The 121896-nt window shown below is 39.6% G+C and overlaps 11 protein-coding genes across 14 annotated transcripts in view; 5 read left to right on the forward strand and 6 right to left on the reverse strand.

Moving 5' to 3' along the window:
* The window catches only part of copa (COPI coat complex subunit alpha), a 13256-nt gene extending 12044 nt beyond the window's left edge, over window positions 1-1212 (reverse strand). Inside the window, exons 1-3 of the mRNA XM_058634684.1 lie at window positions 1020-1212; window positions 562-675; window positions 375-448 (exon numbers count right to left, since the gene is read on the reverse strand). Of these exons, the coding sequence (XP_058490667.1) occupies window positions 375-448; window positions 562-675; window positions 1020-1059 (228 nt within the window). The 5' untranslated portion in view covers window positions 1060-1212. The remainder of the gene's footprint in view (window positions 1-374; window positions 449-561; window positions 676-1019) is intronic.
* Window positions 1213-2231: 1019 nt separating this feature from the next.
* pex19 (peroxisomal biogenesis factor 19) lies at window positions 2232-6658 on the reverse strand. Its single transcript, XM_058637527.1, has 8 exons — window positions 6538-6658; window positions 5556-5644; window positions 5286-5448; window positions 5112-5197; window positions 4521-4694; window positions 4259-4429; window positions 3969-4013; window positions 2232-3742 (listed from the first exon to the last, which is right to left on the reverse strand). Exons 1-8 carry the CDS (start codon window positions 6599-6601, stop codon window positions 3644-3646), a joined length of 891 nt encoding a protein of 296 aa, XP_058493510.1. The 5' UTR covers window positions 6602-6658; the 3' UTR covers window positions 2232-3643.
* A 2355-nt stretch (window positions 6659-9013) lies between these two features.
* myadmb (myeloid associated differentiation marker b) lies at window positions 9014-14551 on the forward strand. The gene is made up of 2 exons (XM_058650924.1): window positions 9014-9171; window positions 12202-14551. Exon 2 carries the CDS (start codon window positions 12297-12299, stop codon window positions 13176-13178), a length of 882 nt encoding a protein of 293 aa, XP_058506907.1. The 5' UTR covers window positions 9014-9171; window positions 12202-12296; the 3' UTR covers window positions 13179-14551.
* Window positions 14552-21007: 6456 nt separating this feature from the next.
* Window positions 21008-41113, reverse strand: nfatc4 (nuclear factor of activated T cells 4). Of its 2 annotated transcripts, none has more exons than XM_058646207.1 (13): window positions 40394-41113; window positions 31365-31531; window positions 27861-28373; window positions 27598-27773; window positions 27067-27229; window positions 25641-25741; window positions 25316-25417; window positions 24684-24859; window positions 24451-24591; window positions 24119-24174; window positions 23868-23994; window positions 22266-22991; window positions 21008-21311 (listed from the first exon to the last, which is right to left on the reverse strand). In XM_058646207.1, the coding sequence occupies exons 1-13, from the start codon at window positions 40602-40604 to the stop codon at window positions 21241-21243; spliced, it is 2730 nt and encodes a 909-aa protein (XP_058502190.1). In that variant the 5' UTR covers window positions 40605-41113; the 3' UTR covers window positions 21008-21240. The 2 variants fall into 2 exon arrangements, with proteins under 2 accessions (XP_058502190.1, XP_058502197.1); XM_058646214.1 differs by lacking the exon at window positions 40394-41113 and adding an exon at window positions 37156-37374.
* A 5872-nt stretch (window positions 41114-46985) lies between these two features.
* ltb4r2b (leukotriene B4 receptor 2b) lies at window positions 46986-54193 on the forward strand. 2 transcript variants are annotated; one of them, XM_058646491.1, is made up of 5 exons: window positions 46986-47103; window positions 50834-51431; window positions 51884-52084; window positions 52160-52203; window positions 52817-54193. In XM_058646491.1, the coding sequence occupies exons 2-5, from the start codon at window positions 50853-50855 to the stop codon at window positions 53079-53081; spliced, it is 1089 nt and encodes a 362-aa protein (XP_058502474.1). In that variant the 5' UTR covers window positions 46986-47103; window positions 50834-50852; the 3' UTR covers window positions 53082-54193. The 2 variants fall into 2 exon arrangements, with proteins under 2 accessions (XP_058502474.1, XP_058502481.1); XM_058646498.1 differs by having other exon boundaries at window positions 46987-47103; window positions 50852-51431.
* Window positions 54194-56771: 2578 nt separating this feature from the next.
* On the forward strand, window positions 56772-60012 carry sdr39u1 (short chain dehydrogenase/reductase family 39U, member 1). Its single transcript, XM_058649603.1, has 6 exons — window positions 56772-56905; window positions 57855-57961; window positions 58716-58798; window positions 58959-59080; window positions 59171-59323; window positions 59542-60012. The coding sequence occupies exons 1-6, from the start codon at window positions 56890-56892 to the stop codon at window positions 59967-59969; spliced, it is 909 nt and encodes a 302-aa protein (XP_058505586.1). The 5' UTR covers window positions 56772-56889; the 3' UTR covers window positions 59970-60012.
* A 465-nt stretch (window positions 60013-60477) lies between these two features.
* On the reverse strand, window positions 60478-66236 carry mettl17 (methyltransferase like 17). Its single transcript, XM_058649617.1, has 14 exons — window positions 66072-66236; window positions 64855-65002; window positions 64587-64739; window positions 63835-63922; window positions 63532-63613; window positions 63338-63411; window positions 63165-63259; window positions 62987-63057; window positions 62767-62874; window positions 62577-62645; window positions 62433-62483; window positions 62246-62338; window positions 61269-61468; window positions 60478-60773 (listed from the first exon to the last, which is right to left on the reverse strand). The coding sequence occupies exons 1-14, from the start codon at window positions 66135-66137 to the stop codon at window positions 60680-60682; spliced, it is 1392 nt and encodes a 463-aa protein (XP_058505600.1). The 5' UTR covers window positions 66138-66236; the 3' UTR covers window positions 60478-60679.
* Window positions 66237-67073: 837 nt separating this feature from the next.
* parp2 (poly (ADP-ribose) polymerase 2) lies at window positions 67074-76503 on the forward strand. The gene is made up of 17 exons (XM_058650694.1): window positions 67074-67255; window positions 68330-68539; window positions 69525-69698; window positions 70284-70354; window positions 70462-70512; window positions 70636-70732; window positions 70965-71040; window positions 71295-71397; window positions 72041-72191; window positions 72372-72510; window positions 72801-72864; window positions 72954-73088; window positions 73207-73334; window positions 73753-73852; window positions 74149-74247; window positions 75203-75327; window positions 75736-76503. The coding sequence occupies exons 1-17, from the start codon at window positions 67183-67185 to the stop codon at window positions 75893-75895; spliced, it is 1956 nt and encodes a 651-aa protein (XP_058506677.1). The 5' UTR covers window positions 67074-67182; the 3' UTR covers window positions 75896-76503.
* Window positions 76504-76534: 31 nt separating this feature from the next.
* si:ch211-284o19.8 (protein lifeguard 1) lies at window positions 76535-81232 on the reverse strand. The gene is made up of 6 exons (XM_058650695.1): window positions 81149-81232; window positions 79719-80020; window positions 78764-78964; window positions 77978-78106; window positions 77713-77856; window positions 76535-76866 (listed from the first exon to the last, which is right to left on the reverse strand). Exons 2-6 carry the CDS (start codon window positions 79995-79997, stop codon window positions 76732-76734), a joined length of 888 nt encoding a protein of 295 aa, XP_058506678.1. The 5' UTR covers window positions 79998-80020; window positions 81149-81232; the 3' UTR covers window positions 76535-76731.
* A 2389-nt stretch (window positions 81233-83621) lies between these two features.
* On the reverse strand, window positions 83622-92898 carry zgc:66427 (uncharacterized protein LOC406256 homolog). Of its 2 annotated transcripts, none has more exons than XM_058640651.1 (5): window positions 92107-92898; window positions 89434-89529; window positions 89228-89333; window positions 87225-87326; window positions 83622-86340 (listed from the first exon to the last, which is right to left on the reverse strand). In XM_058640651.1, exons 1-4 carry the CDS (start codon window positions 92624-92626, stop codon window positions 87269-87271), a joined length of 780 nt encoding a protein of 259 aa, XP_058496634.1. In that variant the 5' UTR covers window positions 92627-92898; the 3' UTR covers window positions 83622-86340; window positions 87225-87268. The 2 variants fall into 2 exon arrangements, with proteins under 2 accessions (XP_058496634.1, XP_058496626.1); XM_058640643.1 differs by having other exon boundaries at window positions 83622-86416.
* A 695-nt stretch (window positions 92899-93593) lies between these two features.
* Window positions 93594-121651, forward strand: tep1 (telomerase-associated protein 1). Its single transcript, XM_058631000.1, has 56 exons — window positions 93594-93742; window positions 94572-95083; window positions 95488-95661; window positions 96300-96449; window positions 97317-97481; window positions 97563-97700; window positions 98101-98172; window positions 98357-98487; window positions 98897-99054; window positions 99727-99836; window positions 100058-100136; window positions 100296-100488; window positions 101032-101437; window positions 101573-101725; window positions 102305-102373; window positions 102682-102797; window positions 103215-103286; window positions 103680-103823; window positions 104477-104768; window positions 105022-105143; window positions 105247-105360; window positions 105447-105564; window positions 105715-105903; window positions 106124-106311; window positions 106403-106544; window positions 106633-106812; window positions 106894-106986; window positions 107262-107397; window positions 107484-107643; window positions 107946-108079; window positions 108167-108255; window positions 108869-108983; window positions 109108-109134; window positions 109223-109430; window positions 109516-109636; window positions 109864-109988; window positions 110094-110193; window positions 110500-110655; window positions 111237-111452; window positions 111656-111712; window positions 111944-112079; window positions 112752-113003; window positions 113128-113279; window positions 113989-114096; window positions 114222-114326; window positions 114586-114715; window positions 115528-115613; window positions 116211-116337; window positions 116444-116574; window positions 116955-117076; window positions 117706-117834; window positions 118572-118671; window positions 119833-120019; window positions 120146-120225; window positions 120856-120960; window positions 121155-121651. The coding sequence occupies exons 2-56, from the start codon at window positions 94574-94576 to the stop codon at window positions 121272-121274; spliced, it is 7992 nt and encodes a 2663-aa protein (XP_058486983.1). The 5' UTR covers window positions 93594-93742; window positions 94572-94573; the 3' UTR covers window positions 121275-121651.
* The last annotated feature ends 245 nt before the right edge of the window (window positions 121652-121896 follow it).

Genomic DNA, 121896 nt, shown 5'->3' on the forward strand with positions numbered 1-121896 from the left:
AATCACTTGGTCCATAAAATGCCAGAACTTGGAAATTATGATGTTCGCAAATGTAAAATATTCACTTTTAAGCTGAACAATTGTTTGTTTATAAAAAAACAAACAAAAAAACATTTAATTGATTATCAAAATAGTTGATGATGGCTCTTGAATTACACATATAGACTCCATAAGTGATCCACTGTAATATTTATAATATTTAAAAAACATTACTTCCCTGTGACCTAAGACTCCTGAGAACAATATTTGAAGTGTTATGGGAATAAAAACAACTAACATCAATAAAGATGCACAAGGGACAATGATTTGATGCTGAATTTTGAGAAATCTCGCAGATTTTGTAGTTACATTAATTGGTGGCAGATCATACAAACCTTAATTTTGTAATCATCACCTCCAGACACAAACAGAGGCTGCTGTTTGTGGAAATCGATTCCTCTGACGGGACCTGTCGACGAGGACACGTCAGTTAAAGCACATTGTATACCAGTATGTACTTTATAAAGCTATTACACATTATGTAGATTTAACTATTCCATATGAGCGAAATCTCAGTGTTACCGTCATGCTCATCGAACTTGTCGATCAGGGTGCACATCCGATAATCCCACAGCTGGATGACACCGTTGTGCAAACTTGCAAGAACCCATGGTCTTTTGGGATGGAAACTTAGACCTGAAAAACAAATCACCTCGTATTATAACATTGCCTCTTAACAGAAAGTTGAGAGGGCGTATTTTAAAACTGTAGATGAAGCCAGGGAACCTAGATGAATGCAGTTATCTACGTTAGCTAGGCGAAGTTGCTAATGAAATATTCAGGTAGTCTATTTCAATACCCACATACTAAAGACAACATGTCGCACATAATAAATAAATAAATAAATAAATACATTACATATGATGGTACGCAACATATACCAATCCAATGCTACAGTGTAAAAGAAAGTAAATATTTGAGCCGTATGTCAGCTAACTAGCATTAGCTCATAAGCTACCCGCAGGTCTTCAAACTCATACCTTTGACACGGGCCGACTTCGTTTCAAATTTAGTTAACATTGTCACTTGGCGGTTGTACTTGCAATCCTCCTGTTAAAATAATAATTCCACAACAAGCGCAAAAAGCATAGATGAGACTGTCCAGGAAGAACAAGTCTGATGGCCTGTTCTCCTTCGCCCGTTCGTTCTTTTTCCTGACACGTAGTCCGTACTGTCTTCCGGTTGTGAACAATAAAGTTGTGACGTGAAAAATGTGACGCAGAAAGCTCCACGGCGGCGGCGGATAGAAACACAGCACATAGAACGGAACCGATTCAGTTAAACTTTAACGCATTTTAAATTTAAAACGAGTGCCTTTGAAAACAAACCCTACAACTAAATTTAGGAGTGCTCTTTCTATAAGGTGCAATAACTTTGAGCTTAAAATAAGCGCCCCCCCCCCCACGCCCCCTTGAGAAAATACAATTACAGCACATCTAAAAAGCGTATATCTATACCCCAAATGGACTTGGACTGTTTACAATGAATCGACAATAACCAAAACCCATGTTAAAGTATACATTGTGACAGTGTGTCCATTTAGTAACTCGCCTGGCTTCTTTTTTTTTTCAAAGAACAAACCATCTTCATCGGGAAGATAGAGTTTGCCAGCGAAAATGTAGATATTTAAAGCTCCATATATATATATATATATATATATATATATATGTATATATATATGTATGTGTGCATATATATATATATATGTATATACACACACAGCCTACATGTAAAGTACATATATTTAAAACCGTTACCTCAGTGAAATTAACAATATAATTAAGTATATTTAAGCAAATTCCAATGCAGCAGAATAACAAACAGTAATCATTTTGTGTGTATAATACTAAATAGTTACATGTGGATACATCTTGTTTTCAATGTGTCATCTGATATGTGTGTGAACACATATCAGATGACACGAAATAAGATGTATATTGTTTTATTGCAAGCCATTTCATCCTGATGCTTAATGTCGAATCTGAAACCGCTATTTAACTCGGCTAAAATGACAAGACTGGATTTTGGACAGTTAAATCCACTCGGACAATATTGTATATTGTGTAATGAAACGGAGACACAGGCGACATAAAACAGACATTTATTACAGTACACGTAACTAACCAGTGCTTTAATAAATCATTTTCTTCATGTTGTTCCACTTCATGTCATTGTGAAAATTCACGACACACTTTAAGTTGCAATATATAATTTTATTTTGTAAATTTACAAATCAAAAGTGTCAAACATTAGGCTGTATTTTTTTTAAACATTGCTCTGGAAATGTTAGCGTAGACCCTGAAAGGTGAAGAGTTTGATTACAACTGCAGGGCTTTATGGATCTCGTTTCAGTGCATGGCCAGCTGAATCCATTCACAGTAGTGCCCCATTATTATACAGTTATTGATGAGCTGATGGTCATGACATTTCTAGACCTCTCTCTGTAGAAACAGTAGTAAACTTTTGTCCACTAGCAACAGCAGCCGGTGAAAATACCGCTGTTAGAAGTAAACAAATCTGTAGATTACAGGTCTTCTGCAAGAATTACACACATTTCCCTCTCCTTGTGTGGATAAACACAATGCTTATTAATCTGCCTGTCAGTTTTCTTTGAAAAAGAACAATATGTACTTTTAACAGAGGGAACAGAAGATACACATAGCGGAGGTAAACACTCCTGAATACCACTCAACTGTTTTTCTTTCCTCGCAGGGACCCCATACCAAAGAAAACACCACTCTGCACATTTAAAACACTGGGAATCACAAGGGAAGCACTATGCACTGTAACTCTACGCTATAATGATCACTGTAACCAAAGCAAAGGCATCCGGGAATCACCTTCTCAATCATTTCAAGCCAATACCTGGGAATGGGGAACAACACTCACATTAAGGGTGTGGTTAAATTAGCTTAATCACAGAAAGTGCTGGGAATTGAATACTCTCGTCTTTTTTCTTTTTTTAAATAATTAATAAATGCACCCAACATATTTTCTCATTACTTCACATGTTAGTAATTTAATAACTCGTTAATTCAAATCCTTTGCAGTCTGTACAAAGATGTGTTACCAAGTGATATTAAATATCAGACACAGTAAGATGGAAAATCTGTCAAATTCACACTACATTAAAACTATAATATGAAGTGCTCAGCTGAATGATGGTGGAATATTAACGTAATTCTGCAAAAGGCACAGTTTATACCCGTCACACGGTTTGATAAATGTTTACCAAGATACTAAACTGTATGTAAAAACAACATAGAAAAAGGGGCAGTGGCATGTTCCTCTTAAAGAAATGCTGTTAAAATGAACGATGATGAAAAAAGGACGTCGAAAAAGAAAGTCTAAATTGAGCTGTGCATTCCGTGGTTTTACAGAGGTTCGTGTGTGGTGCTACGGCTGGTTTTCATGCCTCCACCTGATGTTTTCTGCCAAACCCACACCATCGACTAGAGGGAGAACGGTGTTGAAGGTCTGGTCACACTCCTGCTTGACCCCTGCCTCACACGCTGTCGCCCCTTCCTTATTTCGTCTTCACTGCTGACGTGTACAGAGTGACCCTCTGGCACCAGTGCTTCGGATGGAATGCGCTGCTACTTCATCACATGATTGAGCACTGCTCTGTAGCCCCGGCACCGGCACCGGCCCCGGCTCCACCGGGGAGAAAGAGCGATTCCATGTCAAAGTTCAATCCGGCAGGCTGTAGGAGAAGGGAAAGTGTATTTTTTTTATTAAGATTAAAAACACATTAAAAAAACAATTGGCTGTAATGAATAGCATATAAAGCACAGTATAAATGGTGTAAGTGCAGGTTAACAAAAGGGATTTGTAATAATAAATAAAACTTTCTTAATGTATGTGCTGTTACAAGCTATGGTAAGTAATGTATATCTCACACTGTGTTTTGTCGAGTAGTGGAAACTTACCGCATCACCCGCTAGTTCTTTAGGTGGTTGGCCCAGGTCTTGCAGCTGTTAGCAAAATGTGTTTTTTTATTAAATAAATAATATAATAACAACAAAAAAAAAAAATATATATATATATATATAAAAAAAATGTAAATATTGGCATATTTGTAATGTACTTGATATGTTGCAGTAACAAATAAAAACAGTACAACAACAAGGCACCACAAGGATAAAGACACTGTAACAAACTTACACACAGCTTTTATAATTCATAATGAGCTATTAAACAACCTGGTGGTCAAATCTACCTGTTGCATCAGTTCCATGACGCCCTCAAACATGCTCTCTTTATCTTCTGTGGCCTCTTCCTCCTTCTCAAAGCCTGCACAGATCTCTCCCATGATTTTGGCCTGCTGTTCATAACGCTGGTAGTCTTCTGGACTAAGGCTTGGCTTGTTTGCATCCAACCACTCTGGATACTGTTAGGGGGTGAGGGTTGTTCATTACAAACAGTAAACAGACAGTGACAGTGACAGATCATCTTTAACTGTTGCTGAAATTAAATTATACCTTGGTAGTGATCTCTTTGAGAGATGGATAAAGCACTTCCTTTGACAGAAGATTCTGCATGATGGACTGCATGATGGGCAGAATGTTTCCGTCTTCCCCGCCTCCTTCGCTGCCCTCCTCCAAACCCAGACCTTCTAGCGCTTTCACAAGATCATCTCCTGCCAGTCCTGCTGACTATAAGAAAAGAAAACTACATAGTTATACAGAGCTCTGACAGTTATGACGTCATGAAATCCCATTACGCAACAGTCGGAGATTAAAACTATACCAGACAACATACACTATATACCAGGCAAGATGTCAAGCAACTCGTCTCTTTGTCAACTGAATTGATAAAACGTGAATATGGTGGGTATCTGTTGTGCCCCAATACACCAAAACAGTTGGGGACAAGCAAAGGGGAGAACATTTTACCTGATCTCTAAAGATAGCAAGAGAAGTTGGAGGGCTGAGTCGGATCATTGCATTAGGATGAGTGTATTGGAAAGGAGGATGACTGAAAACTACAGGTCCCACTGCAGCGGGCAGTTCTGTGAGAGGTGGTTCAATCTTGGCTCAAATTTTTGGCACATAAATCTTGATTTAACCCACCTGCAGGTTGTCTGCATTTTTGGCCATCCCCTTGAGAGTTTCTTTGAGACAAGAGGTGAATTCTTGTTGGGAGGCCGTGTCACTTCCTAAACAAAACACAGGTCACAATTAGGACGTAGGATCAAAGCGGCAACACTTAGGAAAACTTCAAACAATGCAAACTGAAGCCCTTACCAACTTTGCCTGCAGCCTCTGACAGCTTATGGAAGTGCTGCAGTAACTCTGGCTCCTCCTGTGCCAGCTCAGTCATGGCCTTCTCCCACTCCTCCTTGGCTTGAGCAGCCATTTCTCCCTCAAAGAGGGTCTCAAAGAGTTTTGAGTCCTCAAGGATGGGCGGCTAAACAGGCAGAACAAAAATCATTGACAATCAGCAAATAAATGACAGGTGTAATCCAATTAGAAGAGAAGAAACCAGTCAAACAAGAGCTGTTGGCCCATGCAGACCTTCTGTACATCGCTGTTCGCTGAGCAGGAAGCAGAAGCAGGATCAGGGGCCGGAGGGGCTGATGTCTTGTCAAAGTCATCCAACGCACCTGAAAGAAAGAGACAATACTGGAACCACAAGCCTCATAGGAAATTGAGCATCATTCACATTATAAGGTAGAAAACGTATGAATGATAATAATAATAACAAATAGATACGCAAGGCCAGTAACTGGGCTGGGTGGTGGTTTTGGAGAATCAAATGTTGGCTAAGATGAGGACAGTGCTAAAGAATGCCTTTGATATGCTCCATGACATGCTGGCATGACATGCTGGCCAGTCACAGGAGCACGAGACACTGATACCACCCAAATGCACCACTGAACAACACATCATTCCGGCCTGTGGCCATCAAACTGTATAACTCCTCCATTTAACAGCGTTAACTACACATTGTGCACACTCTCCCATTGTACTTTCTTACTTATATATCTCTTAATATGGCATGGAGCAACTGTGTGACCACACAATTTCAATAAAGTATGCTGATTCTGGTAATTAGGAGCTACCTGGCGTCTCGTTCAACAAGTATTTCACACAGACATACACGAGGAAGAGAACAGGGTGAAAGGTTGTGTTTAAAACATCTAAATTAAACAATGTCGACTAACTTCTAAGTAAATAAATTCAAGGGCGTTCAAACAGCTCAGTAAGTCTCACACACTGGTGGGTCAGCTAACGTTAATAGCATATAACGCTTTCTCACAAAGTCCCCTGCAACTTTTACTGGTTTGTTCGTGTAAATATTTTCGATAACGTGTTATTTTTACGAAACAAGCCAAAGATCAAAAACCGAGCATATAAGCTAACTAGAGAGCGAGAGGAGGTAAGGAGAGAAACGAGGGTCCCAGTGCGACATCATAGTGACTTTGAAAACCCCAAACAAACCGTAATAATGTCGGTAACATGTGAGTACATGTCACGGATTAATAATATTTCTTACTGTCCAGTAATTCATCCAGTTCTGCGTCGTGTTGTGCAGATGACTCTCCTCCTCCGGACGCCATGACTTCGCCAAGAGACCCACTAAGCAGGTTTGTCGTAAATTGTCGAAAAATGTCGTGGTAACGTTAGCCTGGAAAGCGGACCAATCAGCGAGCTCGTTTTTACCTTCACTTACATTGATAGGCGTGGCTCCCCGCATTATACATCATGGAACGATTTAGACCAATCACACCCACGTTTCTAAAATAGGGCGGGTTTGATACAATGACTGACAGAGGAGCGTCCAATGGGAGCGTTTTTTTTATTATTTCTATTCTATTCTATTCTATTCTATTCTATTCTATTCTATTCTATTCTATTCTATTCTATTATATTATGTTCTGTTCTATTATATTTTATTAAAAGTAATGACTATTAACAGTATTTTAAATTATATTAAATTACATTAAATCAAGTTAACTAAATGAAACCAAAATTTAATTAATTAGATCCATGGTTCACAAACTGTGGTACATGTACCACCAGTCACACAAGCTTTCTCTGAACAGTATTAATATCAGAAATACTGTTCCACTGTATACACCAGAGTAAAGTTGGCCTAAATTATGGCGCCATCTGGTGGTGATGGTATCTATGGTTTAAAAAAAAAAGAAGTATTTTTGTAGGCCTATATTATTTTGAAACAATAAATGTGAAATGATTTCTGTAAGGGCGAAGTCTGAATATTGTCAAATATAAGTTTTAATGTCAGCCACTTCTAAACATTACCTTAGTGTTGTCACTGTGTGGTTGTCATGGTGAGCCAATGTTATATCACAGCTGGGACATTTCAACGCAGCAGCAGACGTCTGTTTACTGCTCCCCTTGGCATCCAGCAGTAACACAGGAACAGCTGCTGTCAAACCTCATACAGTGAGATCATCATACCATAAATTACTCACACTAACTAAACCCATCCTAAATGTTTATGAATGTATTTTGGCAACAACTTAAATGATGAATGACAATAGTAGTAGCTACAAGTGAGTAATAAAATTGATTACCTGCAGTTATCGTTGCTGACAAAATGGCAAAATGTACATGCATAAACTACTTAAAAGTACATGCCCAACTGAATACTTAAGATTAAAACTTAGAATAAATGCCAAATGTAAGGGTTTTCTGACCAGCCTGAAGTCTGGTTTAGGAATGCTCAATTATGACAGAATATGTCATATTACAACATTATGGAAATATCAGAAATCAAACCTTCATGTCAGATTTATAAACTGTGAGTCTGGCAGGAGGTCTAAATTTTGTATATCTGCACTACTTTTATATATATTTATATACATATATTCACTTATTTATTTTTTTCTTGAGTCATAGTTCACAGGAACCACCTCAAAATTCAATGATGTGTTGTTGTTTTATCCGGTTGCCAAGCAACGAAATTTCGTTGCCAGTTTCACCGCTGTGTTTTCTGTGTAATGACAATTAATGGAAGTCTATAAGTCTAAGTCTAAGTCTTATGCAGCGGTGGAAAATAATGAATTACACTTACTCATGTTACTGTAAATTATGGTTTTTGTGTTCTTGTCATTTTTAAAGTCATTTTTAAAATTTGTTATTTTACTAATTCTTTAAAGTTTTTTTTAAGTATGTTTTTTTTGGAAGTACTGTACTTCCATTTTGGGACAAGTGAGGACAGGTATATATATGTTTGTGGTATGAAACATGAGAGGTTTAAGTGTAATTAAAGCAGTCATTTAAGAGCGTGCATGTGACACTTCTCTTTTCTTCAGGAAACGATAACTGCAGCTGCAGCATCATACGTGCATCCTTACAGGAAACATCAATTTACAACTCTCTGTAAATTAAATGTGGTTGTCAGGGGCAACGCCGCAGCTGCTAGGTAACCCACACAAATAAAACTCTCGGAGGGTGGAGACAGTGCTGACTAATATTTTGCCTATATATGATTCCTGTATCGATAGTAACAGATTAAAAATTAAAAAGTAAGTACATAAAGTAAGTAAAAGTACTGGTCTAAAATGTACTCAAGTTAAAGTAAAAAAGTACCTTGTTTATTATAATTATTATATTATTATAATTTCCCCGAGGGAACCTCACAAAGGGATTAATAAAGTCGTCTGTCTGTCTGTCTGTCTGCTCAGTAAAGTAAAAGTTACTTTTTTAACAAGGTTGTGGTTCTTCCTTGTGTTGTGCAAAAAGGTCAAGGGGACACACATCTCACATGAATTGTTTTTAATTAAAGGGAAACCATTACAAATTAAAGTGCTGACAAAATAAAATATGTAAACATATACTGTATCAGTCAACATGGGTCAAAGGTCACAGAAACTATAAAGAGGTAAACCTCTGCTGTACGACACTGGGTGTGTTCAACAGCAGGGAGGATGATGATGAGGAGAAGGAGGAGGAGAACCCAGACAGATGTGAGTAACGGTGGAGACATTTGATGCCTAATTTGGTTCTGTGTGGGGAGGAGCCGCTCTCTGTGAGCTGCTATAGTAAATCCAGTCAGGGAGCTGAGGAGACTCTTAACTGCTGGGCGTCCAGTAGAACAGACAGACAGACAGACAGACAGACAGTCAGCAGCAGCAGCAGCCGCAGCAGCAGGTGACACAAGGTAACAGACTTTTACAAACATACAAATGGTGGAATGAGAGGAGGTGGAATGTTAGTGCCTTTGTTGTTTTTCCGAAACATAGTTTCTTGCAGTTGTAACCTGTTGCATCTTGTTTTCCTGCCCCCGTCATGATAACAGTGTGATACTGTCAGTGCATGCAATACTGGTGATTTTATTTTTTACATGTTGAAAGAAAATAACTTTAAACCTTTATAAACGTTATAAAATAAGATAATAAACAACGTTATTCATCTCTAAGCTGCTCTTGTAGCAACTTTATGACACTTGATGTTTTTTTCTACAGCTGTTCTTGTTGTTTGTAACTCTGTCTCTGGAGTATCTTTGACAAAATGCACAGTATGTTGATTTGTTTGTGTTTTGAAGGCTACAGTGTGGTGAGTGTGTGTGTAAGTGTGGTAGGAGAAGGGTGCGGCAGGCGGCACACCCACCCTCACTGTCAATGAATGAACCTCTGCATGAAAACACGGCTGGATAACTTCTTTACAGGGACCTGTTTTGCTTTGATTTGCTATTTTGATTCACTCGTCTAAAATATTAATGTGCTGATTCAACAAGTTCCTCGTTGTTTCTCCACTTTGTCATAAAATGAGGAGCTGTATCAGGTTACACTCTCTGCTGAGAAGATGTGGTGAGCTGGTCTGCTTGGGGGCATGACTTCAGAAAGATTTATCAGTGATTTACAGCGTCTGATGGTGCACAGACTGTTTTACTTTGTTCTGTGTGTGTGTGTGTGTGTGTGTGTGTGTGCGCGCAGACAAGCGTGGCATTCTGCTGGAAAATGCTGAATTAAGGGAATTTATTCAGTTTGAAAATGTGCGTATTCTGTCATGGCTGTCGAAAACGCACATGCTCAAACCTTAATGAATTTATCCTACACGCACACACACACACACAGAGCTCTTCTTCTTCTTCTTCATGGATGCCCTGTAAGTGGATTATGGGTGAAATCAAGTTAGACGATGTTGTGTCATGACAACCAAACAAGCAGACCTCTCAGCCAGAGACACACAAGCACTTGTTTCCTGATCATGTCAGCTTCATGATACATGTGTATGCTTTGTGTGAGCAGAACACACTCCCCTGCTGTATGAGTGAGGTGCATGACGCTGTCACATCCTGCTGCAGTCCTGATGAACCTATTTTCAGCACCTCTTCCATGTAGGGAAGTGGCCCCTGTTTGTGTGATCCTGTCGTGTTTTCCATGAACGTGCTGTGAAAAGATAATTTTTCTCTCCAAACTGAGCTCTTGTTTCTTTTTTTTTCTTCACCCTTTCGTCTGCCCATATTTTCCTCTCCCATTTTCTTTCCTGACTCGATTCCATAAGCAGCAAAGTAATGGCGGCAGGAGCAGTGTGATTGATTTTTCCATTACGACCCTCTGCGTACGCTTATTTTGAGTGGTTTACATGGAGCGTAATTGGTACCCTGACTTTAACGTGTTGAGTGGGCGTATATTGAGCTGGGGCGGGAGAAAAAGGGGGGAACAACTGATGGAAAAGAGAGGGAGTAGTCACCACCAAAAGGGGACTGCAAAGGAGGGGAGGAAGCAAAGTGAAAAAGAGAGGAAAGGACTTGGCAAATGTGACAAAGTTACCAGTTGTTCAGCAGCAGCCAGACTGCAGCACATCTGGAACACATCAGGCCGCTGGAAAATCTTACAAAGAGTAAAGGGAGAAGGGGGCAGAGAGTGGAGGAAGAGAAAGGAGTGGTGAAAGAGAGGGGGGCCCAGTGGTGACTCACACTTCTGCTATTTCACTCCATCAATGTGTTTAAACTTTCTGTCCTCCTGCGGCCGAGGCACAGGGCTTCCCCCGTGTTCCTCCCTCTGTTACAGTCACACACACACACACACACACACACAACAGCTCCAAGTGAGTCACCCTGCAGGATTTAAAACTTTCCCTTTTTAACATTTTCCGTCTCTTTCTGTCTTCGTCTCTACTTTCACACCTCGCCACAGTTCAGTTTAGCTATCTTTTCTTTTTTTTTTCCCCCATCCCCCCCGGGCCAGTCAAAGCTGCCTCTTTAGGTGTTTAATGGGACTAATATAAACAGGCCTTTTCTTCTTGTTTATAACTGTGTGTCTGTGAACACTGGGAACACACAGTGGAGTGCATGTGGAGCCAAGTGGGCGTCAGGGGAGAGGACGGCCAGTATGGTCTGACTGTTTCTACACTGAACAAAAACCTACTTTAACAATCTACTAAAACATAGACTGTATATAAAAGTGGAGGTAAGCCTCGAGATGAATTTCAAACTAGTTACTGTACCTGCAACCAGACGTCGACTAGACAGAGTGTGTTTTTTTGCTAAACGAGAACATCATTTACAAAATTCACATTGTGATCTATATATTATGAAGCGCTTATTTTCAGCTTTGCAAATGTAAAAAAAAAATCACTGGTTTTCTCACTTGTATACAAAGCCAAAATATGTTTATCATAAAAAATAAGTAACTGAACTAAGAAATGAAGTGGCTTTATTCTTAAAGACTAAAGTCTCAGAATGTTGTGCAGAGTCGATGAGGCGAGAGGAGGGTCATTTTAAGAGCACGATGATAGACACACTGTGGGGTCAGTGGAGACTGTGGTGCCACACCCGTCACTGAGGACATTGACATGGAGGAATTCCTGAGTGAATCAGCCAGCAGAGGAAAGCTGCTGAGAACATTTGTAATCTGGAGTTTGAATATGAGGCAGGAAAAATAAAACCTTTGGGTGTTACGAGACGATTTGGCTGGATGTAAATGTGCCGAGTGTGATCACAGTGCAGTCATTATCTGTGGTTTGAAATTGTCTTTTTCGAGAATTTTTTTCTCTCTCTCCTATTCATAAAAATACAATAACAGCATTGTTTGTCTAAAATGGTATGCAGCTTGTTTGAGGAGAATGTGCAAGCTGTTGCCCTCAAGTGGTAGTGTCGTATAATTCATTTAGTCAGAGACATAACATAAAACCCTAAAGTATTGTGCTATATGGTACTTATTTTCATTGTCTTTTCTTCTTGCAGTTCTCTCTCTCTGAGCCATAAAGGAAGTGGCTTTGAAAAAAGGCAACAATAAATAAACATTTTAGCTTCTCTCATCACCAACTCCATCTCCCATCATGGCGATAGTCCTGAAGTCCAGCCCTCTGCTGTGGACACGGTTGGCAGCCCTGATCTTCACCTGTGTGGCCTTCTCTGTGGCTGTGCATGGCGGCAGACTCTACCACGGCACTGGAGACTTTTGCCTCTTCTGCTGGACCTTCAGCTTCGCTGGGACTCTGCTCGTCATCCTGGTGGAGCTCTTCGGCCTTCAGACCAGAGCCCCCGTGTCCTGGAAGAACTTCCCCATCACATTCGCCTGCTACGCCGCTCTGCTCTGCCTCTCGGCCTTAATCATCTTCCCCCTCTACTTCCTGAAGGGCTCCCAGGGCCCCAGTGAGGTCCGTGACTACCGCATCGTGGCAACCGTGTTCTCCTTCCTGGCTGCCGTAGCTTACATCAGTGAAGTCAGCATCAGCAAGGCACGTCCGGGCGAGGTGGCCGGCTACATGGCGACCGCCCCCGGCCTCCTGAAGGTCTGCGAGACCTTTGTGGCCTGCATCATCTTTGTCTTCATCACTGACCCCGTGTTGTACGACCGCCACGACGCACTCAAGTACTGCATGGCCGTGTACTGCATCTGCTTCATCCTGTCGGCCGCCATCATCCTGCTCTGCATAGGTGAATGCACAGGTTGCCTCCCCTTCCCGTTTGCCCGCTTCCTGTCCTCCTACGCCATGCTGGCAGTGATCCTCTACCTGTCAGCGACCATCATCTGGCCCATCTTTAACTTTGACCCGAAGAATGGTGGCATTAATAAGCGGCCGTACACGTGTGCCAATGCCATGGGGCTGTGCGTGTGGGATAAGCTCATGGCGGTGGCCGTGCTCTCCGGTGTCAACTTCATCCTCTACTTGATTGATCTGATCTACTCCACCCGCCTGGTGTTTATCAGTGCTTGAGGGGAGAGAAAGCATGTAAGGCCAGCAGTAGGCTCCAAATAAAACTGAATTTGGCTTCTTTTGTTTGTTTGTTTTTTTTAAAAAAAAAGGCTGTCAAAACTATTTTACATACAATGTTGTGAGCGAGTGCTTGAAATTTGCTCTGAAAATAAAAATGAACGGTTGTCAGATAAACAAAATCAAGGCAGTCTGTGTCACCAAACCTTAGCCAAATTTGATTTTGTGTGAAATATACTGCCAGTCTTAGGAGCTTTAAAGAGAGGAAATGGGAGGAAGAGGTTGAGGTCAATGGCTATGTTTACATGTACAGCGCAATATCCCCTTAAATTACAGAGGCCTTCTGTTTGTGTGTGTGTGGGAGCATGTAACTGTCAAACATTGATTCCAGTGACCTGAATAGACTCAAATATGTCAGACCTGAATGTGCTGATATCACACAAGATACAAAAAATACCTTTATATACATATACATTATATTATGGCTTATCATTGCCTGTGGTGTATTGTTTGTGACGTGTGGAAGCTATAGACCAAAGATACAAACAAGTAAACAATCAAAAATATACTATGTGCATGTAAACATAGTCTGTGATGAGACCTGATGACAAAACCAAAGACAAAGATGGTTTATTGTTGTTGATTTTTTTTTAAAATTCGTTTCCTTTATTTTGTGCAAAATGTATGCACGTCATCTGGTTTTGATTTGATTTGAGTTATAATAAGTTAAAGTTGAACAGCTGTACGGAGCCAGGAGAATATTTAAATTCACAATTGGAAATCTAATTAAGACTTTTAAGGAAGTTCAACTTAGTTTCATTGAAATAATTAAACTGTTTGCTGCAGTTTGGGTCGTCGCCTTTACTTTTTTCTTTTTTTTTCACAGCTCCGGTGTTTTTTGAGACTTGAAGTAGTGATTTTAAGACGGTTTACATGATATTAAGATGAATGCTAGGCTAGCTTATCGCTCCTGTAATGACATATGTATATCTGTATCTGCAAGCTACAATCCTACGGCCAGAATATGTATACCGTGTAACCCTATGTGGAAAATTGTGGATTTAAAAACCCAATTAAGGCGGCTGAAAGTGCACTTAATATTCATATTTTCTATGTGTTTATAGTCGTGTGCGTCTCCAACATCAAAGCATCTGTAAACTCACACTTCTTAAACTGACAAAATGTTGATTGGGTTTAGTGTTGCTGTAAAAACAAAGGCGAAAAAAACACCTTTCCATTTACGTTGTTGTATTCTCAAACGTTTTATTTTATTTTATTTTATTTTATTTCACTGTTCTTGTTTCATGTTAGCTCGCCACATCAGTGTTATAGGGAAAGATAATCCAGAGTTTCAATAAAACCACATGGTAAACAGATGTTTGTGTGTGTTTGTGTTTTTTTTTAAATAATTCCGTTTGATAAAACATTCTTAAATCATATCTTTTTTAGTCAAAAGAGTCCATGTCGCCTTGCACACCATTGATAAAAGGGGCATCATTTATAGGTGAGGAAACCAGGTGAATATCATGGCCTCATTTTCTACAGACCAAAAAAACTAATATACTCAAGGAAACAAAAACAGGAGAATCTGCAGGCAGAACCGTTTTACAATCTGACTATAAATCTATAAAAAGGTCACCTCCCATTCATATTTCTCATTCTAAATCAATATGACTGAGAATGTAGACCGTATGTCTGCTGACCTTTCACATGATGCTCTTATTGTAATGTGATCATATCCCATATAAAGGGTTACATAACTAGAGTGGCCCTGAGAGTCCAAACACACACAGCAACATTATCAAAAATGACTGCGTTTCAAAACCACACGTCAACTGTTCCAGAAAGCACAACTTTTACATTTTGAACTGTATTTTCTTCACCTTTATTGTGTTCTCATGTTTGTGACAAATATGTATTTGCAAACATCTAAACAGGATAAACAAGTTTATTTTGTACACACATACAGTAATATTTACAGAAAAACTACATTGTGCTTGTTCTAACTGCTCCACTGCCAGCCATTATTAGTGCTCACAGTTAGTATAAGTGTGTGTTGCCCTCAACCGATTGGCAAACAAAAACAGTGTAAAAAAAAGCTGGTCGTAGCAACGCTGATCGTGTTGAAGATACCACTGAGGGTAAAAGTCACTGCTTTTATTTTCTAGACACAGAACCACTTTGTAAATGTCAAACACAGACACTAAAACTTTACAGCACCTGTGGGCTGTGACATCAGACAGAAGATAAGTGGAAAGTACCCTTCATTTATTTATAAATGTATTAAAATTAGTTTAAGATGATCATTTTTAACTCATAGTAAATGACAGGGCCGGCCCAAACCTTTATAGGGCCCTAAGCAGAATTTGATTTGGCACCCCTCCCACCACCTCAGAATAGCCAGTGTTTGACAATTATTATTGATACAAATGTCACAAGATAAATTGCATTCATTATAGTCGCGTTATTTACACCAAACCAGTGTCACTTTTGTTTTGTTACATTTAAACTTAGAGGGCAGTAAAATCACAAATTTGAAACACTACATGTGATGATTCTGAACTGGAATTAAACAAGCAAACCAGTTTGTTTTTTATAACTTGTGCACATGAGCAAATAACTGGACACTATTTACATCTCTAAACCTATTTAAAGATATCTAGATTTCTTGAATATGTCGAAATGTGTGTGTCCCTGTGATGGACTGGCGATCTGTCCAGGGTGTGACCCCCACCTATCACCCTATGTGGGGCCCCAAAGCAGCTGCTCAGTTTGCTTATGCTTTGGACCAGCTCTGGTAAACTAAATCTGCTCCATGCACATGGTTTACAGTATCCTCCACTGTTTACTTTATCTCTCACCACATTTTTCTATTTTCCACACCTGTTTTCCCCACGAAAAACCCAGTGTGGTTCGGATCAACCTCACATGTTTCACCACTGCAGGGGACACAGTGTGACACAGTCGGCTATTCAGTCACCTATAAATCTCTGACCAGGCTTGGACTCCCACCTCTGACACAATGACACAGTGACATGTCACAAAGTTTGTTTTGTTTATGTAAAGGGTTGTATCCTCACTCTGGCATAGGAATGTGGCTCCTGTAGCCACTACAGCAGATTATTGTATTAATTAAAAGTTTGCTAAATTCACTGCCTTTTTTTTGTCATTATTAATCAATAATTCAATGATAATCTTTCATTTTGTAAATCTTGTAAAGTACAATATGACATTAAGACTCTCAGTTATGGCCAATATAAATCACAATTATTTTGATTAATATTTATGATCAATGATTAATAACTGGGACAAGTTATCTCAACTCTAATTTTATGTTATGGCAGTTTTTTATTCTTGTGTGTTTTTAACTGTTTTTTCATGCTTTGAATTATGTTTCATAAATGTGTTTTTATAAGATGTGTTTTTAATGCTGTGTGTCTGTAATGCTTGTATTTTGTAAAGCACTTTGGTCACCTGTGGGTGGTAACATTAAATGACTCAATGAATCAATTCCTCATTTTTTCTCAATAATAATTTAAGCTTTGCCACGGTTACTGTTACAAAGAGCAGGGAGTGGTCGTCTTCCTCTTTTTCAGCCACCTAATCTTGGCCCTCCCACGATGACCCATAAAAAGAACAGAGGTTTTAAGTTCATCAGCGCAACAATAGCTCGATACAATCTCAAATGAAAGACGTCACAGAGAAGCTGCACGGTGTTCCCACTCTCACAACGGATGTGTTGTACAGTGTGGATCAACAGGCACTTGAGTGACAATACAAAACATAAAACTGGTGACAAAAGACTCACAGATGTGCCGAGCATTTGTCAGCCAAACATTCCTTCACTGCTTCCTCATCTAGTCCCCAGAAACAGCTTGTAGCTGCAGTCTGCTTGGCCCCCGAGTCTGATTTCTTCCCTCTTCTTTCTCCAAGTCGTCACAGTCAATGACAAACAGCTGTGCAAGCTGTTTGTGAACAACTTGTTAAGTAATGTTGCCGCATTGCTTTCTTAATAGTCTCACTAAAGTTCAACACTCTGGTGACCCTTTGACCTCACACTGAAGCGTGAATGTGTTGTAATTGGCTGAACTTGAAGCGGAAACTGTCGAGGAAGCCAAAAACGGATTTGAGGTGAGATGAAGAGCTTTGATAATTATTAACTTTAGCTGCTTTACTTAAACGGGGACATGCAAAAACAAATAATGCAAACTCAAAATTCCCAGGAAACAATCCTCGTAATTAAATTTATTTGAATGTTTGGTATAAGTTAGTATACAGAGAAAACAAGAAGAGCAATTGCCTAAAGACCTGAGATGAGAGGGGCCTTCAGAGAAAGGACCAAAGTGGTCTGCAACAATGATTTTGTGAGAATCCTTACATTTGTCTATGTACTATTAGATTAGACTTCATTGATCCCACACTGGGGAAATTCACTTGTTACTAGGGTTAGGGTTAGTCACTAGGTAATCCTGTATTGTTTTGATTATGTATTTTTGTAGAGAAGTCAGTGAGGGGTTTTTGGTTTGTTTATTTCATGGTTAGTGTGACTGCCTGAGAGATAGGTCCGCTTTTGGTTTGTCGATTTCATTTGGTTTGGCACAAACCCTTGATCCTACCCTCATCCACCTTTGTTTGTCTTGTTTTGTGAAAATACCTTAAAATAATCACTTGAGTTACTTGCACCTGCACCCCTGGCTCTCTCCTTTCTTTGGTTGCCCTGTGTTGCCATCTCACGCGTAGGAGATGTAACAAGCAGCAACGAAATGTGCAAACTTGTCCAAAATAGTACAGAACAAGCAATAATACAATAATGTAAGATAAATGTAAAATATAAATGGCCTCAACAACAACAGCAACAAAAATCAAGATCAGTACAAAGAAATCACATGCCACAATTTGATGAAAAAATGTTGTTTAAAGGAACAAAAAATAGAGAAAGTAAAGAAATATATAGGTTTTTATTAAGGATACTTAAGTTGAAGGCACGTTTCTGAAGAAACTATAACGTTTTGTAACTGTCCGTTATGGGCATGTGAGTGTCAGTGTCACTGTTACAGCCACACAGTAGCTTTATGTGTCAAACCGAACACAGCAGTGAGCCACATTAACTATAGCTATACTTATCCAGTCTCATGGGACTGTGGCTTTACGTTATGTGAGGGTCTTTATATAATGAGGGTTGTTTTTTCCCCCATTAAGGTTCCATTCAGCAGCTGTTGTATGCATGTGTATGTGTGTGTGTCAGACAGGCTGTCTCACACAACTCACCTCCTGATGTTTGAGTTTATGTCTCCCCCTGGTGAACGTCTGAGTGATTTCATGTGTGTAGAAGCAAGACATGATGTTGCAACGGAAGAAACAACTGTGATTCTTGAATTTGGGTTTGAAAAGGTGTATTAAACAGTAGCTATCTTTTTTTTTTTTTTTAGAAAAGAAGCAAAAACACATAACTCATAGCACATAGCATTTATTTAGCATGGTCGTATTAAAATAATAAGGCAGCCATCTCAGGAGGAGTTACAAAAAGATAAGAAAGATTAACTAATAATAATAATAATAATAATAATAATAATAATAATAATAATAATAATGATAATATTATTAAAGCTGCAAGCATCCATTCTTTCCTCTGCAACAATCGGATTACACCCCACTCCTGAAGTTTCGAGCAGAGCGGTCAATGTATGGCAAAGTTATAGGGTACTTCCTGTTTTAGATGAGGTACTTCCTGTGTGGAGGTCATGACTTGGCGACGTGTTCAGGAAAAACGGCTTGTTTCCCAGTCTCATGTCAAGGTGACCTTGCTTGTCTATTCATAGGCTGAGAAGCAACGCAGTTAATAACGGCACAGATAATAATATCTCAGCGTTGAATGAAGAAAGTCAATGGAAACAATCAAGTCCTGAGCAATTCTGTCATAATTCAAGTATTAGGAAAAATGGTGAGAGTTTGAGGACATTCGTGTCAGTGTTTTATTCCAAATCCAACACACACAAAACAGTTACATTCAGCTCTGCTGTCGCTGTACTTTGGTCAGGAGTTGTTTGTAAAATGACTTTTACCACAGGGGTATTGTGGAGCAGCTGGCTGTCCTCTAATAAGGGGATAGTTGTTCGATCCCCAGTCTGTCTGTTGGACAACACACTGAACCCCAATGCCACTGGAGCTTTGAGTGAATCTGGCAATAAATCTAATGTCATTGGATGACGTGAGCTGTACTGTAAATCATTTTTGTGTGGTCTTTAATACCATAAAAGTGCAGTGTAAACCAGAAAAACAAAAGTAGGAGCTGGCGCTGGAAAAGTCTGTGTCACGGTGGAGTTACGGCTCCAGGTTCCAACGATAAGCTCATCTTTTAAGACGTTAAGAGCGCTTCACCAACTCTATCCATTCCATCGCTTTACGACTTTTCTCTCTCAAGCTCCCAACATTCCCATTTATGGTGGCGTTGAACCATATAGATCCATAAAACTGTCAAGAAAACATATAACGCCACTTTAGCGTCTTTTTTGTTAGGTTGGCTCATTTTTATTGCCCTCTGTGTTTTGGGAATGATGGAGGTCTTTTGTCTATTATGTCTTGTAGCCACACTCCTCACGTGAAGGAGGTCCAAACAGAAGAGAGTCAGACCTGTGAAGTCTTAACAGCAGAAAGAGTAATATCTCAAACAGCTGCTGATTTAGGACAGTGTACGTGGTCCTGGTCCTGGCTTCCCCCAGGTGGCACTGTTCTTCAGTTGCAGACCTTCTCTTCCTTTTAGAGGATTTAACAAACTGTTGCTCACACAAACCTGTCAAACAGCTTTAACAGTCACATCAATAGTCCGCAAGGTTTAAATTAACAGAGGAATTCTTTCGTCTCAACACTGCTACAGAAGTCAAACCTCCTGTAACATATTGGCCTCTTTAATATCTTTCCTCAAAACATTTTTAGATCTTTTTTTTTTGTCTTGCAACATGGGATCCTGAAACCAAGAAATGAATGGAAATGCATATAAACAGTAGTATGGCGACTAAGTCCAGTACTGTGGCGCTACAGGCTGCTGATTATTTGCGTGTAGGTATTGTTTTTACCTGCGCTCAGCTATAAATCATGACCAGATTCTTCCTTAGTATCTGAAATGATATCGGCTATTCATCTTTCTGTTTCCATTAAACAAATCAAAATGAAACTTAAACCCGAGCACAGTAGAAAACTGTTTGCCCCTTTCAATCAGCAACACCTGAGTATAACGACAGGTGACCTCAAATAAACCAGCATGACCCCGGGCCAAATTATTTTCAGGGGGCGGAGCACGTATTTGCCCCTCCCACATTGGGGTGACTGATGCTGTCACAAAATGTTGTGGGTTTTGGGGCATGCTTAGACCCTCAAAACCACCCGTCTTTGTGCGCTTGGACCCTAATAAGATGTTCTTTCAAAATAAAAGAGTTTGCTTTGATAAAAAACAATCAATAGTTCACAATAAAAAAAAAAATTTGATGCAACATTCATCTATATATAAATAAACACATGAAATTAATGGGGGGGGGGGGGGGGGGGGTGGATGTGACCTTAGATGTGTGTGTGTGAGAGTGAATGGTTGTTTGTCTCTGTGTGGTGGAATAGTGATGTGTCCATGGTGTACCCTGCCTTTCATCCTATATCAGCTGGAATTGGCTCCAGTGGACCCTCAACCCTCATGTGGAGGATGAAGCAGTACTCAATGAATGAATGAATGAATGAATGAATGGTCCAAAAGCACTTCATATTGTATAGCTCACATAACAATATAGTTTTCTATTGGTTTTTAATCCCATATTCACCTTGTATGATGAGTGTTACACACGAGAGAAAACACAACCCCAAACATTTTATTGTATAATTTATATTGAAAACATGTTAAAAACATTAGTTTCCCTTTTATAAAACCATAACCATTACTTGTGGTCATAATTACAACAGTGTCCTGGTAATTTGAAATTTCCCTGACAACTATCACATGTAAGTGGAGCGAACGAGTGCAGAGGAGGTTTAAACTGACGCTGCATTAAGAACAGATGCATGATCGGCTGCTGCCCTGAGCTCAGTTTGGCAGGTTGTCCATCTGTGAGCCTGACTGGTAAGACTGGATGTCCTCTCCAATGTACTCTGATACTGTGGAGGAAGAAGAGTTTATCAGTCAGTCAGTCCACCATATGCACCCAGTTATTTGGAAAGTAGAAACATGTTAAAAATGTATATACTCATACATGTATATACTGTAGATTGATTTGATAGAAACATTTTCAGAGTAACTTAATACTTAATACATCGGAGGGAAGAATCTCAAGACAACTTATCACAAGAAACATTTTAAGTTAAGCCATTTTGGCACATTTCTTTTAATAGGCTACTTTGCAGTTAAAATGTTTTACATTGTTGGTTAAGTTCATGTCACAATTTGTCATCACTGAACAGAACAAACTGTTTGGCAACATTTAAACATAATACTTGGCATGTGTCAGACCATATCTTACATATTATAATCTTATCTAATGTCTTGGCATAGAAACTGTGCCTCCATAATATATTTTATCTTGGTATTGGCAGTATTGACAGTAATGGCGCTGATATACAGTATAATAATGACAACAAGTCAAGCTTTGTATGAAAATAGAAACACCGGTTCCTAGAGAGTGACGTTTTTCTATCTCACAATCAGCTGACTGTCGCGGCGGAACGTGACATTACTCCGGTACCCCAAGGGAAGGGTGCCAAAAATGGACCCAAAACGGTTGGGTCTGGTTATTTCCGCACTTCCTGATATGTAATATGTACCGTTCTGTACCAAACTCCAAATTTACTTTAACAAAGTTACTTCAACAAAGAAGATTAAAAAGTGGTTCATAAACAACACACTAGCTTGAAGACCTTTTAGAGTCTTCCTTCATTGACCACTAGGTTCTCATCATTTTAGAATAATTGTGACTCCTATGACAGCCAAATATGATAGATAGTGTTACCCATTACCCTAACTACCCTAAATGTCAAAAGAATCAATAAATGTTAAACATTCAAACACCTCAACTTAAAAACATTAAAAACAGTTTTATATTCAAGGCAACTCACCTTCTTCAAAGGTAATGTGGTGCATAGACACTGAGCTGGTAAACTCCAGTGGGCACTCCTGGATCTTGGCGTCCCTCTCTAAACCATGTCCCATTCCCACCAGCCTTCCCTGAGGGTCCCAGCCGTCATAGTGGGAGTAGGGTACTGGGCACATGTCCTGATAGGCACTGGGCTGGGAAGGAGGGGAGGGACACACCTCCTGAGGATAAATAGTGTACTGGGGGTAAGGGGAGGTGGTCATAGGAGGCAGAGGGGAGGTTGAGATTGGACTGCTGGCTGGGAATGGACTGAGAGAGGAGGAGTGAGAAGGGGAGGGTGAGGATGACAGGTAGGGTGAGTCAAGCCATGGAGAAGGAGAGGGGGAGGGAGGCTGGGGGCCACGGGGGTACAGAGGGGGCAGAAGCTCGGTGAAGCCCAGCTCCAGGTTCTCGAAGCTGGGGTGACGCTCAGATAACACAGCTCTGGATCCACCGGGCTCCTCGGACACAGCGTCGGGTTTGGAGCAGTACTCCTCGTGGTGGTAGCTCATGGTGGGGCAGGGAGGGGAGTAGGCGGAGGGGTAGGGGGGCAAGTGGAAACCCAGGCCTCGATCATCAGCTACGGGGTCACCTCTCATATGGAAGCCTCTGTCCATCCTGCTCTGACCGTCTACAGGACACACAGTGCCCCTGTCCAGAGGCAGCACAGAGGGCCGGGACAGCAGAGGGTCCTCCTCTTTAAACATGACTTCAGAGGGAACAAGGAAACAACATTAAAACACTTCTCTCCTAGAAAGAATAAATAAAAAACGGACATTGTTTTTGTTTTTCTTTCCTGCCAAGTTCAGAAAGTTAATGCCACATGAAATATTGGATCAGTTCAGACCTGCTATAAACATCCAGCTTCACTGATTTGATCACATACAGACTGAGTTAAGTATGACTGTATAATGTGTAACTATGGCAGTAAAATGTGTCCTGGGTGAGTTTCCTGTAAGCACATATGAGAACAAAATAAACAAAATTGTCTTATGTCTGTCTATGATTGTCAGAAAGGTGAGTGCAAGACAATAATGTATTATCTCATCTTAAAATTCTGTTTTTAACAAGTCTGACTGTACAGATGTGTCGATGTGTAAGTGAAATTTATGACCAGTGTTAATTTTTTGTGGCAGCGACTACAAATAAGTGAAACTGCAGCGGGTCAGAGGACGTCAGCTGAGGAGACTCAGTCTCCAATGTGTCCTGAGGACGGATTGTGTTCATGCAGCTCGTGGAAAATTTGGGCTTACAAATTTTCAGCAAGGTATCAATACCAATATCTGGACTTTGATACCTACAATAGTTCTTCATCGCATTTTAATAAAATCAGTCTTAACAAAGGAAATTACATTACACACATTACACTTAAGCTTATTTTTAAAAGCCCCCTTTTTATTGATAAAAAGCAAAGTATCGAAAAGCAGATAAATATACAGAAATGATGTGTGTAGACATAAAATGTGATGATATTAAGGTTTATATATACATATACTGTATATATAAATATATATATATATATAAAAATCTAAATATCAAAATCCTTCTGGAGTCAGGGGTGAATGAGGATAAATTGGACACTTACTGGGGAGATACTTGAAGCAGTGTGTGCTGCTTCTTTTCCTCTTCCCATTAGAGACGTATAGACTGACCGGCACGGGCCGACTGACGGACAGGTCACTGTAGGCGGGAACTCTGACACGCAGCAAACACTACAAGATGTTTTGAAAAAAAAAAGAGAGAGAGAGAGAGAAACATTCATGTTTTTGCAGAGACTGAAGTTGTTTTCTTCTCCCTGAGATTTTTCAGACGGATATTACACTCGTGCTAAATTACCTCGTTGCTGTTGTCACGGTCCACATGAGCTTCCTCCTCCCACTGTAGTTTGCCATCTAAGACACAAACATACACACACACAGAGACAGAGAGAGAGCGAGAGATTGTTTAATGCTGTGGTTCTCAAACAGCGGTACGTGTACCACCAGTGGTATGCAACCTTTCCTTCATTATGCCAGTGTGTGAAGTATATGCGAGGGTGATGAGAGAGCAAATTATTTTATTGGGAATAAATCTACCTCCTGTGAAAAGTCTGTTGTCTCGGTCTATTTATGCAACCTTTAGAATAAATCTTGAACTTGAAATCATGTGTCTCCTCTGGAGACGTTTACCTGTCCCTCTCTCCATGAAGAGGACTCTGGAGATTGGCAGGAAGTTGGTGCCACTCAGCAGAAGTTCCTCTCCGCCCTCCACAGAGCAGGAAGTGAGGCTGACAGACTCGATGACGGGCAGCTCCTGGGCCGAGCGCTGGGCTGAAGCAGAGGAGAAAATAAATAAATGGTAAATGACACCTCCTCAGTACCAGTACATTTTCTGACAAAAATGCACAAGACCACTAACTCACAGCATTCAATAGGCAGCGAGGCAACCTGCAGAGCCAGAACCCGGCCAGGGGGCGCCAGAGGGAGATGGGTACGAAATACCAAACGGACACGTGTGTTTTTCCTGCCGACGTCTGTTTCCCCTTTCCTTAGCTCAATGTCTGAGTTCCTCAGCTTCAGGATCCCAGCACAGTCAATGCTAAAACAAAGTTTGTGTACTGTTATTAAGAGAATGCGTTTCGACATATTTTATTAAAATGGTTTTACTGAAATAGGGCATAAGGCAGGTCCAGGGTGCATCCCGCCACACCATCGCAGGGCCAACATTTAGAAACAAACAACCATTCACTCACATACTCACACCTTTCCAATTAACCTCTGCATGTTTTTGGACATGTGGGAGGAAACTGGGGAACTCAAAAGCACGCGCACACACACACACACACACACACACAGAATGTGCAAATTCCACACAGAAAGGCCGGACTTAAGATACTTATGGGTGTAAGATTACATTTCTACCAATGACGCCTTCTAAATGTGAAACACTGGACCTTCAAGCCGTGGAATAGAAGTAAAAAGTAACATTAAATGGAAACAGATAAACTATTAATACCGCACATGTGTTTTTATCCCTTGTGTTTGATCTACTTACAGTGCAGTCATGTTGTTCTCAGGGTTGAGGGGAATGTCCAGCAGCTTTGTCCCGGCCTGAACACTCTCATGACTGGCAGTGCCCACCATCTTCCCTGTCACCCTGCAGGAGGAGACACCGCTCAGCAGCTTAAATATCAACGTAACTTCTTTCTTGCACAAAATGCATGCACTTTCAATGACCCCTGTCTATTTAGGGCAATTTTCAAAAAGTTTAGAATTATTTTTTTTCCTTTTCTTAAATTCACAAACATTCAAGGACCCGTGGGAACCCTGGTAATGTTTGGTAAATAGTTTAAATGTAATGTAGAAGTACCGCTCAGTACCTGTGTATCTGATAGAAAGGATGCGGCCTGATGGATCTGTCATCAGCTGTTCCAACAAACACCTGAAGTGAGAGTGGTTTTCTCTCCGTGTATCCACACAGCTGTAAAGAGAGAGACAGATATAAAGATATTTACCTGACTTTGATCAGGGAAGTCTGAAAGATGTCAGTGTATGAGACCCATCCCTCTTTTTGACTTTTTGTTGTTCTGTTTTCTCTATCTTGGATTTTTAAATCTGTTTCTGGTTTACTGTTTTCTTTGTTTCATGTTTTATTTTGAGGCTTTTCTTTGCGTGTACAATGTTAAGTTTGACTTTCTGTTCTGTCTTTCCTGTTGATTGTCTGCCTCCCCAGTGTCTGTGTTGGTTCATCTTTGTTTGTCCATGTCTGTTGCTCTGTTTTTCATGCTCTGGTTTTTATGTGTTCCTGCTCTGTTCCCCATGTTTCTGCTCCATGTTGAATTTTCTTTTTGCCTTTATGGTCGTTTGACTTATTAAAATATTTCTCTCTGAAGCTTTACAACAGCAGAACCAGGAAATATGTCTAACAATGTGTGTTTTACATAGTAAAAGCAAAGTTAAATTGTCTCAAATGATTTACAACAAGGAATAAATCGATCGCTAAGAGACAAGATTTTAGTAAGTGGCGGGAGACAGAAGGAGATGAAGGAGTCACGTCTTCGCACTGAGATTTGAAAATGCTTAATCTTAATTGAACTGCTGCTTGTAGTTTTTATGTCTCTGTGGGTTAAGGTTGGGGTTAGTTATGGCTCTCTCCCCATTCATAAACAGAAGCCTGGTCTTGTAAGTCTGAAATAGTTGCCAGGAGATGTTACCAAGATGACTGCCCAGCATAAAGGTCTGTACATACCCTGCAAGAACAAGAACAAAGTTAGTTCTGACCAGGACATTTTCATACTTCATGAGAAACCTGCGTGCAGAACTCCGCGGAAGTTTCCGTTTTTCCGCGTTAGCCACGCCCACTTCAAATTTCTCACCAATCACACAACAGTTGCACACAAGTTCTGTCCAGTTCTGTCCAGGTGACGTTTCAAGAACAAGCTGCAAGAACTCCCATATGTATTCTCTCTCCCAGGGATGTGAGAAAAGAATGACGAGAACAAATGACTCTGTTCTTGTGGAGTATGTACAGGCCTTTTGTCTCTCCTACAACCGTAATGAGGCCAGCAACAGTCACCCCTAACCTGTGACATAGGACTTAACCATGGTTTTATAAATGACACATTTCTTTAAAGGGGCGGTAACTTTTGTGTTCCCAGCAGTTCTTGTTAAGTGACCGGCAAAGATGCAGCAGTAGTAAGTCGTTGGTGAAGACACAGATACTCAGAGTCAGTGTTATTTGTGTTGTGTGATAATAAGCGCTACATCATTTTGCATCATCTTTCAGAGTATTTCACTCCGCTTCACCTTGACCACAGGATGTCCTGAAGGCACAGCCTTGACAGCTCCTCTGCTGCCCTCTGTCTCATAGTGGGCTCTGTGGTGTGGGCGGGGCTGCACCTCGATACGCAGCTCATACGGGTCAAACTGGGACGGCAGCGGCCAGTCGAGTGGCGGCAGAGCATTAGACCTAGCGCCACAGATATAGATGAAAGTTTGTAATTAGTGGAACAAGAAAACAATGAGATATGCACGAGCTCCACTGACCAAAGCGCAGTCCAAATGATGCAGAACTTTCTTTCAGAGGCTCAGGTTAAAGGTTAAATCATTGAAATACTGGCTTTGCTGATAACAGCGATGTCATTACAGCCTGCAAGCGTATGTTTTGCTCTGAACTGAGGTTGCGGTCCCCATTTTAAATGCTAATACCTGCACATTTTTACATAATGGTCCGTTTAAGGTTAGGGCTAGTTAAGGTGTTAATTCATGAGTGCACTGGTCTAACAAAAATAGCTACAGTATATACTGATGACATTTTGTACGTGTGTGTTTGTGTACCTGAACAGAGGGCTGTGGGCGTTGGCTCGGGTTCTGCCCCAGGCCAGAGCAGGGGGCACAGAGAGGTAGTCCATGCCCACAGGAGGAGGCTCTCTCCTGACCTGCTGGACCTCAGGCAGAGGGCAGGGGGAGCTGTGGCCTGGAGCCTGCTCCTGATCCACCTCCCTGGGAGACAACTGAAGGACAGACAGTGAGGTTTAACATTGTAGTCAAATCAAATGTTTCATATTTTGCCACAAAATTAAACCAATTTCTATCGTTACTTGTTCCAAGGATGTCTTTCTGGTTTTCTGTGGGATGCTCAGCTCACAGCTGCCAGGCGGAGCTTGTGACTGAAGGTTGGAGTCTCCGCCCTCCAGGTTGCACCCTTGCAGTTCCTCTGAGTAGCTGCCCCTCCGTGAGGTACAGGGGGAGGCCAGAGGAGAGTTCCTGCGTTTTTTACCACCAGGTGAGGTGGGTCTCGATGACGGCGAGAGCCCAAAATGGATAGCGGCCTCGTTGAGCTCCTCCTCCTCGACCAGCAGGGAGTCACAGCTGGAGGCAGGGCTGAGCCAGCCACGCGAGGAGGGGCTGGAGGCCGGGCTGGGGCTGAGGGAGCCCGGGCATCGGTCGCGGTAGGTGAAAGGGTCCAGCAGGGGGAGGTAGAGGCGTTCACGGTCCCACCCACCTCCACCACCCATGTCCCAGTAGTTGTTGGTGGTGGACGCGGGGTCGTCTTCAGGGGAGATGGTGGTTATCTGGATGCTTGGACACTCGACCACACGGGACTCTGAAACCTGAGAAGATGAGGTGGATGAAGGGATAGGGAAAATGACAAATATTAAAATGTCAAATATTGTCTAATCAAGCATAATGCATTTCAGAATGCTAGGATTTGCTTACATTTCGTCCCCGGAAAGATTTACAGCATATTAGTGAGACAAAACATGTAATGTCACATTAGGCTTGTGAGTATTATGAATAACATTTAATACTGAAAAGAGTCAACCTCCCTACGTAAAGTACCCGGAGATAATGCATGTTGTGATTTGGCATATACAAATAATTGTGCTGAACTGAACATCTTTATCTGTTTTCTAACATAGACAAAAGAATTCACCCAGTGTCTGCTGGGATTGGCTCCAGTTCCCCCACGACCACTTAAAGGATAAGTAGTAGAAAATTGATAAATGAAAACCAGTCTACATAAAAAGAAACTAAAAGAACATTCTGTATTTTTTTGTTTGATTAGCAGTCTTCAATAACTGATTCTTTGTACTTCAAAATCAACCAATCATCACGTAGCTCAGAAGTCTTCAACAGGGAGTCAGTACTGCAAGGAGGGTGCAAAATGTTGGGTTGATTAGACAAATTTAAATGTCTTTAGATACACGCTGACATGTATCCAACATACTGTAGCAAATTTAAAATAAATACAACAGTTTTTCCATTATTTTAATAGCTCAGTATTATATGCAAGATAACACTAATAAGCCATGACTCATTTCCATTTCCACATTTATGTTTAAAATAGAAACGTCAATTTGAATAGCTTGTGTGTATGACCATCATGCAATTGACAGACATTGTTGATATTGAAATTGTGTATTATTGGAATAGCTTGAATGCACAATAACAAGGTACATTTATAAATGGCACCTGGCTCAGTTTAATATAACAACAATTTTACACAGTGGGGGATACCTTCTCCATTTCTCATCAGTTTGGGGGTCATGGGCTTGAAAGACTTATTAATATTTTTGTAACAATTACACAATTAGTCTCATTTATAATCAAATGTTAGAACACACAGGCATTTAGGCTTTAGGAGTGTCTCATATCCTTTATTTAGGCACAACCTTTCTTGTTTTTTCTATTTCACTAACTATGTAAACACACCTGAGCAAAAATGACTCCAATTTAAAAAAAAAATCTGATTGAATTTAGGAAATTTGGGAATATGTGAAAGTTTGCTTGTATAATTTTTATGAACAAAAATGAAAGAAAAAATGTCTATTTTTTATTCCCATTTTTTTTCTTTTTTTTAATATGCAATATAAAATGAATCAGAACTTTTACTCAACAACACATAAGAAGAAGCCTGAAGATGTGACCTATAAACACACACCCCCAGGATGTCTATATAAGGAGTAGTGTATTATTCCCAGATCCATCCCACGTGAGCACTAAAGGATAAATAGTGATTACATGATTTGAATCACTTCTGAGGGAAACACTAGAGAGCTACAGCTACATCACCACATCCACACATTACCGAGTTCAACTGCTCACACTCATATTCACACCTCTGATCTGCATGTCTTTGGACTGTGAAAGAAAAGTGAGAACACTCTTGCTGTAAGGCAACAGTACTAACCACCTAACCACAATGCAGCATCACATTGTAGCATTAATGTAACACTGGCAAAAAAAGAAATAAGAAAAAGCACAAATCATCATTTTCACTGGAATGGGCTTTTTTTTCACAGCAGCCATTTTGACATATTTTAGCAGGAAAACCACACGTGTTACTGATCACATCAACGATGGCTCTGACCAGCGTACACCCTGAAACCGAGGAAGCTAAACAGCCATGCAGTGCAAAAGTGCCCATTTATTATAGACTTCAGAACTTAAAATTAACAACATATTTGGATTAAGCGAAGTTGTGGAAAGTAAGCAATGATGTCTAAACTGTTTCAATTGACTTTTAAAGCGAAGTGTATGAAGATAACGTTCAGTATTGAAAAATGTTATTTTATGGCTCTTTATTAAGACGTTGTGACTGTACACTTTAAAAAGAGCTAAATACAGCTCATCTGGAGAACACAATGTATGTGGATTGCTTGGAGAGAACACTGTTGAAAAAATTAGATTTTATATATCGCACCTAGAAGCTCATTTCTGTCTGAACCACAACCATGTTGGAGAAACTGAGGGGGATTAAATGTAGATCTGTCCCATATGTTTTGGCATTGTACAATTTTGGCTATTGACTATTGTTTAGATAAGATTAAGATAAGATGTAAGAGTTTGGGTTATGATATATCTCAATCTATTGAGAAAATACAAGACATATTTGGGTTATCTCACACAGGAGACACTGTACTAAGAATATCTGTTAAAATTTTGGCATCCTGTAATAAGTGGTTTAAAGCTGAGCCACCGACACAAGAAGAATGGTTAAGAATTGTGACTGAAATACTATGATTTGGATCTACAGTATTAACCCACAAGAACTCAAGAAGTGAAGGAAATTCATCTGTCAATGACATCATGTAAGAACAGACCAGTAGACCTTTGTATAGGAATGCATTGACTCAGTGAGGATGTCCTTATCCAGCCTTTTTTTATGTTGTTGTCTTCTACCGCTTTATTTTCCACATGAGGTTTGGGGGTGTCAATCCCAGCCGACATGGACAGGTTGCCAGTCCATCAGTGTCCAGTTTACCTAATCCCCAAATCTGCATGTTTTTGGACTGTGGGAGTTTTTTTTTGGACCCCCCCCCCCACACACACACACACACACACACACACGGGCGGAAAATGCAAACTCCATGCAGAAAGGCCCTTGTGGCTTATATTGTCATGTTTGCATTTGAAAACTCAAGAGAAAGAAAGTGATATGTGTGAAATAAAGGATGAGAAAGTCAACATGTCATGGTGAGTTCAGGAACCATGGCTGAGTTCACCTTGTTGTTGTCGTGAGTAGGACACAATGGGCAACATTGCAAAACTGTTCCCTAAACCCTCCTGTCTTTAATAAACAAGAAGAGAGTGTGTCTCACCTGCACTGAGCGCGCTGGCAGGCTCTCGTACGTCCCACTGAACTCTCTGACTGGGGCCCGTCGTGGAGGCGGGGAGTGCATCCCAGCACGCTGACTGGCTGAGGGCGGCGGGCTGGGGATGCTGATTGAGTGAGCTGCATGAGTGGCAGCCAAGTGGTTGTCTGTAACTGAAAGGAAATAAACAAACTGTGATTTAATTTGAGCAAACATAGCAAACTCTTGACAGTGATCACTGCAGGTTCAGAACACAAACAAAACACTAACGGGCATCCCCACTTTTCTTTCCCAACTTTGGACAAAATTTGGTTTCATTTGCTGGGGGGGGGGGTTTAGTTGCTGCTGCTAATACAGAGTTTAAATTGTATTGTTTTCTTTGATATTCACCTTTACCTCCACATGGCAACAATTTATTCTCTGGCTGCTTTCCAGTTTTCACTTTGCTTAAACACACTATAGTTTTCAAGGTCATTTGACCTTATATTGATCTTTCTCTTAAAAACCACGCGATGACAGCTGAGTCTGAAACCTTCTTCTTGTATCTGGCACTAAACAAGACTCAGTGAAAATATTGTAAACACAATTAGTGGTAAGTGGGGTTTCTGTTTCCAACATCTTTCATATTGGTTTTCCTTGATTTAGTATTTCCTGTAATTGTTACCACGTGGGAAATACATGCAACTGGAGCATTCTCTGCAGGAAGGACCCGTTTGGCATCTTTCAAACAAGTGCTGCGTTACTGTCATCGTAGGCATAAAGAGATAGTTCAAACTTTGTAAAATCTGCTGGAGCCAGAGGACAGTTGCAAAGCTGGTAACAGGGGGGAATTGCTAAAGCTTTTTAATTTGCAAAAATAAACATTGCACTGGAATTTGAGGGCAGTTAAAGGTAAAGTAGTATTGATCAACAGGTGGGGACGTCAGTCATTTTCATAAGAAAACTATTTAGATATAATGAAATTCATCATGTGGGCTTCGATTTTGTCTTCATAGCTTCATAGCAATCCTGCCTAGTGCAGCTATGTGCCCTATTTTAAAGAATATGAATATTAAAGGACCAGTGTGTAGGATTTAGGTAACTGGTGGTTATTGAATAACTTCAATAATTTCCCCAGAATCAACTTTTTATTCAGAGGCAACCATTTTGCAAGGCCATTTTTCTACAGAGGCTCAGAAAGGACAAAACCAAACACTGGCCTTTAATGTTTAAATATAACATCTTGTACATTTAAAATCTGGGTTCTCTGGTCATTTTAACATTTTCATTAATCTTACCTCGACTTTATGACGCCCTTTTCTTTGGCAAGAGCAGAACAGTTTATTGAAGTGTGTCATGATAACTTCCTAAAATCTGCTCAGAAAGTGATCATTAGACGACTCATGTGAATGAATATGTTTGAATGCCCTTTGTTTTGTATAACACAATGTGCAACTAATCTAAAAACATGGCAATCAGAGATGGCAGACAAGTTCAAATCCCAGCATGTATGTTCATCTCCCATCAGGGTCAAAATTCTAAAAAAGTTATTCCAAATTCTAACAAATTCTAACAAGCCTCTGTCGGCCTCTGTTGCTCATAATTCAAGCAAGTGCGGAAGCACACACACACAGACACACAGACACACAGACACACAGACACACAGACACACACACACAGAAAGACAGACAGAGCCACCAAAAACAATACTTCAGTCCCACTCCGTAGGGCGAAGTCACAACTGATAAACAAACAACAAAGCATTAAGGTAATTGTTAGCAGCTTTAAAATCATTTATATTAGTTATAATCATAAGAAGTTTATTGCACAATGCCATATATACCTATGTTACTTTGCCTACTTTAGACTTTATATTTACTTATTTATTTTCTTCCTCACAACTCCACATGGCTGCATCATTTTGTTCATTTGGGTTGTTGCCATGGGAACAAATGAGGTTTTGGGCCAACTGGTTTTGATATTTGGGAGTTCTGTACCTCTGACAAGAAGGCAGAACTCCCTGGAAGTTTGTGGAAAGTGACTGGGATGTATGGCTGCTGACCTTGTTTTCCTTCTTGAAAGGAGAAAACTATGTAGCTTCATATTCAAGTATTTATACTTTTATATTCCATAATTTTCCAGTCATATGGCAACAATTTACAAAATTTGCCCCAAGACTTCTTTTTAAAGGGGAAATTTAACCAAATGATTAAGTTTACTTTTGCCTCGCTGATCCAAATCTTACGCCACTAAGGCTCACAAACCCAACTCTACTGCTAATCTGGAAAGTGGTTGAGATGATTTTGGGCTTTTCTACATTCCCCTTTAAATAAAAAAAAGAATGTCAGAAATCCTTCCCAACAAAACGTCCTGGACTCCAAAGACCCACAAGGACACGACCGCTCAGGAACCACAGTTCTCCCCACAACATTTCCCCAGCGTGGCGCAGTCAGACCTTCACACGCAGCCAAACAGTAGTTACTCTTTAATGAGCGAGGCTCCGATTGGTCATTGTTGCGCTGCAGTGGCAGCACGCCATACATGCAGGCAATCGTTGGGCAACGGACACACAACAGCAACTGCCAACAAATTAAGACTCGGGGTGAAAAATCTCAAATGTTTCCTGGCAACAAAATATTTCCAAGTGATTAAAGCTGCAGTGTTGAGGCAACCCTTCTACTGGACGACTTTGCACTAGAAACAGAGGTTCAGATTATTGTGTGATGACCAGCAGAGGAGTTTATGAGCCAAGAAAAGTTACCTAAACACCTATTAAACGCAATAAAAGTCTAATCTAACTAGACTGAGTAAGAGGGAATAATTTATTGTGTGTCCCGAGGTGAACCTAAATGAAGAAATGTTCCAATGAGTGAATGTTGATGTACATACAGTAAATGTATAGTCTGGTTCTCTACACCCTGTACCAAATCCCCATCAGGCACTATGGATACTTTATGAACATGAAGATTAAAAAATCTTCACATTGATTCCCCTTCTGCTGCATCACAGCCTGAAACTAAGCAAACATTAAACATCAAACACAGCACATTCACCTGTTAAGCCTCTAATATTGATACTAATTTTAATGAAATGACTTTGAATTAGGAAGCGTCATCTCACATCATCTTTAATGCAATGTATAGTCATTCTAACAAGTTGTTACAACTAACAATTATTTTCTTAATCAATTAATCAAGTACTTGTTTGGTGCATAACACGTCAGAAAATCGTACCTCGTGGTGACCGGACATTGTGGAAAACTGAGTGGCCTCCGAGTAGTTTCTCTAGTTTTGTCTCACAACATTTTCTGTTATAAAATAATTCAATTGTCCTCCTTAACGCTTCTCTAAGATCATATACATGTTTCCAGAGGAAAACGGAAGAGGAGCTAACAGTTTTCTGAAAACATTTCGTGTCACTTTATTTAAAGCAGCCTCATCCACTCAAGAGAAAAGTCTCCTCGGCTCAGTCCAACATGTTGTTTTATTCTGTGTCCTAGACAATTTGGGGAGAGTGGAAGACAAAACGTAGTCGTCCGACATATGGATGAAAGACAAAATCCAATTTTCAAATCTTATATACAAAAAGTGATGCCTAACAATCAGAGAGACAATGACATTATTGTGACTGAGACTCACAGTATTTCTACTGGCTCACATCTTCCTGTAGTTTCTTATTACTTCTCGCGCATCACTGTTTAATTTTCTCGCAGGCCGACGCTGACCTCATGAAGCTGACTGGGTATCAACAACCATGACGTGACCGATCCACATCAAACGTGTTTTCTTTTTCCCACTGTTGTTTTTAAAATTCTGCGTTTCTGCTATAGATTATATCCATTAAAGTCACAGCTCGCTGCCAAGTGGTTTTTTTTTTTCGAGCCACAACAATCTCTGGCCTCATGCTGCCTGCGATAAAAATGATTTCCATATTTCCACGCAACGGGATGGGCCGACTGTAAATTAGGGAAAAATAGAGCACAGGTATGGGATCAATGCTCTGTGTTGGCCGATTGAGAGTTTTTCCTCTTATAAGAACCTTATTCAAGTAAGTACAGCTACGTCACTGTTTAGTTTAAAGCAAAATAATGTAAATTTAAGAAATGTAACATTTGGTTTTTAACATGACATAGTTGCCATTAAAAACTCCTGTGAGGTGAAGAGGTTGGCATGAAACATAGCGAGACGTCCGCCAAACTGCAGACCGCAGTCTAAAACCGAGAAATGTCGGAAGATTTGTTGTAGTTAGGGGTCGGGTTAGTTTTATGTTTTGTTTTTATGCAGAGAATGTTGATCCAATGAGGAAAAAACCAGGATATGTTATTTTCCCAAACCGTGTGCTTTTGTGCCACAACCTAACCACATTCATAACCAGGAAATGGTCGTCATCACCCCTCATTTCTGCCAAAAACTCCACACGCAGTCAAATCATTATCCCACCGACATACATGACTGTAGACATGTACATAGGTGATGTAATTCTGGTTCAGAAACGTGAGCTGATTGTCAACCACGACCTGTGGTCCACGGCAACATGTGAGGCCCAAAACTGTCGCAAAAACACCACAATGAGAGCAGTTTGTTTCATAATTTTCACTTCACAAGTCTTTTCCACTGTCCCCAGTTCAGCATTGATTCTGGTTGTTTGAGTCACTGACTATCACTGAGGCCCCGTTTACACCTGGCATTAAAATGTGTTTTCTCTGCCTGACCAGTTGTAAATACAGGTGTAAATACACCCAAGATGCACTTTGCATGTTTCCACCGAGTGGAACGGTTCGCTAAGTATTTTTCTGAATTTCCATTAGGAATAGTACCAAAATAAGTTGCCCCAAAATATCAATTTTTCAGTACCCTTCCCGAGAGTAATGGTACGGTTCGGGTGGAGCTAGACCCACAACAGTCAGCTGAAAAGCGTCCCTCCCTTGTGACCGGTGTTTCTTCAATGCCCGCAGTCTATTTTCTTACAAAGCTTAACATAACAGCCACAAACCGAGCAGTAAAAAGACGAGCTGGTCACACACCGTTGTCAAAGCACCGGTAAAACATCACGCTACGTATCTCGCCGATGCGGCCATCCAGCCTACTAGTACAGTAAAGGTATTATTCTCAGTTGAAACGCAAGCCTTACTGTTCCAAACCATACCGGACTGTACCAACCTGAACTGTACTATTATGGAAACATGCCTTTTGAGGATGTATTGTTATCCAATGTGCCAATACACTGCAATGTACCCATAGCAACTAGATGAGCGGAATTTTTTTGGGAGTAATAGGACTTTAAATCGAATTGTCTACGTACGTTAGTCCAACTAAGAATAGACTAATATGTTTACATGATACACTCAAACACTGAACTATTGTCTTAGTCTGAATAACATTTTTAACAAGCATACATGACTGACCATCACTACTCACTTCTCACAGTGTTCCTACCCACTCAGTAAAGATACACATAGTACAAGAACGGATGTTCAGGCACAGAGTCAAATTCTCCCTGTTACATGCCAAAGAGCCATCAAAAATATTTTATAGCGGTTATTTTTAGGTTGCATTGTGTTGCTTTAATTGGTCAGCCAGTAACCAGGGTAAGCAAGTCAACATGGCATTTCAGATAAATACATGATATATCTGATCGTGTGACAGGCTAATATGGCCAAAAAAAATGGTCAATATCGATAAATGTCAGTTAATTAACTTCCTGTGTGCAGTGTGGCAATGTCACTGGGCGACAACGAGCTAAAGTAGTAGGCTGTCACTTTTCTGTCACTGGAGCTAACAGCTAAGCTAGCAGGTGAGTCGGCAGATTTGTTCCTTACTTTGTCGTCGACAGAGAAGACGCCAAAAAGCTCCCACACACAGTTTTTCAGACGCTTTGTTGTCGTCAACGTGTTCATTAAGAAGTTAGCTGTTCTGAGAACCACAAAACACCACTATCTTTTTTGATAAAGCGGTAGAAAATGGATGGATTTGAAGTTAGTCTAAATATCCAAGCTGCGCTCACTGCACCCTCTGCTGGACCATGTGTGTGACGCAGTGTGATGAGCATCTAGGCTGCATATTTAAACTTCCCCACTTAACTTCTTCACCCCACGGAGTGGAAGTGAAGTATTATATTTGGTGGCTCTGTGTGTGTGTGTGTGTCTGTGTTTCCGCACTTCCTTGCAATATGAGCAACAGAGGCCCAGGCAATCTTCAATAGACATTTTCTGTTCGTTTACAGACCAAGCAAGCACTCAATTAATCGAGGAAATAGATGAATCGATTATAAAGATAATTGTTAGTTGCAGCCCTATTTTAAAGGGTTAGTCTTAAAGAGCAGCAAAACAACAAAGACGCAGAAAAAACGTTTCGCAAATTCGAGTATGTTCATCATTATTATATACTGAACCTACCAGTGATGTGTGGTCAGGGGAGGCAGGGGAGGCTCTCATGACAAGTAAAATACTAACAATGATAAAAGAAAATAAAATTTTCCACTTGACTGTTCTAAAAAACAGTTTTCTGTATGATTTCAACATTTCTATGGTTAAAATCTCTGAATTTTACGCATTTCCTGTTCAAATACACGGGAGAACGGTGAGGTGAGACAGTGATGAGCTCACCTCTGACAGCACTGTGCCTCACACACTGACTGACACTGGCAGTTGGCACATGCCCATTGCTGCCTTTCTTTATATCGCCAATATACATGTTTGATCATACATGTACTACACATGCTGATGTCTGTCTAATATATTAAATGAATGCGTGTGACTGATTTAGTTTTTCTGATCAGCCTTAATGTGCAGTGAATATTCACAGGGTGAGGCCTTAGTACCATGCCGCACTGATAGGGGGCAGTGCTGAGCGTGTGTGGCACAGCTCATCGCTGCCTCACCCCATCGATCTCCCATGTATTTGAACTGGAAATGCGTAAATTCAGCGATTTTTACCATAGAAATGTTGAAATACATACAAAAAACTAGGAGATATCCTTGGAGAAGGATAGATGCATGGACTTACAATATATATACATATAAAGGTAAGACCATGTACGATTTAGAATTTTAAATAAAAAAGACATTTGAATATTAAAAAATCAAATTTGACCTTATATTAATAAATGTTCTTTTATTTTTCCTTCCTATCGTAGTGTTGAACAGTACAGAATTGATTAAAGCATAATTAAAAGCTTTTAAAACAACTTCATGTTTCAATTAAGGTCAAAATTGAAATATAAGCTTCTATTTATGTTCATATTTGTACATCTGACAAGTGCCTCACCAGTCATGGACCTCACTGCACGTCACTGGAACCTACGTTATATTGCTAATAAAGAAAATGATATCGCAATATATATATTTTTTGCATTATTACATTCCCAGCCCTGTCTCATAGAGGATGTAATCTAAGTATCAAGTGAGGTGTCAACGTATTGGTGGAGACAAAAAAAAGGTATCAAACTAAGTTCTGTGAAGGATTATAATCTTAACAGGAAAGATTCTCGTGTAATTCTCTCTTGTGTAGGGTGTGGTGAGCTGTATGCCAGTGTAGGAGAGAAACAAACAGAGGGTGGATGTGAGGACATGAGGTGGGTGTGTGTGTGTGTGTGTGTGTGTAGTGAAAAATATGGGAGATTGAGGTTGAGTGCAGTACACAGAGGTTGAGGTTCCTACCCAGATGGCAGCTGTTAACTTTGCTCACACGCACAGCTGATTAGAAACACATTGAGTCTGGGGCCGCACGCACACACATGCACACAGAGATGCACACGCATACACACAAACACACACACATGCAAATGTACCAAGTAAGAAAAATGCACACAATCAGATGCGCAAAAAACAAACACACAATAAAAATATCCTTGTGCTCACATGCAAGCTCTCTCTCTCTCTCACACACACACAAACACACACATGCAGGTTTACACTGGTATTCTTGTAAATACATGGTATTGACTTCCATTCATTTAGACGACATAATCAAAGCCTAACACCTAACCTTAAGTATAAGTAGGTAAAGCGTAACCCTAACCTTTTTTCTCAGAGTCTCAGAAATGAGGTTCTGCCTCATTAGGACCAGACTTTGGTCCCTACAAGGAGTACTGGTCCAGAGAAAGTCAGTGTTTATACAAGGAAAGGTCCTAAAGAGGTAACAAAAATGAGTATATACACACACACACACACACACAGAGAGAGAGTGAGAGTGAGAGAGAGAGAGAGAGAGAGAGAGAGAGAGAGAGAGAGAGAGAAAGCTTTGTACAGCTATTCTTGATAGGACACTGTATTGACTTTCATTCATTTGGACAGCCAATATGATATATTTAGTATTGCATCGGTTCAAAATCAGCCAAGTCAAGATATCGATATCATGAAAAGGAAATCTGGTAGATGGAAAAGTCGAATATAACATCAAAGGCTGTAAAGAGACACATGTCACATCGTTGGAACTGATTGTGAGTGACAGATGCAGATGTTTGTCATAAAGCAGTGCTTCTCAAACTTTTTATACCAAATACCAAATGAGAAAATACTGCGCTCACGAAGTAAAATCATTACCTCCAACATTAACATACAGTGGCCGAGAAAAGTCAGCTACGGACGCAGATTTATTCCCAATAAGATTATTTGCTCTCTCATCCTCCTCCTCTTCCTCACATATACTTCACACACTGGTGTAGGGAAATTAGATTAATTTGGTCAAAATTCCTCAGCTCCACTCTGACCACATACCCTGGTAAATACAGAAGAACAGTATTTCTGATTTTCTAAAGTACCACCAGAGGAAGCTCACGTACCACCGGTGGTACATGTACCACAGTTTGAGAACCACGCCAGACTGAACGTATTGGAATGATATCGGTATCCACTTAACAGTAATCCGAATCACAATTAGTTAAATCTAACCCCTTAACCTACCCACAATTCACTTCATAATCCTAACTTCAGCCTCATTTAAACCAGGCTAAACCGAGGTCCACTGGTCCTGACAAGATTAGAGTCCGGTTCCCATGCGTTTTAAACCCGTTCTATCTCCTGCTCACTTTTACTTTGTAATAAAAACGTGTCTGACCCAGGCTGCTGCTGCTGCCGCTGTTGCCGGCGGACGAGTCCAGGCGCAGCGGGGCGCCCTCACTTTCCTCTCCGGGTCCGGAGTTTATCTCCGGTTCGGTCGCGAGCACCGGCTCCGGCCCCCGGTCCTGCCGCGGCGGCGGGTCCTCCTCAAACACCAGCTTGAACTCGAACTCGCCCTCCTCCCAGCCCGAACCCGGCGCGGCCCCCATCGCCTTCCGGCTCCAATAAGGACGAGATAGAGACACTTTGATAGAATTCTGTCTCCCTTCCTATGAACCTTTAACGTCTTTTCATAAAAAAGCGATCCCTCCTAGAAGTGCATGTCATTGCGCAAAACCTCCGCGCTTCTGTAGAAAAAAAAGAAGCTTTTTTGGGGTTGAACTTTTCCACGCAACGGTCGGTTGAAACTTTTCCAGTCTTGATGAACTTCAGGATTTAGTCTCTCAGAGTCTTTTCCAAAGACACTTTTCCCAGAGAGAGTCGACTCCTTCCTTCTGGCTCCATCTCTCTCTCTTCAGGACAGAGAGACAGAGAGGGGGATAGAGAGAGAGAGAGAGAGAGAGTGAGGGGGAAAAAGTTTATCAAATATTTTTGTCGTCCTTTACCCTTAATTGCCTTTGGGTGGGTTTCCCAACTCCAGTTGGTCCGTTACTCATTTCCCATAGGGTCTAATCCCTGTCAGTCATGACCCCCTCCTCCCTCCTCTGCCCCCTCCTCACTCACTCACTCACTCCCTCCCTCTCTCCTTCTCTCCCTCACTCACTCACTCTGGAGTTTTTCACTTTAAGCCAAGCTCACTAAATATTTCCCTTATTTCACCAGTTCCCTGCAAACTTGGCTCCGCGACCCACCCCCTCCTTTATTTCCCCATCTTATTTATTCATAATTCTGCTGCCTTTTTCCTCGGTCGTCATATCTCCCTCCACCGCTTTACGCATTTTTACAAACAACCACATGTGATTATTATTCCACTCATGAGCAGCAGGAGTCATGGTCAGCAGCTGAAACGCTGCCGTTAAAGGCCCCGGCAGCTCTGACCACCAAGGCTGTGATGTTAACTGTCACTTACTGCTCATAAGAAGGACTATTTCCTGTGGCCATGAACGCTTGCTCTACTCTACACCCCCCCCTTTGGTTGTCACTCTTCCCTCTCCTCCCCTTTCTTCTTCTTCTATTTTTTTCTCTTTACCCCACTCCTCCTTCCTCATCCCTCCTTTCCCCCCCCACATCTCCCCTTCCCCTCCCTTTCTCCCTACCACAGATCTGTTTCTCATTATCCACTGTAGTCTGCTCTCTGTCTGAGTCAGGAGACGAAAAACTTAAATAAACACACTCTCTCTGGCTCTCTCCGCCTCGGTCCCCTAGCCTTATTCCTCCTCCTATACCCCCTCCTCCTCCTCTTCTGTGTCTCTCTATCCTCCTTCCTTCCTCGCCCTCCTTTGGTTCTCACAACCATCAGGCAGTTGGGGCAGGAGCATGTCGTAGTGCAGCGTAAACTGGGGCCTTGTTTCACTCTCCCTGTCATCCTCTTGGGGTTGTGTGGGCCAGGCCTTTGGTCCTGGACTTATCTCAACATGTTACAGTGCGGTCGAGGAAAGGGGAAAAAGTGCTACCAGTAGGGCTGACGCATGATATCAAGGCCCAAAACATGACATGACAAACTCATGACCACCACCATCATTGCATCTCAAAATGGCTTCCCTTTATATTCTTATGAGGTATTTTTAAACCAGTGGTTAAGTATATATTTAGACTAAATTTCGGCCTGTATTGGCTATGACTACTCGAAAACCCTCGTAACAGGATTCAAAATATAACTGACAAAATCTACATCCTTCAAAGACATTACTGAATGAGACTCCTCAGGGAAATTATTTTGTGAATTAAGTGAGAAATAAAGTAGGAGCATTCTTGCATTTGCAGCAAGAAGACCCAGGTGTGTGACACGGTCTGAACTAGGGGCTTTCTGCATGTTTTCCCCATGTGTGCGTGGGTTTTCAAAAAAACCTTTGAGAAGTCTGGCAACATGATCTTAAAATTATATCGAATTCAATCATGATATCTCAATAAACATGTGAGCTTGTTTGTTTACTGTATTGCACGGTTTCTTTTGTTGTTGCTATGCTTTTATGTCTGTTTGTTTATGTCTGGGACTATGGATGGAAATTAGCATTGTGCTAAATCCAGCATACAGTGTCCTCCAAAAGTATTGGAACAGTGAGGCCAATTCCTTTATTTTTGCCATAGACTGAAAACATGTGGGTTTGGCATCAAAAGATGAATATGAGACAAAAGATGAACATTTCAGCTTTTACATCTGGATCTGATATACACAACATAGAAGATAGCACCTTTTGTGTGAACCCACCCATTTTTCATGTGAGTGAAAGTATTGGAACATGTGACTGACAGGTGTGTTGTGTTGCCCAATTATTTCCTATTACATGGTTTACATGGCCACATGTGGCCCGCGGGCTGTGAGTTTGAGACTCTCTAGATTGACCATTGGTGTGAGTGTGAGAGTGGGCAGTTGTTTGTTGATATGTGACCCTGTCATGGACTGGGGACCTGTCCAGAGTGAACCGTGCCTTTTGCCCTATGTCAGCTGGGATTTGCACCAGCACCTTCTTAAAACAGTAGAAGATGGATGGACGGCTGAAGTGAGAAATAGGCTCATTTTCCCATAGACTTCTAATCAAACAAAGTCAGCAGAGTTGCCCTCTGTTAGCTACTGACTATGTTGTTACTTCTGGGTGACTACTGAATGTGGAGGTGTGTGTGTTTCCTCTGATGCAGAAACAATAATGACTGAAATGCCTGTTGTAAGAAATACAAAGTGGAAAAACATGAAAATGCTTAGTTAAGTCAAATGTATGTCAAAACTAAAACTCAAAGCTAAAGCAAAATGGTTTAAAAAAAAAAAAACAGTTGTTATTTACTGGCTCACTTCCAAAAACGTCCATCACAAGCCTGCTTCAATCCTGAGTCTCATCTGGTGATATGCTCTTTACCATCACCTCCACGTGAACTCACAGTTCTGTCACTGGTATGTTTTTTCAGGGAAAAACTACATGAGACAGTGAATTTACCACCACGTGTCTGAAATGCCTTTGAACAGTGACAACCTTGGAGATTTTGATTAAATCAGTATTTTTGCTGTTTAACATTTCACATCCCAGTCATCCTGCAAGTAACCTATACTCATGGCAGCATCTGTAGCCCATTATGTGATATAGGTCAGCAGAAATGGTAACAAAGAAACGGGTGACAGAAAGTTGGCTCTCACTGCCTCTAGATGTGTAGGAGCAGACATAGATATAAATATATGAATATATATAGGAATATATATATATATACATGTATATATATATATATTGTTCCAAAACAACCACGTATATATATATATATATATATATATATATATATATATATATATGTATATATACGTGGTTGTTTTGGAAAAGTCAAGTTTCCTCTTCCACACTTCAACGTGGGGTCGGATCCATCCACTGTTTTCAAAACCAGAGGTGTAAAGAGTGCTGAAATATTCTACTCAAGTAAAAGTACCACTATTTTGATAACAGTAAAAAGTACTGGTCTAAAAATGTACTCAAGTTTAAGTAAAAAAAAAAAAAAGGAGCTTGTTTAAAATTGACTTATTGACTTACAAGGTTTCTTGTGTCATGCAAAAAGGACAAAGGGACACACATTTCACATGAATTGTTTTTAATTCATTCACCTGTCCTCATCATTCATTCACCTGTCCTCATCCTATCCTCACCATTCACCTGTCCTCATCATTCATTCACCTGTCCTCATCCTTCACTGCCAAAGTTTCCGTTGCGTGAAAGTTTTATTTTATTTTATTTTTTTTAATTCAGGCGTGAAAGTAAAATGATTAATTTTAAAAATGACTTTAAAAAGTAAAAGTACACCAAAAACCTACTCAATTATAGTAACATGGGTAAATGTTACTTTCCACCTCTGTTCAAAACATCTTTGGGTGTGAATGCAGTTGGTGTATAGGTTTGTATGGAAGGCCAAGCAATGGTGGATATTGAATTACAATAATTTGTTTTTCTTACAGTAGGTGAAAAGGTTTTGTGTTTGTAGACTTTTAATAGCGATTAAGCTGCAAGAGTTTTATTGAATCCTGATGTAAGGTGTAGAAGCTTGATATTTAATCTGAGAAACAAAACGATTCTCAGTAGTTCAGGTTCAGAGCGTGTCTGGAAGCGGAAAGTTCACAGTGGTGGGAGGAGGGTGAGTGAAGCTGCAGCAGCACTGACGGCCTAGTAAACTGTTTAAAGGACTGCTGCAGTGTGATGGATGAGAGCAACACTCAGGAAAGAACTGCTGGACTTCAAGTTTATGAGAGGAGGAGCAGGAGGTGGAGGAGGAGGAGAAAAGAGAGATCTCGTGGACGTCTTGCCCTCATGTGGTGAAAGAAGGAACTGTTGTACTGTAACTTTCCACAAACTTGTCCTCTTCCTCTTTAGCCCGAGGACACGGATTATCACAACCAGTAAGAAATGACTCATAACTTTATTTGAAACAAAGGGATTGATGTGATTCATTGAGTGAATTTTATTATTAAATAAGTATATATTTGATATATATATCAATATATATGTACTGTATATATATTTGATCATACAGTGTATCTAGAGGCGTGATATTCTGACGAGCACACACAGAGAATTACTGTTTCAAAATAAATTGCAATTATAACACACTGTCTAAACAGCATGTAACATTGTAGTTAATACACCAACATAAACATTCACACTATCCAAAAATACAGAAAAACAGGTAATAGAGATGCTGAAAATTAAGTACACAATAAGTATACAAAGTATTTATTAAGTGGCTATAATCTCTCTATAATCTGGTACCTCATTTCACCACATTTATATGGTGGAATATACAGTATTATTTCTTTGCTAAAGAAATAAATAAATATATATATATATACACTCTGACAGCATAGGTCTTTTTAGAGCAGTAAAATATAAGCTTAGGATTTCTGTGGAACCATAAAGATGAATGAACGGTCACGCATGGAGACATTTATTTGATCACGAGGGACAAAGACAGTCCTTTTATGGTTTGACTTCAATAGTGTTGGTACATTTTATAACATACAGTAATAATACTGTACAGTATATGGTGAGTAAACAGAACTAATCATGGACTGATGGTGTAAAAGAATGAAACTCACCAGTACGTGGTGTATAAATATGGGATAGTTTTGATACACTTATTTTGGGCTTTAGATAAAATGACATGGATATTCTGGATAAGTACCGTTTATATTTAGTCTGGGTGTAAATCTATTTGAAGCCACTTGGTTATTGAAACAAGAATTCAACTTTTTGTTTCATGCTCAAAATTCATTATGCGTAACATGAGCTTAAACATAAGCGTGTTTGTTTGTTGTATTGTTTTTTTGTTTCTATGTTTTTAAGTCTGGGCATATGGATGGAAATTAGCATTATGCTTAATCCAGCATATTTACTGCAATTTATTGTATGTTCATTAATATGCACCCTCACATCCAAATGAACATTAATTTATTATTACGATGATATCTCAATAAAATGTTGGTACATATGATTGATAGTTCACTAAACTTCAAAACAAAAGTGTTGGTGTTGATATGGAATGTTATATAGTTCACAATAAAAATGTTTTGATGATGATTTATCACTCAAGATCATACAGAAATATCTCCCTTATGGCCCAGCACTTATGCATGGCGCGGCACGGCGTGGCATGGCACGGCACGGCACGGCATGGCACGGCACAGCACAGCGGGCACGGCACACACCTTTATTGGAAAGCAAGAAAAAACGTGGCGTGCCATGCCATCCAAGGCGAGGTGAGGCAAGTTATGCCAGGACCATGTAGTGGAATAGCGGCATAAGTGGCGGGCCACATGAAATTGAGTGGAGGGCCACATGTGGCCCGCGTGGTGCGAGTTTGAGACCTCTGATTTACAGTAAGAAACAGAATTAACAGGAGACAGAATATCACTGAACATGTGCATACAGTGTCTTTTACGAGAAGGATAATATTTCACTCAGTCCTTCAGCTTCAGCTTTGGGCTTTTCCACATGTCTCCACTTCTCCGCAGGCACCAGCATTCCTGTCAGTGTCAAAGGCTTGTACAAACTAGTGAGTGTGAGATTTATTGTGTTTTGCAAGCTGCATCTCAATTGCACATCTATGACAGGACTCATGCACATATCTGAATCACCTCCTCCTCCGTGTTACGCAACAGTCGTTGCCTCATAGAGAGTGAAAAGCGCCTGTGGAAACACAAATACGCACCTTGATAAGTGACATTTCTGGACATGGATATTTGTTTATACAAAAAATATACTATAATATATAATTATGTATACATAATGTTGAATCTACTTCACACATATCACTGAGAAATAAGAGTGTTCATTTATGGATAAGAGTATAGAGAACAAGGAGACAGGGAGGGGGACACGCCTCTGTGCATCCCTTTCTCTAACCACAGCATGTTGCAGCCTGCGGGGAAGCAGGATGTGATTCAGTTTATCTTGGACTGAGACAACAGAGACTTTACACCAGTGAGAGGCAGACAGTGGGAGAGGACAGAGCGCAGGGCAACACTGGGGATATCGGAATCTGACACACACAACACAGAAAGTCCACACTACGTCCTGGAAAAAGGTCAGTCTGTCCTGGAAAACTCACAAAAACCTCAATATTTTTTACTTACATCTGCCTTTTCTTCTGTTTACTGATTGACTTTTCTTAACTTGATTTTTTACAAATGTCAGATTTATTACAAACCAATGGCTTGTTTAATAGTTTAATACCGGATGACAACAAACGGATCCACCGCAGTTTCTTTACTACATTTCCTGCAGGATAAATAGACTTTTTCAGCATCTTGAAAAGTCGTGTGTTTAGTCCTGTGTTGTCTTGTTTATTTTGTAAATTCTCATTTATTTATTTTTTACAATAACATATAAGTTAACATTCTGAAGGAAAAAATAAAGTAGTTTGAATTTTAATTGTCTCAAAACCTGTTTTACGGTACAGTAAAACCACTTTGTCTTTCGTCCTGTTCATCAGTTCATCATGGATGATTAGTTTGTCCTTTGTTGACTACTGTAAAAACAGGGTGTACAGCTCCTGAAATGGCTCATTAAATCAGGTCGAAATAATGTCTAATAGATTTTACGCATTGGACTTTTTGTGCCAAGCATATTCATTTTGTAATACATTTTAAAATGCTATTAAGTATTAAAATACTAGATAAAACTAAAGCTTATCTAATCCATGGTTCTCAAAGTAACACTATTATAATACAGTGGCGTAAACAGGAGGCAGACTTTTCACAGGAGGCAGATTTATTCCCTATAAGATAATGTGCTCTCTCCTCTTCTTCTTCACATATACTTCACACACTGATATAGTGACATTAGATTAAGATGGAGCGAGAGATAGAGTGACTCTAGTTAGTATTATTAAATATATTATTTGTTTCATTTTCTACACACTCTGATCACATTCCCTGATATAGAACAGTATTTGAGATTTTCCTCCGAGTATCACCAGAGGAGACTCGCGTACCCCTGGAGGTAACACACAGTTTGAGAACAATGGTTCTAATTCAAGGAGGAGAGCTCAAATATAAAAATTACTTTTACAAAAACTATCAAGAGTAAAGTATGAACCCCTGGGTCTGATATGCTGCATCACATACTCGCTCACTGGCTCCCGCTTTATCCTCCACACACACATAGGGTCAATTAACAGTGTCCAATTAACTTAATCCCTGAAAAACTGCATGTTTTTGGACTGTGGAAGGAAACTGGTGTAGCCGGAGTTAACCCACACGCACACAATGAGAACATGAAAACTCCACACAGAGAGCCCCTCCATCGAACCGGTGACCTTCTTGCCGAGAGACAACAATGCTAGCCACTGCCCCACCATATGACCGCATATCATACTGTATACCCTAAATTGCAGCCTGTCTTTGTGATTTGGTAATTGTGTAAAAACAATCAATCATTGAGCACTAGTTGTCACTTTTTGCCTGTTTTTGTTGAGAGTCAACTTTTTTCTTTCCTTTTGTAAGGAAATCATGTGTGTGTTTCTCCCCGTTGTATTACTTACACATGTTTGTAAGCCTGACATTGATTGATTGTGTTTACTCTCATAAAAAAAGCTTTTAGGAAAAAAATAAGCAGCTGGCCACAGTGAAACCAGACCAAGGAAATTGGAATTTAAACAGGAAATTAGGACTTGACGTTCCATGTTCAGATCATTTTGTGATGTGATTTCCACGTAAGGGATGATGATGATCTTTTACACTTCTGCTCTGATGATGATGAGCAGCTCATGCTTCACAACCTGTGTAGACATATACATAAACATAAATAAGTCACACCCAGAGTGTGTGGAAAAACACACACACTGGGATAAAGCTTGATCTTCTGCAGACTCTGCTTTATCTGAAGAACATGAAACAATAGGAAGAATAAATAGAGTATTTTACTGTGTTGAAGGGCGTGCAGGGCTGCTAATGTTTGACATGTTTTAGCACGCTGTGGCGCTGCCTCTGCATTCTGAGCTGCACTGTCAGCTACAGGCTCTGATGTGAATATTTTGGAGGCTGTGTCAGGATGGTTGACATCCTCCGGGTTTGTAAATCACTAGTGCATGATAAGTTAACAATTTTTTTTTGTTTTGTTTAATCACGGATGCATCATTGCTCATAAATCTGACAATCAAACAGTCAGCTGGTTACTGATTTTAATTATATATTAGGTGAAAGAGCCGAATAATGGGAGGAGTATCAGAGAATTCATATTTCTCTTCTGAATGTTCACTTTCTTCCTTTGGTATCACTGTCTAAATGGCATCATTAATAGTGTTAATAAGCCGTAACATAGAAATTGTCAAAAAACAACAACTTTGAGTTGCCAGATTTTTATGAAATCTGCCTGCAATTCATTGGTGTTTTCTCTTCTTGTGTTAAAAACATATCTTCTGACTAAAATCCACAAAAAACTGTTAACTAACCTTAACCTTACTTATTAATGGTTATTAACTTGTACTTAAAGTCAACAGCAGCTATGCTTACAATACCTAAAATAATATACATATACCTTATGTACGATGGAATGCGGTGTGCATTAATCATCATTATTGCAGTACTTAATAACAGCATCTGCTTTTCAAGATCCATCTGGGTTTCAGTTATACATTTTAGTATGAAATTAATTCTTTGGGAGTTTTGCCAAATATAATGGGAAAATAACATATATCTATAAATTCCAGGAACATCTGTCTGTCTGTGTGTTACTCGCATATAACACACCAAACCAACAATTCCTAAAAACACACACAAAAACAGATTTTGCACTGGCACTGCACTAGTCTATCTATAAATTCCAGGAACGCAGACACACACACAGACATTCTCTCAGGTAGCCCACAGTGCTGTGTGAGTGAGAGGGGGAGTGGCTACAGTAGAGCGGCAAAAGCCAATGTGTGCTTCTTTTACTGATATCTTTTATATTACTTATCCAAACAACATCAAACTTGAGTAACACACAGACAGACGTTCCTGGAATTTATAGATATGCCATTATGTCAGTATCAGTATTTGCTTTCTACCATACACAAATAAAAATGTCACTGAACTTTTGCTGTGTAACAGTAGCAATGAGCACTCAAACACACCAAACCAACAATTACTAAAAACACACACAAAAACAGATTTTGCATGGGCACTGCACTAGTATAATGTAATAGTAATTATTACATGATCAAGTGTCTTCAAATCATTGGTCATCCAGAAGACGACTTGATGAATTGCTAATTTTCCTCTGAATTTGTGTAGTAACCTAATCTAATCTCATGCACTCTCGCTCATCTTCTACCGCTTTATCCTCCACTTGAGGGCCTCTAATCTAATCTAATCTAATCTAATCTAATCTAATCTAATCTAATCTAATCTAATCTAATCTAATCTAATCTAATCTATATTTTAAAGTTGTACTAACGAAACTATCAACAGCATTCCTGCCCTCATATAAAGTTTTTTGTTTGTTTTGTTTTGTTTTTTAAATGTGGCATGTCTATGTGGGCCCCAAAAGGGTTTCATGCATGATTTCCATGGTGGCCCCACCCGTGTTTGCCCACTTCAAGCACATGCCCACTCAATGCCCTTTCAAGGTTACCTGGTTACAAAGTGGGTACATTATGCAGGTCCCATATGGTTTTAGTAACTTGGGGTCCACATGGGAAGCCAATTTGAGCAAACATGGACAGACAAACCCACTTGGGACTCATATTGTCAGCCCGAATATAAGGGGACCACACGGACATGCTGGCTGTATACTTTCCTGTAGTGGGTTCTAACTGTGTCTCTCATCTTCAGCATCCACATTTCTTTCAGTATGAAAAACCTCAGTGGTTCAAATGTACTTCCCACTGTCGGTGACTCGAACCCTGAGAGTGACAGCGTCGTGAGCAATGACTTCTCCACAACTTTCGGTGCCCTCATCCTGGGCCTGGTCTTCCTCCTTGGTGTCCCTGGAAACTTCTTCATCGTCTGGAGCATCTTGGCGCGCATCCGACGCCGCTCAGTCACCGCCATCCTCATCCTCAACCTGGCATTTGCCGACGGCTTCCTCATGTTCCTCACCATCTTCTTCATCATCTACCTGGCAAAGCAGACGTGGGTCTTTGGTGCAGCCATGTGTAAAGGGATGTTCTACCTGTGTAACTCCAACATGTACGCGTCCATCTTTCTTATCACACTGATGAGCGTGCACAGGCTTGTGGCTGTGGTGTTTCCCGGAAAAGTGTCCCTCATCTCCAGTAAGAAGATTGCCAGGAGGGTGATTGTTGTCATGTGGGTGCTGGTGATGCTCATCGCCATCCCCTCTGTGGTGTTTCGGGATGTGAGGATTGACAAGGATGAAAGGAATAAAACAAGAGTGGTGTGTGCACCCAATCACACCCTTCCTCGACATGTAAGTAAAGTCACAGAGCTACAACTAATACAAATGATAACCATCGTTTTTTAAATATGTAACATTTATGCATTAGAATATAGACTCAAATTGGGAACAACTCCTGATTAGAGTCTTATGGTCAGGCGTCCGAATACTTTGGTCCACATAGTGTAGACTAGCTGAACAAGTTCACTGTAATGGTTTTTATTCTCAACAACAGAGAAAAATAAGTGGTGTAACACTTTGAACCTCCATTCTGTGAACAAAACACTGCCTTGTTTTTACTAAACTAAATATGTAGCGGCTAATTCTCTGAAGTAAGACGCCGTTAAAGACGAACGATGTAGTTTCAGCACTAATCTCACCTTGTTCTGCCTTGTTTTGACACATCCATTCATGTCCACTGAAGCCTGTGCAGTTTTAACTGTGAACATACACAATGTTGTTTTGTTTTCTCCTCTCGTGTACAGGTACGTTTTCAGTACGCCCTCGAGACAGTGGCGGGGTTCATTCTTCCTTATGCAATCATCATAACCTGCTATGTTCTGATCCTGCGACGCCTGAGGCAGACCAAGTTCAAGCGAAGGATCCGCAGCGAGAAACTCATCCTGGCCATCGTGGTGATGTTTGGCCTTTTCTGGCTTCCGTACCACGTCATTAACATGATACAGGTGTGTGAGAGTGTGTTTGCGCAGTCGCCAAAACACTTGACATCAGTGATGTGATTTTTTTTTGTTTTGTCCAAGGTTGCTGCTGAATGGTACCCAGACAATTCACCAACCAGAGAATTGTGAGTAACAAATCAGTTCTTTAAACTGGCTGTTTGCCATGTTGCATTTCTGTCCAGACACAGAATTCAGTCCAATATTTTTAATACAGTCGTACAAAATGCAAATGCACACAAGTTTAACAATTTTCTTCTTTTTGTAAGCACCCAGTATGTAATTTCTGCTGCTCCTGGTCTTCATTAAATAAGCTTCAGCTCACTTCCTGATGAAGTGACTGATGCTCTTGGTCTTTTTCCCAGTTTTTTTTTTTTCAATCTATGCCTCACTACAGCAGCAGCAACAGGTCTCAGTTCATCAACGTCTTTATCCGTAGCATGTGTCGCAAACAAAGTGTGTCTCTGATCCTTTTGCGTTCTTTTTTCTCTCCAATAAGGCTTTTATTGTGAAATATTTGCAGGGCCAGCAGATCAGTGACTTCACTCTGCAGATGCAATTGTATTATTACATTAATGTTAATTTTCAAAGGCAAACCCATAAATGTATATATATATATATATATATATGTGTGTGTGTGTTCACACTATATATACATATTATACTACAGCCCAGTACCATAGTTTGAGAACCACAGATCTAAGAATTTCACTGACATCTCTAAACTGTTCATCCACACAGATTAGAATACATCTCTAAATCCAGCCGTGCCGTCACCTCAGCTTTGGCCTTCATCAGCAGCTGCGCCAATCCTGTGCTCTACACCTTTGCTGGGAAGTCCTACATGAAGAAGAATGGCCTGGCCTTCATGGCCAAGCTCTTCGAGGGCATAACATCAGACCAGGGAGGGAACAAAAAAAGTCGTGTCCTAGGCAAAGACACCTTAGATAACAGCAACATCCCAGCAAACAGCTCAGCGTCACAATCTGGACAAAATGGTATATGAGACTGAAACGTGTGTGGATTTTGTTTAAAGCTGCCTTGGTGGGTTTAAAAAAATTAGTATTTTGATTTGTAGATGCAACGTTTACGTTTGACTGGAAGATGATGGCACACGAAACTGTTTTATGTATATATGATGTGTGTATCAGGAATGTAAATATTCTGTATTTTTTATATTGCATTTTGTGGCTGTTAACGAACATCGGAAACGTTATATACTAATTAATTACAGCATTTAATTATCTACTTAAAGCAATTGCACTGAAGAAAATGATTGCTTAACTGCAAATATATGAATGTTTCATAGAGTTAAAACACTGTAATGTAGTTTGTGCAGCCCTGACAGTTTTAATTTTATATGCACAATAGTTAACTGTCAGCCTATAGGTTATATCAATCAATTTTTTAACCATACTGCCTCTACTTATGGGAGCAACAGGAGTCATGATTGGAGACATATGCATTAACTTCATGCATCATGTACTTCAGCTCAAAACAGGCATTTCCTGTGATCACCAACAAGCCTTTTAAATCTCAAATAAATTGATTGCTCTATATGGGTTCTCATTTTAGGCCGAAGACATGAACCACTCACTTTGTGGCTTAGAGTTTATCTAAATGCACTGTTATATACCCTGGGTTTCCCTTACACTTTTTGTTAGAGGCCAATCTTTTTGTTAGAGGCCAATCTTTTGCAGTGATTCAGTTTGACAATGTGGAGCTAGATTTCAACACAGAAACTTTGACTAATGACTGGTAATAACGTGGCTGCATGAAACCTCATCTCACTCTGACAAACTGTACATTCAAGGTCAGTCATTAAACAGTATTTATACAATTTGATCAGTGCCGCTACTAGAATTACATAGCGTAAATATGCTTCATACAGTTGAATTGCACCATATCCTTTTAATCTTCATAACCACATTTAAGTCGACTGATTTTGTTCAACATTTGATTAAAACTGTTCAATAAAAAAGGCCAACATTTAATACTTTTGTTTTCTTTATTGGGTGGACCAACTATGCAGCATGACACATCAAAACCAACCCGACTGTTACTTTACATTGAGCTGCCCATTAATTCAGTGATACATTTAGATTCCAGTTTGAATATTACATTGTATTACACACATTACATAATACAAGTGCAATTCAAAAAAAATGTATATGATCAATCTGGACCTATTTTTCAGTTACATTAATGTGTTTGAACCGACTATCTGAACATGTGCTTAAAACCCCCCCCCCCCCCCCACTGTTTTATGGGATTGCGCAAGTATTACTACAGTTCATTTACATGTTAAATATAAATCATACAAATAAAAACATGTTTACAGGAAGAAATTGGCAAGCGGCAAAGCAGCAGTCGTCAGTTTATGTCAACGTTCCCATTACCTGTGAACGACAAGGAAAAGACACCATTTTATTTCAGCATTACAAAAACATTAAAGGCTGCATGTGGTAGGGGTAGTTACAACACACTGCAACCTTTAAGTTAGGCTGCATGTTGTTCATATAAGCAGTAATGTTACCAATATGGACCTGATAAACATGGATGTTGTTGAATGACATGTAAACTATGCAATTGTATACATCCAAGAGAAGTACTGACCTCAACTTTTATGCCTCCAGACCGAACACTGAAAATGCAAAAGAAACGATGTTTAAATTTCACATTTTAATATAGTCAACGGTTCTCTATCATCTGTATAGTCAAACCAATCAGGGCAGTGAAAGAATAATCATCAGCTTCAGGTGAAACACGGACTCACATGCAACTCATCATTAAGGTTTGACTCTAGAAAAGTGGCATCATGTTTTTGGAAATGTGGTTTTGATATTACACATAATATCAACCACTGCTTTGTCAGTCATAAATTGAAATACAACCGATTACAATTACAGCAGACCCTTTTGTACAATTAAAGAGTTATCTATAGAATGTGAAAAAAACAGCATATTTGTCTCATTGGACAAATCAAAAAACACCAATTTAGTTTAGGGCCAATTTACCAATTAATTACTTGTCAATAATGGTAAATATTTCATAACCACAACTTATAAAATAAAATGTGCTTTTCTTTCTACTACACTGTACAGTGCATTGGTCAAGATAAAACCAGTGGGTTTCTCCAGTTTTTTTAAAACCACATGGTACAAGCACGTGGTGCTAAATAACATACAACTGGGCGAATTTTTTTTAAATATAATTTCCTTCAAAAACAAATTTGTAATGAACTAAACTTCCATTTAATGTATTGTTCAAGAAACAAGCGTGAAATTATCTTAGACTTAAACAATTCTACTTTCAAAAACACAATTAAATGCAATTCCACACCAATCAAAACACACTTGACCGTTAATACTAAGCTAATTCGGTAAGCACAGTTCACTCAGCTGCAGCCTTACTCGTTACTAGTTAGTGCCTCGTTATTAGTTAAGAACCACGCGGTCGAACAATGGATATCCGTGCGGAAGGAACCACAACAAACAGGTACGTGAACGTACCGACTTTTACGTTAATAGCGTAGTAGTGACACAAACCTGATGATAATGATGATGATTTCGCGCGTGGATGTCGGTAGTTTCTTGATGTTCGTGATTCTGCCACGGGAGACACGAACGAACCAACATCACCACAAGAAGGAAGGGAGAGAGACCGCTAATGACGCTGAGGCGCAATTTATATCGTTATCAAACCACGTGTTCACGTCCTACGTCACAAAACCAACAGCAACTTCCGGGTCTACTGCGCAATAAAATACACACACACACAAAATAAATAATGTATATATATATATATAAAATCAAATATTCTGTTAATGTGCTGATAAATATAAATATGAATGTATATTAACTATACTTAAGTTTTTAAAATACATTTTATTAGCAAATATATGTTTTGTCACTGAACTAAGGCTAATGATTGTTGAACGTAATCATAATCATTATTTTCGCGATTAATCGAGTGCTTGTTTGGTCTGGAAAATGAAAATTTTGAAAAAAATGTTGATCAGTGTTTAGCAAACCTGGAGATGAAGATGTTCCAAAAACCAAAACTTATTCAATTTTCAATTATTTCCTTGTTACATAAGGAGCAAAGTAGCCAGAAAATATTTACATTTAAGAAGCTAAAAACTGATCATTGCAGCACTGATATTTAAATTTATATCATAAATAATTGCAATTGATAGTTATATACAGTGTGTATATTAGAGCTGCAACTAACGATTACGTTCATAATCGATTAATCTGTCGATTATTTTCACATAATTGTTTGGCCTATAAAATATCAGAAAACTTTAAAAATGTTGATCCGTGTTTAGTAAACCTGGAAATGATGATATTTGTAGAGAAAGAAGCCAGACAATGTTCACGTTTAAGAAGCTGAAAAATCCGAATGGATTGTCAAAATAGTTTACAATTAATTTAGTAATCGATTAATAATCGAATAGTCATTCAATTATTTTAAGCAAACTGTGACCAGAAGACTTTCTCAACAAAAAATAATACAGTTACGACAAAGTAATTAAATCATTACATACATTTATGTGGGCGTAGTTGGATCTCGCAGCCGGGGACTCCATCACTTTGTAGGGAACAGTTACTTTGGCCCCGCCCGCTGAGTGACTCGATTTACAACAGAGCTCAGCTCAGCTCAACCGTGAGATGAACGAATCGTTTCAGAAAGTGATTCAGTTCAGTTCGGTCACCTGTTCGCGAACGATAAAACACTACCTTGAAATGATCATGTAATTCCTGGTTCGCTTAGAGAGTGTTTCCACGTTTCTACACTGGAACTGTGTGACCATGAGAGTCTTAATAGGTATGTGTATTTCGTTTCTTTAAAAAAACAATGAAATATTCAAATATTTCATTAAATGGGAAAGGTCAATGTGACATAACCCTACCAGCTAGCTGTTAGCTACTGTTAGCATTGCATGGTTAAAGGCATCATTTAATACGAGTGCTTGTGATTTATGTGTGCAAGCTGTTCTTCTAGATGTAACGGAAGAAAAATAGTGTCAACCAATCCCGATAAAGTGTCATGTTAAGGTTTAATTCACACACGAAGCTGAGGTTGCTGCTGTTTAATGTTAGATAAGTTTTTGTTAGCATGGGCAGTGCGCATGCGCATCATGCTTTTGTAGTTGTTTTTTTTACTGACCAGCAAAACATGACATGTGCTGAGTAGACATATTAAACTAATTTCAAACTAATCAATAAAATAAAAATGATTTTTTTTGAAGACAATATAAATAAACGATACAAGTTAATTACAATTTATGTTAGTTTAAGTTGGATGAATCTGTGGATGAATCACAGAAACACTGTGACTGTGCCTATAACCTCTAACACCACAAACCTCATTCTCCATATCGACCGTCATAAAGTTTGATGATTTACTGTTGAAATAGAACTGCAGTAGTTTATATTTACCAAGTCTGTATCAAGAAATGAATTAGGTGTGTATCATGTATCAGGGCTGCAACTAACGATTATTCTCATACTCATCCGTTGATCATTTTCTCAATTACTTGAGAACTTGTTTGGTCCTTGAAATGTACAAAAAAGGTTGACCTCAAAGTTATGTTCTTAAAAGTCTAATTTTGTTGACAAACCAAAATTCTTCAGTTTTTATTAATTTTAAAGATTTTTTTGTAACATGGAGTAAAAAACACAGGAAAATATTACAAATTACAGGTATTGGTTATCATAATAGTTTATGCAGATTTGCAGATTCTTTTTGATATCTGTGTTTGTCTTCCTGGTAGGAGGAGGATCTGGCTTTGTGGGCCAAGAGCTGATTCGCTTGCTCAGGAGCAAAGGTCATGAGATCACGGTGATATCTCGTCAACCTGGTCCAGGAAAAATAACATGGGTAAGGTTAGGGGTGTGCGATATTGATGAAAATCAATATCCCAATATTTTTGGGGGATTTTGCCGATAACGATAATTGGCAATATTTTGCAATCTTCAAAAATGGGTTTGTAAAAGCATTGAAGGCCTGTTGTACCAGCTTGCTCTTGTTAATAGTATATTAGATGACAAAAAACAGGTCTTATTTATTAACTTAACCTTACTTTATAAAATATTGCATAACGACCAACAAAAACTATCGTGAGAGCATTTTAAACTGACACTTCCCCCTAATGTGAACAATACTCATCATATTTGAACTTCAAGACATTAACATGAGAATGTGGATACACATTTAACTGCTGCCAGAGTTTGCTGAGTGCGTTTTCTTGTCGGTACCTTAGCTGGCCGGTCGTGGTCGACCACTGACTGCTGAAGCTTTTCATATTCTTCATATTCTGTACGGTGGTTAATTCACAGATGGTGAAACAAATTCCTTGTCGAGCTGTCTTTGACGGCAACCGCTTTCCGACATAGTTTGCAGATTGCCGTCTTTTGAGTGACATCAGTGTTTTCGAAGCCAAACCACCTCCATACGAGTGAGGATGATCCACATTTAGCTATTAAATCTAACAACGTCGATAAGATCTATGTTTAATTCACAGACTGCACCTCCTCCTTACCTGAAGCTATGCTGGTTGCCATGATGCTGAATTTTACAGTCAGATTCCTTTCTAGTCATGTTCTACACTGCTTGTCTGTTTGTGCTCCTGCAGGGTGAGTTGGAGTCCAGTGGCCTCCCACCATGTGAGGGCGCTGTAAACTTGGCAGGAGAGAATCTCATGAACCCTCTGCGATGGTGAGCAGCAAATGAAATAAGTTCACAACTGACTGTTTATTCATTTCTTTTTTCTTTTACAGTGAATGATGTGTTCTTCAGTTTGAGTTTGCTTTTTCAGGCTCCTTTAACATACTGTAGCTGGATCACAACGTCAACCTGTTTTTAATTGTGGTTTCAGGTGGAACGAAAGCTATAAAAAAGATTTGTTCTCCAGTCGCATTGACACAACAAAAGCTCTGGCTCAAGCCATTGCTGCTTCTCACAGTCCTCCGCACTCGTGGGTGCTGGTGTCAGGTGTAGGTTCGTCTCCTCTTAATGACACGCCTTTAAATTCTCACATGTTGCTGGCAGGTTGAAACTGATGGTTTTTCTGTGTCTTTATGTCCACAGCTTGTTACAAACCCAGTCTGACAGCTCAGTACACCGAAGACAGTGAATGGACACCGTTCGATCTGCTCTCCAAACTTGTTAAGGAGTGGGAGGCGTCTGCGCTTTTGCCCGAGGATGTGGCAAAAACCACCAGACAAGTCATCGTCAGGCCTGGTATTTAAAAACTGCATGCATGTTTCACTAAAAGAGAACCAGAACCAGTATCTATACTATTCCCCTTTTCCTTTGGGTCTCTTACAGAGTTATTTAATAACATTTTTATTTATTTTATTTATTATTGAAGTCTTATTACATTGCAGAGGACGGAAGAACCAAGACATGACTATGACTATCACATCTCATGTTCCTGCTTTTCCTCCTCCCTCCACCAGGGGCAGTGCTGGGCCGTGATGGCGGTGCCATGAAGCAAATGCTGCTGCCCTTCTGGCTCGGCCTCGGGGGCACGCTGGGGTCAGGAAGTCAGCCGTTTCCTTGGATCCACGTCTCTGACCTGGCAGGAATCATCGCTCAAGCTCTGGAGCCCTCGACTGACTCCGCCCCTGCTTCACCACGAGTGTTTAACGGCGTCGCACCTGCACTCAACACCAACTACGAGTTCACCAAAGAGCTGGGCCGGATTCTGGGGCGGCCCACCGTTCTGCCTGTGCCAGGCTTTGTAATGAACGCACTGATGGGCTCTGAGAGGGCGGTCGTCCTCACGCAGGGACAGAAGGTCGTACCAAAGAAGACTTTAGAGGCCGGATTTCAGTACAAGTACCCAGACCTGACCTCAGCCCTGAATGAGATTGTGAAAACTTAACATACTCTTCGGTAACATCCATTAAATTATTTCTGTAACTGTGTTTTCTTCTACACTTTCTCTGGATACAGGTCTGCACTGGAGACAACCTCCTATGCTGCAAAGACACCAACAATGTTGCGCTACACCCATAGAGTGATTGATTTTAAGTCGGTACAGACGTAAGCAACAGCAACACTTGGTGTTGAATTATGACTGAGAACACAAAGCAAAAAACCAGGTTCTCTAGTTTGATGAAATGAATGCCTCAGGTCCTTGTCTCATCTTCAGGACGCATCATAATAAAGCAATAAAACTAAATAAAAAAATTGGTCGTTTGTTTCAGGAAATGTTTGATATTTATCCAGATTTCACTGAATTTTAGTATATGGTTTCTTCTTTTGTGTGAGAGTTTAAATTGACATCAAGCTCCAAGGTTGGATCTTGTGTTATAAAATAAACTGACTATTGTACAGGCGGTGCACAGTAATCTGGGTATAATTAATACAAAAAGACAGCACTGTGTGTGTGTGTGTGTGTGTGTGTTTTATTGACGCAATCATAACCATGCAAAAGCTGTTCAGTGACTCGGTTTTCCAGCAGTTCCCATTAAGAAATTCAGATGTCCCGTTTACCGGACTGCGGATGAGTCTTACGGACAAGTCTCATGTCAGTTTTAGGGTGTATTCCACAGTTTTCTTTCAGAAATGTTTCTCATCACAAGTGAGTCATCACTCTGAGTCACTCTGGACATCGTCCTCAACTTTCTGAATGACCGGCACTTGATCTCCCCAGTCACTGCTCCGAGCACAGCGATACACGTCTCTGATGAGAGAAGACGAAACACAGAAATCAAGAACTAATCACCAGAGGACATGAAAGCACCTCAAATAATTTATATAACTTAGTTTTGCAGTTTAGTTTTGCAGGATCAGATTTGCTGCTTATCAAAGAGCTCTGAATCAGGGGCATGAACTCTTTGAGGAAGTGTTTACTAATGTTATAAATCAGTTGTTTTTCAGTGGTCTCCCCCTGGTGGCTCACTGGTTTCACAAACACAAAACCTATGCTTTAAATCTCAGATTAGAAATAAGAACACTGTTTATTTGTTTTACATGCCGTTCTTATTTTTCACATTTGTTTTTATTACAAACTCAACAAACTTCAAACTAGTCAAAAACTGTCTTCAATTTGGTTAAAAAAAATTTTTTTATATCAAAACTACAATAAGTTATAAGGCCAAAAGGTCAATTTTATTTCATTTTATCTGAATGGAGGGCCCCTAAAGTGCTTGTAAGAAAGATTCTGGTCTTTATTTACCTGCTGTGTTTTCGAGCCGTCACCACCATGTGCTTAAATTGTCCATCAGGGCAGCACATGTGACAGTGGACGTGTCTGGTCCTGCGCTGTACCGGTGCTATCAGCCTGGCCCAGTCCACACCTCCTGTCTCCTCCTGTGACGTTGACCCACTTCGCGTCAGAATCAAGTAGCTGAACTTCTCCGTCTGATGCTCCTTGTGCTGTGGGAAATAAATGTACTCATGTACTCATTTCGTCTTTGCATCATCCGTTCATAGTTTCTGTCTCCTGTCTGTCATTGTGCACAGTACATGTTAAACAGAAAACTGCAGCGACGTTATGTTTGAGCCAAGAAAACAGCTCCACCAACTGGTGCATTACAGTACCATACTGATGATTTGACTGAAATTATGGGGATATTTTTGAAAATGCACCGTAAGTTTATCGATTATTAATCAATCAGCAACTATTTTTGATAATCGATTGTTTTTTTGTTTTTTTTAAACAAGCTTTTCTGATTTTTAAACGTCTTAAATGTGAATATTTTCTGGTTTCTTTGCTCCGTGTCAAAAATACATCTTTAAAACTGAATTATTTTGTTTTGTGGACAAAACAAGACATTCAAAAACATCATCTTGATGGGTGGTGGGCAAAGAAATCCAAAAAAATAATTGTTTAGACGTTGAATTGTTGGCTTTGAACTGAGACAATCCATGTAGTAAGGGATTTTTGTTTAAAAATAGCAGAACATTTTTAGGTGGGGGCATGAAGAGGTTACATTTTTCAAAGCAAAATGATGTTGATCAAAAATCAAGTAAAATATAACCACATTTGTATTATTTGGGAATTCTGTACAAAGCACATAAAATGATTTTGAGTCAGGATTTTGTCAAACCTTAATTTTTCCAAGTCAAATCTGAACATTTGAGCTCAATGAACTGAATGACATTGGCTTTTAAAACATAAAGCATGGCTTCAATCCAGAGCTTAGCGTTTACCCTAGGCAGAGGCAGAGGGTGGTAGAACTGCTCGAAGTTGCAGGGGACGACCAGCTTTTGGGAGAGTTTTGGACACGTCAGTTCATGGGGACACTAGAGACACCAAAGACCGGAGAAGAAGGTTGGTGACACTTTGACATGAACGAAGGACATGTTGTTTTTAAAACCAGCTGTGATTTAAACGTACCGGAGCAAAGACTGACGCTGGTCTGGAGTCGTGGACTATCTTCTCTTGTTTCTGGAGACAGAGATATATGCATCATTTATCCGTTTGCTTCCTGCATGACCACCAGATGGTGATATATTTATATATATATATACTGAATAATACCTTTAATAAAGTTTCTCTAGCTTCCATAAGAACTTGATGACCCTCTTTGGTCCCATTTTCTACCAGCACCTGTAATAAAAACAACAGAATTATAAAAGATTTAACTGACACAAAATGTCTCTAATGTAATATTTGTTCACGCCATGTAAACAGAAAGGTTTTTTGTTTATTTTATCATTATTTAACCAACCAGATACGAGCTGGTTTTCCTCCACAGAGTAAACACGGCCTCCTCTCGCTCCTTCACACTGTGAAGCTCTGACAGTGTGAAAGCCGCCACCACCAGATCAAACTGCACCTGAAGGCAAAAAGACATCCGGACCAAGATTCAACACTCGTCTGGATCCAGACCCAGGATAATTCGACACAGCTAGAATCTGCTAGTGAAATAGAAAAAGAGGCTGTCTTACCTTAGGAGAGACAGGGAGGAACTGTCTGAAATACACTTGTTTGATGTGCGGTTGAGCCTTTTCATCATCACCTGCTCAACATAGCAGAAAAAACCCCCAACAAAAAAAACCCTCAGATTATCTGCCTGTACGTCAATAATCAAACTCGAAATGAAATCACGTCAATATGTGTGTGGACCTTTGAGAAGTCGTTCAGCCAGAATGTTCATCGCTCCGGAGCTGTCCACACAAATCATCTCCTTCAAAGAGGCAGCCCAGTGTGAGTGCGACGCCCTGCAGGACAAAGACAGAACCACTGCATTTATACGGCCGCACTTTTACATGAAAACTCTCTTTGTGTCGTGCACCAACCAAACAACTGTTCCGAGCCCTGAACCAAAATCCAGAAGAGACTGAGGAGCAAAAGAGGGATCTCTCTTCTTTATCTGCAATGATAGGGGAATAATAATAGAAATTCAACACACTATTGCATTTACTTTTCAATGCACATGTATATATTTATAGCTTTTTCATGAAGAAAATGAATTGAAGGCCTGATATCCAACCTCATTTAGAGCCCTCCTGACTGCTGCATAGCCTCCAGCCAGACGAGCCGCCATGTACACGACACCGAATTCTTCATCATACCTGAATCACAGACAGAGAGAGATTTATATAAACGCAGATTCACACAGTCTTAAACAGGAAAAATCTGCAGCATGTAATGTCATCTGAATTTGCAAATATCAGACATATACTGTACATTGTGTCGGTAAGTTGTGTTTAGAATGTTATTTCTCCAATTTAGTTGATTTCAACAAGAGCATTCATTTCATAATAAGTGAAAGTGCAGATAAAGTGTGTGTTACTTCAATGGAGTCCAGTGATATGTTGTTCTTCTAAGCTCTGAGAACACTTTCCTCCTGATGTGGTCGTCCAGTGCCTCCTCATCTATATCTGCAGTGCAAAATAAAGGAGGCAGCTTTATTTGTATAACACATTTCATACTCTGTGTGCTTTACATAAAAAAAGAAAAAATCTAAGCAAAAACAAATAAACTATTCTAATACAAATTAAACAGAGTAGAGAAACATAGATAATTATAGAGAAAGAAAACAGAAAGCTATGACATAAAATATGATGATGCAGCATGAAACAATAATTTACTTACTGAAATTATTGAAGTGCAAGTGAAAGATTAAAATTTAAAATTCAATCATATGTTTATGAGAATAGAATTGCAGATATTCACAGTTGGAGCATAACAGCTAAATGTTGCTTCATCACATTTGGTTTGAACTGAGGATTCGATTATTTGACCCGAGTCACTAGATCTCGACTAGGTTGTATAGTGGACCTAAACTAAGGAGCCCCATTTGTGTCAAAAATAGCACAAGAAGGGACATATTAAAGCACAAAAGACCAACTGTATATTCTAGACTCTGGGTGTACAGTTGTTCTTTTGCTATACTTCTGCTGCTGCACTTGTTTCTGATATAGAAACTGTTGTGTATTGTGAGCCCATGCAGGTTGGACACATTTTGGTACATGAAAACTTAGTCTATAGTTGATATAGCTGTGCATCCATTGTTCACTTTTGGGTTTGTACAACATCACTCACCTTCACTGCTCTTCTCCATCGCTTCATCCCAAAGTTTTTTCTCCAGACTCACAGCTCTCTTTCTCAGAGTTGCATCCTCCACTGCTCGTTTTCTGCTCCACAGGAGGTTGGTGAGTGCGTGAGAGCGTTGGGGCAGCTGAGTCACTTCAGCACCTAGAGGTGTAGAGATGTACAAGTCACAAATTCATTATTTTTGACGGTTTCATTTCAGGAGCAGTGAAGCTGCACAAATATTTGGACTGAGGGACACAATTATAAGTGAACGTACTCTTAATGATTGACTGTGCAGCCACCTGGAGCTCCATAGGTAGACGCAGACATTTCAGGTTGGTCACACCTGGGTGTTTCCTGTGTGGTTCTCCTTTTAAAAAATCTACTGGGGCCTGTGGCACTGGCTGAGCACCTGCACTCATTCCCTGAAGACAGAAAAACTAGGGCTGAATGACATGGGTAAGGGTAAAAAAAATATGAAAATGCATTTTTCCTCCATATATTTATCTGTGATATAGTTTTTCAGCTTAAGTTCAGTTGTTACTGTGTAACACAAGATGGACCATGTATGGAGCACTATCTGTGTCAAGATTCAATTAGTAAATAAATATCTTACTCGATTTTTATGAAATACATATCCATTATTATAAAATCCTTCCCATTATAATGAGATATGTTTTCATAATTTAGTCTTTCTTATTTTCTACATGCATACTAGCTTATTGGAGAATATCTTTTTTCAAGATGGCTTTTTATTTCATAATAATGAACTTATTTATTTATTTATTAATTGATTGAATTTGGACACAAATGGGCCTCCATAGAAAGCAAGGATGAAACTTAGATATAAATTAATTCCATCAAGTATGGATAGCTTTTTGATTTTTTTAAATGGCATAGAATCTCAAAAGGTCAAAACAACTAAACTGCAGCCTTGATGATTTGTTCAATTAAGATTTAATTAAAAAAAGGCTAATAATTCAGCCTAAACCCAACAAAATAAAGTCATTAATCAAAATGAAACAATAATTGAATTCAGAGCAAAGACTTTAATTTTTTTTAAATCTTGCAATACAAATAACCATATTGTATTTCTGATTTCTTTGATGTTATAATATACTGCTTGCTCAAATTGGAATTCTAATTCTACAGGTTAATTGACAGGCTGGTTGATTTAGTGAGTGACTCAATTCAGCTGATTCACATACAGTTCATATTTAAATTAACATAATACTTCAGTATCGCAAGAACGAGTAAGAGTAGTCTTACGAACCAGAAATATCTATGTTTAAAGATAATTTGTCACATTTCACACAGAATGAAAGAAATAACTAACTATTGGTTCGGCGATTAGTGTATGTGATTAAATTAGGAGATTCTAATCTTTAGAACCATCGTGTGAATAAGTCAAACTGTTCTAACCATAGAGTTCTCTGTGACCCTGCCATGTTTAATGTGTATGATGCGTTCAATGACACCGACATTATCGCTCACCCTGAACATCGTCACGATCCCCGAACTCCGGCGGAGAACACGAGCACTGAATTTTCGCGAAGCCATATCTTCAATGACTCTGCTGATTTTGGAAATATCACATTTAATATTTCATATTTTAAACTAGAACACTGATTCACGCAGCGAAGAACTGAAGAACACATTACCCACCGACAGGTCCGTCAACAAAACAACTCCGAATACCGTTTAAGGAGGAACTTTAGGCACCGACGTAAGGTTCCGGATTTAATTGTGCACACACACACATACAGGGGAGTTCTCACTCACGCTTTTTGTGTGCCCGCGAGTGGCTTTCACTAAACTCCATCCAGTGTTGATGCTTTTTGTCATGATGCCATTATGTTTTTAGATGGAAAAACCCTCAGAAAATACGAATTATTTTCAATATATTTAATGTAAAGTAAAAATAAATTGTGTTGAATTATTACACCCTGGGATATGTCAACGTGAGGGTAATTGTGTCATCTAGTGGAAATAGCCTGTTTTGTCTCCATATCACACGAAACAGAAATAAAATAATAAATAAAATAATTATTAAATAAATTAGTATAGAAATTAATGAATTTTATTAATGTATACATTTATGTATTTATTTATTCATTATTTATTGTATTTATTATTATTATTATTATTATTATTATTATTATTATTATTATTATTATTGTTATTATGTAATTTATCAACCTCTATACACATTGACCCCGATATAATAAAAAACATGTATTGTGCTTTGATGGAAGTGAGATGAAAAATGAAAAATGTTTGCACTTTACGGTACAAGTGTGACACTTGTTTGTGCACAGTGTGTTTTAGCCTTAACTGTAGGAGCTGAGCGGGCAATAACAAGATTCATGCATCAATGTGCACGAACACAGCCAAATTGTGTTTGCGTGAAATGCACACAACAGTCCCTAATGGTAAATATGTGCTTTTCTTAAAAGAAATACGGAGTGATACGTCTGCGCACTACAAGATCTTTGATGACGTCACCGACCAGGAAACGTTGGTGTGCAAAGTTTTGAGTTTTTCCGCGGTGACTCTGTGGCCACTTGCTTTCTATAACTAGCGCATTGTATATTCTTAAACCATCATGAGGCGAACGAGAGCATCGAGAAACAAAAGTCAGGGCGCAGAAGATAACGAGGAAAGTCGTTTAAAAACAGGTTTGTGCGCTGGTTGTGGCGATATGAGTTAGCTAGCTGTTGTCGGCGCTATATTATCTGGACTGAAACATGTCCGAACAGAAAACCGTTAAGGAAGCAAACTGAAGGAAATAAGCACGTTTGTTAATATAAGTCCTGTACTATCTAGACTTAATACAAACTGTTAGGAAAGCATGTTAAAATCTGATAAAGTCATTACACAGTAATTTTATGTCGCATACCTGTTTTTTTCGATGTTAATGTATTATAAACCAGCTGTGTAAAGTGGTTAAGCACATTTACTCTGCTCCCACTCCACTACTTTATCTTTATAACATTATCAGTTAATCAAGAGTTGACATGACATATGCAGTGAGCTTTTAAAATTAGACAGCACTTCATTGTTCAGGATTAAAGCAGAGGTTATTGTGGGTTTCTTGTCACATGGCAAATGTGTATATTTTCTCATGTCATTTTTCAGCTTTCTCAAAGACTGATTTATTTCACATCTAATCTTTAATGAAATTGTTTTATTGAAATATCTACAAAAATCACGCGTAGGGCATATATTTCAGGCTCAAATGGGTCACATTGTCTTGTATTTCACAACCAAACAATATAGCAGATAGATTTTCTCTAATCATATTTTAATAGCCTGATAACTTAATTAACACAGTGCATTTTACTCAAAAAAGTTACAAAAGGCACGAGGAATACATCACATAATGATTACAAAATCACATTTTAACCCGAAATAACTCATACATTTCTTCTTAATCAAACAACTTATTGACAAATTATTCCAAGGGAAATACAGGAGGAGGTCCCTCAATCTGTTTTATTCTGTAGGGGCATCCTTATCCAAGAAAAAAAAGAAGAACCTCTGGTTTAAATTATGTTAATGCCTGGATGATTAAATGTAATTTGAACATTAAATAAATATTCTGAAAATATGCACATTTTTAGCTATAAATAAGTGTTATTTTCTGCAGCATTTGTTTAGTTGACTAGGTTTCCCCTAATGTTACTTAAGGGATAAGTGATTAGAACTTCACTGAATGTCAAAAATATAAACGTTTTTCTCCTTGTGATTAGTGTGGCAGTGGAAGGGTGATGAAGGGCAGTGGGAACCATATTCTCCTTCAGCGTGTGCTGTGTTGGACTCGGCCGTCTCCTCAGGACAAACCTCCGTCACTCTGACCCTGGGCGGTGGTGTGGACTACGACGTCGACCTGAAGAAGATGGTCCAGATTAATCCTGTCACTAAATACAAGAGGAATATTCGCTCTCAGACAGTGAAACCAGGTGTGTGTGTTAAAACTTATGACATATCTGTTTTGTCATCTTATTGTCTTGTGTTATTAAATTATACGTGTACAGTGCCCGTGCAAAATCTGTTTTTGTGTGTTTTTTTTAGTAATTGTTGGTTTGGTGTGCTTAAGTGCTCATTTTTATTATTACATAGCAAACGTTCAGTGAGTTTATTTGTGTATGGTAGAAGGCAAATACTGATACTGACATAATAGCATACAATAAATATGGAAAATTTAACTATATGGTTGCATAACAGTTGGTTGGTTGTCCCCGGGATGCAGAGCTAGAGTTCAATAGGGTGACAGCTGCAGGAAAGAAGCTTCCTCTGAACCTGCTGGTTCGGGTGCGGAGAGACCTGTAACACCTCTCGGAGGGGAATGGGGTGAACAGTCTGTAGTTGGGGCCACTGCATTCGTCATCTGCCTCAGCTTCACGGCGCCTTGTCTGCCGTGCAGCGTTTCTTGCCAGTCGAGCACTGTGTTTGCATTTGCCTCAGCTTCAGAGCGCCTTGTCTGCCGTGCAGCGTTACTTGCCAGGCGAGCACTGCGTTTGTCATCTGCCTCAGCTTGACGGAGCCTTGTCTCACTCACAGTGCTGTGTGAGTGAGAGGGTGAGAAAGCCAATGTGTGCTTCTTTTACCGATATCTTTTGCATTACTTATCCAAACAACGTCAAACTTGGCACTGCACTTTCACGTAACCGTAGCAAGACACTTGTCAAGGTTGAAATCAATCAGACCATCAGTTCGAGAGATGTGCGAATAACACACACAGACACACACAGACGTTCCTGGAATTTATAGATCGATAAATGTTAGATAAATGTTTGTGTTGTCTACAATTACACAACCCATAGTAGCTGTAGTTGATGACATTATCTAAAGCTTTGTAGGTTTGTCTTTATATACCTTTTAACATTAAACCAGAAGTTAGTAAATTTGTTTTGAAAAGGCTTCTGCTGTTTTCCTTTTGTTCAGAAAGTTCGAATGAAGTTAGTGCCTCGAGTGCTTCCAATGAGACGGCAGCTCCAGTTAAAGAGGAGGACAAAGATGGGGAGGAAGAGGAGAAACCTGCTGCTAAGAGGAAGAGAGGGCAAAGTAACCGTCAGACTGAAACTGAAAAAAAGCCCAAAGAGGAGATAAAAAGTGAAGGTAACATACCTCATACTTTCACACACCGAACAGTTATAATAATTATTGTGAGGATGCAGTTAGGGCTGCAATGATTATTAGATTCATCAATTTCCTAAATCAATGAAGACATTTTTCATTTTTTTAAATGCGAGTAGGGTTCACCGAAAATTGCCAAAAGAGCCATTTTCGTAGACTTTAATCCCCGAAACAAAACTACCGGAAGGATGACGCTTGCAAAAACTGCGGCCAGCACGCACCTGTCTATTCCCACTTAGAGTCCATCCAAGATCAGTTTGGAACAGCAATAAATCGGTTCCAACAAGATGTGAGTACACGGTGGAACAGCACCTATTAGATGCTGGGAAGTCTCTTTGCACAAAAGCGAAACTTGGCTGCATACAGCGCAGATAATGATAATTTAGCGTGCTATAAACAAGTACTCGATTCATTGAGAAAAATTGATTGATTATGAAAATAATCACTAGTTCCAGCCCTAGAAGCAGTGACAAACATGGAGCTGTTTGACAGCAAACAAACGTCACTTTGCAGAAAGCTGATGTCCGATGATCTCATTCTTGTTTTGTTTGTGATCTCGTTGAGCAGAAGTTGTGAGGACGGTGGTCATGAAGGGCAAAGCTCCAGTTGACCCTGAATGCAAAGCCAAACTTGGAAAGGTACAGTTTCCACACAAGATAAGAAACTTAGGAGTGACAACAGCTTTTTGCAAAGCCTTGCATTAGTTGTAGTTCTCAAGTAACTAACTAATGCTTTTCTCTTTCAGGCTCATGTTTACTGTGAAGGAAATGATGTTTATGATGTCATGTTAAATCAGGTAAAATTATATAAATCAGTTTAAATAGATTCATAAAATAAAAGTTATTTTGGGAGAGTTTTCTGAAGCCAATACTTTTATTATCCTATTTTATTTGACATCTTTTTTATTATTATTTCACAGACAAATCTGCAATTTAACAACAACAAATATTACCTGATCCAGCTTCTGGAAGATGACACCGCCAAGGTTTACAGTGTGTGGATGAGATGGGGCAGAGGTGAGTTCACATTGACCTGATGATTTTTTTTTTGCAAATCTGAAAAATGACAAATGTTCATATTCTCATGTGTGTTTTTGTCACCACGTGTGTTTTATGAAAGGTGCGATCCTCTATTGCTGGTCAGTCATGTAGTGTGGGATTCACGGCAAACCTCCCACTCTGAATGTTGTTTAGTGTGAAATTTACCTTCAGTGACTGTACTTGAATGGTGTCTCTCTTGTTTGATCAGTGGGCAAAGTGGGTCAAAACAGCCTTACCCCCTGTGGTGGAGATCTGCTGAAAGCCAAAAATTTCTTCACGAAAAAGTGAGCATCTCTCTATCTATATATATGTATGTATCTATCTATATATATATATATATATATATATATGTGTGTGTGTGTGTGTGTGAGATATATATGTATATATATATATATATATATATATATATATATATATATATATATATATATATATATATATATATATATATATATATGGACAGAGTATATTTATGTTTGGATAATCCAGATGTGTCACCTGTAAAATGGCTCAGAAAAACATGTTGGTTTTGCTGCAGGTTTCTGGACAAGACCAAGAATGAGTGGGAACAGCGGGCCAGTTTTGAGAAAGTCGCTGGAAAATATGACATGGTGTTTGTGGACTACAGCACAAAGGAAAAGGTATGTTTGAGAATTTGTACAGTACCGTTTCCCTATATCTTTGTGTTAGTCCAATTTTGAGAAATTCAGTGTAGTACTATTTTCGGACTAATGTATCAAACACAATCATTATTTTCTTAGAGATAGAGAGATGTCATGTAAATCAGGGGTGTCAAACTCAAATGACCTGGGGGCCAATGAGCATCTAGTCTGGTCAAAGGGGGGCTGACATAGAGGAAAAAAAGTGGAAAAAAAACTATTTAGAAGACGGTGGTTAATATAATATATTCATTATGATTTTAGACAGAATTGCAAAGTAAAATTGCTTGTTTTGATATAAAATGATTCACAATAAAAACATATTTATGATGCACAAAAACAGAATTAAATTGAAAATTTTGCAAATAATGACGAGGATAATTATGACAGCTTAAATATATGTAATTTCATGTTGAGTGTAATACATTTAATATAGCAATGATTACAACCGAATGTCTTATTACTATTATATAAAATATTGCCGGAAAATAAATTTAGTCTTATATTCTTTCTCTATTCCATCACCTCGCACAGTGGCCACATGTAATTGATTGGAGGGCCACATGTGGCCCCCGGGCCACCAGTTTGACACATGTGATGTAAATGCACTGTGTGTTTGCGACAGGAGGAGGAGAAGGAGGAGGTGAGCACTGTGGCCAAAAAGGTCTCCAAGCTGGATGTGAAGGTCAAGTCTCTGCTAGAGCTCATCTGTGACCTTAAAGCTATGGAGGAGTGTGTGCTGGAGATGAAGTTTGATACTCGTAAAGCTCCTCTCGGTCAGTCTGTCACAATCTCAATCTCTAATAATGAGTGTTATACCATTTATATTTCAGTATATTATTGTTTGTATTATTGCGTATTATGTTATTTTTCTAATATGTCTCAATTACATGGCGCACCATTGACAAAATAATAAATTGTAAAATCATAAATCTGTATATTTCTCTGACCTGCAGGTAAACTGACTTCAGAGCAGATCCGTGCAGGCTACACTGCACTGAAGACAATTGAAGAGTGTTTGAAGAAGAAGGGCAGCAATCGTGAGCTGCTGGAGGCATGCAACCAGTTCTACACCCGCATCCCTCATGACTTTGGGTAAGGGTTGTGTCAGTGTACTTTTAAAGACAGGGTAGGCAACAAATTTGTGCCATACAAAGAAATCAACACTTGGAAAAAGTGAGAGGGAGACTTTGACCAATCCGAGTGTAGTTCAGAAAAATAGGCTGTTCTACAAAGCAGCTGCATGTACACATCAAGAGCTGGACAATAAACACAATAAAACATGTGTCAGTGTTGCAGGAGCATTTCAGAATAAAACTTTTATTGGGGAAAATATAAGGAACACTAACGCTGTTAACAAAATAAAATTCAACATTTTCATACAGGTTGAAAACGCCCCCAATCATCCGAACAGAGGAAGAACTGAAGAAAAAAATTGCACTGTTGGAGGTAAAGGGATTTCACCTTCATTTACAAATCATTTTGTTTCTATTTTAACACAAACATGTGTTAATATTCTGATCTAATATTCTATTCAGGCACTAAGTGACATTCAGATAGCAGTGAAAATGGTGCAGTCTAGCAGAGGAGGTGACGAAAATCCTATAGACAGACAGTACAGCTCCCTCCAGTGTCAACTGCAGCCTCTGGACTCCAGCAGCCATGAGTTCAAGGTCAGTGTGGTGTCAATAAAGTAGCAGTTTCATTCTGAAGTGAACTGATGGGCTTCATTTCCGTGTTTGTCATTTGAGAGAAAACTGTGTAAACTCAACTCCTCTGTTTGTTTTGAAGTTGATAGAGCAGTATCTGCAGTCCACTCATGCCCCCACCCATCAGGACTACACCATGAACGTCCTCGACATCTTCTCAGTGGACAGAGAAGGGGAGAGCAAGAACTTCCTCACAAAGTTACACAACAGGTACTAACACATGATAGACAGGCAGTTTGTATTTTTCCTCTGTTTGAACTTTGGGAACAGAAATTATGTAACCGACTGGTTAAGTAGAATTCACTTTTCATTGTTGCTGCTTTTTGTTTTTAGTCACACTCCAACCTGTTTGCAGCTGTCCCGCTTTACTAGCACAAAATTGCTGTTATTTCAATTTATTTTAACATAAAACAAATCACTTCCTGTTTACAGTATGCTACTTGAAATTGGTGTGGAGCTGGCAGGCTCAGTGGTCACATTTTTTCTTTTTTAAATGTGACCACTATTTATTATTTAAAATTTTAGACACATCTGTTGTGACTTGCATCAGTTCCAACGTGCTTGTTTTTTGGGGTGCACCTGTGTCGCTCTGAGATGAAAATACATTTTGTGTGTGTGTATGTATAAGGACTCTGCTGTGGCACGGTTCCCGTCTGTCTAACTGGGTCGGAATCCTCAGCCAGGGGCTCAGAGTGGCTCCACCTGAAGCTCCTGTCACTGGATACATGGTAGGATGGATGGATGGATGGAAGACAAACATACTTTTACTGTTTTTCACTCAATTTGTTTTCGTATTTGTCTCGAAATCTAGTCAAAATATGTAAAATGAGAACATGAAAGTAGAAGTTTGTAAAAACCTGCTTGACACTCGACTTGGATGGATAATAAAGAGGCTAACAAATGCAACTTGTAGAACAGAACCTTCAAAAACTGTAATTTGGAACAAGACACACTTCAGTGTCTGAGGAATCACAGCATTTTTTTACTGCAGTGTGAATAAATTCCCTGTTTGTTTTTCATCTAGTTTGGTAAAGGAATCTACTTTGCTGACATGTCATCAAAAAGCGCCAACTACTGCTTCGCCAATCAGCATAATCATGTTGGACTGTTGCTGCTGTGTGAGGTGAGTTGAATAACATTAAAACATGACTGCAATAATTAATTGATTTTTAAAACAACTACTCAAAGTAATTGCCAGCTATTTTGATAATTGATTATAGGGATACTACAGGTTCTTAAATAGTGGTTGAATGAGTTATTGACACATAATGGCTTTCCTTACAGTTTCCGTCAGGGAGTGGGACACTCGCTCTCACTGAAAAGATTTTAGTCCCTTAACAAAAGACTCGCCTAATAAAAGCTGAGACTGCTTAAGTCTATGATATCTTAAGAATGTTTGCTGCTCAATATCATCGTTAGAAAGTGAACACTCACTCTCCCACACAGATGTCCACAGACATGATCATTGATTGTATGTCATATCGTGTGTTATTTTGTGATGTCTGGGTTTGTAATCCTTTGTTTTCAGATATATCCAAGTGACAAAAACTAACCACAACAACCAGAAGCTCCTGAGTTACTGCAAACTAAAAACACAGATTTTCCGTGGACTTTGATGTGGGGAGAGCGAGCGGTTTACAAACCTCAGTTTTTAGCAGGATAGGGCAACTTAACGGCCAGGTGGAAGTGGTGAAAATATTATTTCGGTATCATGGATTTAAGTGGGCGTGAATTTTATTAATTGAGCCTTTTGTTAAGTGGCTAAAATCAGTTTTTTTTTCTGTCCCTGCCGACAGCCATGTTATCAATGAGAGCAAGTGACCAGGTCTCGGGCATGTCAGTGCTGATGATGTGTCAGTACCTCACACAACCACACCTCAACTACTCCTTTTGGGAAACACATATAAACCTTTTCTGACATTTTATTAACTAAATAATTAATTTATTAAATAAGAACATAATTAAGAAATTGATGCATAAAGAAAATGACTGTTCCCTATAGTATACCAACATGGTTTGAACATCACTTGATGAGCTTCAGCCAGATGCATGATTCAGTGTCCACTGTTTGGTTTCAGGTGGCATTAGGAGACTGTCACGAGCTGCTGGATGCTGACTACGCGGCGGATATTCTGCCTGCTGGGAAACACAGCACTAAGGGCCTGGGACAGACCGGCCCTGACCCCAAAAACTCTGTCACACAGTTAGTCTCCTGTTCTTCTTCTTCTTCTTTTCCTTTTGGCTGCTCCCTTTAGGGGTCGCCACAGCGAATCAACCTCCTCCATCTAACCCTGTTCTCTGTATCCCCCTCTCTCACACCAACTAACTTCATGTCCTCTTTCACTACATCCATAAACCTTCTCTTTGGTCTTCCTCTAGACCTCCTGCCTGGCAGTTCCAACCCCAGCATCCTTCTACCAATATACTCACTATTCCTCCTCTGTAAATGACCAAACCATCTCATTCTGGCCTCTCTGACCTTATCTCCAAAACATATAACATGTGCTGTTCCTCTGATTGTCATTTTAAATATCATAAACTGTACTGTTCAGTGTAAACTGTACAATGCGTTACATGCAACAGTATGAGAATACATGTCTCTCATCCTCAGTAACGGTGTGACGGTACCGATGGGCCCTGGAGTGAAGACGAGAGTAAGGAATAACAGCGGTTACTCTCTCCTCTATAACGAGTTTGTTGTTTACAACCCTGCCCAGACTCGCATGAAATACCTGCTGCGGATCAAGTTCAACTACTCTTCACTGTGGTGAGGTCTGACGTACACTGACATTTACAGGGGAATTTCCTCTCCATGAAACAATGAAGATGCATCACTCAGTCAGAAGCCGTTTAATTCTTGTTTTGGGGGGATGGGATGTTAAATCTCAACACGCTGCTGGTGCCGAATGGATAACGGTAATGGTTGCTCTCTATGTGATAGAAAACCTTAAACAAATGGTTTAAGACCAATTAGGTGGCGAACAGAAAATTAATCAACTGTTTTGATAATTTGTTTCGAAAATGCATTTTTCTTGTCCATATCTGATGTTTTACTGAATATCTTTGATTGTAAATCTGTTGCCAATACAAAACAAGATACAAAAAATGATTTCTACTGTATGTGTCGCTGATATTTTTCACAGTTGTCTGACGTCACATGAGTGAACAGTAAAACAAAAACCAAAAAGCTTCCACTGTTTTCTGCTGAGGTTTGAAATATGCATCATGTAGCGCTCTTTTCTCTTGTGTTGCTTTATATATTTAAACATTCTCTTATTAATAAAACTTGAAATGCATGTTACACAAAACAGAAGGTACACGACGTTTTCCACAGTTTTTATGAGTGTGTCGTTAATGTTAAATAAAAACAACTATTTTAGTGTTTGTTTCATTAATTGCTGGGTCACAGGGGTTTTGCCATCAAATTCTGTACATTTGTTTTACTAACATAACATTGAGGGCAATCAAAGAGTCTGTAAAAACACAGGTTTTCATCAAAACAGGATGCAGTTACATTATATACACAGTTTAATTATAGTTAAAGGCATTTTCAGTCTGGAAGGTGTGTGTGTGTTTGTAAACACATATATATGTTGTTTGTACAGTTTCACCTCCTCCCCAGTAGGTAGAGGAAGATGAGGACTATGTCGAGGTAGAGGGTGAGCGCTGCATTGATGTATTCCTCAGGATCAAGGCGGAAGCTCATCATCCCCATCATGAGCTGACAGTCCACCATCAGAAACTGAAACGGACGGGACAGGAGAGGAGACGGTCAATCAATCACTCAATGTGTATATATATATATATTATGTGTATATATACTGTACATATAAAACACTTTACAAAACCCACAAAGTACCTAAAACAGTTATAAAACCTACAATAAAATTAGAAAATGTACACTGAGATCAAAAGAAAAATGTCACAGCACTTCTACATATTTAAGGCCAATTCCCAATTAATAGATTTTACATTTAAAATGTGCTAGGTCAGTGGTAGTGAACATATCACAATAAGGAAATTTACAATGGCTCAATTGCATCATGCTTTAGCTTTAGGTCAAAGCGAATCATCTTTCAAACGGAAGGTAGAGGGTTGAATTTCCTGCACTGCTAGTCTACATGCCAATGTGTCCTTGGGCATTTAATCCCACTTTAAAAGCATTTGAATGTGTATAAAAGGTGTGTGATAGAAAAAGAGCCCTGCATGTAGATCCACTTCATAAATTGGTATGAATGGGTGAATGGCAAAATTTATATAAATACCATGTTGCAGAAGTGATATTGAAGCATTTAAATTATTCAAATATTACAGCATTACATTTTCTTATGTAAATTATAATTGTTTACATCATTAAAGTAACAAATAATGTCGCCATTTCCAAAAGCCACTATGTTTTGCTGCAAACATTAATGCAGATATTGATTTGTCTAATATATGGCACTAATTCTATAATTAATTATAATTCATCTCTATATGTGGCCCTGTTATGGACTGGCAACCTGTCCAGGGTGCGACCCCGCCTTTTGTCCTATATGTCAGCTGAGATTGGCACTGCTATACAGTATGTCATTTTGTTTCCTCCTACCAGTGAATACAGCAGTGCTCCCAGACATCCGTAGGCAACGTCAGCGATGAACGAGTAGCAGAAGGTGCAGAGGAATCCAAACATGATCAGGTCCACAGCCAGGATCAGCAGAACGCCATTAAATATGGTGAAATCATAACGGGTCTGCGAGTAAAACAAAGACATTTGTGTTTCACTTCAAAGCACTGCAACACAGACGCTCTTCCAAATCAAAGTGAAATGTTTTTTGTTTTTTTTTAAAGATCGTGACACATTGAAATCGAACCTGTGCTGAGAAAGCGATGATTGCCAGAGTAATGACCAGCGTTGCTGCCATAGTGATGACCACAGCAATGGTGTTGTGGAAGGAGGCGATGGTTCCCACCATGTAAGAGAAGCTCAGTGTGACCACAACCTATTGGCACAAAATTCTGACTTTTAAATATCACAATGTCATTAAAAAAAATTATACATTTTCCTTTATGATTAATAAGTATTATTTTAGATTTTAAATAATTACAAGTACAGTTGTTTTTCTTGTTTTCAAGCTGCTTTTCACATTATTATAAATTAGTAAATTACCCTGACAACATATAAACAGCTCTGTAGCAGTCACTCATTGCCAGATCATTTCTTTCTCTGTTTGCCTCGTGACCTCTGCTCTTTGTCTCTGCCCCTGGCAAACTCAACAGCCGTCTGACTTTGACCTTGAGCCTGAGTTTGTTGCTAACCTCCCTGAAGTTCTTACCAGCCTGACTAGTCTCCTTGTCCTGTACATGAAAATACTGAAATGATTGATCTCTTAACTGCCCCAAAACCAACCATTAAATGTCATTACCAACTGCCTTTCTGCCTTTCACCTCACCCTCACCTTCCACGTGTGTTGGAGAATCTATGAAGCCTTCAGTGAGCATCAACATTCAGAAGATGTTTAGTTTGTCCATTATGGTCTATAGTTATTTCATCTTCAATATTTTCTAATTTCAGTATTGATAATGGTAGCTCATGAGTCACTCAGATGATGCATAACCACAAAAAAACATTAAATCACAACCCTAATACTCTTACTCACCAGTCCCACGAGGTTCCAGGGGTGACGGCGCCTGAAGGACTTGCAGAAGCTGAGCGCGATGGCGACCACAGCGAAGACGATGAAGGAGCTGAGATATGCCCACAGGTTAGTCTGCACCGCGTCTTTGACCACACTGGAGAAGGTGAACACACACACCACGCTGAAGGTGAACAGCAGCTGCAGAGTCAGGATGCTGAACACCTGCGGGGAAACAAAACAACAAAACCCCTCCTTTTTACAAACCAGTATTGAAAACACACAAGTAGCAATGAGAGGATTGGGTGCCTTGCTCAGGGGAACCCCAGCCCTTGACCCTTTTGACATTTGAACTGGCTACCTTCTGGTTACGAGCCCAATTCCTTTCCTCTGTGCCATGACTGCTATAGAAGATTATTTCAAACCAGTGTTGTAATGTAACCAAATACAAATACTTTGTGACTGTACTTGAGTGCAAAATTCACATATCTCTACTTTACGGTTTTTTTTTTACTTTTACTCCACTACATTTCCTCTAACTCTTTGTTACTCATTGCTACCAAAAAAAATCAGAAGAAGAAGAGTTAGTATTATGGTCTATATTTATATAGAGCTTTTCAAGAAAGATTTCATACCCATTCACACGCTGCCAGTCTCAAGGACACATATAGACTAGCTGAGCCAGGAATTGAATCCACAGCCTTCCAGTTGAAAGACAACTCGCCCTACCACTGAGCCACCATGGCTCAAACCTTACTCCTCACTTTTTTAATACTTTTACTTCAAAAACTTAAGTACATTTCATATCAGAAAATGACTTGTCATGTCATATACTTTGAGACTTTTACTTAAGTAATATTATAAAAAAAAGTGACTTCAACTGCTACCAAAAGTCATTTTCTGGTAAAATAAATATAAGCTAAAGCTTAAATATGATTTTTATTAATATCTGCAAAAAACAGCAACAGAGAATACCAACCTTTCTGACAAAGCCTCTCCTCACTGTGTCGTCATCAAAAGAACACGAGGCGATCAGAGGACTCGTCTCCGACTGAGTCTCTGGGATGATGTCACTGAAAGACACATAGCCAGTGACGGGCTGAGAGATGCAGGCCGACTCACATTTGGTTGCAGAGTAAGCTGCTGGGAGTGTGGAGTAAGCTGGAGGCTGCTGCTCATGGTGGGAGTACGGTGGAGGAGGAGGAGGAGGAGGAGGAGGAAGCGAGGACATCATGTCAGGGTCTGCGTCGACCTGCATCTCTTTGGATGTGATGGTGTCGACTGTGTGTGACATTGTGGAGAAAAGTGGACATTCAAAGACGATGTTCATGTTCATTTAAAAGTGTCGGATTAATCGTGTAGATAAGAGCAGTGGTTCTCAAAGCTTTTATACCAAGTACAGCTGAGAAAATTATAAGCTCTCTCAGCAACACCATCATCACCAACATCAAAATACAGCGGCGTAAATAGACCGAGCAAAGTCAGCTACGGACTTTTCACAGGAGGCAGATGTATTCCTCCTCTTCCTCAGATATACAGATATATTTAACACACTGGTGTAGTGACATTAGATTGTGGGTACACATTCAAAAATGTTTATTTATTTTCTACAAATTACATTGCTATATATGGGAAGCCACGTTCTCCAAATTCCCTCTTCTTTGATCCCTTCTCGGTTTTAACCGCACCGAGCAATTGCGCTTTCATTACGTTTGAATTTTTACACACAACCAGACATGTTGCATGTTGTCAGGAAGTAAAACATGACGTGTGGGGTCCACTTCCCTTACGTGCAAGTAACAAACGCTTTTGCATCGTGTCGCAGAGAGGCGAAGCTGAGATTCACATTGATGTTTTAAGCTGAAAAAAGAAATGGCAAGTAGATGCCTTGTCATTTTCAAAGCTGACCTTTTAAATGATCAAAGGTAGGGAAAAACACAAGCAATACTAATACTGTACACTCTGAATGTGGCTCTGTTTTAGTCTGGCAAAAATAAATGTAAGGCGCCGAACCTTTAAACAGGCATTTTACACGTTCAACAAAACAATATGCAGTATATTATATACACATTTAAACTGTGTGTGTTTTTGTTGTTTTTTCAGGGAGAGCTGACAACAAACAAAAGTTTGTGTTCTAAATGGTCGTGACACACACACACACACACACACACACACAGTAAGTAGATTTGATATAGATTATTGTATTGTATTGTATGTGTGACATTTAGTGCCAAAGATCTCAAATCATCAGCAGATAAAACCCAAGAGCTACAGAATCTACAAAAAAGCATTTGGCATCACGTTGAAAGCACCAGCAAATAATACAAGAGAGTAAAGTTGTCTTAATCTTAACAGTAGGGTATGGTGGATTAGCTCCACAATAACAGAGAATAAAGAGAGTGTTCTTACCTTTTCTGATGGATTACACTTGTGCCAGAGAATGACAGCACTTTTGTGTTTTTGGAGTGTTTGAGTCATGTGGGTGGCTCTGTGTTTCACTTCCTGGTTTAGATTAGTGAAGTGAAGAAAAAAAAAAGACAACACACTGTCATTTCTCACAGGAATGACAGTGTGGAAACTCTGCTGTTACTTCAGACAAAGCTGTGATTTACAGGACTCCTCACATCAGATCCGTGAAACAGTTTTCCCTGTTCACTCACACACACACACACACACACACTTATACCCTGTATAAATTGTTTATCAGACTGTTTAAGTTCACGTTTCTTTAAAAAAAAATCTAATTCTAACACAGTCTTATCCAAAATGTGCTTGTGAATCATAATCATGCAGTTGTCAGTTTATTAGGTACACCTGGTTCAAAACACTATGTATGCTTAATGCATCGATGTCACTTATTCTGGTGCTGTGAGCAGATTCAACTCAATGTTTACTTTCACCCTGATTCATATAAACAAAGTTATAAGTAGGAAAACCTATAAGAACATTTGATGATTGTTACATGAAAGTTGAGATTGGCAGGAAACAAGGAAGATGAGTCACACAGCAGCAGCAGGTTTCTTGTGTATTGTTTTTTTTGTAAACGTTGCTGCTTAACTAAACGTTTTACAATGCAAGCAACAATACAATGTTTTCAATAAAAGTGTGTTTGGATAAATTTAAAGTTATGGTCAGCCTATGGTCAAGAGGAAAGGAATTGGTCTTGTAACTGGAGGGTTGCTGGGTCAAATACTGAAATGGGTCAATGTCTGGGGTTCCCCTAAGCAAGGCACCCAATCCCCCAAAAAACTATTATATGAGGGACCCACTTTTTAAAGGTCATGACCCCATTCACAAAATAAAGAGTAACACGAGCCAATTTCAACATAATTAACATTTCAGACTATTTTTAATGCCACTCCCGTTGCTCCCGATACGCCTGATGCTTGAATATGTAAACTTTTTCTGAGAGATGTTTGATCACTGAATCACAACTTAAGTAACGTTATTTAAAACATACTCACAAATCTTCAAGCAAATAATAGCAATACAAAAAAAAAAACCTTACTGATGTTTAGTGCCATTGGCTCATATTTTATAACCCTTTAGCAAAAGGCTATTCATCAAGGTCACTCTGGCACTTTGTTGTAACCTAAAACTTGTATTACTACACAACACAACTGAAATGACGAGTCAAGTTAATCAACCAACTCAAATTGAAACTGATTTTTTCTTTCGACAGTAACAGAAACGCTCTAATGGACAATTTCACAACCTTTTGACATACGACAAGAGTATTTGAGAAAATAAAAAATATACATTAACAGAATTGTTTTTTCATTAACTTGTTAAGTGAAAGTGTTTTATTATATACTAAATTAAATAAGTAAGATACCGTTAAGTTGTATTGGTGTGATTTAACCGTTACAATAAAATGCACTTTTATGGCTGATGGATCAGGAGCAAACAACCACAAAACACATCACTGACACTTCGTGACACAAAACAAGACGTTCACGACAAGTCTCTCACACATATTTATTGTAAAAAATACATATAAAAACCATTTCTGAGACATACAAAAGATTGGAGCTTAGAAACAGTATATTTAACAGACAAAGACCAAGCCATTTTCTTGAATTGCATTACATATTTACAATTTAATAAATAAAATTCAATTTGTTTTTATACCAGAGTAAAGGCAGATTGTCCATATCTTGGGGGGGGGGGGGCAGATACTGCTGTGGTGGCTCTTTGAAAAAAGAACATTGTCGTCTAATGTGTTGTCGGCGTTGAAGCACAGGGGCAGACGAAGGGGGATCGGTGGCCTGTGACTCAAAACCAAGGCGTTTGGGACATTTTAGTAGAAAACTCTGTCCTTGACTGCCGAGGACCTATCGTTTACACACAGAGCATCAGTTAGCAGTGGTAAAAATTGAGGTATTGCACCACACAGCTTAGAGGGGGGAAGAAAGTAAATGTAACGTGGGGTTTCAGATTGTCTGTTTTTTTGAAATCGACAACCAAACCACCACTAACCCGCCTCCCTCCCCCCCACACACACACACACACACACACAAACACACACCATCACCCCCACCCCATTCCCTCCCAGTCAAAGTGTACAACATTTAACATTGAATGATCTGATTCACCTCATCCTCTGCACTCTCACATAAATGCACACAGACAGACTTTTGGCATTATTTTTCTAGTCTCCAATACAAAAGACAGAGTGAGAGAGAGATGCTGCCCTCTAGTGGTGGTATAAGTCATAGCACCTCAGACTGAGGACACCAATGATCCGAAAATAAAGAGAGAAATTAACAGCTGTGCACTGCACCAACCTTGACACTGACCAGAATCACAGACTCGGCTTTTGGATCAGGCAGCGGCAGCAATCATTTCATGTTTTTGTTCTTTGTCAGATCCCCCCCCCCCCCCCCCCCCGAACGTGTGCACAATCTATATCAGACAGCATCTGTGACGCAGCCTCACTTACTGTAAATACACTATAAATACCTGCTGGCACATGAAACCCCATCGCCGCCAGGCAAAAAAGGCAACCACACACATAAACACACAAAAACAGGCAAAGGAAAAGCCATTTCACACATTTTAGCAATAATTATGATTGTATTATGTCATGATATAGTATCTCAAATCCTTTTCAAATAAAAAGAAAAAAGGGGTGGGGGGGGGTCGTTATGTAATTATTAACCATCAGCTGTCCAAAGCCTCTAGTCCTGGGGTGAGCGGCAGATGCCACATGGTGTGCAAGTATGTCCCCAAAAATACAATCTGTCCACTCCCAGTATTCCTCCCCAGTCCAGCATTAAAGGTCCAGTACGTAACATTGGTAAGGGCTTATTGGCAGAAATCGAATAAACTACCCATAAGTATGTTCATTTTAATTTGACGACACACGTATGCGCTGGTGGGAGGGCCTGACGCTTGGTACTGGATGTAGTGATCGAAAATCTAACTAAATAGCAAGAGTCACTTGACTTGATGTCTTCACTTTGTCCAACCAACAACATCAGCAACAGGTAGATGCGCCTCGTCTTGTCACCTTCACTCAAGAACAGCATGACTGGGAGCACTGCTGATATTTGCATGATGCGATTTTTCTTGGCTCACGCTGTGGTGCACACAACGCAAGCAATTCAAAGTTACAGACCCACAATGCAGTTGGGCAATGCTTGACACCATTCAAAGTGAATGAGAGGCATTTCAGTTCATGTGTCAGTTGGCCGAAAAAGTATGACAGCTTTGAAATAAAAATTGTTTGGTTTTCCGTCATCTAAAAATAGGCTTTTCTGTACTTTAAAAGGAAGGGTCTTGCTTTACGGGAGTTGCCATCTTTCTACAGCAACACCAATGGACATGCATTTCATGTTTTGCAGTAAAGTCTTACAAGGAAATAAAGAAGAAGATAGATAAGAATGGAAACCAACGAAGGAATTAGGAAAAAGCTGAGAATAGAGAGGGAGTTGTGGAAATCTTCTTACATTCTTTCAGGTCTGCAAAGGCCAGCATAGTTCCCATTCTTAGGAAAGAGAAAGGTGGAAGAAAGGTCTGTTTTATTGCAATCTGTAGTCTTGCCATTCAATGTTACTAATTCTTACCCACTGGACCTTTAATGCAACTAGATGGCAAAACTATAGTTTGGGCACTGGTCCAAAAAAACAAAGAAAATCTGGACTACACCCAAGAGATGGAAAACTCTCACCAACAACTTTCGGAGGCAGAACGGGACAGCACAAGTCGTACCAATGCCACATGTAACACGATGCTTGCTAGCTTGACTGAGGTACAAAAAAATAAACAATATAAAATCTTAAAAAAAAAAAAAGTTTAACCCGCTTGACCAAGCAGACTTCTGGGCAGTTTACAGTAAAAACCACACTCCCATGCTTTCTAGAATAAACGAGCAGGACATTTCCTGTCCCTGGTCATCATCTTAACTCCCATACATACGCACACACACACTCACACACAGTTTGGGCAGCTATTCTTCATTAGGACAGCCTAATAACCTCAACCATTACCAGGTCATGCCTAACCATAACCTTTTAACTAACCACAATTCAAATGTTGGCCCAAATTTTAACCAGTTACTCTGAAATGAAGCTCTGCCCCATTAGGACCAGGTTTTGGTCGCCAGAAAAGGTCCTTACGAGGCAACAAATACAAGCACACACACACAAAACCCAGACCGTATATGGGGTTAAAAAAACTTGATGAACAAAAGTGCTCAAATTGGTGCTACTAATGAGACCCTATGAAATACCTACAACCTTCCAACACACTCACCAAGTAGCAGCACATGAGTCTCAGCACGTACTAACCACCTACGAGAAACTGACCTGTACTGAAAACATAAAAACAACAAAACAATTAGCCCCCAAAAAATCCCCTGAAATGTTTACAGGCAATAGAAAACAGATAACACCAAGTAACGGCTGTCCCCCATTCACCAAAAAGAAAACAGGACCTCAACTTCCAGCTGGTTCAAAATAAAACAATGTTCATGTGGTTAATAGTTCACGCTTTCAGTGTGAGGTTGGGTCATTTGGGGTGAGCCGCGGAAAGAAAACATTCATCCCGAGTATGATGTGGAACGATACTCTTTTGCAAAATACTTGATAAAAATGACTGATCCCATTTGGAGGGAGGAAAAAATTACACAGGTGCGTCCAAGAGTCACAGTCGAGACAACGTTTTTCCACATTCCTCCCGCAAGTTCAACATCTTGCTGGGGCTGGTTCAATGATGGTGGCATGATAATATCGAGTTGACATATATATTATATATGTGTATGCTTTTTTTTCTTCTTTTTTCTGCGGATTGAAGCAAAATCCAAGAAATAAAAAAAAACAAAAAACAAGTGAACTCCTCCACTTCTGATCCAGTGAGGGTTTGACTAGAGACCGAGCAACTGTTTTCTCTTTTTTTGTTGTTGTTGATGGAGTTTGGCTTGAAATAGTTTAGACCAAGTTCAGACAGACCAATCCAAATGATGAAGCCGGGTGTCATGAACTGTAGCTTCCTGGTGGGATCCTCTGGTTTTCACTCAAATATGGGTTAAGGGAGGCTTTTGTTTATTCAATAACACATCTTTTTTTGCGGAGGATTTTGTTAGAATTCAGTGTAGTCTCCTGTAGAAGTGGTGAAGGACAAGAGTGACCATTAGACAAAGGTCGTGCATTTATCTGAACAGAATCTGCAACAGCTCTGAATAGAAAGAACATAAAAGCAATCATTAAATCATTCTTTTTTATAGTATGGTTATATGGCAAATGTATACAAAAACTCACACACAATAGTTAAACTAATGTTTCATGATGATTCATTCAGTCTCCAACCTTTACAACTGTTACGGTACGGGCATATCAACTACACACACATATATACATATACACATATGTATGTAATATATATATGTATGTATATTACATACATATATAGTTGATATGTGGAAATATATTTTACTAGAGAAAGTAGAGTTTGTTGTTTTGTTCAACATCTTCTCTCTGCCCGTGTGCTTCATGTGGCAGAAATTGAAAATGTGTAAAAAAAAATAATTAAACTTCACCAGTTCATGCTGATTTTCATGAGCCCACAATGAGCCTTTTATTTTTATACCAGGAGCCAGAACTGCAAACAATGACACTTTGATAGCTTCTGGTCTAAACCTGGCCGTTCTGCTACTCTGCCATTAGATTAGATTAGATTAGATTCAATTTATTCATCCCCTTGGGGAAATTCAAGTATCCCGTAGCTCACACTGGATTAACAATACATAATATATCCAACTATAAAACAACAGACGTTTAAGTCACTGGCTAAAAACATCAAATAAGGCAGAGAGGACAGTGCAAGGACAAGATGTCACTGAAAAAAAAAAAGGTGTCACCCTAGCTTAGTTGAGTCATTCTGATACTGAGAGGCAGAGCTATTCAATTGGTTTGACACGCGCGCGCGCACACACACACACACACACAATCACACACAATCACACACAATCACACACAATACATACCTGAGTCTGGTTGGTCACTGTGCAGAAATCATGCGACCCGTGAGTCAATCGAAGGGATGTTCAGGGCAGCAGGGCTTCACCTTGGACCAGGAATCAATGCAGCTGTGGGAAGAAAAGATGCCGTGACATGACAGTTATTGTGCAAAAAAACAATAACTATTTAGACTGTGGTTAAGTCCATTTATTAACCTTAACCAGTGAAATAGGTTGTGAGCTTGTTGGTGTGTTACATGCAGTGTAACCAGATATAAAGATGGGAGAAGTGTGATGGACTGTATTAGTTCTATGCTTCCTGTAATTATTAATATAGAGCAGTGGTTCCCAGACTTTTCACAGTTCTGTACCCCTTCAGACATTAATTGACCTGCTACTCCCGCACACTTTAAAAAAAAACAAAAATAAAAACAAACAGCCAGCACAGGCTGTTTTGTGCGCAGTACAATCCAGAGGTCAACCACTGGCTTCTGATCATATTCCATTTTCAGTGGTTCAACACTCTTTATATGCCAGTTTCAAAATGTTATCAGGCTGTTTGGAAATCATGTTTGTTTTTGTTTTTATGTACACCAATTTCCCAGTTTGTGAATCACTGATATAGAGAATATAACCACACTTAACTTACATTTTAATTGATCAGTTAATTATTTGATTTTCAGTCAAAATGCTAAATGCTTACTAGTTAGTGTCTGTTTTTTTCCCCCTCTTTGGACTGTTTTAATTTCACCTATTGTGATCTAGTTTGGTGCCCGATTTCATTATTGAGTTGTGCTTTCTTATCCTTCTTCAGTAATGACCTCAAATGTAATTCTGTGACACTTGAATTACCTGGAAAACACAAAAATGCCAAATCCCTTTTACTACATTTTTTTGAAAAAAATTAATAAAATTTGGGACCCGCTTTCATGGCAACAAAATCATCTCTGTTTCAAGAATTTATCCAAATCGTCGTTGATCTACTGGATGAACCATTTTGTCAATTAATGGACATGCCGACAAACAGTGGAGTCTGCATCTTTGTGAAAAACTAAAACCTCATTGTGTGCAGCAATATAATGTATCAGTTTCTGCTCTCTTTCTGCTGCTTAAACATTACAGTTACACATGAGGTATGTATGCTTTTATTGTCTTCATGTTGTTATATGAAATGGAAGTGGATTTTGAAATCAGTGTGCATTTAGTAATGCTTGGAAACACAACTATGACGCAATTTTTACACGATTATACAAGAGGAAGAAAAAAAAAACCGACAGGATCATTATCACTGTGACTGTGTGTAATTTCCTAACCTTAGTAAATTTCAGGCCTCAGCAGGTCTGTAATACTGACGGGAAAACAACTGATGATCAGGCTTTCAGCATGGTTTGAAAAAGAGAATTATTTAGAAATTATGTGATTTGTTGTAAATTCACCTCAAACTCTAAAATTAAAAAAAAGGAAATATTTATTTTTTTATAGCTGAGGTTAGTTTTTCAAAGTAAAATTCCAATTTTAAACAACGCAATTTGTAAATCCCAATTGCTACCATTTAATCTTTCTATTTTCGATTATTCTATGCCAATTTAAAAAAAAATGCAATTGATGGCATCTCATGTGGTAATGCTCAATCGTGTTTTCAAGGCATAAAAAAGTTGGACTGATGCTAAACTTGACAAATATTTGCATAATTTACTTAAACAACTGTTACATGGACAAAACATGAGTAAACTGAAGAGTTTTCTTCTTATACTGACTGCACTGATCTGTTTTATCTCAGTTTCAGCAGAATGATTCTCGAGGACAGCCTTCCTGTTGTGGTTTTCATGATAACTGGAGAACATCATATCAAAGAGAAGAACAAATGGTCTCGCTTCCAATTTGTGAAGAGTACAAAACAACTTTTGCTTCCCCATTTTCTTCAACCGTAGTCACATTTTCCCATATGTGGAAATAACAAGTCCGTAAACATCCCAACTGTCTGATTTCTGTCTGAGTTATATTGACGCAGACACAAATAATAATGTTACCTCTTATGGTAGACACAGAGGCAAGCCAGCCTGGCGATTGTCTCTCCCTGTACCAGGTCCTCCAGACAGATGGAGCACTCTCCACTGTCTTTACTGAGCACGTCCGCTGTGAACACAAACACACAAAGCAACCTGAGTATTTCTAGCCTTTTAAATCACACAGCTTTTGGTGCTGAATTTTTGTTATTTGGTGATGTGATGCTTACTGTTGTAAGGTAGTGGAGGAGACGTGAGGCAGCTCAACAGGTGATCCTCAATCCGACCCCCGGGGAAAGGCTTAGAGCAGAAGGGACAGCGGATATCTGCACAGAGCAGTGACACACACACAAACTGATTTAAATGTGTCGTGACACGGCAAGGTATAAATGATAGATGACACACACTTTACAGTGCTGCATTTGGACATTTAGATTACACAGACGGACTTGGTAAAACAAAGAGCAGCCTGAGACACAAGCGGTCTGTACTAATGTGAATGATGATCCCTGTCCCTTAAACGTTTGAGGCTTTATTTAACTTTATGAGCAGTGGATCTAAGTAGGGATGGATGATCAGTTATTGCAACTAGGGCTGCAAGTAACGATTGTTGTCATAATCGATTAATCTTTTGACTACTTGCTTGGGTAACTGATTAGTTGTTTGGTTCAAAAATTGTTAAAACCTGAAAATTATGATATTCTAAAATGTCTTATTTTGTCCACAAGCCAAAATAATTCAGTTTGAATGTTGTCTTTGTTATATGGAGAAAATGAACTAGAAAATATGTCTGCATTACATTCTGTGGACCCCACAGAGATGATGACATTCACAAGCTCTCGTGCTGCGTGTCGTTTGTTTTCTTGAAGTGGAGAAGTTGCCTCCGAGATATATTTTCCCTGCTGTAGAAAAGCAATTTGAACTTGCAAGTCTTGTGTGTAGGTTTGTCTGGAGCACTGAGCCCTGTTTCCTCCCTCATAAAGACAGAAGTGAAATTAGCTTGAAGGAAGCAGACAACTGCTGAGTTCATGTGTGGAATATCAAACCTAATCCTGAGGAAGCACAGACCACAGAGGATCCAGTACCTCACACTTGGCATTTAATCAAACGATTTGAGTAAGGAGATTCCAGGGGTTTTGGATCTCACAGAAAATCCTGTGATTTAACATGACTTCAAAATGTAAACAGACATGGAGGCGGACTGTCGGCATTCTCAGTTAATAGTTGTTGTGTGTGAAATGTTTTGTGCAGAGAAACGCACCCAAAATACACAACATTCGTTTCCCGCTCAACTTGCTCTCAATGGTTATGGCCGGGTTCTGCTCATGCCCCAATCGCTGTTTAGTCGTAAATATCAAACATGTTTAATACTTACAATTTGAAATCAGTAAGACTCTGATGCACCCAATGAAGTTAAAATCAAGTCTGCTAACCCCTCACACTAGAGGATAATTTGGCCAGATAATCTGTTCAAATCAGGAGCAATGTGTAGCCTTGTATTTATTACCTCTTTGGACCTTTTTTAACCACAAACACTAGCATTGTCAGGACGAGTAGTTCTCATGGGGCAGAACCTCATTTCTGAGGTACTAGTTAAGTTTAAGGGTAAGATTTGAATTGTGGTTGGGTTAAAGTTAGGAATAGTTAGAATGCCCTTCCCAAATTCTGAACTGTGTACATGGTCGGGACAGACATGCAGAAACTGTGCCTCGGTGACCTACATTGTCCTTCATCTATATGGGCTGCTGCCAGCAGTGACAGTAAACATGCATGTGAAATTGTGACCCATTTCCCCACACTTGCTAGAGGGCCTGGCTTGGGCAGCCCAACACAGTGTTGTGTTTCTGGCTCCAAAATGTCACGTCTCTCTACGTTTGAGTACCTAATGCAAACTTTTTCACTTCCTCTGCAAACCTGTGTTCCCATTTTAATGTACTTCAACAAAGATGTGGTTGGTTTTCAACTTACAAGCCACAAAACCAAGTCATCACTTCCAGTTTTGCACCACAGGTCTGCTTCATGCAATGGGTTCTCTGATGATTTTAGTGAGGGAGAGGTCATCTGCTCTAGAATGTAAAATTAATTTTAATTTCTGACTAGGTGAATTAACACTGAGGGTGTATTTTGATGCAGAACTCGTGTTTACAACAGTTAAGGTTTCTTTTCTTCTGACTGCATTTTACGGTTGTAATGTTGACAATAGCGCTGAACAATTTATCATTTTCAAAATCAATTGAAACAACACAATTATTCTATTTTCTGGTTGTTAGGTAGTTAACGTTTTAATCGTGTCTTGTGGTGATGCTCCATCATATTTCATCATTTAAAATCTGTTACACAGTGAATACTGAACTGAACCTTGATCTTTCAGCCCTAGTTGACATAAATACCTATCCACTTTTTTTGGACTGCAATTATCACTTCCTGTCATTATGGATTAAATGTTTTTTCAGATTGTTTTTCGCTATTAATTGATTAGACGTTTGGACAAAGACATTCAGTCTACCATCACAGAGGAACAAATAAACAATAACATATTTCCATTTAAGAGGCAGAAAATACAGAATATTTATATATCTGTCAAATTAATATTGTTTTATCTAAACTCTATCACATTTAGGGCGATGTCAGCTGCATAATGAAAGCATCCCCGGTTATAATAGATGTTTACTTATTTCGATAAAGTTGATACATTGCATTATTCACATTTTGTCATATAAATTATTTATATGTGGATGTGAGAATGTAATTATTCTGATTATGAACCCTGTTCATCCAAGAACCACAAACACCCACAACTGCTTGAGACCAGCCATTTCAGAGAAAAATGTTATTTATGCGGCACAAATTTAAAATGTCGTGTCTGTCGGATGCTACTGTATTCTGTTGTTATGTCGACTTACTGCCATGGCGGTTGTTAACACGGTAAAGGCCGATCCATGCCTCCGACACCGGCCGCTGGTGTGTGCCCCGAACCCGGGCGGATCTTGCGCTAACGCTGCGGGCAGAGGAGTGCCTATTCCCGGGCAGCCGCTCGGAAAAGGTGCGGTGGGGTGTGCGGCCTGTCTCCTCTCCGGACTGATGTTCCGCTTCGACTGGAGCCTCGGGGCTTATGTTCCCGTCTTCCTCTGGTTTCCCCTCGCTGTTGTCCGCAGGTGACGCCTGACTAATGCTGGACGGGATGCTGTGGTGGTCAGCGGGGCTGCCGTCGGCGCTGGCCCCGAGCTGCCCGAGGTCAGAGTCGCTGCCTTCCTCCGAGCGGCTTCGGTTGGCCTCCGTGTCCTCGAAGCTGCCGGAGAAATCGACCATGAGACTGGTGGGCCGGGTGAGACGGGGTCGCCGGTAAGACTCCCGTTTAGTGCCATCTTTCCCGAAAGCAGACGGAGCCGGCTCTTCCTGTAGGCGACTGGCTCTGGTCCCCATCTCTAACAGGCTAGCTAATTCAGCTGGCTAGCCGAGCTGCTGCTGCTTCCTCAAAGCGAAGCTCCACAAAGTGAAGAGGGCGAGTTAAGCTCGAAACGTCCCCTTAACGTTCAAATATTCGGTCAGGGTCTTTAAATGGTAAACACCGCGGGGGAACCGAGGTCTATTGAGACGATATATGTTGTCGGACGGTTCTCCGGCCTTAGTTTGTCCTAACTGTCCACATTTTCTCCTTTGACGTGCCCGTTGTCTCTGCTGCGGCGGAAATACAACATGTTCCTTTCTTCCTTTGACTCGTACACCAACAGTTACGGTAACATCAGAGATGACGTATGAGGACGTGTGTGGGAAATAAAAAATAAAATAATAATGATAATAATGATAAAGACACCTGTCCATATGAGAAGATATCTAATAATAAAGCGCCTAAACATCGATAAAGAATGACCAGAAGAAGGATGAGACTTGGATTTCTGTTGAGTGGTTTAGAATTGGATGATTTCGGACTTCAAAAACGTCCTTCCAACTGTAGAGGGCAGCATTGCACCTTTCAGTGTAGAGTCTGTCGGAAATTATTATTATTAGAAGAAAAAAGTAAACATTAAAACTCCTGGCCACTATATTTTTCAGTGTAAAATAAATGGTTTATGGTCTCATAGTGTATATTGTAATTAGCAACAGAGATAGATAGACAGATAGATAGATAGAATAAAGAACAGTAACTAGACAGAACTTTGGTAAAAATGAATGTGGAAATAGTTTTATTAAAAATGTATTTTTGAAATAAAGAGACAACTTTACTTTTGAAAGGACAGGGGAAAGTATTTAGTGAGAAATGCTGATTTTCCGTCTTATTACTGTATCAACGGTTTTGTTTTGTGGGTTACCTACCACCTATAACTTGCGTTATTACGGTAAAAAGGTACACAAGTAATGCTGGCCAATCAGTGCTCTCCAGTCTGAATGAGGAAATAGAGGTTGTTATGACTCAAGCCGCTGCCTTTAGCTCGATTCACTACGCACACTCACTGCAGCGTGTTAAAGAATATCATATAGAGCCAGCGTTCATGCGGAATCAGCGTTCGGCCTGTGGAGTTTAAACCGCGGGTGTTTGCGGTGAGTTTTCTGCTTGTAATTTAGTTGCGCAAAACGGCCACACCTTCGCCAACTCCTGAGTCACTCGGAGGCTTCTAGGAAATATAGTGACTAATGTTTAATTTCAGTTCATAAATAGCTGTGAAATACATACACGTAGTAGTGCTATGACTGTATTATGTTCCATTAAACCACTCGACTTTACTCCAAACAGTCTGGTAGTTTACATTCACATGAATTGAACCTTGTCATGTTGTGTACAGTATGTCTCTAAATTATTGTATGTTTTTACCCTTAATAATGTGGTTTCCTCTACATTTTATGTTTTGCCATCATAATTTTCCAGTGTTTTATAGCTGTTACTCCAGTATGAAAATGTTGTGTTTGAAAATGTAGTTATTATAGTTTCTCAGAGTGCAAAAACAAGTTTTCAAATTGATTTTCTTCCTCAACAATTGCAAAAGAGTATATACAATATATGTACTTTACAACATGTTGTAAAGCTAAAGGTTACAGGTAAAGGTCGATTTTGTTAGCATTTTGTCAATACTTGATTAATGCGTGGGGGAATTCATTATTTTCTTGATATTCCGCTCATTATTTCACGCTCACTTATGGTTTTTCTGAGTACCAGTGAGACTTTGATCTCTTTTTATTGAGTCTGTCAGCCGAGCAGCATTCCCTTAACGACAGTAAGGACAAGTCATACAAACCTTGGTCAAACAGTGGGAGGAATGCTGCAGAACTGCTTATCTCAATGCTTGATGCCGTGTGGGATCATGGTGGTTTTGTGGTTAAGAAGAGCGGCTTAAGCACATTGTGAACTTTGACCATCTGTGATTTTCTGCAGAGATGAGGGCACTGACTTTACAGCCAATGGAGCTGCAGCAGCAGCAGCAGCAGACCACATATGGGAGAAGTCTGTCCTCCAACTACGCCCCGTTGAATCTGGAGAATAAATATTTAGCTCAGAGCTCCATGGCGAAGCCCCAGCCTTCTCCGTCACTCATAGGTTTTTCAGCCCAACTCTCATCCTGCTCCTCTCTCCAGCCGTCCAGTCTCTGTTCCACGACCTCCTCCCTTCTCTCTACCTCTTCACTCACCTCTTCTCTCCTCAGCACCCAGAACACGCTCCTCACCAATGATTCCCCTAGTTTCTCCTTTGATGTGACCTCCTCTGTCCCCCATGACACTTTGCCCTTCACATCCCTGGCCAGCAGTGCTTTCCTCAATCGATTTGCAAATCCTCCGTCATTCCTGCATCATGATCTGGGTGGAGATCAGCAGCAGGATGTCGCAGGAAGCGAAAGTGGATTGGAAATATCTGAAGTAATGCCGTCCAGCTTTAAAACAACAAGTGTGGTACATTAAATATGAATTATTTTCCTCTTTCTGACAAATTATCTTGTGTTATGTTTGCCTGCTAATACATTCTTCTTTTAGGTCCAGTTTGTAAATCCCTCACTTTTCCCTTCTTAGTGTGTTGGCAAATCTTTGTAGCCTTCAGTTGCCATTGAAACTCGAAAGATGATTAGTTTGTCCTTTGGGCCATTGTAAAACATTGTGGCCCATAATGGCTGATGTAAATATACAGTAAAACAACAACGCATAACAACAGTGCGTACAATCAAGCTATTCTACACTTAGTAAATTGTTTTATTTCAAAATGAAAATAAAATAATTCAACTTAGTGGACCTATAAAACCCGATTTGGATGCATCCTGTTTGACAGTGCTGCTGCTTTAAAGTGCCTTCTGCGTCTGCAGTACTCTACGGAAGATGAGTCTGCCTCTGGAGAGGACAGTGATGAAGAAGAGGAAGAACAGGAAATGGAGGTGCTCAACATGGAAATGGACCCAACTATAGCCATCGGACATGAGGAATTTGCTGAGATGGATCGAGGAAAGGAAAATATGGAGGAGGAGCTAAAGGACCTAAAGGTAGAAAAAAACAAAACCCAAATTGTTTTTTAATAGATACATTAAATTTCATGTAAATAAGAGGCTGGCTGTTTAAATTTAAAATGATTGATATGGTATTGATATCTTTGATTTTTGAGGCCGAAATCTGTATCAAATGACGATAAACTTCTTTGCTTTTAGCTGCCGTGTCGTCTTCTCAGTCAAGCACAAAGCAACTCTCTGCTCTAACATTTATTCCATGCACAATTAAGTGTCACTTTATGTCTTCTTTTTGGCATTTATTCATTCATTCATTAAAAAAGTGGCAGCATCTAAAAACACAGGCACTCACTCACATGTGATTAATCCCTTCTTCATCTTCTCCTGTGAGGAATGAATGAGCGCCATCTCTGGTCGTAACTTCCCAAAGGGCATGCTGTGACCTTATTGACTCAATGGCACTGATGACATTAACTCCTGTATCATTAGGTGATATAGAGGATGTTTGTTAGATTCTGCAAAAGTATTGACGTTTGATACCCAGTCATATAAAAATATTCTGCTGCCTTTGCAAGTTTAGATTTTCCTGCAACACTGCTGCCAAAATATGGTTTTGTGTGTTGACTAAATATGCATTAAACTCTTATACTTCTCTGTTTTTTCTGTGTGTCCTGCAGTATCACCTGCTGAACTTAGTGTGCGGCTCCCTGGTCAGTAAGAGCCCAGCTCCAGGAGAGAACGAGTGGGACTTTGTGAAAAGTGTTTGGAGCAAAATCACAAACCTGGCTAATGAAATTTCTGTCAATGACCCAGAGTTTCTTCTCAAGGTGTGTTTAGTATACATATCTGTGCCGGTGGTAGAGGTGGACAAGAAATATCGCCTGAGACCATGGTTCTCTAACTGTGGTGTGTGTACCAGCAGTGGTACCTGAGCTTTGTCCAGTGGTACTTGGAGGAAAATCAGAAATACTGTTCTACTGTATATACCAGGGTATTTTGATCAGAGTGTGTATAAAATGTAACTAATAACAAATAAATAATAATAAATTAAATAGCGCTAATTAGAGTCACCTTATCCCTCGCTTCATCTTCATCTAATTTCACTATACCAGTGTGTGAAGTATATGTGAGGAAGAGGAGGATGATGAGAGAGCAAATGATCTTACTGGGAAAAGGTCTGTAGCTGATTTTGCTCGGCCTGTTGACACAAGAGCTCAATATTTTCTCAGGTGGTACTTGGTATAAAAAGTTTGAAAACCACTGGTTTTAGATAATATTGTGATTGTTATTTTAAAGATGTGCAAGTCGACATTATCAAGTTTTTAAGTAACTAAAAACAAAAAATGTTCTACATAAATTCAATATCTACTGTACATTATTTACAGTAGTGGTGTCTGTATTACTGCAATTAAGCAATACTGTCCGGTTAAAATATTGTATTTAACTGTAACTTTAATGGAGTTGTGCCCTTCTACATATACAGTGTAAGTATTACAGAAAAGGTAATAAGAAGGTTACTTTTTTGTAACTTTTTTTGCACTCTTGTCATGATTCTTCATCAGAATTGGATTGTGACAGTTTGTCATCTTTAAAAAGTCAGCCCTTATGTTTGTAAAACATTGATTAATAGGTTTAAGGGGTTAAAATTATTTTTACTAGTCACGTATATTGTGTTTTTTCTTTACCTGCTCCAGGTGGCCGTTTATGCTCGACAGGAGCTGAACATCCGCATCACAGCAAACTTCTTGTTGGCTCTGGCTGCCAATCAGCCCACCACGAAGCCTCATGTCCGCAGATATTTCAGTGCCGCTGTGCAGCTGCCCTCTGATTGGCTAGAAATAGTCAGAATCTATAGCACGGTGAGTGTCAATGAGTGCCTACCCTATGATGAAGTCTTAAAGTTTCAAAGTTTTGTCTAAACACTGCGGTTGTGTGTCCAGTGCTTCAGCCACTCATTGCCAATGTGCCTGAAGAAAGCATTGGCTGACAAGTTCAAGGAGTTCAGCGAGTATCAGCTGGCGAAATACAACACACGCAAACACCGCTGCAAACACAGACCCAAAACCCGCAAAGGAAAGGTACACAAGAATTCCCATTGTTCTGTTTTATCTCCTCATGCAGTTTTTAAGTCTACATTTGATCACCTTTTCATTGTTTCAACATTGTTTCCTTTCTTCCTGTTGCAGCAGCTCTCATTAGTTTTAAACTTTCTCTTTACAATTTTGCCTTTTAACTTTCTCTTTCTGTAGTATTTTTCTATAATTTTCATACTACCTGGTATTTATTATGCCTGCTTACTATTGATCGCCTGTCGTCTTTACTGTCTGCTGTTGTAACACTGCACATTTCCACCTAAAACAGGGATATCTTATCTTAAAATATATGACAACTAAATAAGTGACAACATTTGAAGCAATATCAGTTGAATTCACACAATTCTGATTAAGGTTCTCAGCACGACTCTCTTCATGTTTTCAGAAACCAACCGATGAGCAGCTCAGAGAGTGGGCAGTCAAGCTCAGATCAGATGCAACTCTCCTCAAGAAATTTGTAAGTCAATACAGTCTCCTTTTGTGTCGTGAAATATTATTATTTATTTTATTTTTTTCAAGATTGGTGGCGTTGCCTTGGTTAATTTTAGTTCACCATTTCCTCTGTGGTTCTGCCATAGTTTTAATAACACTTTTATTGTGTGTGTGTGTGTGTGTGTGTGTGTGTGTGTGTGTCTGTGCAGATGCAGCTGGAGGGAAAAAAAGCGGTGGTGGTGGTGGATAAAAAGCAGAGTGACTTCAATTTGAAGAAGATGATCAAGAGGCTTCACATTAAAGAACCAGCTGAACATGTTATGGCCATTTTGGGAAAAAAGTAAGACACACACACACACACACACACAGGCATGCGTGCATATTTTTGGAAAAATGGTGGAAACTTGCAAAGATAAATAATAATCTCTTGATGAATTAAATAATAATTGATTATTGTTAAGAAAATGGCTTATTAAGAAATGGCTAAACTAAATCTGTCTTTCTCTTCTGTCATATTATACTGTATCTTGGGGAAGTTTTTTTCTACATCTTCTAGGTACCTAAATCTTATAGAAATCAAAAAATAATTTCTGATCATATGGTGGGATAACGGACATGTTACTACGACGCCATATTGATCTAGTTTCAACCTTCTTGCTCTCCTTAAGCATTTTATTCATTTATTTTCTGTATTTCTGTATTTGCTCTGCTTCCATCTTAAAACGTGACATGCTTTGCGTTTGTCTCAGGTATCCTGCTGACCTGAAGGCGTACAACCACAGTGGGATGAGGGGTGCATGGGACAGGGAGCGAGCCGGGCAGCGGATGAAACTCAAACAGCCAGAGACGTGGGAGCGCCTGCTCAGTCTGGAGGGCAACAAGGCCGCCACCTGGGAGAAACTCATCGGTCTGTAAACAGGCACTTCCTGTTCGGCTGTGCAATATACACATAACCTTGCCAGAAAACCGAGTGACTCTATTACCAGCACCAAGGGCATAATGATGAGAAAAAAAGGTTTTGTCAGTGCCTATGTGTAAGACCAAAAAAAATGGCCATACTTTTTTTTTCAGAGATTAAGGAAACATGATAAATTACAATGGTGCAGCCAGTTACTCATGTTAATGTTTATGATTATGATTGGTGTTTTGGTCTGTTGCATCACACCACCAACCATTTAGTAATCCCAGTTTACTGGCAACACATTCACTTTCATCTTTGGGTCTGAAATGCCGAACGTTACCAACCCTAACAAGCTTGACTCCCTCCCTCACTCAGAAATGATGAATCTACTGTTGTGGCACAACAGACACATTTTCAATTCCTGCCTAATACTGACCTGACAAAATGAACCAAAGTGGTTTGATGATATCTGGTGTATCTGTATGGGTATCCGTGTTTTAAAAAAAAAAAACTTTGGCAACCATGTTCTACAATGTTTTGAAATTGGATTGCAGTAACCATTTTAACTGCTAAAGAACATAAAAAAAACCTCATACACACAATAACAGACCTATAAATATTCAAATGCAAATCTGTTAATGGTGACACATATTGACAAATGATGTCTCTGCTGCACAGACAACAAGTCTCTGCCATTCATGGCCATGCTGAGGAACCTGAGGAACATGATCTCACAGGGCATCAGTGAGGCTCATCATAGGAAGATTCTCAGCAGACTGACCAATAAGGTGAGCTGTAGCACAGCACGCACTAAAGCCAATAAAGGGTCAATAAAACAGCCATTCACACTTACGATCACACCCAGAGTTTGTAATTAAACTATATAGCTAGTATTAACATCCTGCGCATAACATAATGATTAGATTTATAAAATCACTGAACATTTTCCTGAGGAGGTTAAAGAGATCGTGAAGTCTTTTACAAAGTAGTGTTTCTGATGTATTTACAGAAAGCCATCGTTCAGAGCCGACAGTTTCCCTTCAGATTTCTTGCTGCCTACAAAGCCACCATGGAGCTTCAACCTTTTGGTGAGGTTTATCAACATTAATGGCTGAAAGTCATGTTAAATAAAATCCTGAGCTGGTTAGTCAAAGAGGCTTTGGTTCATAGCATGTCTTTAAAGCAGTACTGGGCCGATGAATGTTGATGTTCACATTTAAACTTCTTTTCACCACCTTGGCCTGTAGCCGCCACGTCACAGACGGCAGTTCCCTCTGTGACAAAAATCCTGGCGGGAATCCTGAAGGGGATTCCCAGGTCCAAGCGTAACAGGTGTCTGGACTGGGAGAAGACCAACAGAAGCCGGCTGAAGGTTACACTCGGCGTGCCATTCATCTATCAAAAATACAAGGCCAGGAAAGCCCAGTTCACCAAGGCCAAGTAAGAGTGTTTTATTTTTATTTTCTTATATTTTATAAATTTTACTCACAGTGATCTGGATTTCTGTGGTTGTTGTTGTTTTTTTACATTCATTCATTTGTTGTATAATTACAAAACCCATTTACAAAAAAAGGTGGGACGCTTTCTCAATATGCAGAAAAAAAACACAAATATGTAATTTGTTGAATTAGTTTCACCTTTATTTAACACATTTAAAGCTTCAACATGCTCAAAACAGTTTACAAGACTGAAAAGGTGATACACATTATGTTGTTTTCTCAGGTTTACAATGAGCAGGTTAATTGGTAACAAGTGAGGTTGCGTATTACAGCAGCATCCAAAGCAAAGATGGTTCGTGTTTCACTATTTGGTGACAAACTTTTGTGAAAGAATTGTCCGTTCAAAGACACTCGGTCATCATCTACAATTCATAACGTTGTGAGAAGTTAAGGGATTTAGGGGGAAATCTCAAGAAAGTGCCAGTTTTACTTTTTTTAATTATGAGGAATATGTCGAGTAATTTGCTTTTTTCTGTGGATCCAGTCAGAGGCTGTACACCACTGATCTCTTGCAACGTTACCTCAAAGCTCTGGAGACAGCGGTTCAGATCTCCTGCCATTACAACGTGCCCCCACTCCCTGGACGAACCGTTATACTCCTCTCCAGCTACATGCTACGTTACAATATTGGGAATGCTGCCCCGAAAGTTGATTTCTGTCTCCCGCCGGACCCTGAGCAAAAAGATGAAGAGGAGAATAAGAAAGAGGAGGAGGTAGAAGAGGCGAAGGATGACGATTGGGAGGACCAGGAGGAGGATGAGGAGAAGGAAGAGGCGGAAGAAGAGGAGGAGGCGGAGGAGGCGGAGGAAGAGGAGGAAGCACAGAAGGTCTCATTTACAAGAAGGAAGAAAAAGGAGGAGGAGGAGGAGAAGTCCAAGACCACTCCCTCTGTAAAGGCCTGTTTTATTCCAGATTGGCAGTAACAACAATGAAAGCCAAAAAACTAACCCCTCTCTCGCTCTCTCTCCCTCTCCCTCTCTCTCTCCCTCTCTCCCCCTCCCCCTCTCCCTCTCCTTCTCCCACAGCTGATGGAGGTGGCAGTTCTGCTCTCTTTGATGATCAAGAACAGTGCCGAGGACTCCCAGCTCTACTTACTTAATGACGAACATGTTGAAGAAGTAAAGCTGAAGTCTGATGTCCTTTTGGAAAATGTTAGAATTGTCATGAAGCAAATAGAGGTCAGGATTTCACTTTTTTTTTTTAACATTTAATGAAAAGTCTCTTTGTCTGTCTGTCTATCTATCGAGCTATTGATCTATCTATCTGTCCACCGTATATAGTGGCAACTGGTTGTGACATCACTCATAAGTATTTGAACTCTCATTTTGAGGCCTCCAGAATCAGGATTTGACGAGCGCTTATCGTACAATACCTGCTGTCATTCACACTGATGTCCACTCATACCTGCTGTACTTTATCTGCTAGTTAACTCGAAGTGGGAATGTTTTTTACAAATTTACAAATTTTTTGACATCACGTTCTATAGAAGCAGACCTGACACTAGTGATTGAGGCTTATAACTCTTCAGAAAAATGTTTAGTAATTTTGTGCTAAATCAAATTAAAAGTTGATCCATTTTTACCATAGATACAATATATTTTGCTATTTGTCTTAGGGGAGAACCCAACCCAACTATGTCAATCTTTTTATACACAATATATGATCTGTCCGTCAGTGATAGATACTGTAGATGAATATGTTGCAATATGTCTGTTAATTCAGTATTTCCTTTATTAATGAGCATTTCTCTTCCACAGTCACGTGAGCAGGTGGCATACAGTGACAGAAAGGATGATTGTCTTCCGAAAATATTAAGCGAGAACAAGGTTTGTACTTTAATAATCGTTTGTTCCATAAAATGTTGAAAAATGTTGGCCAGTGTTTTTCAAACCTCTAAACAATGATGTTCTCAAATGTCTTGTTTTCTCCATAAACCCATAAATATATATTTATTTATTTTTTATGATTTTTTTTGTCATGTGGAGAAAAGAATACAGAAAATATTCACTTCTAAGAAGCTGGCAACATTTAGAGAACTGATTAATCAATCATAAAATCTGAACGTTGGCAGTTCTGAAAGCAGTTGAAATACACCAACAACCACGCAATGCTCAAAGTCACTTACTTGCCTCAGATCGACAACATCATCGTCGTGGGTACAGGCTGGGACCGTTATGTCAACTACACCGTCAACTGCTACAGGAAAGAAAGAAACAACAAAGCCCTCTTTGTGAAAATGTTATTAGAGGGGTAACGTATAATTTTTCTTCTATATTTTCTTTTCTTTGCTACATGTACCGACATCTCCCAGAAGCCAACACCAATAACAGTAGCTTGACAGTAACTGAACAAAATGTGCTGAAAATTAGACTCTGAATGTTTCCTGAAGATTGATATTGTCACCACAGATTGCCACTTTTAACTTGCACAAGTGAGCACCAAAAGCCGCATTATTAAGATATAAAAGACAAAAGATGAATTATCTCTAATGAATATTGGGCAATTTAATTCAAAACCTTTTATGACTTAAATGAATATGGGCCACATCCTCATGGACACCAGCACCACTGCTGAAAAACATCCATAATAACCGTTAACTTAAAATATTTTCTGTTACTTTTCCAGTTCTTATCATATTTCTAATGCATCTACTGTGGTGTTGACTAGTTCCAGGTACGATGACAGCGTTTATGACAGGAACACTGTGGCGATAATGGGCTTCAGTGAGCAAATCCTGAGGTAAAGCATCTTGTTAATATCTTGTTTTCTTCCTAAAGTTGATTTGCATGTAATGAATGTGAAATATATTGTCAATCTGAATATGATATATTCATAAGTGTAGGAATTTATTTCATTTATTTATTTCCTTTCTGAATGTGAGATTGGAAGATCATCTCCAATTAGTGAGCCTTAGAGGCTTAGTTACTCAGGATGTGTAATAAGTTACTGATTACTCTTTTAAAATGTAATAATATTGGTTTTTTGTCACATTTGAATGGACATGTTACATTATAATATTACTGTCATCAAAAGGAGATGAACAACATGTTTTTCTTTTGGAACTGAATCTATTTTATTAAAAGAAAAATTGCTGTCTATAAGTAAGTATTTATTTTGTGATTGTGTCACCAGGTTTGTGGCAGAACGGGGATCTTCAAGGCTTTTGGATCATGTGGAGCATTTGGACAAACTATATAAGGTCCCACCACCTGCAGGAGCAAAAAGTCCTCACACCACAAACAGTGTTGTCCCAATACCAGCCAGCCCCAAGTTGAGGTAATTTTTCCCCTGCATTTTCTAAAACACCATAGAAACTTGTGTTCAGATCTTCTTCTGAGTAATTACAAAAATATTCTAGAACCTATGAACGAGCTGGGATTAGACTTTTGTTTCTATTTTTTCAGTAACTTATCTGTTGCATATTGTAAAGTTTTTTTCTAGAGGTGACTGGATTCAGGAAATTTAGATTCATGTTTTGTTGTAACAGCAGCCACAGTCATGATCGCTATTAGTTGTGCAGCCCTTCTGAACATGCAGGATTATTTTTACAAGCAGAATCTACCTGTGAAACTTTTATAATGCTTCTTTGTATTTCCAGCCATAGTCCAACTGTCTGCATCCATCTCACTTTACTAGCACTATGTAGCTGCTGTGCTTTCACCTTGCCTCCATGACTCGTGATGTGAAATGCATCAGTCTCTTACTGTGCAGTGTGGCAATATTGCAGGGAAAGACAAAAACAAGACACCAGTTCTCTTTATGCATTCAATTGTTTAAATAGAGAGAGCTATTCACAGTAAACAACAATTAAATGATACAGTCGTTCTGCTACTTTGTCATTGTGATTGTAATTTTTATTTCTGATGTTGATGAAGCACATAAATACAATAATCGAGCATAAAACAACCAAATTTGTCCTCCTTCACCAGGTGGCGGTGTGTGCGTGTGTTTATCTCCTCCACCTTCAGAGACATGCACGCCGAGCGCGACATCTTGGTGCGGAGTGTCTTCCCAGAGCTCCGGCGTCGGGCTGCATCGCACTGCCTGTACCTGCAGGAAGTGGAGCTGCGCTGGGGTGTGACGGAGGAGGAGTCAGGGCGAGCCACAGAGCTGTGCCTGTCAGAGGTGTGTCGTTGCCAGATGATGGTGGCAATCCTGGGGGAGAGGTATGGCCTGGTGTCTTCCACACCGGTCCTCCCTGACCTGCCGCAGTACAAATGGGTAAGAGCAGAAGTGATGAAATAAAAAGAAAAAGAATATGTACAGCATTTAATTTGTCATTAAATGCTTGCTTACTGCTGTTAATGTAGAACAGCAGTAACATGGCAAGTTTTTTTTTTTTTTCTCAAAGATAATCACAGAAGTTCAATAGTTAATCAATTGTCAATTTTATCACGCATGTGGCATACAAATAATCTTACATAATTTTACACATTAAATGAAGGGAATAATTGTGCTTTTCTTCTGTGTGCAGCTAAAATCGGCCCCAGCAGGTCTGTCCATGACAGAGATGGAGATCCGTCAGTTTGAGGCTCTTTTCCCGGATACATTTAACCAGCGAATGCTCTGCTTCTTCAGAGATCCAGATATCACCACGTACGTATAGTCATTCATCACATTTCCTACTGATTTTTCTCTTCACAGTTTACATGACTGTGTATTTTGTATCCTCATTGAATTTTTCTCCACCATGTCTCAGGTCAGTTCCAGTGGCTTGGAGATCGGACTTTGCACCTGAATCCCAGGGGGCTGAGGCTAAAATGGCCTCTTTGAAAAGTAGGATCAGAGAAAGTGATGTCAAGGTCACTGAAAAGTGAGTCCTGTCAGTGATAATATCACTATAGCAGTTCAAAAAACTTCTACCACCAATCAATCAATATGTCTGTCTCTGTGTCTCAGTTACTCATGCAAGTGGGGTGGTGTTGTGGAAGGAAAACCATATCTGAAAAACCTGGAGGACTTTGGTAAAGCTGTGCTGGAAGATCTGTGGGTCGCAGTCATGAAACAGTTTGTGGAAGTTAGTTAATTTTAGTTCCTTTCCAAACCCAAATAATCTTAATGAAACCAGTAAAATTACAAGAATCCAGTTTTATGTACTTATGTACTATTTTAAGTGTAATTTCAAATCAACAAGGGCAGTCATTTCATCATTTTCCTTATCTGGCAGGAGGACGACGAGGCTGAGGATGCAGCAGATGTGACTGAGCAGGAGGTGCACCAGGGAGCACTGCAGAGGCAGTTCTTTGGCAGAGGGAAGCTACTAACCGCAGCTGTAGAGATGGTGGAGCAGGTCCAGACGAAAGGAGGGCTGATGATTGTGGAGGGAGGACCTGGAGAAGGAAAAACTGTGTTCATGGTAAATGTGTAAAAGACCCAGCCGCTTGAGGGAATCCTTTTAAATAAGTCACAAACATTCACTTGGACTCATCTGTAGGGATGTCCCGATTGCGATGATCCTCTGTTTTATTGGAATCTTCAGTTTTCACCATTCTGACATACTGGACACTTTTACACACTTTTACACTTTAGTAAAAATAAACTCTTCCAAAACATTTACAGCGTTTGTCTGCACACAGGCTGCCCTCGCAGACGCCCTCAGGACTGGAGTCGAGTCCAGGAATAAACTCGCCTGTGATGTCATCTCCTACTCAACAGCTGCCAGCCAATCAGCACGCTCTGTTGAGAACCTTCTGCGCTGCCTCATTCAGTGGTTCAGGAAATTTAAAGATACTGAGCAGCAGTTGCCTCTTCCCCACTCCTACAAGTGATTAGATGTTTAATTTTCTTCAAAACAGTTGAGATGAGTAAGCCGTTGCAATATCGTTGGCGATCACGTATGATTTTGCTTTTCCCAGAGATTTGCTGTCAGAATTTCATTCTGTGTTGAGCGACGTGAAGAGAAACAAACCTCTGCTACTGATCATTGATGGGGTGGATGAAGTCCGAGACGACGGAGGTCAAGTTAGTTCTGACTGGATACCAGAGCAACTTACAAAGGTGAGTCAAATGGATAGTTACATTATTAAATTCTGTGTTGATACAAAAGCAGTTCTGTGTTAAAAGTACTTTCTCTCTTTCCTGTCAGAGTGTGTGTTTGGTCGTAAGCGTCGCGTCTAAAGCTGCTCTTTTGCAAACCCTGGCCAAGAAGCGAAACACCTTCCTGTTTTCTCTGGGACAGCTCACTGTGCCAGACCGCAAGAAGATAGTTCAGAGGGGACTGGACACCTTTGGGAAGAAGCTCAGTGACTCTGCTTTCAACAACCAGGTTCTCCCCAGAAACAGTTTAGTGTGTGTATTAAAGCTATTGTTTTAGTTTTCCCTCTAAATTTATGCTCTGTTTGTGCAGCTCCAAACCCTGATCATGAAGAAAGGAGCAGGGAGTCCTCTCTACCTGCACTTGGCCTGTGAGGACCTCAAGAACTTTGCTTCCTTTGATAAGGTCTGCCTTCTCTTAGTCTAGAGACTTCTACATATTCTAAATATTCTTTTTCATTACACATTTATATTTAATCCCCAATCTTAACCAGTAAACAGCTAACCCTAAACTTAAACTAACCACAATTCAAATCTTAACTCAACCAGTTCCTCAGAAATGAGGTTCCGACTCATTAGAACCATTAGAACCCCATAGGGACTACTGGTGCAGACAAGGTCAGTATTTATGCTTGTGGCTAGTACCTGTGATTTAAGACTTTTACCCTCTTAATGTCTCAGTTGAAGGAAACTGTGCAAGGTTTACCTCCGTCTCTGAGCCAGCTGGTGCAGCACAGCCTGGACAGACTCTGCTCTCAACACAGAGGCATGCTGGGACTCCGCTGGGCCCTGGCAGCTCTCACTGTCAGCCCCAATGGTAAGACAACTTAAATCAGGGAGATATATATTATACATTGTTGCATAGCTGCCTTTGAGAACTCATGTTCTGTTCTTGATGCACAGGCCTGAGGGAGAGAGACTTGTACTCTGTCCTGAACACGTGCAATTACCTGTCCTCATGTGGCGAGCAGGTGTCATGGCAGGAAGTGCTTCAACTGTCCAGGAAGCCCAAAGGACGCGTCCCCATGGCAACCTTCACCCTTATGGTGCAGAGTTTACAAAGGTGCTTGCGTGAGAGTGTGTGTGTGTGTGTGTGCATGCGCAGCAGCTTCCTAAAGTTATGCGTTAAATAGAAACAGTGATGCTGCGAGCTGTACAGAAGTACATATTTTTTAATGTATTTTTTAGTATATTTTCAAAGCTAAACCCTTGGGAAAACATAATTGGGATACAGCAGATGTGATTGCCCCTGGTTTTCATCAGGAGGAAATCATAATAACAGAACATGTGTGTGGGTTAATCACATGCGTAATTGCTTTAATGTGTTATTATCACTTCTAAATCTATTTGATTTGCTTCCTGCAGTCTGATCGATCCGTCTCATTGCTACAAAATTGATGACTGGCTGGTTCTAACAAACCCTGTGGTGAAACAGGCCTTTGAAGAATTTCTCCTCCCAAAAGAAAGCAGCAGGACCAAAGCTCACCGCGCACTGGCTGGTAAATGAAACCCTCTTTGTTTCTTATGAATAAACTTAAGTATAAGTCACTGCAGTGGTTCGCCCGATATTGTGCCTCTTTTCACAGCTCACCTGTGGACGCTCGCTGACCCCCAAGGAACAGAGACCTTCTTTCACACTGAGACCAACGCCATTATGCACCTGCCTTTAAGCCTGGTTTGTCACCATTCATTTATGCCTACCACACCCTTGCTCTCAATGACACCTCAGAAGCCTTGGCATATGTTAGCCAGGATGTATCGGTTGCCTTTTACAAAATGTAGACTATTTCCAGCTTTTCCAGACACATATACCCAGCTTTAAATATTAGTTGATGCTTTTGCATCAAATAAAGTTTCACTGGGTCAGAATAAGTGGCATCCAATGGTGAGAGAGTGAATTGGAAAAATGCAGGTCAACTATGGTGGCCATCACATTTTAGAAAGTGTGTAATTTTACACCGTTAGCATCTGCTTCAAAATGTGACGTGTGCTTCAGCTGATTTGTCTGTTTAGGTTGCTGTGGAAACACCCCGTTAAAGTACATATAAACAGCTCATTCTAAGCTTCCAACTAAAGTGTTTGTCAATAGTCTGTCAATAAAGTCTCCTAAATGTTACACACTAGACCTTTAAAGTAATTCAGATATGATTCTTTGATGAAGCAGTACACATTGTTTTTTCATTAATGGGCTTTTTTTAAAACCTGTGGCACAGCATACATTAAGTGAAGAAGTCCAGTCACTGATAAAAGTTAGATTTTAACTTTTGCATGTATTTGGATTTGATCAGATTCAAAGTGGTCAGACGGATGCTCTCTATTCCCTGCTGTCCAACTACTACTTCCTGTATGCTTATGTGCACCAAGGCCTCCTGCACCACCTCCTGGAAACCTACAGCCTGCACTGTAAGTATGCATAATGATAAATGTGGCACATATACTATTGATAATTTGGGTGATTTTTTTTTAAATGCTAATATTCTTAAATGCCAATTTTCTTCTTTTGTTTGAAATGTTGCTTCTCCTGCAGATAAGATTCGCAAGTCTTCAACCTCCTGTGAGTTCACATTGCATTTTACCCAAATATTCCTGTCAAAATGTGTTTTAGTCCTCATTCACATTTCACCCTCTCTTCACCCTCTCAGCTGACTTGGAGGGTCGTGTAGGGGACTGCTGGAGTTTTCTGCTACGCCATTCTGCGCTGCTCTCTTCCTACCCTGCTCTTTTCATCCAGCAGGCCTTCAACGAGCCTCCAGGCACCACTGCTCACACTTGGGCAAAAGGCCTGGTGGGAAAAGGAGGCATCAGGGTAGTGGAGTGGCTGAACAAAGATAAGACTGTTGCAGAGCCCAGGTAAGCAGATTAGAGCTGTAATCGAATAGAGCTTTTAATTTTATTTGTCATTAACACATCAGTGTTCTTGTGTGTTTCACTGCAGTGAGCTTGTGTCGACCTTCTCCTCTGAACCGACCTGTGTGGTCATGAGTGCAGACGGGGAGCTGATGGTGGTTGGTACTGGAGAGGGAACGCTGCATGTCATCAACACGCAGACGGGAAAGGTGTGAACACAGATTCACTTCAGGGTTTTATGTGTCATATGGGAAGAACACATTCTTAAAAATGGTTGGTGAATGTGGCCCAGTGGGTTCCTCTAATCTTAAATCCAGCTGATCATTAACCAAAATTATATTTTATACACCCTGAGAAAGATTCCCAGCACGCAAACACACTAATATCAATATGTGATGTTTTAAATTAATGTCAACTTTCTCCTGCCCGTGAGCAGATGGTGAAGTCGCTGGAGAGCAGCTGCGATGGCATCTCGAGCGGCATCTTTCTGAAGGATGGACATCTCGCCACGACGTCCTTTGATGGACGTATAGAGATGTGGGACGTCAGTAGTGGCTGCAGGTGGGAGGATCCAAGAACTACACCTTAGACTGTCCAACATTCTGGTTCTTCTTTAGATACAAAAGAGGTCACTGATGCTTTAACAAAGTGATGTTTATTTTGCAGGACTGCTCTCATTGAGGGCCATAATAACACAATAACAGCGAGTGATGTCACTGCAGACGATAAGCACCTTGCAACTGTGTCTCTGGACTTCACGCTGAAAGTTGGTCCCAAACAAATCATATAAAAAATTTTGTTCGTTGTATACTTGAATTTCACTGCTAATTTTGTCAGTTAGTGGCCTTTTTAAGTCACATTTATTGTATGTGATTACAATGTATGTGAAAAGTATATTGCTTTAAAGAGAATATAGAGAAGGCAAACAAAGCAGAAATTATGATATTTATGGAAAACTAGTCTTATAATGGAGATGTGAATATCTGCTGTTATGAAATTGTGCCATCAACTGTTTTTTTTGGGGGGGTTTTATCCATCCTGGTTGATGTTTTGTGATATTTCTGCTCATCAGGTCTGGTCATCGGCTAAAGGTCAAGAGGTGGCTTCTCTGCCCAGCTCCAGTCCTCTGAACTGTGTGACCTTTGATCCCGAGGGTCGGCTGCTGGTTGCTGGGTGCTGGAATGGGGAGGTGATCGTGTGGAACTGGCTCCAGAATAAAACTCAATCTGTGAGTCACAGCGAAGAGAGAAATGCTGTGTGTTGTGTGTATAAGGAGCTGAAGCCAGCTTGATCTAATTATTTCAAATTAAAGGTGTGAAAAGAAGTATAATATATGCCCAAATCCCCTTTAAATGTCATTATTTTTTAACTGTGTTATAGGACTTGGTAGTAGTTAGTAAATACTATCAAATAGAAATTCCACAAATAGGACAAATATTTCTGTAAAATCTAATGTAATGCACCTAAAGTTCAGATTTGATTGACACAAACATCTTAATTTATCCTCTAGGAACTCTGTAGTGTTTTAAAAAGTGCACAGTGAAGACAGACACTAAAATATATAGAGTAAAGAAAAATTTATAAATAAAAGAGTAACAAGGCCAAAGCCCAAGGTTTACTTTTGATTATCCCAAAAAGAAAATGAAAAACTCCCCCATAAATTATACTTTTTTTAAATATCCATTGTCTTAAAATGTTAATGTGCTGTAAAAGATTCCTAATAACCCTTTTTGTTTATAAGTATATGGTCTATATTTGTTTTGTAATGAGTATTTTTATTAATTATGAATCACGCTCCTGTTTCCACAGCCCCTGTCTGGTCACCAGCACTCAGTGCGTAGTCTCTCCTTCTCCTCCTCCTCCTCTTCCATGCTCTGCTCCGGCTCCATATCTGGAGAGGTGCGGGTGTGGTCGGTGCCCACCTCCACCTGTGTCGGATGTTTCCAGGCTCACCTTGGAGCCACTGAAGTCCTCACCTTCCTGGATGGAGGAGCCATGCTGCTCAGCGCCGGCTCAGATCACACTGTGAGTCTGAACCTGGATCATAATAATATATTTACTTTACTGACATAATTACTGCTGAACCAGAAAGAAACTACAGATCCTACAGCCAAGCAGTGTCACATGCTAAAATAAGGATTACATTTATAGACAAAGGGTATCACAACATGTCATCTCCTGATGGCTGTGGTTTCTTAGTGTTTTTTTCTTGTTTTCCTATGAAACAGCTCCAGCTCTGGTCAGGAGGACTCGGTCGCTCCATCACTGAGTTAAGAAGTGATCAAGTAAGTTGTTGCTCTTTCATCCAAACCCCGACCTGCTTTTTACATTCATGTCACGTAGCTGATCACCATGACACAGGCATTTCATTACCACTGTTTTGCTTCGGGGTGATACACGTTTTAAAACATCATTAGTGAGCAGCCAGAGAGTGAAGAAAAAAAAAGGTTATTAAGGATTTTGAAGAATGGATGTCCAGTGAAAGCTTTGTCCTAATATCAATTTGTGTTATTCAGTGTGACCAGGAGCCTCCTCTGAAGAAACTGAAGACTGAAAACTCTGTCCCTGCTGCACTGTGCGTGGCTGTGAATGGACACATTGCTGCTGTGGGATACCACGGCAAAGGCATTAAAGTCTTTAACCTCGACTCAGGTGATTTTGCACTGTTGAGTGTTATAAATAACCATGTTTGTGAAAATTCCTGGAAGGCACTGATTTGCAAATGCTAGGTCAAAAAAAGTGGAGGAATGGCTTTTAAAAAATTTTTATTTGTAGCTACCATAGACTATATATAAACATGGACATAGTAGTTCAGTTGAAAAATTAACTCATTGTGAAGCCTGGACTGGACAATACCAGTCGTCAGTCACACAGGTGTCCCCTCATTATTTTCCTCTAAACGGAAACAACATTTACAAAAGTGACATCATGTTCTATTGAAGAAAACCTGAATACATACATCAATATCAACGTCACATACATTCATTTTTATATCCAGTCTATGGTAGCTACAGTCGCATAATATTGAAGCAAAAAAGTACCGTCCAGACTGAATAATATGCCATGATTTAAGATACTGTCACTGACCTTTGTTTGAATTTTATTTTACACTTTTTAATAACACATGTCTGTATTTGCTAACTTACTTTAATTCTGTATTTGAAAATCACTTCAAGACAAATGTTGTAAAAGGGTTTTGGTAAATACATGTCTTTATTTATTTTCTTTATTAATGGAACAGAGTAGTGTCAAAATTAGATTTTCTACACAGATATACTAAGGATGTTACATTGATTGACCATAATTCATCATATTTCAATTCAGGTAAGCTGATTTGGGCCTCCACGGTCATGGATTTGTCCATCCTCTGCATGTTGTGGGTCGTCTTGGATGCAGAGCAGACCGAACCTGAGCTGCTGGTGTCTGGAGGAAGCGACAAATGCCTGAGAGTGTGGAAGAAAGAAATAGGAGCGGACGGGGAGATGAGCGGCCTGAAAATGTTGGGAATGTTTTCGGCGCAATCAGGGGTCATCCTTGCTCTGGCTCAAAACTCCACTTACCTGGCTACAGCTTCAGGTGGGAGTTCCATACAGTCACAGAACAAAAGTGTTTTTTTTATTTGTTTCAAGGCTACATGATAGATTTCTCAGGTGCCACATTTTTAGTCATATTTTGTTGTTTGCACCTCTCTGTTTCTCAGACAACTTCACCATTGCTTTGTGGTTTTTGAGCAACTTGGCTGACGACCCCTGTGTTGAGCCTTACGCACTGCTGAGAGGCCACGAAGGCGGAGTCACATGTCTGTCTTTCAGCCCTGACGGTGGACAACTGCTCTCTGGTGGAAAAGATCAGGTAGAATGAATCAATACACACACACACACATAAACTTGTTTTATATCTTAGTGATGCCACATCATTGATATAGTCCATTCTCTAGCCCCTTACCCTAAACTTAACCATCACAACTAATGCCTTATTTCCACCGGCTGTACTCGCCTCGCCACGGTGCGGTTTAAGTAGCGTTTCCACTAGCATAGTACCTGGTACCAGGTACTATTTTTAGTACCTGCTCAGTGGAGGTTCCAAAAGCGTGCTGAGTAGATACTATGCGATGATTGGTCAGACTGCTGGCCACTGATTGGTCAAAGTGCCGTCACAGGAAGAGACGTCCCACACACAAATCAAGCCGAACAGTGGCGAACTGTAGATCAGTTATAACTACTTAACAATCCTAAACACGTGGTTTAATCTCCAACAACTACCAGGAGTTACACTGAAAACAACTGCTTTACATGTCACTAGTCACTCCATGTTGAGTTGGTACTTTTTTTTTTGTCGTGGAGATGCAACCTAAACCGTGCCATTAAGGGGGCGACGCGAGTAGAGCCGGTGGAAATACGGCATAAGTGCCTAACCTTAATCCTAAAACCAGGTCTTAACCCTGAAAAACCCCATTTAAGTTTTCTGACCCCACAAAGATATAAATATAATTAATAATAATAATAAGTAATATTATTATTTATTTGAAAGTGGAATGTGTGTCCTCGTGTGTTTGTTTCAGGCCCTGATGGTTTGGGACATAAAAGCGTCTCCTCCGGTTCTTATCAAGTCACTCCTTCACTCTCACAGAGACTGGATCACAGGCTGTGTTTGGACTCCAGACTGTGTGGTAATGACTCTTCGTTTTATTTCCACATGTGTCATGAGGAACTGTAAATACCCCAAGTTAGAGGTTACATTATGATATGACCTAAGAGACATTTCCAATAATTTGTCTACTTCTGTCTCTTCCAGATTAGCTCCTCAAACGATGGCAGGCTTTGTTTCTGGGATCTGCAGGCAGGCCAACAGCTCCGGGAAATCGCCTGGACGAGTCCTCTTACTTCAGTCAGCTGTCTGGTGAGAAAATTCACTAAAGAAAAATAAACATATCTTATTTACTTCTCATCACAAAGCTCTTTTTTGCAATATCTGATGTATTGGTAGTATTGGTATTGGTCATTTAGCATTGGTTAACTTTTCAGGTTTTGTGTTTTAGGGAAATGAGATGGTTTCATCTCAAGGGATAAATTACAAATAAATAAAATGAAAAAACATCTTTTTTTCTTTATAAAGGAATTTGTGTGCTCACTTGCTATTGTGTTGTTTCTGTGTGCAGGAGCAGTTTGTGGTTTCCGGCTGTGCAGAAGGAGCACTGCATGTGTGGAACTGGAAAACTAGCACAGAAATCTGCCACATTCCTGCTCATAAACAGCGTATACACCACTGCTCTGTCCTCACTAGCACAAGTAAATCTGTTTTCTATTTGCTTCTCTTTTCCTCTCTCACACTCAGGGCCAGCCCGAGGCATAAGCAAACTAACTAATTAAGCCACCAGGGGGCCCCCAATCGAATGGGGTTTTTTTTTGTTTGGTTGTTTTTTTTAAACATATTAAATAACTTAAAGTGACATGATTGAATGAATGAATTGTATTATTTTTCAATTTAACTTCAGTAAACCACACTTAGTGCTTCACTTTGAATATGAAAGTTTAAAATAAATCTGTGATCTCAGTGCCCTCTAAGGTTAAAAGGTGTCTGGTTTGGTGTAAATAGCGACTATATTAATACAGGGGTCTACCAAGGGCCAGAAGTCTAGAAGGGGAGCCCCAAAACATTTTTGGCATGTGAGCAAGGATGGATTATTGAACAGGCCCCAAGAGGTCAAGGGGCCCTGAAGCCAAAGCCCACGTTACTACGTCAATATGCCCAAGCCACTACCTCAATACTTCAAAAGGCTATGAAGGAAATCACATCTACCAAATTCAGAATTTTATGGGGAGGGCCCCCAGACCCCCCTTCCTGTTTGCCCCCACTCTTGAACAAATCGGGTGGTCCTCATGCATCTGTGTCCAGGGGGACAATAGTTCACTATCCGTCTGCATTAATACAATTGATAATGTAACATTATAGTGTGACATCAAGCACAGGAGACTCCGCGTGGTGGGAGGGGGGCCCCCCAAATCAAATTTGGGGGGCACTGCTCACACTGTTCGGGTGCATTGAGTCATTAAGCCTTGTTTGATGTTAATCTACTTTTTTCAAAATACTTGGTTTTCAGATAAAAACATAGAGGTAAACCCAGAGGAAATGACTGTCGTGACCGCATCTGATGACAGCACGGTGCAGCTCTGGAAACCACTGCAGGTCTGTCGGTCCAACTACAATCAGTTCATTCAAATATGTCTCTCATTTTAGAGTACAACATATTTTTGTTTGTTTTTTTGCAAGCTCCAGTTAGGTGGCTCTTTGTTTACTCACACATGTTCTGGTCAAGATCTGATCACAAGATTTAGATTTACAGATTTTTTTTTTTTACTGCAGCACTCATACATGTATTTATTTGTAGCTTCTGCCACTGATCATCACAATATTTTTTTTTGTAATGATTGAAATCTTATGTCATGTTACAGCAGTGTGAGAAGAGTTTTGATTGACTCAGACAACGTTTTTCTCTCAGGCAGACACAGACTGACACACATACGCAAACATGTTGACAACAGTGTAATTGAATAAAGGACAGGGAAAGCCAAATCCAATCATATGTGGTCACAGTGGACGTATTGGGATGCGCTTTACTGTCAGATGTGAACATTCATACTGTCCAATGGCGATCCAATCACTGAGGACGATTTTTAATGCCAGGTCTGAATGGGGCCTTGGACTTCTTGTCAAGGAGTGGACATTGTAATACATTTTCAGCTTTTTGTCTGCTCTCCAACACCCTTTGTTGTGTACATACAGATGCAGCACTTCAGCACCTTCCACGGTCACAGCGGTGCGATTCATGGAGTTGTTCGCAAGGCAGGCGTCTCAGAATTCCTCACGGTCTCTGAAGACTGCTCGTTGCGACGCTGGACATGGACGAAAAGTAATGCCACTGTATCTTCGTGTAATAGATAAAAATAGATACACACAACTGTATTGTGTGGTGTTGTGATGTTTGTTTAGAAAACTCTTTTGTTTTGTCTTGTCAGAGAGTCCTGTCAGTGGCTCAGACCATGTCACAGCTCTCTGCTTCTCTCAGAAAGATGAATTGTGTCTTGCTGGTTATTCATCTGGTCTGCTGGAGTTGTGGCAGTACAACACACTGGTTTGCCGCAAGCAGGTGAGGAAAGGCACAAAAGACAAAAAAAACAAAAACAGTGCGAGTATGAGTTTGCTTTTTGTTTGTGTAATCGGGGTTCCTGTGGATCCTTAAAAAGCTGTAAAAAAACAAGGCCTTAAATGGTATTAGAATTTCCTGAATAATTGTCAAGTCTTACAAATTCTAATTGAAAATGTCAAAATAATTGGCAACTTATTTTTTTAAACGGTCTTATGGCCATGGTTCTCAAACTGTGTCTCCACCTCAACTCTGCCCCTGGACAACTCAAATCTTAACAATAATTCCAAGATGCATTTAAAGGGCTCAGAAACTCTTGAATTTAATTTGTCTTAACCTTAAGGAGCCATGGTAATTACACTGTGTGTGTGTGTGTGTGTCAGGCCTCAGACAACAGCATCGCAGCGATCTGCTCCATGCCTCACAACCAGTTTGCCGTCAGCTACATGAAAGGTAACGTTGATGTTTGGAAGCTGGTGAGGAATCAACAAAATGGCACTGGAAGGTAAAAAGAACTCTTCTAAACAATCACTATGTTCGAAAATGAAGAATAAATAAATGAACTGTAATATGCATTAGAAAATAAAATAACTATGAAAAATGTTAGTTGTGTACTTCTCAGATACACTATAATATATTGTAATAAGAAAATGTTGTACATCTAATTGCATGAAATTTGAAATTTGGAATTTGTCATATGAAATGTCTTTAGTCCTAAATTTTATTTAGTTGACACTTGTCCCTCTAATATATTTATAATTGTATAATTAAAATGTAGAACTAAAACTCACAGTGGAATTGAAAATTTCAAATTCAGATTATTTGCCTTGCAATCTGTGCATTCATGTGGTGCTCTAATTTAATCCAGGTATTTCTGCTTTTATTAATTTGTTGACATCCACTTAATGTTTTTACTCTAATTTTCTAATGAATCATCCCATTATGTAATGTCCATGTCAAATAAAGAAACACATCATTGGACTTAACTTTAAAGTATTTTCCTTTTGCTAAATGATTTTCTCCAGCTCAGGACATCAACAGTAAAGTAGAAGACCACTGATCCTCAGTGAATCAGTTTAATCAGTATGATAACCCGCACTAACCTTCTTTATTCTGTGTTTCTGTCGTCATCAGTCTGGTGAAGGTTACCACGCACGATTTGCAGGAAACACTGGTCAAACTCTTCTTCTGCTCCGGTCTGATCGGAGTGGACCAAAAGTCGCTGATACTTAACCTTGAAAATAGATCGCTCAATTCATACAAGTAAGACCCTTTACAGTTATTTTTAAGGCTTTATCTAGGGTTTTAAGAAATCTGTGCTGAAAATGATTAAATCTGGATACTGGATCAGGGCTGACCTGGGCATTTTTGTTTTTCCTTATCAGAGATCAGCAGTCACCCCGATCAGTTATGTCAGTGTCATTTATTTAATTTTAAAACTTTGATCAGCTCTGGTACGCTCTCTTCTCACAGACCTGATCAGGTACACACACAGTCTGATTTCCATGACGTCAGATGACATTGTTTTGATTTACATTCATTTTGTGGAGACTTAATCTGACCGTAACCATAATTACTACTGGCCTAATCCCAAACTTAAAACATGTCTTCACCTAAAAATTTAGTAATTTACATTATATGGACTTGGTTTTTGTCCCAAAAAGGAAGACAAGACCCCATAATGTCACTGACAACAGATTTAGGTCCCCACAACATCAGTAATACCTTAACTCAGAAATGAGGTTCGGGTTCATTAGGACCAGGTGGTCCTGACAAGGTCAGTATTTATGCCAGAAAAGGCCCCTAAGAAGGTGGCTTTATGCTGAAATTTGCTGACTTTTTCACTCAACTTCAACAAGACTGGTCAGTGTTTAAACATTATGAATATAAACACTTCTGTATCAAACCATGTGCTCACCAAACATATAGATATGTCCATGTGATGTTTTAAATGTAAGTGCTAAAAATTTAAATTAACTTTTAAAATTGTTTCTTTGCAGCTGGTACAGCGCAGTTCGACCTTTGACTTTGATTTGCAATGACGAGAAAAGTGTGTGGCTCGTTGGCGAAGGAGATCGAGACGTTCACGTTGGCTTCATTGTGAGTTTTATCGAGTCTAACTCATATCCTCAATATCATTTATTTATATTAAAGGTATATTAAATTGTTGCTGCTTTAGTGCTTTTAATGTGTTATTGCCTTTGTTGTTTTGTTATTTATTGTACCACCATCAATGCACAGCTGGAGTCCAAGACAAATATGGGACAATAAAGTATCTTAAATTGAATTGTACAGTATGCAAAATTTAGCAGAGCTTTTTGGTGCAATTGCATGTTGCAGCTAAATATCCCTAACTGGCACTTTTCCATAATTTGGTCTTGGCAGGATTTTTCTTGCTCATGAGTGATGGTATCTGGTACTTTTTTAGTGCCTGTTGTGGCGAGGTTCCAAGCGAGCCAAGCCGATACTATGCATGACGTCGTCACACTGCCGTCCAATGTCCGACCCAAGAATCAACGAACAATGCTCAGTTAAAAAGACTTCACAAATCCTGAAAACTTGCGTCAATATCCAACTTTTAGCACGGAAATGTCTAAAATGTCAATATTCATCAGAGGAGTCTGGTGTATTTAATGACAGCACTGCTGAAAGCCTGCGATCGAAAGTGGCGAGCCGTATCACAACCCATGCCGCTGTATTTCAGTCCAGTGACTGTGTCAGACGGAGTCTGTGCTCCAGTCATGCAGGAAGAACTGTACAAATCTTTTTAATTAACTGATTCTAATGATTGAGTTACACTGGAAACAACTGCTTTACAAGTCACTAGTCACTAGTTTGTGTGTGTCGTGTGTAAAATGTATTCACAACAGTTTCATGCAGCCGTGCTGTTTTGATCCCGCCCATGTTGAGGAGCTACTATATTGTAATGCCAAAGTATGCCAGGACTATGTAGTGGAAAAGCGCTATAAGTAGCCCTCAAAGATGTTTCAGATGTTTTTAGTTTGTCCACTGTGGGCTATTGTAAAAACATGGAGGTCCAAAATGGTGGCTTCTCTTGTGAGCTGACTCAAACTGATAATTTCACTCCTATCATGCTGCCATCACCTATTAAAGTCAGTAGAAAACATCTCTGAAGAAATGAGGATAAAGAAGTGAAGAAAATAGAATTAGTTTTGAGAATATAAATACACTGTTTATTGTCAACTTTTTTTTTTAGTAAAAATTAATGCTAATATATACATATGTCCTCTTTTTCCTCAGTTTGTCATGAACCCTAAGGTTTCTCTCAGTTCAGCTTTCACCCAGATGAACCTAAATAGTGAGGAGGAGGAGGTGGAGGAGGAGGAGGACGAAGAGGAGGAGGAGGAGGAGAAGAAGAAGAAGAAGAAGAAGCAGAAGAAGAAGAAGAAGAATGCGATCTCCATAACAGCTGCAACGGTGGATGGAGGTACAAAATACAAAAATCAAAATAGAAAAAAAAGAAAAAGAAACCATATCCGCAAATTAAAAAAGCCAGATTTTTATTTATTTTTCTTTGTAATGTGATTGTCTGATGGTTTGAATGTTCTTTCAGAGTTTGTGGTGTGGGGAGACATGAGGGGTAACATGTGGTTCCGTCAGACGTCAGAGGGTTCGTCATCATCATGTAAATCGGTAAGAGACAGAAAATAAGAGTTTAGTGCATATTTTTATACAGCAGTTGTGCAAAAATAACCATTTTATTCAGCTACCTAATTCCTCTATACCAGGGGTCACCAACCTTTTTGAGACCGAGAGCTACCTGAAGGGTAGAGAATAATATGGAGGGCTACCATATTAACATTTTATGCAATTTACCATTTAAATGATAAATATTATGCATTTAATTGCATACACATTAAATCCAGTGCTTACTCCTAATGATTATCACAGTTTTTATAAACAATATCAGGACATTTTACTCAGTGATCATATGGATACATGCAAGTGAGGTGAAGTGAAATGAGCCCACGGGCACCTCGTTGGCTGCTCGCGGGCACCACGTTGGTGACCACTGCTCTATACATTACATAAATAAATAGTTTTACACCTTCATTTATATGACAGTTATGATTTATAAAATATAAAATATAATGCACTGTTTATTAGGGCTAGGGTGAGAGATCGATACAGTGAAATATTGCTTTTAGAGATACCAAGTATTGGTTTTCTTTTAAGCATATAAATCAAAAGATATTCAGTATTGTGGCAGCTTTATTTTGTATGTTTTTGTCAATGATTCTGATGATGTTTTCGTCCTCACAGGCTCACAGTGACAAGATCAGTGTTCTCAGACTCACCAGCAGCACCATCATCTCAGCTTCTGTTGACAGGACGGTGAAGCTGTGGGACAGAATCACCAAGAAACAGGTCGGTCTTTTATACACCTGATGCATAAATCTGTTTATAAAGATAGTGTCTTTTGTGAAAATCTTTGAGATTTTGTCAGTAAAATACTGACACCATCCATCCCCCTCTGAAGTAATATTTTAAACATTTGATTTGTTTCTTTCAACAACTTTTTCCTCTTTGTGTGTCTCACTGTCTTCGTCTTCCCCCTGCAGGTGGGGATGTTTGTGTGTGGAGGTCCTGTCCTGGTTTTGGAGGTGAATCCAGAAAAACCTACTGAACTTGTTTGTGCTGACGGGCAGGGAAAGCTGTACTTTCTCTCCTGGAAGGAATAATTTGGGGAAAAGAAAGGAGGCTTCTTTGTTGCACTACATCTAAATATGAAGGGAAACTTTTGGTTCAATGGTGGTGGATGTGCAATAAAATACAAGTTATAACACATTATATGGAAATATTTACATCACATACAAGTGTATAATCTATGTTATAGTTGCACTGCTGAGTTATGCCATGCTGCTACGTGCCTTTAATTTGGATGAATTAAAACTTGCTAATGTAACAAGCAAGTATAAAAAATGACAAGCATAAAAGTCATGTTATTTTCATTTATTGATTAAAAAATAGGAATGTGGGATATGAATAATTTGAAGTGGCATTTAATTATTAATTATGAATTGTAAGTTCTTTGACAATAAAGTAATTGCACTTGACACTTCACTGTTTGGTTTGATATTTATTATACAAGAAAATCTAGTGAAACCTGAACATGTTGTGGAATCTTTTGTGTAAATGAAAATGAAAAATTTTGTGAGTTGACATGTTTAATGGTAGCAGTAGATTGACCCACCACCAACCTGCTAATGGTAGCAGTGAACCATGAATGACAGTCTGTTAAAACTGCTTATCACCTAATGCCTTTACAACTCTGACCTAAGAGATAATGAATCACAGTAAAAC

This window comes from Solea solea, chromosome 1, assembly GCF_958295425.1.
Source record: "Solea solea chromosome 1, fSolSol10.1, whole genome shotgun sequence".
Classification (NCBI taxonomy): Eukaryota; Metazoa; Chordata; class Actinopteri; order Pleuronectiformes; family Soleidae; genus Solea; species Solea solea.

Excerpts from the sequence above, each read along its gene's own strand:
- pex19 (XM_058637527.1), bottom strand. The coding sequence starts at position 6,601 with ATGGCGTCCGGAGGAGGAGAGTCATCTGCACAACACGACGCAGAACTG. Across the intron at positions 5,645-6,537 it reads ACTGGATGAATTACTGGACA|GTGCGTTGGATGACTTTGAC; the intron begins GTAAGAAATATT and ends TCTTTCTTTCAG. Across the intron at positions 4,695-5,111 it reads AAAATGCAGACAACCTGCAG|TCAGCAGGACTGGCAGGAGA; the intron begins GTGGGTTAAATC and ends CTTTTCTTATAG.
- myadmb (XM_058650924.1), top strand. The coding sequence starts at position 12,297 with ATGGCGATAGTCCTGAAGTCCAGCCCTCTGCTGTGGACACGGTTGGCA.
- nfatc4 (XM_058646207.1), bottom strand. The coding sequence starts at position 40,604 with ATGGGGGCCGCGCCGGGTTCGGGCTGGGAGGAGGGCGAGTTCGAGTTC. Across the intron at positions 27,230-27,597 it reads GCCCACAGCCCTCTGTTCAG|GTCTAATGCTCTGCCGCCAC; the intron begins GTACACAAACAC and ends CTGTGGCGCTAG. Across the intron at positions 24,860-25,315 it reads GAGAACAACATGACTGCACT|CATTGACTGTGCTGGGATCC; the intron begins GTAAGTAGATCA and ends ACTTTGTTTTAG.
- ltb4r2b (XM_058646491.1), top strand. The coding sequence starts at position 50,853 with ATGAAAAACCTCAGTGGTTCAAATGTACTTCCCACTGTCGGTGACTCG. Across the intron at positions 51,432-51,883 it reads ATCACACCCTTCCTCGACAT|GTACGTTTTCAGTACGCCCT; the intron begins GTAAGTAAAGTC and ends TCTCGTGTACAG. Across the intron at positions 52,085-52,159 it reads ACGTCATTAACATGATACAG|GTTGCTGCTGAATGGTACCC; the intron begins GTGTGTGAGAGT and ends GTTTTGTCCAAG.
- sdr39u1 (XM_058649603.1), top strand. Across the intron at positions 58,799-58,958 it reads CTCATGAACCCTCTGCGATG|GTGGAACGAAAGCTATAAAA; the intron begins GTGAGCAGCAAA and ends TTGTGGTTTCAG. Across the intron at positions 59,324-59,541 it reads ACAAGTCATCGTCAGGCCTG|GGGCAGTGCTGGGCCGTGAT; the intron begins GTATTTAAAAAC and ends TCCCTCCACCAG.
- mettl17 (XM_058649617.1), bottom strand. The coding sequence starts at position 66,137 with ATGGCTTCGCGAAAATTCAGTGCTCGTGTTCTCCGCCGGAGTTCGGGG. Across the intron at positions 63,614-63,834 it reads TATCACTGGACTCCATTGAA|GTATGATGAAGAATTCGGTG; the intron begins GTAACACACACT and ends TCTGTGATTCAG. Across the intron at positions 62,646-62,766 it reads GGAAAACCAGCTCGTATCTG|GTGCTGGTAGAAAATGGGAC; the intron begins GTTGGTTAAATA and ends TTTTTATTACAG.
- parp2 (XM_058650694.1), top strand. The coding sequence starts at position 67,183 with ATGAGGCGAACGAGAGCATCGAGAAACAAAAGTCAGGGCGCAGAAGAT. Across the intron at positions 71,398-72,040 it reads ACTACAGCACAAAGGAAAAG|GAGGAGGAGAAGGAGGAGGT; the intron begins GTATGTTTGAGA and ends TGTTTGCGACAG. Across the intron at positions 74,248-75,202 it reads GACTGTTGCTGCTGTGTGAG|GTGGCATTAGGAGACTGTCA; the intron begins GTGAGTTGAATA and ends GTTTGGTTTCAG.
- si:ch211-284o19.8 (XM_058650695.1), bottom strand. The coding sequence starts at position 79,997 with ATGCAGGTCGACGCAGACCCTGACATGATGTCCTCGCTTCCTCCTCCT. Across the intron at positions 77,857-77,977 it reads TCATCGCTTTCTCAGCACAG|ACCCGTTATGATTTCACCAT; the intron begins GTTCGATTTCAA and ends TTTTACTCGCAG. Across the intron at positions 76,867-77,712 it reads GAGCACTGCTGTATTCACTG|TTTCTGATGGTGGACTGTCA; the intron begins GTAGGAGGAAAC and ends CGTCCGTTTCAG.
- zgc:66427 (XM_058640651.1), bottom strand. The coding sequence starts at position 92,626 with ATGGGGACCAGAGCCAGTCGCCTACAGGAAGAGCCGGCTCCGTCTGCT. Across the intron at positions 89,530-92,106 it reads TGTTAACAACCGCCATGGCA|ATATCCGCTGTCCCTTCTGC; the intron begins GTAAGTCGACAT and ends TGCTCTGTGCAG. Across the intron at positions 89,334-89,433 it reads TCCTCCACTACCTTACAACA|CGGACGTGCTCAGTAAAGAC; the intron begins GTAAGCATCACA and ends TTGTGTTCACAG.
- tep1 (XM_058631000.1), top strand. The coding sequence starts at position 94,574 with ATGAGGGCACTGACTTTACAGCCAATGGAGCTGCAGCAGCAGCAGCAG. Across the intron at positions 101,726-102,304 it reads TTGTCATGAAGCAAATAGAG|TCACGTGAGCAGGTGGCATA; the intron begins GTCAGGATTTCA and ends TCTCTTCCACAG. Across the intron at positions 105,361-105,446 it reads GATGTCAAGGTCACTGAAAA|TTACTCATGCAAGTGGGGTG; the intron begins GTGAGTCCTGTC and ends TCTGTGTCTCAG.